Here is a 123,710-nt window from a genome sequence, read left to right as displayed (position 1 = left end):
AGGACCAGGGTGGAGTCAGTAATACTCCAGCGGGAGCAGGAAGGGGGCCACTCATACAGGAAGTGTCCAGCTGATAGAAGCCAGTTTGGCTCTCCAGAAATTAGCTGTTTTCTTGGTGAATTTGGAAGATTCTGTACTTCCCTTTCTATAACCTCAATACGGAGACTGACAGCAGGCGTTATCACAGTGCCGCCAAGCAGGTAACGTTGACTAGCAAAACACCCTGACGGCTTTCTTTTGTCATATGAGACAACCAATTGCACTCAGCTCTCTCCTAAGCATGTCACTTGGAGACTGACCAATGTTTCAGTGACAGGCCCAACCCCTGCAGTGAATGGCATGCGCGTCTCCCCATGAAGTGAAACATCACAGTTGTGGGACTGGTTTCCTAAAAGGACCAGACAGGGGGCTGGAGCGATAGTACAGTGGGTAGGGCTCTTATCTTGTACGTGGCCAACCTGGGTTCGAACTCCAGTACTCCTTATGGTCTCCTAAACTCACCAGAAATGATCCCTGAATGCAGAACCGGGAATAAGTCCTGAGTTCATCCAGGTGTGACTTCTACCACCACCCCCCACACAAAAAAAAATAAAGAAAAAAGACCAGACAGATTTTTCTCACCATGTCCAGAATAGGACTTTTCCACTGAGTGTTACTTTGGCGTGAGTCACTGGGGTTAGTGGAGGTCTGAGATATGGAGGGAGTCTATTACCATTATTTGAACGTAGGCTATTGTAAGGATAATGAAGCCCCACAAGACTGAGAAAAGCTTTTGTTCCTAACCAAATCTTATGACATAGAAGGATCTAGTTTGGGGGATGTTATCCATGTATAGATTTATGAGTGAACAGTCATTATTCTCCCAAGTCATTCCCTCTTTGTCATGTAAAGTCTCCTTTTTCTTTCCTTGATATCTCAGGGTATGTGTGTGTGTGTGTGTGTGCGCGCGCGCACACACACACACACACACACACACACACACTGTGCTAAGAGATTACTTCTGGCTCTGCTCAAGAACCACTTCTGGTAGGGCTGAGGGGACCATATGCAGTACCAGGTGGAATGCTGAATCCAAATCAGTCATGTGCAAGGCAAGCACCTTACTTATTGTACTATCTCTCCAGCCCTGTTTCAGCTTGCTTGCTTTTACTTTCTTTCTTCCTTTCTTCCTTTCTTCCTTCCTTTCTTTCTTTTTTCTTTCTTTCCTTTCTTTCTTTCTTTCTTTCATCCTTTCTTCCTTTTTTCCTTCTTTCTTCCTTTCTTCCTTTCTTTCTTTCTTTCTTTTTTTCTTTCTTTCTTCCTTTCTCTTCCTGATCTCTTTCTTTCTTCCTTTCTTTCTTTTGTCCTTTCTTTCTTTCTTTCTTTTGTTGCTTTGGGGCCACACTGGCAGTGCTCAGAACTTATTCCTGGCTCTGCCCTGAAGGATCATTCCTGGCAGGCTCAAGGGACCCTATGAGATGCCAGGGATCAAACCTGGCTGGGCCACATGCAAGGTAAGCACCTTACCCACTGTACTATCACTGTAGCCCCCATCCCAGATTTCTTAAACGAGATATAGCTCCATTCCTATTTCACATCATTTTACTTTAGAATTTACAGTCATGCCATGCCAAGGGCTCGACTCCACCACTTCATTAATATTCTCTGCAGCGTCACCAAGCTGCAAATAAATTCAGGTGCCCCAGTGCCCAGGCAGAGAATTCTGGTGTCTTCTTGAAATCGGAGTGCGCAGCCTCCCCATAACCCTCATACTTCCGGAATATAATGCTGCCAGTAGCCGCAGTCACAGACCACAGTCACCACCCTGTCCACTCACCCACTGGCCCTGCTCTACTGACTCACGACTAAATCTCCAAGAAGATGCAGCTAAAATTCATGGGCACGCCAGTCTCTGCAGCTGAAAACTCTGGGACATCCTCAGGAGGGAGGCAGGATGAGTACCCGCCCTGCCAAAACCCTGCACTGCAGCCACGCCAAGGGGTCGACTTCACAGCTTCCCTAGTGGCCCAGACGGTAGACCCTAAGGTCTCTCTCTCTGTATGCAGCCCTGCCACACCTCCTAACTCCTCAATACTGAGATTCAAGCAGGAGCACACCAAATTAGATGGGGAAGTAACACAGACGCCAGCTACACAAACAAAGACAGTAACACAGAAAGTTCAACTACCCACAAAGAGTTTAGTAAATTCTCAGAGAAGGACTTAACAATCCTGTGATGAGATAGAACAATGTTCACATAAAATTTTTTAGAGTTGGGGCTGGAGCGAGAGCACAGCCGGTAGGGCGTTTGCCTTGCACGCGGCTGAGCTGGGTTCAATTCCTAGCATCCCATATGGTCCCCTGAGCACCGCCAGGAGTAACTCCTGAGTGCAGAGCCAGGAGTGACCCCTGTGCATTGCCAGGTGTGACCCAAAAAGAAAAAAATTTTTTCAGACTTATTGATTTTAATATGGGAGCTTTTTTCTTTTAATGTAGAAGTACTGTTATTTATTCAGCCACCGATTAAGCCGACTGAAGCAGACATGAACTCCACGGAGTTTTGTTTTCTAATCAATTTCAACTCTGGAGTTGTATCAACAGTGGTGGCTTTTGTCTACATTAAAATTTCTTTTCAATAAAAATAATTTACAGCCATGGTGCCTGGAACAGGGCTCAAAAGGCTCCCTCTGAATTCAGGAGACCTGACTTATTCCCAGAACCTCATAGTTTCCTGAGCACCACCGGGTGTGGCTCCAAAACAGAAATCAAAACAAAATTCAATTTACAGCCATATAAATTATCCATATGTATTTTTAAATTTAATTTTATTTTTATAAATAAAATTTATAGCACAGCAGGTAGGGCATTTGTCTTGCAAACAGCCGACCCAGGTTCGATTCCTCCATCCCTCTCAGAGAGCCCAGCAAGCTACTGAGAATCCCACCCGCACGGCAGAGCCTGGCAAGCTACCATGGCGTATTCGATATGCCAAAAACAGTAACAAGTCTTACAATGGAGATGTTACTGGTGCCCGCTCAAGCAAATCGATGAACAATGAGACAATAGTGCTACAGTGCAGTGCTTTATAAAGTTGTTCACAATAATTGATTACATTTAATATTCAAACACCAATCCCACCACCATTACACCTTCCCACCACCATATTTCAAATGTTTTCATCCCAAACCCCAAACCCTGCCTCCAAAGCAGAACCAAAGTAATTTATTTTGTATTGCTTGTTATGAATAATCCACTAAAAATTATGCCAAAAAGGAGCTGGAGCAATAGCACAGTGGGTAGGGCATTTGCCTTACAAGTGGCCGACCCAGGTTCGAATCCCAGCATCCCATATGGTTCCCTGAACACCGCCAGGGGTAATTCCTGAGTGCATGAGCCAGGAGTAACCCCTGTGCCTCGCCAGATGTGACCCAAAAATAAATAAATAAATAAATAAAAATTATCCCATATATAAATAAATAAAAATTATTAAAGTGTGTGAAGATTGTTGTATTTCACCTGGGAGCCAGTAAGCCATCTATAAGAGATTACTAACATGTTGTTAAAGGTTGAGCCTTGTGTGCTTATATATACAGATATACACATACATACATATATATGTGTGTATGTATATATTCCCCCTAAGATTGGTTGCCTTCTACTATAAACCCCATCAAATGTGGTGTGCTACTCTTGGTATATCAGTGGTATAAAGTGTGGCTACATGCTCCAGGAATGCTAAGATTTAAAATATGGTTATACAGCAGATTCACTCATGGATGAGGGACCTCCAAGCCTGTGGAGAGTGGTCGTGAGCATGATAGGGTTCTGGAGGTTTTCGGCTCGTGGGGCTTTCTTGGGGCAGGGAGGGGAATTTGCCCATCCCCGTCCTGGTTGCCTGGGTTAGAGAGACTGGTGCAGGATCTGGAGGCATCTTTTTTTTCTGGTTTTTGTTTGTTTGTTTGTTTTTTGGGTCATACCCGGCAATGCTCAGGGCTGACTCCTGGCTCTGCACTCAGGAATCACTCCTGACGATGCTCAAGGGACCATATGGGATGCTGGGAATCGAACCTGGGTCGGCCTCGTGCAAGACAAACGCCCTCCCCACTGTACTATCGCTCTAGCCCCTGTTCAATTATTTAATAATTGATTTAACCTTCGTCTTTGGGAGGTCATACCCCAGTCCCAGTGTACTTCATATGCTAGCAACCTCTAAGAGTATAGACGAAAGTTTATGCTCAATTTACATTGACATTGGTCTTTTGAAATAAGTCAACACACTTCAAACTAAACAGAGGAGAAAGGGCCGTGAATTCTGTCTAGGCCTTGTTGACCAGGCGTCCTGAGGCATTGGCCAATATACCTTCACGTCTTCTCCAAATCCGAAAAGCAGAATCTGACTTCAAACGCCTTCATGGGTCCTGAAATCCCCGCACTGCAATTTTTGGTAGCCCCAGCAGAGAGCATCCTTTCCGCATTTATGCTCTGCTCTCGACACACGGGTCCTTCCGAGTTTGAGTAGAGCCAGCCCCTGAAGATTCCATAAATTCCCCACACTCGACAAAAGTCACTTCATTTTAGGCTTGGGGAGCGAGCACATATGCCTTCCACGCGGAAGAGACACAGGCTTACTCCCTGGCCCTACATGGTCCCCAGAGCACCACCAGGAGTGACCCGTGCAACACAGTGCCAGGAGTAACCCGTTAGCACTGCTAGATGTGGCCCAAGGACAACAATAAACAAACAAAAGTTACCCCTTTTGAAGCCCTGAAATCCAAGGAGCTGAGTGAGTCACTTCAGAAAGACCTGTGATCTGTGTTGAAGGGCTATCTCGCGCTCTAGCAATAAACCTGATACCAGGGACACTGGGACCAGCCTTCCCGCCTCCCCACCCCACTGCACAGTTCTGGGTCCAAAGATCTTAGAGGTCAGGTCCTGGGAAGAGAGCTTTCACTGGCTGAAGAAACTGCAGAAAGTGAACTGCAGATCAGTGACCCAGCCTTATCCTCCTTACGAGTCCTCTAGCAAGGAAGTTCAAGAACAGGACCGGGTTCAGAAAGGAAGGCTGGAATTCCCCCACTGTTCCTCCAAGTTCAGTCCAACCTTGGTATCAGTGAGCTGGGCGAGCTGACGTATCTGATTAAAAGACGCCCTTCCTGTAAGTGCCATCTTGATAACAGGCACTTCTTCCAGCACTACAGGGATTGGGAAGAATTGCATTACAGAAGCATCTGAAATAAACGATTTTCTTTTATAATAACTAAGACGGCAGTTAACACTAACGTACCCACTCCCTTCTTTCTCAGTGATGGCAGGAAGTTAGACCGTCCACACCCACACCTACTAGAATCAAGTACCATCTACAAACGGTAGACGTATGTAGACTTGTCAGACTGTATGCTCAGACGTAGGTCACTGGGACCTATCAGAGGTCTGATGCTTGGGGGCTGGAGTGATAGCACAACGGGTAGGGCATTTGCCTTGCATGCGGCTGACCCGGGTTCAATTCCCAGCATCCCATATGGGCAAATTCCTGAGTGCAGAGCCAGGAGTGATCCCTGTGCATTGCCTGGTGTGACCCAAAAAGAAAAAAAAAAAAAGAGGTCTGATGCTTGACATTTGGGCACCGGAAATGGGTGCTGTGCTATAAGTGGATGCTTATCTGAGCCTGGAATTTTGCAGAACCTTAATGCCCACTTCCCTTCGCAAAGTCAACTTAAAGTCAGATCTAACTATCTCTTTCCTGGGTCCACCCTAGAAGTTATTCATAACACATTTTCCTTTATTTAGAGTTAGTCTGTGAAAGTCTCTAACTGCTAGAAGCCATTTCTTGAATTCTTTTTATATATTTTCACCTATACCCAGTAGTCCTCAAGGCCTACTACTGGCTCGATTCTTGGGAACTTCTGCTTAGCTTAGGGGGACCATGAGTGCTGGAGATCAAACCCCAGTCTTCCCTCTTGTAAAGTATGCACCAGGTCTATTGAGCTCTCTCTGCTACCCCATTTATTTGTTCTTAATCACTAAAAAAAATTCCTGATGCTAATTTAAAGAAGCACTTTGCTTACTAATTTCCTGATACTAAATTTAAAAAGCACCTTGATGCTAAGTTAAAAGAAGCACTATTATTAAGGAAAGTCATTTTGTACACAAAGATATGTCCATTGACATGCAGTGTATATATCATATATGTTTGCACGTATATATGTATAAGTAGTTGTCAAGGGGAAAAAAATCCAGTGCTAGAAAAGAAAATTCACTTCTTTGGGTCACATACAGAAATTCTTTATTGTTGACTGAAGAGAGACCTCAACTTTTCATATAGAATATGACAGAAACTCCATGAGAATCTTTGGCCGCCTGAACTTGGAGGTGCTCACTATTCAGTGTCTGCATCAAAGTGGGGTAGAGGGTGAGGAAGCAGTCGAAGCACACAGTGTTCCAGTAGGATGGGAAGAAAGGAAAAGAAGGGTCCATGCAGTTGGGGGCTGGAATAGGGCAGCAGGGGTCTTCACGAGGCAGCCCAGGTATCCAGAGCGGGGTGCTGAGGAGCAAAATGACAAAATCACATCTCTGTAAGACACCCACTGTCCACCCACTGGGGAAGCAGGGACATCTCAAAGGGAGGAGAGAGAACAAAAGTCTGAGTCCTGAGCTTCCCAACATCTTGGCATACTCCCAACATACTCACTCCCAGACCCACAACCCACATCTTGGTTGTGGATTTGGGGGTATGCTCAAGAACTACTCCCCAGGGGCTGGAGCAATAGCACAGTGGGGAGGGTGCTTGCCTTGCACGCAGCCGACCCAGGTTCGATTCCCAGCATCCCATAGAGTCCCCTGAGCACCGCCAGGAATAATTTCCAAGTGCAAAGCCCGGAGTAACTCCTGAGCATTGCCAGATGTGACCCAAAAAGCAAAAAAATAAATATAAATAAATAAATAAATAAATAAATAAATAAATAAATAAATAACTACTCCCAGCTCAGTGCCCCGAGGTCACTCCTGGCCATGTTTGGGGAACCATTCAGTGCGGGGAATCAAACGCAGGCCACCAAAGCCTGCTGTCGTGAGTCATCTCCCCAGCCCGCTTCCCGACACCAGGCCCTCTCCTGGTAGCAGGCGCGCCTCCCTGCACATGAGCATGCAGTTCATGCTCCCAATAAACTCCCATGTGCATGGTGTGTAGAGGCCAGCAGAAAAAATGCAGTGACCAACCTTGTATTACCCAGGCATGCCCCTACACCAGCACACACGCGACCCCATCCCTATGCCCAGGCACTCCCCGGCTCCTCAGAGCAGGACTGGCCCAGTTACACATGAATGAAATAAGATGGCACAACATCCGTGTGGCTCCATCTCACCTAATCACCTCTAAATGCCACCCCCGGGGGCCCTTCCGTCCTATCCTTCTCGGCTCCTCACAGATTGAGAGCGCTCCATCAGTGTTGGGATTTTGAGGCTGTCATTATGAGCCTGATCCCTCTGAAAGAGCCTGGATCCACTAGCAAACATTAAAAGTAGATTTCCACAATGCACTTGTTTCTGCCATTTGTATGAAATACTATGGCAAAATTGCACTGCAATTATCTTTATGGCCAACGCATAACGCCGGGGGAGAGTATGTCATCCAGATATAGCTGCCCGTATAATTATCTGGCGGTCGGCAGGACTGAAATAACCATCTAATGAGAGCAAAATGATATGGTAAGTACCATGTAATCAGCGAGTTACGGTTATTACAGCTCTTTGTACCCTCTCACCCAACACTCATCTCTGGGCCTGGGGAGTCAGGCACAGGCCGCTTTGTCAAGAGTCTCTGTCTGCCCTGCTGTGGCGTCCACTGAGCTCACAACGTAGGTGACAGGGACTCCAGAGGAAGGGCAGGAGTCTGCGATAACTGAGTCTTCCCCCGCTGTCCTTGCCTGCCCGCACCGTCTTCCTTGGGAAGCCATCGGTGAGCTGCTATTACTGCGTGGGAAAATAGTGTGAAGGAGGAAGTTTCTGTGTTTTGACTAGACACTTCCAGGGGGGACATTAATGCTTTCGAGATCTCCAGACAGCGCAAGGCCGGCAGACCAAAGCTCACCAGAGGATGCACTAGAATATTCCCCAAACCTTCCAGACAGCAATAAGCATAATGCTGTGTACTGGGGACTGTTCCAAATACTTTGTCTCTACTAAATCCTCAACACTGTGGCCCCGGGAGATAACATTATCACCCCCACTCTTCGGATGAGGAAACTAAGACCCAGAAAAGTTATAGAACTTGGCCAAGGGGATTCACTTAGTGAGTCACAGATCCAGGATTCAAAGTCAAGCCAGTATTTATCCATTCCAGTGGATAGAGGGCCAAGAAAGACTTTTGGTATCATTCCACGGCTGTTCCCCCTTTAAGATGTGAACTCCTTACCTTTCTTCATAAATCACCCTTTCATAGAACTAAACATTGGGCCCAATAACACAAGATTCCAAATAATTTGAACAGGTGAGCCTGCCCTAGAGGTGAATAATTGTGCAGGTATCAGGATGGAGTCAAGCAACTCCAGGGAAAACCACTGGTACAAGGGAATGTGATGAAGAAGAGGTGTGTGTGTGTGTGTGTGTGTGTGTGTGTGTGTGTGTGTGCGCGCGCGCGCACGCGCGCACGCACGCGGACACATGTGCCCATGTGCATGCACAAACAAACCCACACCCACAAGCCTGTGTGCTCCTTTCAGTGTTAGTGCTGGGTGCTGGCAATGTATTTTGAGGACAAACTGGGGAACATGAGGGCCTTGAAAAGCAGAAGAAGCTTTTCCTGCAAGCATACACACACACACACAACACACACACACACACACAAGCACACACTCCTCCCTCCTCTCTGGAGCTAACAATCCTTACCTTATTCCACATCGGGGGGATACTTGATGGTACCAAAATTGGGGGCTTCCTCTTGGTTCCCATCCACGGGGGTGGCTGGGATAAAGCAGAGAGCAGCTTCAGGGTCGCCCTCACCCAGCCCACGAAGGGCGGCCATGCAGGGCAGCTCGGTGAGACAAGCTGCTGGGTCTAGGCGGTGAAGGGCAGGGGCTGGGCCTGCTGACACCGCTCAGAGCAGCAGGACCGTCCTACGGGCCATCTTCTCTGCTCTCAGCAGGTCAGAGTGAGCCAGAGCACCAAGCTGCTTGGGTACTGGGGGCTAAGGAACCCACCCACTGCACCTCGATCCCGTTTTTCCCTCTGAAGACCAAGAGGCGTACCCTGGCGTCCACCCTCTTCACCGTGCCCAAACCTCCCCGAGGCAGCCCCCAAGACTTACCTGCCTGGGTGTTCCTCTTGCCCATGAGTCCCACAAAGAAATCATGCATGTCACCTGCAGAGAAAGGACCCACACTGGTGCCAGTCATGAGGGGGCTTGATACATTTCACCAGAGACGCGTGCAATGCCAGAGCCTGGCTTTCTGGTCTGCTTCTTTTCTTTTCTTTTTCTTTTGGGTGGGGTCACACCCGGCAATGCACAGGGGTCACTCCTGGCTCATGCACTCAGGAATTTTCCCTGGCGGTGCTCAGGGGACCATATGGGATGCTGGGATTCGATCCCGGGTCGGCTGCATGCAAGTCACGCCCTCCTCACTGTGCTATCGCTCCAGCCCCTGGTCTGTTTCTTTTCTTTTCGTTCTTTATTATTATTTTCTTTTGGCTCTTTGCATCACATCTGGTGATGCTCAAGGGTTACCTTAGGGGTTACTCCTGGCTCTGCACGCAGGAGTTACTCCTGGTGGTTCCAGGGGATCATATGGGATGCCGGGACCGAATTTGTGTTGGCCACGTGCAAGGCGAATGCCCTACCCTCCGTGCTATCACTCCGCCCCACCACCCCACCCCCGGTCTGTTTAAATCACCACAACTTGACTCCCTTCAGCTAGTAGGCTAGTCCCTAACTCACTCTCTCTTCTCATGTCTCCCTCCCCCACATTTCGGGAATTCTTTGCCTGAGCAGGTGTCTGGCTTAGACTCTTCCCAGCCACCGAGAGATTCTGCTGGTTCCCCCCCACCCCGGCACTCTCATCGCCACCAGCTTCCCCCGGTGCTCACTGCCCTCTCCCTTTCAGGAAAAGTTGGTGAGCAGTGGCCAGTGGCACCTCTTCGCACCCGCTGAGATGCAACCCAACCATCCAAAGGACTTGGGGTGGGCAGGAGGTGGTGCCCAAAGAGCACTGGGCAAGGGAGTGGTCCCCAGAGACGGAGGCAGAGGAAGGTACTCACGTTTCTGAGCCAGTGAAGATGCCTTAGGGCCTATGAAGAAAAGAACGAGCGAGGTCACGGGGTGGAGAGTAGAAAGTTTCCCCATCACAAATCTCGAGCAGATGGGGGTCTCCCATCTCCCTCCCCCCAGGGGCCTCCCAGCCCGGTTCATCTTCAGATCCCGGCACATCCCTCTCCTGGGGCTGTCACCTACCCACACTCGCCCTGCTCAGCACTCGGAGCAGCCCTTCCAGGGAGACGGAGCTGTCGTAGAGTCTCCGGAGCAGTGACGGGGGCAGCTGGTAGGAATCCGTGTCCTTCAGGGAGGAAACAAGAGGCTGAGGCCGGAGATGCAAAACCAACCTGCTTCTCTTTCCACTAGAAATAGCCTTTCTCTTTTTTTCTCTTTTTTACATTTCCGGTAAACATCAACAATTTTATTTTTATATAATCAATCACTCATGATTATAGCATTATAAATTAGTGAATTACTGCAAGGCAGTAAAGTTTTTTTATTTACTTACTTGTTTGTTTTTGCTTTTTGGGTCACACCTGGTGATGCACAGGGCTTACCCCTGGCTCTGCACTCAAGAATTACTCCTGGCGGTGCTCGGGGGACCATATGGGATGCTGGGAATCGAACCTGGGTCGGCCGAGTGCAAGGCAAATGCCCTACCCGCTGTGCTATCGCTCCAGCCCCCAAGGCAGTTAAGTTTTTAAGGAATTTTTGATGACAGTCTTTTTAAATGAGAATGGGATTTCTTTCTCTCCTCTTCCTCCATCCACTCTTTTTCCTTCTTGTGTGTGTGTTTTTTTTTTTTTTTTTTTTTTTAGAAATAGCGTTTTAGGGAGGGAGCGGTAGCACAGCAGGTAAGGCATTTGCCTTGCACGAGGCCGACCCGGGTTTGATTCCCAGCATCCCATATGGTCCCCCAAGCCCGCCAGGAGTAATTCCTGAGTGCAGAGCCAGAAATAAAACCTCTGCATCGCCGGGTGTTACCCAAAAAAAAAGTTAATAGAAATAGCCTTTTATTTATTTATTTATTTATGTATGTATTTTAATTGAATCACCATGAGAAAAGTTATAAAGCTTTCAGGTTTAAATATCAGTCATACAATGCTCAAACACCCATCCCTTCATCAGTGCACATGTTCCACCACCCAGTAAACCCCAGTAAACCCCAGTAAACCTCCCCTCCCACCCCACCCCCAGCCTGTGTGGGAAATAGCCTTTCGCCTTTCTCTTGTGTGCTTGTGTGTGTGTGTGTGTGTGTGTGTGAGTGTGTGTGTGTGTATGTGTGTATTTCTATCTTTGGGCCACACGCAATGATGCTCATGACTTACTCCTTTTTTTTTTTTTTGCTTTTGCTTTTTGGGTCATACCCGGCGATGCACAGGGGTTCCTCCTGGCTCATGCACTCAGGAATCACCCCTGGCGGTGCTCAGGGGACCCTATGGGATGCTGGGAATCAAACCCGGGTTGGCCGCGTGCAAGGCAAACGCCCTCCCCACTGTGCTATCGCTCCAGCCCCCCAAGGACTGTTGTTTCTTTTCTCACTGGCTCATGAGGAGCCTCAGTGCAAGGGTGGGGCTGCCCTGTGCTGAATGAGCGTGATGCCTTCTCCCAAGAAAAGCCCATCAGACAAAGCAAATGTCCCAGGGCCTGTGTTCCGGGAGGTGGCCCCACTGGGGCTGACTCCTGCCCCTGAAGCTGACCCTCAATGCCACGTCCACGAAAGCGTCTCTTCCTGTGCACCCTGCTGCCTCTCACCCCATGAGTTCTGCTCTCCCTTTTCTCTCCCTTTTCCCTGTCCCCGCCAGCTGCAGAACAGAGAAGGCAGCAGGCATAGAACAACACCTCTTCTTCCTGCCCTTCACTTGCCCCAGCTGAACCCCCAGGCTCTGGATGTGCACCCACACAAGTGCTCTCAATTATCTCAGATTTCTTCTCCAGCCACCTGGACACAGTCACAGTTGGTTAGACAGCGCCCACCCCACCCCCCACCCCAGGGCGCTGCAGCTGCAGACATTCATACAGAGGCTCACCCCAAATCTCAGGGAGGGCTTTCTCCAGAGCCTGGAGGTCTGGGCTCGCTACACAGGGTGGTCCCCTGACAGCTCAGTAGGTTACCCAGCACCCCTGCTATGCCCTCTTCCCAGTCCAATTCCTCATCTTCTCACGCCTGGGGCAGGGAAACAGGAACACTGAGTCTTCTTTTTCATTGACTAAAAGGGTCAAGCAGGCCTGGAGCAATAGCACAGCAGGTAGGGCGTTTGCCTTGCACGCAGCCGACCCGGGTTCGATTCCCAGCATCCCATAGGGTCCCCTGAGCACTGCCAGGAGTCATTCCTGAGTGCAGAGCCAGGAGTAACCCCTGTGCATCGCCAGGTGTGACCCAAAAAGCAAAAAACAAAAAGGGTCAAGCTCTCCAAGGGAGTTGGTCCCAGCAGAATCTACCCAGGTATTCTCAGGTATTCTCGAGCTGGACATGGGGGCATGGGCAGTGCCCAGCCCACCTCTCCACTCCCTGTGTGTTTGCTGAATTGCTGCCGATATCTTCACTACAGCTTGCAAGGCTGCCCGCCTGTTGTGCCCAGAGAAAGCTCACCCACTGGGTGAAGAAGACCGTCTCTCTCTGACAGCACAGAAATTCCCAGGCAGCCACTTTCCCTGAATTGTTCGAATATTCTGCCCACCTCCTGCAATGAGATGCTAAACAGATTTGAGCTGGAGAGGCACACACTGAATTTGTAAAAAGTTCCTCCTATAATCATCTTAAAAGCATCTGTCCTAAGGTAATTGCTATCATTCCATAGCCTAGGAAAGACGGTCCCCCACTGCAGTCCCAGAACCCCTGCTCTGACAATGCCGTTTGCTTGCTTTTTTTTTAAGGAACTTTTGTTTACTCTTTATTTTTTCTTCCTTTCCTTCCTTCCTTCCTTCCTTCCTTCCTTCCTTCCTTCCTTCCTTCCTTCCTTCCTTCCTTCCTTCCTTCCTTCTTTCTCTCCTTCTCTTTCTTTCTTTCCTTCCTTTCTTTCTCTCTCTCTTTCTTTCTTTCTTTCTTTCTCTCTTTCTTTCTTTCTTTCTTTCTCTCTCTCTCTTTCTCTCTTTCTTTCTTTCTTTCTTTCTTTCTTTCTTTCTTTCTTTCTTTCTTTCTTTCTTTCTTTCTTTCTTTCTCTCTTTCTTTCTTCCTCCCAATCCATTCTGGCTAAACAGAAGCCAGAAGAGAGCCAGGGAGAAGGGGCTGGGATCTGAGGAGAAACCATAATGACTCAGGGTAGAAGGGCAGAGAAAAAGAAAAATGACCTGAATTTTGAAAATAAAATCACATGTCCAAGCGATAGGTCAGAGAGCATGCAAATGACCACTTGGAAAAGAAATACTGAGTGTGTTTCCTATAGCACAGGAAGTTGGGGGGGATCGACACCATGCGCCCCCCTCTACCCCCACCCTAAGGGGAAAGAATCTGAGCAGATACAGAGAGAAGCTTCCAGCCCACTCTGGCCTGACATCCAGGCACCAAAGCTCTGGATGACCAGCCCACGGAACACCGTGCAGAGGGACGGACGACAGAGATACACCCAGAGGCTGGGAGAACGAGAGGCACCAGGATAAGAACTCCAGACCCCTGATGGGGTCTCAGGTACCTCCCACCACCCCCAGCGCCCCCTTGAGCTGAGGACAGGCAGACAGATCTCTGGCTGCCGGGACGCTGCCGACAGGGCCAGCCCCAAGACAGGACCGAGCTTACCTTGCCGTGGGCCCGGCTGGGCACCGCCTGCTCCCGTGGCCCCTCACACACCGCCCCGAGGCTGCCGGGCACAGGGCTGAGGGCCAGGAGTGCTGCGAGCAGCAGGGCTCTCCTCATGATGCCTGGGGGGGCAGAGAGACACGACCAGGGCAGGGGGAGGGCACAGCCAGGACCACCCGGGAGACGTTTACCACCAGCACCAGGCCAGACCCTGCGTCCCCAGCCCCCCAGGCCCTCACCCAAGCCCCGCCGTGAGGAGAGAGCTGCAGGGGCTTCCCTGGGCTCAGAGCAGCATCTGCCCCTTCAGACCTCTCCAGGATGCGCCATCAGGCTGCAAGGCAGCGGCTCGGGCTCCGCAGGAAGAAGAAGACACAGGACGCGCACGGGTCTGTCCTTAGCCGCCTTGAGGGGGGTTCCTGGGTGCTAGAGCCCAGCACTGGGCACCCCAAGACTTATGCAAAAAAAACTTTCTCCAACCAAAGATTGGAAGACTTAGCACCACGGGCTGCAAGCATGCCCGGCTCTCTGCTTCCCTCCCCAACACCCTGCTCCCTGTCCCAGCCTGTTGCCTTCTCCGTCCCCGCCGGGTCTGGGATGCCAGCTGCCACCCATCCACCCTTCTCCTGCTCTGCCTACCTGTAGAGCAGGTTCGTGCCCAGGGCTGGACAGTCCAGCAGGATCCGGGAGCTGCCGGGACACTGCCTGCTCCCCACCGTCGCAGTGCTGAGACACACGTGAAGGGTTTCTGGGGATGTGGCAAGAACGAGGGCCCAGCTCTGATAAAGACTCCGGGAGGGTCTGGGGGAGCTGAGGGGAGGGGCTGAGAGTCACCAATCCCAGTGTGGCAGGAGGGGAGGGGGAGGCTGATGGGGGGAGGAGAATATAAGCAACAGACACACACACACACACACAGGTAATCACACACTCATTCACATACACACTGTCATTCTCTCACATGCACACACACTCGCACACATACACACACTCACACACATACACAAACTCACACACAGTGACACTCTCACATGCACTCACCTCTCTCACACAATCCTATCACACAGGCACACATACTTTCACACACACACAGTCATATTTTCTCACACATACATACACTATCTCACAGTCACACTCACACATGCATTCACAATCTCACAGTCACACATAAAACAGTCACATTCTCCCAAGCACTGGCACACTATATTACAGACACTCTCACATAGTCACTCAAATCCACAGCCACACATTCTCATGCAAGTTACACACTCTGTGTGTGTCTTTCTCTCTCTCTCCCTCCCTTCCTCCCTCCCTCCCTCTCTCTCTCTCTCTCTCTCTCTCTCTCTCTCTCTCTCTCTCTCTCTCTCTCTCTCTCTCTCTCTCTCTCACACACACACACACACACACACACACAAACCCTTCACAAGTACCCAGCAGTACGTTGGAATTATCTTTCTCTAGTCAGGCATGTTAACAAAATGTTGTCTGATTCCTCACAAAATTTCCCAGTGACTCTAGCTAAAGAAATGCCTGGCCTCTTTTTTCCTTGCCACCCCCAGCTCCAGGTCCTTTTAGACCTTGACTGCCAGAATGAGAATAATTCCCAGCGGGAGCTTCTGTTGCTCTTCCTCCACTGAGACGCCAGACCCGGGCCCCTAAGGTGAGCTTGGCACCCCTTGCAGACCCCTTGCACCCTCCTCCCAGCTAGAGCTGACCCATCACAGGGGCCTGAGGGGACTTTCCCCTCACCTGAATCCCTGACCACTGGAAGCAGAAAGCCTCTGCCTCCTCCCTCCCCGTAGGCACTAAGCTTCTGCCCGTCCATTCTCCCCATTCTGCCACGGGATCAGCCTGACTTAGCGCACCTTTGACTTCTCACTGCTAGAATCAGGGAAAGGAGGGAAGAATACATCAGCTGAGCGCTCCCTGCCCTCACCCCGCCCTGGTATTGATCTCTTAATTGCTTCTATTTTCCCTCTTCTTGCTCCCCTCCGTCTGTTCTCCTTGCTGCATTGGCACCCCCTCCCTCGGTTTTCTGCACTTCCTATCCACATCCCACACGGCTGACCGGCTGACGTGGTTTGTTCTCCTCACTTCACACGCAGGGGAGAGAGCTCCCAGGGGCACTGGGATCACGGTACAAAGGGGAGCAAAGGCACAGTCGTGGAGTCTCCCGGCATTTCCATGGAGTGCTGGCCTCAGCGCTGGCCAGGAACTTCGCCTTGGGCAATCTACCTGATTTTCAGCACCACTGAAGTGAGGAGAAAATATTCCTTTTTTTTTTTTTTTTTTCAGTAAAGCAGCTGAGGCTACAAAAATTCAATCACAAGCGCAGGAAAAAAGAGCAGAGAACAGCCTCCAACTCAGATTCTTCTCCATCCAAATCTCCGTTGTTTCATTTTTCCCGTTTGTTTGTTTCTGAGCCACACCTGGCCGTGTTGAGGGTTTACTTCTAGTTCTTCCTCAAAGAGCTCTCTCTCCTGTCAGGACTCAAGACACCATATGTGCTGGGGCTGGAGCAATAGCACAGCGGGTAGGGCGTTTGCCTTGCACGTGGCCAACCCGGGTTCGATTCCCAGCATCCCATAGGGTCCCCTGAGCACCGCCAGGAGTGATTCCTGAGTGCAGAGCCATGAGTAACCCCTGTGCATCACCAGGTGTGACCCAAAAAGCAAAGCAAAAAAAAAAAAAAAAAAAGACACCATATGTGCTAAGGATGGAACCTGGGTTAGACACTTGCAAGACAAGCCATTTCTTGGGCCTTTCCTCTCCCTTTGACTGCAGTGTGTGAATTTTTCTCAGGAACAGAATGGTTACTTTTCCATGGGTAGAAGTGGCCTCCTCTCTGAAACTGGGGGTCTGGAACCTTGGGCATCTCCATGCCAAGATGATAGGAGAACTGGACTCTGTTGTATATTTAGCGCAAAGACTCCCCCTCACCCACCACCTTGCCCCATCACCTTGTGACTGAAAGTACTGCCACTCCAAGCCTAGGTGTTTCCTTTCACCTTTCATGTATGTATTACAAGCAGCATGTTAAGCATTTTACATGTACTCTACCTAACACTCACCACTGGAGTAGAACATGTTAAGGGCAAGGACTCGAGCACAAAGCCAGGAATAAGCCCCGAGCACCACCAGGTGTGGCCTCAAAAAGCAAAAGCAAAACAAAACAAAACCCAGGGGCTGGAGTGATAGCACAGCAGGTAGGGCGTTTGCCTTGCACACGGCCGACCCGGGTTCAAATCCCAGCATCCCATATGGTCCCCAAAGCACCGCCAGGGGTGATTCCTGAGTGCATGAGCCAGGAGTGATCCCTGTGCATTGCTAGGTGTGACCCAAAAAGCAAAAAAAAAAAAAAAAAAACCAGAGAGGTAGTGCAGGCAGTAAGGTACTAGCCTTACACACGCCGGGGGTAGCCATGACCTGCCTCAAATCCCCCACTTATGGGGTTGGCTGAGCACTGTGAGATGGCATTTCTGAGCTTGGAATAGCCAGGAATAGCCCCCGGCCAGGCAGGGCCCCCAAACCAACAAAAATAAAATAAGATCAAACTTATCTACAGCACCAAAAATGGAAGCTGGGGACTGGAGCGATAGCACAGCGGGGAGGGCGTTTGCCTTGCACACAGCCAACCCAGATTCGATTCCCAGCATCCCATATGGTCCCCTGAGCACCGCCAGGAGTAATTCCTGAGTGCAGAGCCAGAAGTAACCCCTGTGCATAGCTGGGTGTGACCCAAAAAGCCAAAAAACAAATGGAAGCTGATGGGACAGAGAGATATAGTACAGGAGTTAAGGTGCCAGATATGGGCGACCACTCCCCCCAAAAAGAAAACCTGAGGGGCTGGAGCGATAGTATAGTGGGTAGGGCATTTGCTTTGCACGTGGCCTACCCGGTTCAATTCCCAGCAATCCCCCAAGGGGGGATATGGTCCCCCAAGCACCGCCAGGTGTGACCCAAAAAGCAAAGAAAAAAGAAAAAGAAAACCTGAGTCCAATTTCTTGTATGTCACCCCACCCACTTAGAGCCTCACAGACCCTCCCAAGTACAGCTTGGGGTCCTGACATTCTGCTTCCAGCTGGCTCCCTGTGTCCCCACAAGTCACCCGTCTGTGCAGGCCCCCTCTCACCGCCCTAGTGCCCCAGTGAGGGCAGCATCCAAGCCCCGGTAGTACATGAAGCCCTTTATTATGTGTGAGGCTTCATGAAAAAAATTCCCATTACCCAGCTAGTTGCCCTGATATTAGGGCGGTGTGGGCTTTGCAGGGGGCAGGCTCCAAGTTTAGGGAGCTCTGGGAGGGAGAAGGGGAGGACCTGGGAGGCTGGTCACTTATCCATGGCGTGGGTGCTTCATCCCAGCTCAGTTTCTCACTGACCAGCCATCTCTGCCTGCCCTTCCTCCCCATCCCGGCCAGGGGGGCCCCCCGGGAGGAATCCAGGAGCCGGAGCCATGCTGGACTGAATGCTGAGGACAGACGCCCCCTGGATCACTCTCTTTCTCAGCTCCCACCCCCAGCCCCAGGCCTCCCTGCCCCCCAGCCCTGGCCTCAGGCTGCAAAGCTTCAGCAAAGGTCCCCCATAAATAATGTCCTTTGATGATGCAAAGCATCTCACTGAGCTGGGTCGGAGCTGAGACTGGGGGGGGTGGGGGGGACTGGTCACCCCTTGATCTCTGGGAAGAGCAGACTTGAAAGAGCTGATGTGAAGCTCGAGATGATGAAAGAGGGAGGCGGTAGTGGGTAGAAGAGGTGGGTTTCGAGACAAAGCCTCCGAGGTGGAGGACTGAGTCTCCAGCAGAGGCTGCCTCTGCAGCGACCCCTCACTGTTGGTGGGGAGCGTTGGGGGATGAGGATAAAGGTGCACAGAGCTGACCTGCATCCGAGTTGCGCAACAAGTGGACATTCTCACGTTCTGGGCTGAAGGGAAAGGGGCTGTGTGCTGGGGAGGGAGGGAAAGGAAAAGAAAGGGAGGGTCACACGGGACAGTGGGTGGAGAAAGGAAGGTTACATGGCTGAAATGAGCTCTTGAGATGCTGCCAAGGCTCCATCGGGGTCCCTGTCATTCTGGAAGACTACTCCCCTGAGGCTGACACCACCTAGGCTTAGAGTATGTTGGGTTGGGGGTGGGGGTACCGTGACAGAAGTCAGGGAGCATAACTCCAGCTTTTGCACCGTCATGAAGCTCATTCAAGTCTTATCACACAGGTGAGGAAACCAAGGCTCCTGTAGGCGTTAGCGGATGAGAACATACACTCGGACACTCGGGATTTGGAGCATAAGGGCAATGCCCTAGAGCACACGTTTGGTTTTGTTTGTTGGTTGGTAGGTTTTTGCGTTTCAGGCCACACGCAGAGATGCTCAGGGCTTACTCCTGGCTCTGTCCCCAGGGAATCACGTCTGACCATGGCCAAGGAGCTATAATGGGATGCTAAAGAGCAACTCGGCATTATCCCACCTGACCCCAGGAGCACATGCTTTGTTGGGTTTAATCCCCAAAGGCTTTGGGGCGAGCATCAAACAGAGCGCCACTGGTGTGCCCACTCCAAAAGAAATAGGCACTGTCATCCCGTTGTTCATCGATTTGCACCAGTAACGTTTCCACTGTGAGACTTATTGTTACTGTTTTGTTCTTTTTTTTTTTTTTTTTTGCTTTTTGGGTCACACCTGGCGATGCACAGGGGTTTACTCCTGGCGGTGCTCAGGGGACCATATGTGATGCTGGGATTTGAACCCGGGTCGGCCGCGTGCAAGACAAACGCCCTACCCGCTGTGCTATCGCTCCAGCCCCTGTTACTGTTTCTTGACATATCGAATATGCCATGGGTAGCTTGCCAGGCTCTGCCCTGCAGGCTGGATACTCTCAGTAACTTGCCGGGCTCTCCGAGAGAAACGGAGGAACCGAACCCAGGTCAGCCGCATGAAAGGCAAATGCCCTACCCTCCGTGCTATCATCACTCCAGTCCCTCCAAAAGAAAGGAAAAAACAAACAAACATGCACTGGGGGCTTGGACGATGGAGGAAGGGACTGGAGGCGAGAAGGCCTCCCCTTCCCCAACAAGCATCCATCGCACAGCTGAGGGCTGCGGGAAGACAGGAGCGACGCCAGAGACCCCGGCGGAGACAGTGCCTTGGGCCCTGGGAAAGAAAGAGCAGGGCCGGGAGCAGCAGCTGCATAGTTTTCTGAAATTGCTTTGGAAAATGACTAGGCACTTCCCGGGGAAAGTGCCGGCAATTTGGGCCCCGGGAGCAGGATGAGGCCCGGGGGCGGCCAGGCTGGGGTCAGCATCCCCAGCCGCCAGCCTGGCTCCCCTGCGCTGACTCACGGATTCATCGTGGGGGGAAGGTTGGCCAGAGCTCGAGCCAACACCCGCCTCCAAGTCCAGCTCCGGCCCCTCACCCTCCTGGGGGCCGCCTCCCGGTCCGAGCTCGGTGCTCAACCCCAAGCCCAGCCCGTGCACCGGAAGCCGGGGCCCGAGCGGAAAAAGCAAGATTAATCTGCGTGCAAGAAGACGAGTTCATTTGGTCCCCTGGGTGTGTGATTGCTTGGAGCTTTGAGCTGCCGGCCCAGGAGGTGCAGGGGGACCCCAGACTCACGGCGCTCGCTCACAGAGAGGGGGAAGGGGCATGCCCGGGCAGACAAAGATCAGAGCTCCTGAGAGCCAGGAAGGCAAAGCCAGACGCAGAAACAAAGGCGGCCTTTGTGAGCGCCGGTGAGGCACCACGCTAAAGCCGGCTGCAAATAAAGAGCCCCTCGCTCCCTAAAGGTAGAGACTGAGTCTCCGAGGAAGGAGGTCACGGAGTGGTGCAAGGAAAGAAAGCACTATCCAGAACACTGCTTATCGGGGCTGGAGCGACAGCACAGCGGGGAGGGCGTTTGCCTTGCACGCTGCAGACCCGGGGTCGATTCCCAGCATCCCATACGGTCCCCGAGCACTGCCAGGAGGAAATCCTGAATACATGAGCCAGGAGTAACCCCTGTGCATCGGCCGGGTGTGGCCCAAAAACAAAAACAAACAAACAAGCAAAAAAAAAAAAAAACAAAACCCTGCTCTGTATCAATTTTAAGCATGCTCCACAGAAGCCGGGAAAACTGCTTGATGTGAGACTGTGGGAAACGGAACAAATATTTAAAATGACAATGACGCGGAGGAAAAAAAAAATTAAAGAAAAAGTGGTCAGCCAGAGCAGGGGTCCCTGCAAGTGCCACCAGCTGCAGGCCCCAGCTGTGGGGCAGTGATTGGCTCAATAACAGTTGGCCGCAGCCTTGGCCTACCCCTGTGGCATATGGAACTGGCGGTGCCCGGATGTGATAAAGCGCCCAAGTGACTCCCTGCCCCCAAAGCCCCAGGCACAGGGAAATTTCATTTTTCCGGCTTACTTCAGGGCCTCTATGGAGACCAGAGTCTCCAGAGGCTCCCAGTTTCCATGAAGACCCGGATCCCGACTTCTCGGTCAGGGACACATTTAATGAATCAGCCCATTGGCCACCTGAGACCGGAGCCCCAACCCCGACTGCCCAGTCCCCCCCTGGGCCCGGCCCGGCCCGGCCCCTCCCCGGCCGACCAGAGCGCAGATGGTCAAGGAGGCTGGAGACAATTTCCCTTCCCTTATTATCCGCCTCCTCCGGCTCCAGAAGGGGTGGGGGTGGGGGAGGAACTGCACGCGGGGCCGCTTCGAGCAGTTCATTTTCGGAAGTCACTTGGTTTATTGAAGGTCAGAGAGGTGTGTGGGTGGCGGGGTGGGGGGGGGAGGGGGAGGGCGGGGAGGGTGAAAGGCAAACTAGCGCGGCGGAGGGGGCTGGCCAGCCCGGGCAGGAAGGGGCCTCTTCAGGGGTTCGTGCTGGTCCGCGGGGAGGAAGAAGGCCCTCATGAGACGGTCACTTCCAGACACTGGCTCCCCTTCTTCTTGCAACTGAGCTTGCCGGTTCCGCCCCCGGAAGGGCCCTGGATGACCTTGACAGTCACGCGGCCCTCCTTGAACCGCACTGTGAAACTGGAGTGGGGGCAAGGCACAGAAGAAACACAGTTAATGTCTCCCCCCAGCCCCCGACTTTCTTTTTTTTTTTTTTTTTTTTTTGCTTTTTGGGTCACACCCGGCAATGCACAGGGGTCATTCCTGGCTCTGCACTCAGGAATTACTCCTGGTGGTGCTCAGGGGACCATGTGGGATGCTGGGATTCGAACCCGGGTCGGCCTCGTGCAAGGCAAACGCCCTACCTGCAGTGCTATCACTCCAGCGCCCCCCTGAGTTTCTTAGGGGTGGTCCATCCACCTGCGCCCCACCACCACCCTCAAGGAGAAGGCCTGAGACCCCAGACAACTTGAGCAGGGGAGGACTCGACACGTCCCCCATCCCTGCTCAGACTCTGAATTCCCCTGATCGCAGTGACCAACAGATTGGGCATCGGCGCCCCATAGTCCCCCTCAGCGGGCGGCCTTACTTCTCAGTCACTGTGATCAGCAACTGCTTCTTCGTAGCCTCCAGCACAGCCCGAGACATCCTGGTCAGCAGCTCCACCACGTGCTCACTGACCAGCAGGAAGTCGCCCTTGGACCCCACTGACGAGATCTGAGGGAAAGAGGGAGAAGGGGCTCATTCACCCCTCAGGAGAAGCACGAGCGGCCTCACGGTGCTGTGGCAGGCCAGCCCTGCCCCTCGGTGCTGCCCGCCCCCGATCCCCGTCTGAGGCCCCCACCTCACTCAGATGCAAGCTGAAAAGCCCGTCCTTCAAGCTGGTCACTGACACCCCTGCCAAAGTGTCCAGTCCAATGACAGTTTTGGTCTGAGATTTCTTGGGGTCTGCGAGAATCAGGTGTCCCTTGGTGAGGAGGAGAACTCGGGAGGAAGTCTGGGGAAAGAAGACAGAGAGAGGTCCGGGGGCTGGAGCGATAGCACAGCGGGGAGGGCGTTTGCCTTGCACGCGGCTGACCCGGGTTCGATTCCCAGCATCCCATAGGGTCCCCCAAGCACCGCCAGGAGTAATTCCTGAGTGCATGAGCCAGGAGGAAGCCCTGTGCATCACTGGGTGTGACCAAAAAGCAAAAAAAAAAAAAAAAAGAGAGAGAGAGAGAGAGAGAGAGAGAGGTAAGGGAAGGAGGGGATTACCCCCACGCCCCCAGGCTATGCCCCAGCCGAGGGGCTCCCCTGCAGGCTTGTACCTTGCCGTTGCCACGATTGATCTTGCTCACAGTCTCTGCCATCAGCACGGGTCCTTCCTCCCCACCTTTCAGCTTCTGCAGCTTGGGGTTCCTCTGCAGCCCAATGTAGTCCCCGCGGAATGGGAGGGGGACGCTGAGGACACACAGGCGATGTCCTCACCACTGACCCTCACGGCCACACGCCCTCCCCCTGCAGGGCCTGTCACTGGCATCCCACAGCCCAGCACCTGTTCCCCTCTCAGAGCTCAGCCCGAGACCCCCCCCGCCCCCACCAGGGGAGCCTTTAGAAAAGCAAACGCTTCCACGGCTCCTGGACCCCAGAAACTCAGAGCTGCGGAAGCTGCCCCAGGGTTCGTGGCTCTCATGCCCCACACAGTGTCCTTCAGGGCATCTTCCCTTCGCCCCTGCTGGCACCCTGCCTGTCAGGAAGCGCTCACCTCGCGGGATACGACGCCTTCTTGTCCTTGAACAGCTCGCTAGCGCAGACCTTCTCCCTCAGGCTCTCCACCTGCTTTGGGGACAGTCGGTCCCGGTATTTCTTGCACTGTAAGGGCGAGGGGTGGGCGTTATGATCATGAGGAGGAGGGAGGTCTGAGGAGAGAGAGGGGGAGAAGGCTGAGAGGCAGAAGGAGGAGGGGGAGGAACTGGAGGAACAGGAAGGAGGGGATGGAATTGGGGGTGCCAGGAAGGGTCTGGAGACGGTCAGACAGCTGTCCCAAACAGCACACAGGGCTGGCCCAAACAGGCACCCGGGAGGTACTTCCCGCTGGCTTCACTCCGTGAGGGGCCTAGAATAGTTGAGTTCAATGGAAAGAAAGTTCCCAGTGCAGCTGGGAGAGCAGAGACTGGGGAGTCGCTGCTGAACTGGTCAGAGTTTCCGTTTGGGATGACGGGAGAGTCTGACACAGGACGCCGTGTTGGCTGCATGGCCACGGGAATATCCTTACTGATGCTGCATAAACTTTAATTAATTCTTTTCTTTTTTTTTTGCTTTTTTTTTTTTTTTGCTTTTTGGGTCACACCCGGCGATGCACAGGGGTTCCTCCTGGCTCTGCACTCAGGAATTACCCCTGGCGGTGCTCAGGGGACCATATGGGATGCTGGGAATCGACCTGGGTTGGCCGCAGGCAAGGCAAACCCCCTCCCCGCTGTGCTATCACTCCAGCCCCCTTAAACTTTAATCTTTTAAGAAAAACAGGGTTGGGGCTGGAGCGATAGCACAGCGAGTAGGAGTAATCCCTGAGTGCAGAGCCAGGGAAAAACCCTGTGCATCACCAGATGTGTCCCCCAAAACCAAAACCAAATAAATACGCTTGGGCCTTGCCTGCTGACCAGCCGAGTTTGATTGTCAGCACACCAGAGGGTCCCCTGAGCCGGCCAGGACTGATTCCTGAGTGTCCCATCCCGCAGGACTAGTCAACGTGGGTAACCGGGAGAGGGTGCGCGAGTGATGGAAAGAAGAACGGGAGCAAGACAAGGCTTTGCTCAAGCAAGCAAGCAAAAGCAAAAGCTCTCTTTTTCTCTCAAGTTAGTTTTTTATAATTGATTACAAGAGGAAGTAGGCAAAATGGGGAAGTAACAATACATGCACATTTTCAGTGACACAGGGCGCAAGCCCTCACGGCGGGCGCATGACAGTGATCTCGGGCGTTGCTCAGAAACTTCAATTTGTTCTAACACTTTCCTGAGAAGAGGTTGAATTATTTTATTTATTTATTTATTTATTTTTGCTTCTTAGGGCACACCTGACTCTGCACAGGGGTTACTCCTGGCTCTGCACTCAGGAATCACCCCTGGTAGTACTCAGGGGACCCTATGGGATGCTGGGAATCGAACCCGGGTTGGCCTTGTGCGTGCAAGGCAAACGCCCCACCCGCTATGCTATTGCTCCAGCCCCAAGAGGTTAATTTCTTAATGTAAGGACATTTGTCCAAAATAGGGTTGGGTCCTTAATCGCAGGTCAGGCTATACTGACATTTTGGCTCCCGGCACCTGAGCACAGAGCCAGGAGCAACCTCTGAGCACTTGAGGGCATTCCCCCAAAAAACAAACAAACCCACAAATTAATATTGTGGATTTTGTTCTGCATGTTCTACCACAATAAAAGAAATGGAAGAAAGAAAAAAAAGAGAGAGCGAGAGAGAGAGAGAGAGAGAGAAACAATACAGGAAGAATTGAGACAGACAGCTCAATGGGCTAAGCGCATGTTTTGTTTGCAGGAGGCCCAGGTTTAATGCCCAGGACTGCACGGTCCCCAAAGCACTGCCAGGAACTAACTAGCTCCCACTCTCTACACCCAACTCAGAAGTAGCCCCTGAGCACCACTGGGTCACTGTCATTGTCACCCCGTTGCTCATCGATTTACTCGAGCGGGCACCAGTCACGTCTCCATGGTGAGACTTGTTGTTACTGGTTTTGGCATATTGAATACGCCACAGGGAGCTTGCCAGGCTCTGCCGTGCGGGCGGGATACTCTCGGTAGCTTGCCGGGCTCTCCGAGAGGGGCAGAGGAGTCGAACCTGGGTCAGCGGCGTGCAAGGCAAACGCCCTACCCGCTGTGCTATCACTCCAGCCCATTTATTTTACTGGGTGTGAAATAAAAAAGATAAGAGGGAGGCCCTGAGGAAAACCAGAGGGGTTGGGAAAAGGGCAAGGAGAAGGGAGAAGAGAGGGAAGGCAGGAGACTCGGTGCCACTCACCTTCCATTGGTGGTGAAGACGCTGCAGCTCCTGATTCACCACCCGGAAGCACTTGTACGGGGCAGCCGGCCACGTTTTGTCCAAGACATCCGGGGGTGGCAAACTATTCTTCAGCCCCAGTAAGAATTTCTGTGCCTGAGACGGGAGCAGGAGAAAGTGGGGAGAAGTGGACTGATGAGAAGGAACTTGTGTCCATATCCTGCCACCTGGGAGGAGGCAGCATCCCGGCCCCCCGCCCCACACCCAGGTGAGAAACAAGGTCAGCTGAGACTTGGAAGTGTCAATCTCTGTCAGTGATTGATTAACATCTCTCTCCCTCCCTCCCTCCCTCCCTCCCTCTCTCTCTCTCTCTCTCTCTCTCTCTCTCTCTCTCTCTCTCTCTCTCTCTCTCCCTCCCTCCCTCTCTCTCTCACATGCCACATAGAAACAGACATATATAAACATATACATAAATGCACACAAGTATATAAGATCTTTGTTACTATGTTCTCCTAAAGTGTGTTACAGAAATTATGACATTTCCCCCTAAAACCAAAGCCTGCATCTCCAAAAAATTGGGTCCACCACATGTAAGAAAATAAACATTTGGGACTGGAACAATAGTACAGCGGGTAGGGCATTTGCCTTGCATGCAGCCGACCCGGGTTCGATTCCCAGCATCCCATTTGGTCCCCCAAGCACCACAAGGAGTAATTCCTGAGTGCAAAGCCAGGAGTAACCCCCGTGCATCGCCGGGTATGACCCAGAAAGCAAAAAGCAAAAAAAAAGTTAATTTCAATAAACTCTTCCAACAGCAATGCAAATTCAAATTTCCTCACATGACCCTTAAACTTTTACCAACTCTTTCTTAACTTTGTTTTTATTTTTCCTGTTCCAGGATCCAATCAAGTTTCACCAGGGCATCTGACAGCTTAATCTCCCCCAAACTAAAACCAGTTCTCTTAAATTTTTACAGCCAAGTGAACACCTTGAACCCTGCTTGTTTATGGAATTGAATTAAAGAAGCTCTAGAAAATGACTTGATCTTCAGCACTTATATATATGTGTGTGTGTGTGTGTGTGTGTGTGTGTGTGTGTGTGTGTGTGTGTGGTTTTGGGGCCACAACCAGAAGTATTCAGGGGTTTCTCCTTACTCTGTACTCAGGAATTACTCCTGGAGGTATCTGGGGCACCATTTGGGATGCTAAAGATCAAATCCAAATTGGCCACATGAAGACAAACACCCTCCCCACTTACTATCACTCTGGCCCCAAATTTTTGGAATTATTATTTTAAATTTTCTATTAGGATGCTAAGGTTTGGGGTGTTTTGGAGGGGGTGAGGGAAGGTGGGTCTCTGCTTAGGGGACACTCTGGTGGTACTCAGGTGCAGGGATTGAACCAGGGTCAGCCACATGCAAGGCAAGCGCCTTACACTTGAACTATCTCTCAGGCCCTTAAGATGTGAAATTTCCAAAAATAAGGGGGAGTACATTCATTCTGGGTTGCCCACATCATAACTTGGGGTGCACTGTCCTTTCTTTTATAGAGTTCTCTCTTCTCTCTCTCTCCTTCCATGTTAATTTTTATGTTTTGTGTTGTTTGGGGTGCTCCGGGCTTACTCCTGGCTCTGCACTCAAGGATCACTCCGGGCGGGCTGGAGGTGGTGGGGGGACCATATGGGATGCCAGGGATTGAACCCAAGTCAGTTGCATGCAAGACAAACACCCTACCTGCTGTACCATCTCTCTTGCCCCTCCATGTTTCTTAAATAAAAATATAATTACTAAATAAAATTAATTAAAATGAAAAATAAAAGGGGCTGGGGGGTGGCTTGGTGGTAGGGCACATGCCTCGCATATACAAGGCTCACATGTAGCTGTCCAGTTTTGCCGGCACAATTTGTTAAAGAGGCTTTCCTTGCTCCACTTCACACTTCTTGCTCCCTTATCAAAGATTAGAGAATATTCAACCCTGTTCCACTGGTCGGCAGCTCTGCCTTTGTTCCAGTACCATGCTGTTTTGATTATTACCATTTTGTAGTAGAGTTTGAAGTTGGGGAGGTTGATTCCTCCCATTTTCTTTTCCCCAAGAATTGCTTTAGCTATTCGTGGGGGCTTATTGTTCCATATGAATTTCAGGAGTGTTTGCTCCATTTCTTTGAAGAATATCATGGGTATCCTTATAGGGATCGCATTGAATTTGTACAATGCTTTGGGCAGTATTGCCATTTTGACAATGTTAATTCTTCCAATCCATGAGCAGGGGATATCTTTCCATTTCCTCGTGTCCTCTTTTATTTCCTGAAGTAGTGTTTTGTAGTTTTCTTCGTATAAGTCCTTTACCTCCTTAGTTAAGCTGATTCCGAGGTACTTGATTTTTTAAAAAATTTATTTATTTTTAATTAGTGAATCACTGTGAGGGTACAGTTACAGATTTATACACTTCTGTGCTCATGTTTCCCTCATACAAAGTTCAAGAGCCCATCCCTTCACCAGTGCCCATTCTCCACCACCAGTAAACCCAGCATCCCTCCCACCCTCCCCAATCCCATCTCCCCCCACCCCACCCTGCCACTGTGGCAGGGCATCCCCTTCTGTTCTCTATCTCTAATTAGCTGTTGTGGTTTGCAATAAAGGTGTTGAGTGGCCATTGTGTTCAGTCTCTAGCCCACATTCAGCCCGCAACACCCTTCCCCCGCATGGCCTCTATCAAGGTACTTGATTTTTTTGAGGCACGATTGTGAACGGGATTGCTTTTTTCATGTCACTTTCTTCTCTCATTATTTGCATATAGGAAAGCCATGGACTTTTGGGTATTGATTTTATAGCCTGCAACTTTACTATACAAGTCTATTGTTTCTAGGAGTTGAGGCTCTAGGTTTGATCCCTGGCACCAGTTGCTGGTTTTTTTTTTTTCAAACAACAACAAAACACCAGGAAAGTCCACGTTCAGAGACCCCTGTTACACGATCCTGCCAGGCATGTGACTGACTGCAATAGCTGGCTTGAACTAACAGCTCCTGACTTGACATTCAACAGATGCCTGACAACATACAGGTGGCCCCAAAGGTGAAGACAGAGCTGGTCAAGAGGCAGAGCAAAATCAGATCGCATGTCTAAGGCATGCAGCAAGAGAGCACGTACTCCAGGAAGACAGATAGCCTGGGGAGCAGAGAGCAGGGAAAGAAGGGTCCTGGGTGTGTTCCATGCTCTGTGGTGTGAGATTGCACTCATCTGTGGAATATAAAATAACAGAGCAGGAGACTAATACCCAAGAATAGTAGTATAAAAAAAACACCAGGAGGTTGGTTCCATAGCTTGGAGGCTGGCCTCACACGCTGGGGGAAAGTCATCCCAGATAGAGAAGGGAACACCAAGTAAAACGTGATTGGAGATCCCGCGTGGGGAGGGAAATGCGTGCTGAAAGTAGACTAGAGACTGAACATGATGGCCACTCCATACCCCTACTGCAAACCACAACACTCAAAAGGAGAGAGAGAGAGAACAAATTGGAATGCCCTGCCTTAGAGGTGGGGTGGGGTAGGGGGGATGGGATTGGGGGGTGGGAGGGATACTGGGTTCATTGTGTGGTGGAGAATGGACACTGGTGGAGGGATGGGCTCTCGAACATTGCATGAGGGAAAAACAAGCACGAAAATGTGTGAATCTGTAACTGTACCCTCACTGTGACTCACTAATTAAAAAATAAATAAATTTTAAAATAAATAAATAAATAAAATGTTAAAAAAAAATGAAGGGTCCTGGGGATCTGGACACCCCCTGTGGAAGGCAAGGAAGAGGTCCCAAGGGAGGCTCAGGAAGCCAATGGAAAGACCTGGAGATAGGAATGACACGGCACTGAGCCCCCATCCCTTATCCTGGGGCGGGGAGCGGAGGGGGGATGTCGCCTTTTCCATGACAAAAAGGAGCTGCCAGTGTATGTGAACCCTGTCTGAATGAGCACAGTTAACAAGAGTCCTTATACGTAATTTCCAAAACCTGAATCAGCACAGGTCAATTCTGAACAAGCCAGCCTCTGTCCGAGACCACCCACTTCACTCTCCTCTTGAGACCCTCCAGGCAACGCTGCTCCTTCCGGGTCAGTCTCCTCCCCCCGACACCCTCCACACACACAGATATCAGAGATGGGTGCCTCTGGAAATCACCCTTCTCTGGCCCTCTTTTCCTCTTTGCCCATCACTTGCCCACCCAGCTCTGGTGATGGCTCCTTGCTGCCTCCTCTCTCCCCTGTCCTCAGAACTAAGGTAGAGAGGCTCGAAGGCCCAAAGGGCCGAGTGCTTGCTCTGCACGAGGGTGATCTCCGCTGAATCCCCGGCAGCACAGAGCCAGGAACAGCCCCCGAGCATCACTGTGTGGGCCAACACCGGGAAACAAAATATATATAATAATAATTCTTTGAAAAAAGAAGCCCTTCCTGAGATTTCACTTCTACTTCTCCTGATAGACGTGCAGAGAAAACAGTGGGAAAGATAATTTCACTTTCACCCAGCCATAAAGTGGGCCTGAGACGGCTGGTTTAGCTGCTCCAGTGTTACCCAGCCAGGCCCCTCTCCTCTCAGTCCTACTCACTGTATCACTGTATCACTGTCATCCCATTGTTCGTTCATTTACTCGGGCAGGCACCAGTAACATCTCTATTACATTCAGCCCTGAGATTTTAGCAGCCTCTCCTTTCTCGTCTTTCCCAATGATTGGAGGCTCTTTCAGGGTCAGGGAAATGAGACCTATTGTTACTATTTTTGGAATACGCCACGGGTAGCTTGCCAGGCTCTGCCGTGTGGGCAGAATACTCTCGGTAGCTTGCTGGGCTCTCCAGGAGGTATGTATACATCTGTTACTGTATTTTGGATATTAATACGCCATGGGGAGCTTGCCAGGCTCTCCCAAGTGGGAAATAGACTCTCGGTAGCTTGTCAGGTTCTCCAAGAGGGAGAACTAGGCTATTAGATGCTTCCAGGAGCTTGGTTTTATAGTCTCTGGATGTTGGCCATTGATGGGATTATACAGCGGGCGGGCCGGGGCAGTCTCTGGGTGTGACTGCCTAGCTACTGGAAAATGGGGGATCTGGGTGGAAGAGGCCCAGTCTCGATCTGAGCAGTCTTGGAGATCTCGGCCGTGAGCCCCACACACCTGGGTTCCTCCGCCGGCTCCCCTGTGCATGAGGCTCAGTCCTACTCAGCATGGACTAATTGTTGGGTGTGTTGGGGTCCCCCTGCTGCCATGACATTGCTGGTAGTATCCACTCAAGCCAAAATGTTCCCCTGTTCTGTCCCTGGGCTCTGCCACCCCCTCTTCCGCAGTCACATGAAGTACACACAGAGAGAGAAAGCACTTGTCAAACCCCACATCTCCCTCTTCCGACAAGTCCCTCCCTCCGCCACCTCCTCACTTCCCCCCTCCACACACACACATGCACTTACCAAGCTCCTGTAGACGAAGTTTGACAAGGTGAGGGCAGCCCCTGACCGGAAGTATTTTCGATAATTCTTGCGAGCCTTGGCAGGAAAATAAAAAGGAGTCAAAGATAGACAGTGAGGGCTGGAGCAATAGCACAGCGGGTAGGGCGTTTGCCTTGCACGCGGCCAACCCAGGTTCAATTCCCAGCATCCCAGATAGTCCCCTGAGCACTGCCAGGAGTAATTCCTGAGTGCATGAGCCAGAAGTGATCCCTGTGCACTGCCGGGTATGACCCCCCAAAAAAAATTTTTAAAAAAAGATAGTGAGACCTAGAAGACTAGAAGACAGAGAGGTGCTACTACTTTCAACCTCAGGAAGAAGAGAGGGAGAGGTCGAGTTAAGGCCCTCGTGGAGGGAGGAAGAAACAGCAGATAAGATGCTCAAAGCAGGGGGCTGGAGTGATAGCACAGCGGGTAGGGCGTTTGCCTTGCACGCGGCCCAGCATCCCATATGGTCCCCTGAGCACCACCAGGGGTGATCCCTGATACAGAGCCAGGAGTAACCCCTGAGCATCGCCAGGTGTGACCCAAAAAGCAAAAAAAAAAAAAAAAAAAAAAAGATGCTCAAAGCAGAAGGCAGCGTGGGCTTTGCCTTCCAGTGAGCCCCCAAAGCCCCCCACGTGTGAAGGATCTCCCCTTGCAGCCTTGCTTCAGACACACACGAACCCTCACACGGAGGTCTGGCTTAGATCAGAGCCAGACCTGCTCCCGGCCATTCTTCCCCGCCCCACCCCCCAAAAACTAGCACAGCCTGGGACGGGGCTGGGGAGAGGAAGGACCACCCCAGCCGAGAAGCCCCCTCCCCCTCCCCCATTACCTTCCACCCCCTCACGAAGGCCTGGATCAACAGTGCCGATGCCCTCATCTTCCCATAGCGCTTCTTTTGCTGTGGAAACCAGGAGCCAGTGAGGAAAGCCCTTCTCCTCCTGAATCCCCTCTCCTCCGCCCCCCCCCCCGCACCCCGCCCCTCCCCCACCGGTCCACCCTGTCAGGCCGAGGGGACGGGGAGTCTCTGGAGGGGTCTGGTACCATGTTGCCGCGAAACCAGGAGGAAATGAGGATCTGGCTCTTGCGCATCTGCCGGTAGTGGGTGCGGCAGCGCCAGCCTCGGTAGGTCTTCTGGATGAGCGTGGCCAGCTGCTGCAGCCTCAGGCGCCTCTTCTCCTCCAGGTAGAAGAGCTACGCCGAGGCGGGAGAAGGGGGCAGGTGGGTGGCCGGGGATGGCATTGGGCACACAGTGCTCTCTCCAGGATGTTGCTCATCCCTCTGCCCAATCCTCAGTGCATTCGGCTTATTTCCTCCCCGGACAGCTCCAGGCAGCTGCCGCCAGCCCCGTGAGAGCCCTCAGGACCCCAGCAAGGGCACCTCAGCCCTCCCTTCCACCCCCCTCAGGGCGGGGTGCTGCACCCCGAGATCCTAAGGCTCAAAGGCATGTGGTCCCCGAGAACTCGGCCGCCAGAGATAAAATCCCTGCAGACGGACGTCCTCATCGGCCACCCATCCCGGGCGACCCCTGCTCCGATCCCCTCCAGCGCCCCCAACCCGAGCAAGGACACCCTCCCACTCACAGTTTTGGGGCTTCTAATGAAGATCTTTGTGTTCCCAAAGGCCCTGTCGTCCGAGGCGATGCTCAGCTCCTCCAGGATCTTCTCAACTCCCTCCCTGTGGGAGCAGAAGGACGCTGCCTGTGGGTGGCCACCCCGCGGGAGGGGACCCCTCGGCCTCCCCCCAATCCTGTCCCCCACCACCAACACACTACAGAGCCTCTGGGGGTTTTTGGTTTTTTTGGTTTTGGCTTTGCTGTTAGTTGTTGCTGTTGTTTTGGGTTTGGGGCTGTGCTTTGGCTGTGCTCAGGGCTGACTCCCGGCTCGGCTCTCAGGGATCCCTTCTGGGCTAGGATCAAACCGGGCCGGCCACACACCAGGCAAGCCCCCTGCCCGCTGTGCTCTGGCCCCAGAGCCTCTGTAGCACTGTAGCACTGTCATCCCATTGTTCCTCGATTTGCTCGAGCGGGCACCAGTAACGTCTCCCTGGTGAGACTGGTTGTTACTGTTTTTGGCATATCGAATACACCACGGGGAGCTTGCCAGGCTCTGCCGTGCGGGCGGGATACTCTAGGTAGCTTGCTGGGCTTTCCGAGAGGGGCGGAGGAATCGAACCCGGGTCCACCGTGTGCAAGGCAAACGCCCTACCCGCTGTGCTATTGCTCCAGCCCCCAGAACCTCTAAACAGGGACGATGCGAGCCTGGCCCCCAAGTGCGCATGCACCGAGGGGCGTGGTACTCCCCCCCTCCCCTGACACTCGTCACCACCTTGCCCTGCTCCCCAGCCCCCCCACCCCCAGCCTCACCGCTCTCCTCCATTCCAGTGGGGCCACGTGCTCCTGCCCAGCAGGCGATACCGCTCCAGGAAGGGCCCGTAGGCCTGGCGGAAGGCGTAGCCGGCCCGCCGCACCCGCACGTTCTCCAGCAGCCCCAGGTAGCGCGCCTGCACGGCCACCAGCTCCGAAGAGAACAGGCGGTGCTGCTGCTGCTCATTGGGCTTGAGGCATCTGGCAGGAAGACAGACCGGCGTGGAGGAGGTGAGGGGCCTACCCCCTGCAGCGTGCCCGCCCGGCCCGCTGCACCTGGTCCTGACGCATCCCCCGTACTGAGGGGTCTGCAAAGAAGGAGACTCAGTCCCCTCTACCGCAGCCAACGCCTGCATGCCCTCCCTGGGGAAAGACCTAACATGTTCCCAGGGGGTGCTGCTACCCAGAATCCCGCCCCCACGCCCCATCACTCAGACCCTCTTCCCGAGTCACTGTCCCCGCATGGACCTGTCCTATGGCGCCTGGACACTGGCCCAGCTACCAGCTGGGGGGCCCTTCCCCGTGTGATATCAGCATATCACCTGATGTAGTTGGGGTTCTTGGAGTACAGGTTCTTCATGAGAATGGCCACGGAATTCTTGAACTGGGTCCCCGCCGTGAGAGGGCGTTTGAGGGATGCCTGCTTGGGGTCGCCCTCAGGGAACAGGGACCGAAGGAGGGGGTGTTGGGCCTTCCACATGGCCTGGGACAGGTCCCGGAAGAGCAAGTCGTTGTTTTTGTCAATGAAGCCGCTCACATCGTATGTCACCTGTGGAGGAGCAGGTGTTGGTTTTGGGCACCCAGACCCCTGGCCTGCCCTTGACCTCTGTCTCCTTGGGAAGTATTCCTGCCTCTCATCTGTCACCCCCCCCCCCCGCCGCCGCCGCCCCCAGTTCTGACTCCAAAACGTCAGCTGGCTCCCAGACCCTACCTAGTCTTCCCCTGAGCACCCACCCACCCAGGTGCTCACCTTGCCTGCATAGTGGCTGATGCGGAAGGAGCTGAGGCCCATGGAGTGGTCATACACGCGCTTCTCATTCTGCGTGACTTTGCTCTCATAGTGACTGTGCTTGGCGAAGAGCTGGTTCAGCTTGGCCAGGAAGGTGGAGTCGCTGACCACGCCGGGCCGCAGGCACTCCTCGTCCAGCATGGCCAGGATGCCTCGCTGGTGCTGGCCGGGGAGGAAAGAAGCGGCTCAACCCAGCCCTGTGCTCCCAGATGGGCTGCCCCACCCCTGCTCCTTGGCCTTCTTCACTCTCCCAAGGGTTTGGGTTCGGATTAGCAGGGGGAGAGGGGGAAGAGAAGGGAGCGGAGGGCACTTGGCTCTGTGCACCTGAAGGATGTGAAAGGGAAGGCCCAGGACTAGGAGAAGGAAACTCACATGTTCAATGAGATTACAGATAATGCCGTTATCAAAGTAGTCCACCTTGGTCCACGGTATGCCCTGGCAAGGAGAGACGGGACAAATTATAAGAGAGCAGGTCGAAGTCAAGTTTCCAAAGATGTCCCCAGATCAGAGTCCTTTCTTATTCACCCCAGAAAGGCCCGTCAGAAATTCCTGCACTCGGGGCTGGAGCAATAGCACAGTGGGTAGGGCATTTGCCTTGCACGCGGCCGACCCGGGTTCGATTCCCAGCATCCCATATGTCCCCTGAGCACCGCCAGGGGTAATTCCTGAGTGCAGAGCCAGGAGTAACCCCTGTGCATCGCCAGGTGTGACCCAAAAAGCAAAAAAAAAAAAGAAAAGAAAAGAAATTCCTGCACTCAGGGGAGCCAGCGATAGCATAGCCAGTAGGGTGTTTGCCTTGCACACGGTCCACCTGGTTCAACCCCCGGCATCCCAGACCGTCCTCAAGCCCTGCCAGGAGTGATTCCTGAGTGTAGAGCCAGGAGCAACCCCTGAGCATCACATCATGGGTGTGGTTCAGAAGTAAAAACAAAAAAGGAAAAAATAATCCCTGCACTCAGAGAGTGCTGGGTGTGCTTTTAGCTTCTGTTTCCATCCCCCTACCCAAGCGTTGTGGAGAATTTGGGAGGTGGCAAGACAGACATCTGGGAGGCCTCAGAGCCCAGAGGTTGCTGAAGGAGGGAGGGGGGAGGGGACCGGATTGGGGAGTGATTGGCAGAGGGACAACCCCATCAGGGGAGCGGGAGTATGAGAAGAGAGGGGTGATACGTGGTGACACGGTGCTGGCTGCGAAGAAAAGAGTCAGCACAAGGGTGAGGCGGCCACCGAACAACGAAGCTAATGTGATAAGCCTTCAAGGAGAGATGCCGGTGACTTTCGGGCCTGACGGTGGCCTCAGGGCCTGGAGGACTGGTTCTGACAGATTGCAGACTGCGGGTCTCAGTGCCAGAGTTTCTGAGTAGGGCCTGGCACAGGGCCTGGTAATTTGCCTTTCTGAATGATCCCAGGGGATGCTGCTATACAGGACCCTCCCCTTTCAGAACCAGTGGTTTATGTAAAACTTTGAGGCGATACATTTTTAATTCTTTTTTTCGGGGTGGGGGCAAGGCAAAGCTTTCTCTACACACTTTTCTAGAACACTGACACCTAGAAATGTATGGTCTGTTAATTAATTTTTTATCATTTTTATTTATTTTTTATTTATTTTTATTTTTTTGCTTTTGGGGTCACACCCGGCGATGCTCAGGGGTTACTCCTGGCTCTGCACTCAGGAATTACCCCTGGTAGTGTTCAGGGAACCATATGGGATGCTGGGAATAAAAACCCCGGTCGGCCACACGCCCTACCCACTATGCTATTGCTCCAGCCCCTGTTAGTTATTTTTTTTAACAAAATCATGCAGAACAACTTTAATTTAAAAAAAAACCTTTTCTTCACACTGTGTCCCAATAGCCTGAGGTGCTGCCACAACTAATTCTCGAGAGCTCACAGGAAGCTTTCATGCCTGGGAAAGTGTCCGTGAGTGAGATGCCCCCAGTCAGACTTCTGGGTGGCGCGGCCCCGTCACTGAGCTTCCCTAACGGTCAGCCACAGACTGAGGAAGAAGTGTGGAAATGTTGAGCCAAAGGGCACTTCTGGAGAGAAGGTCTGTGGGCGCTCAGGATGGGGCGTGAGATCGGGGCCCGGGAGATGCAAAGAGCTCTGAGGCACGAGCAGACGGCAGAGAGAGGGATGTGGTCAGGTGCCAAGCCCAGGAGAAATGTCCCTTCTAAATTTGGCCCACAGTCTGCCATAGGCCAAACACAGTTGTCACTTCACCCTCGTCAAGATCCTCCCCCGCACGCACCCCCTCCCATCAACCTGTCTCCTTCTCTGCCTGATCTGCAGTGGGTGGATGAAGAGCGAAGAGATGGAGACAGGGGGGAAACGAGGGCTTCTTGCTAATGCGGGGACATCCACCTGTGCTAGGCAAACGTTTTTTATTTTTGGGTCACACCCAGCGATGCTCAGGGGTTACTCCTGGCTCTGCACTCAGGAATTACTCCTGGCGGTGTTCGGAGGAATCATATGGGATGTCGGGGATTGAACCTGGGTCGGCCGCATGCAAGGCAAACGCCCTCCCCACTGTGCTACCGCTCCAGCCCCAAGTGCTAGGCAAACTTTTGTCCTTTGTGTTCCCATCTGGGGGCTACTGGGAGGAAACTGTGACCCAGGAGGAAGAAGCATCTGGCAGGTGGCTAGAACCCGTTCAAGCAGGGGTGAAGGGCGAGGGCTTGCCTTACCTCTCTCTTATACTCCTCCTGCTCCTCTTTCAGGGTCATCTCTATGAACACCTGCTGGAGCTTCTCGTTGCAATAGTTGATCACAAATTGCTCGAAGCTGTTATTCTGAGGGAGGGTTCACAGATCGGAGAGATAAATCATTCGCCCCAAGGCCCCTCCTCCCCCTCATCCCTATCTCCCCCTCTCTCGGACCCCCATTTGACTCACTTCCCCCTTCACCCTAGGGAAGCAAGAGCCTGAGGTTGGGGAAAACTCTCACCTCCAAGATTTCAAAGCCGTAGATATCCAGGACCCCCATGACTTTCTTCTTCTCCTCGGTCTTCACCTAAAGAGAAGGAATCGATGGATCCCGTGCAGGGCTGCCCTGCACACTGGCTCAGGCCCTTCTGGGAAAGCTATGGCACGAGCAGGGGACAAAGAGTACTAGGGTGAACTTGACCAGGCTGGAAAGGAACTAACTGTGATTTTTGTGCTCCTTCCTTATGCCGGAGAACAAGCAAGAGAGGAGGAAGCGGGTAGGGAGAAAGAGAAATCAATTCTCGGATTCCGGTGAGCCTGTGCTATGAGGAAGAGACATGAAAAGCCTCTCAGCAAATAACCATCCTTCTATTAGTAGAGCAATTTATATAAAATGTTATGTCCTTATTTCATTAATTCTTACTCTAATCCTAAAAGGTGTGATTATTTCCATTTTCAGATTTTAGAAAAATCAAATTTTCTAAGGGCTAAGCATTTACCCACCCCTAGATTCAAATCCAATTTCACCCTGCTGCTTCCAGTGAAATGGCTTCCAAATTGGTGGCATTTTCATGTACGTGATTTCAGAATGATAGCTCTATCTTGATCTAATTCACAGGCCATAAAATACTCTCTTTAAAGGTGTTCAGTGGTTCTTTTAGTATATCCAAAAGGTGTACAACCATCACGGGGACCTAATGCCAAAACATTTTTATCATTCCAAAAAGAAGCCAGTTCCTGCACCCGTCTTTATTAGATTTTCTTTTCCCATGGAGTCATTCGATTTGTGATTAATATTCCTTCAATATCTGGCTTCTTTTACTCAATATTTTCAAGGTTCATCTATGTTGAGTCTGTATTGAGACTCCATTTCTCTCTTTTTTTGAGTCTCCATTTCTCTTTCTTTCTTTCTTTTTCTTTCTTTCTTTCTTTATTGGGTCATACCCGGGCTGGAGAGATAGCACAGCAGGTAGGGCATTTGCCTTGCATGCGGTCGACCCAAGTTTGATTCTTCCACCCCTCTTGGAGATCCCAGCAAGCTACTGAGAGTATCTCGCCTGCACAGCAGAGCCTGGCAAGCTCCCTGTGGCATATTTGATATGCCAAAAACAATAACAAGTCTCACAATGGAGATGTTACTGGTGCCTGCTCGAGCAAATCTATGAGCAACGGGATGACAGTGATACAGTGATTGGGTCATACCCAGCGATGTTTAGGGGTTACTCCTGGCTCTGGACTCAGGAATTACTCATGGCAGTGCTTGGGGAACCATATGGGACGCTGGGGATTGAACCCAGGCCAGCCGTGTGCAAGGCAAATGCCCTACCTGCTGGACTATGGCTCTGTCCCTTCATTTCTCTTTATGGCCAAATAATAACCTATTGTATTCTGTTTACACATTTGTGAGTGATGGACATTCAGATTGCCTCCACCTTGGGGCATCATGAGTAATAGCAGCCTCTTTAAACATTCATGGTTCCAGCCGGCCTCCCATGCTGGGGGAAAAGGCAGCTCAGATAGAGAAGGGAACACCAAGTAAAATGTGGTGGGAGGACCCGCTCGGGAGGGGAGAGACATGCTCAAAGCAGAGTATAGACCGAACACAATGGCCACCCAGTAACTCCATTGCTTACCACAACACCCAAAAGGAGAGAGAGAACAGGGGGGAATGTCCTGCCACAGAGGCGGGGGTGGGGGATAGGATAGGATAGGGGGTGGGAGGGATGATGGTGTCATCAGTGGAGAACGGACACTGGTGGAGGGATGGGTACTCAAGCTGTGTATGACTGAAACAGAAGCACAAGAATATGTAAATCTGTATCTGTACCCTCACGGTGATTCATTCATAAAAAATAAATAAATAAAACCACATTCATGGTTCATTGGGTTTTTCTTGTTGTTGTTGTTGTTGTTGTTGTTGTTGTTGTTGTTGTTGTTGTTGTTGTGTGCCATCCCAGGTGATGCTCAGGGGTTTCTCCTGACTTTACAGTCAGGAATCACTCCTATCAGTGCTCAGGGGACCATGTGGGGTGCCAGAGATCAAACCCAGATCAGCCACGTGCAAGGCAAATGTCCTATCGCTCCAGCCCCACATTTTTGGGCCTTCCAAGCAGTACTCGGGGAGTGCAGGTCCCTCCTGGCCCAGCTGGTGGCTCAGGGCTTGGCCTGAGGAGGTGGTGCTACAGTGCGCAGGGCCACTGGTGTTAGACTCCTCGGGAGGCCCCGTGCAGTCTCGAATCTAGGTTGTGTACCTTGCCTGGCGGCAATGATCTCCCAGCCCCCTTGCATTGGTTTTGATATTCTGGATATATACCTAAGAGTGGAATTCTTCAGTTACATGGCAACCGTGCACTTAATTTTATCTGAGCATTACTAAACTCTGTGAATGAGGGAGGATTAATGTTCCAATTTCTAAGTGGGAATCTGAGACTCTGATCTCTTTTTTTTTAATTTTTAAAAAATTTTTGGGTCACACCCAGCGATGCTCAGGGGTTACTCCTGGCTCATGGACTCAGGAATCACTCCTCGTGGTGCTCGGGGGACCATATGGGATGCAGGGAATCGAACCCGGGTTGGCCGTGTGCAAGGCAAACGCCCTACCTGCTGTGCTATTGCTCCAGCCCCGACTCTGATCTCTTTTTAAGTGGGACCCAGGGACACGCTTCAGTGGGAGAGCCCCTCTGCCTTGCAGGTGTGATGCCACGGGTTCAATTCTCTGAGTTGGCCCAAGTCCCCAAGTGTGATTCCACAGCACTGTTCTGGTCATGTCCAGGCCCAGTGTCCCATCTCTGGCACAACACAATCAAGTGGGCAACCCTCCGGTACCTCAGCAGCAGTGAAAAAAAATAACTAAAGTATATGAGATCCGGAGCAGCCGTGCATGACATGGCCCCTCTGCTCCTTAAAGACTATGATCCGGGAGGTCTACTAACCCATTTTGGCACCCCGCGGCTCCGTATAGAAATGCATCTAGACTGTGAACTAAGCTAAAATAACAGAAATCCCAAAGCTCATATAATCTTCATTCTCAGCAATGGAAAACAAATTATCAAACGATGCCTTTTCAGCAGGTTTGATTGTTGGGGGGAAATTCCAAATAATAATAGTCAGTTCTCTGCTGAAATACTGAATGTATTCAAAATATAGAGAGAATAAAGTGAAGATCATTAGCCACTCAGGTGCGAGGGGGGGTAGTAGGGGGGTTTATTGGGGTTCTTGGTGGTGGAACATGTGCACTGGTGAAGGGATGGGGGTTTGATCATTATATGACTGAGACTTAAACCTGAAAGCTTTGTAACTTTTGTCACGGTGATTCAATAAAACAAAAATTTAAAAAATATATAAAAATATACTAAAGTGTGTGTATGTGTGTGTATATGTGCGTGTGTGTGTGTGTATGTGGTCCTGAGGGTTGAACCTAGGGTCTTTGTCATGCAAGGCAAGCATTCTACCACTGAGCTATATCACCAACCCAACTGCAACAACAATAAAAAGACGAAACAGGAGAAAAATAATGTTGTAAAGATTATTTGTTGAAGCTGGAGCAACAGTGCAGAAGGTAGAGTGCTTGCCTTGCATATGGCTGACCTGGGTTCATCCCATATGGTCCTCCAAGCACCCCCAGGAGGAATTCCTAAGTGCAGAGCCAGGAGTAACCCCAGAGCATCTCTGTGTGTGGTCCAAAAACATACAATTTGTGAAATTGAAAAACCACATAGTCCCTTTATTTGTATCCAAATAGTTGAATTCAAAAACAGTAATGTTTCCACCAAAACACATTTTTGGGGGCCAGAGAGATAGTTGGGTTAAGGTGCTTGCCTTGCAAACAGCCTGCTTGATTTTAATCCCTGTCACCCCCATATGGTCCCCTGAGCACCACCAGGAATTATCCCTGAGCACAGAAACAGGAGTAAGGCCTGAGCATAACCAGGTGTGGCCAGAAAAAAAGCAAGCCACGACAACAAACCCCACACTATTGCAAAGAACTCTACCTGATGCTTCAACCTCCAGAGCTTATCTCAGAACCCAAGGAATGGGTCCAGGGACCAGAACAGGAACGGTAAGGTGGGCCAGATGTCGTGGGCGGGAGAAGGCAGTTTCTCACCTTGATGCTGTCATTGATCCGATTCACTATCCAGTTGAAAAGGCGGCTGTAGATGTTCTTCGCCAGAGCGTCCCGAGCATACTGGGCCTGCGGGATCAGGCCCAGCGGTCAGTGCTGAGACCACCACACAGACGCCAGGTCAGCCCCCCTCCGAGGATCCCTTACCTGGATGACGTTCAGAGTAGAGACCACCTGCTCTTTAGCTGTTTTCATGGTCCTTGAGCACAGAGCTTTCTCAATCACATCTGAGCTCAGACCTACTAGCTCTCCGATCTCCCGGACACCTGGTGATACGGAAATACAACGTGACTTAATATCTCTCTCTCCTCTCTCTCTCCTCTCCTCTCACTCTCTCCTCTCTCTTCTCTCTCTCCTCTCTCTCCTCTCCTCTCTCCTCTCCCCTCTCCTCTCCTCTCTCACCCCTCTCTCTCCTTTCTCTCCCCTCCTCTATCTCTCCCCTCCTCTCTCTCCTCTCTCTCCCCTCTCTCCTCTCTCCTTTCTCTCCCCTCCTCTCTCTCCCCCTCTCTCCTCTCTCCCCTCTCTCTTCTCTCTCCTCTCTCTCTCTTCTCCCTTCTCTCTCCTCTCTCCCCTCTCTCTCCTCTCTCCCCTCTCTCTCCTTTCTTCTTCCTCTCTCCTCTCTCCTCTCTCTTCTCTCTCCTCTCTCCTCTCCTCTCTCCTTTCTCTCATCTCTCTCCCCTCTCTCCTCTCTCTCTTCTCCCTTCTCTCTCCTCTCTCCCCTCTCTCCTTTCTTCTTCCTCTCCTCTCTCTCCTCTCTTCTCTCTCCTCTCTCCTCTCCTCTCTCCTTTCTCTCATCTCTCTCCCCTCTCTCCTCTCTCTCTTCTCCCTTCTCTTCCTCTCTCTCCTCTCCTCTTCTCTCTCCTCTCTCCCCCCTTTCTCCTCTCTCCCCTCCTCTATCTCTCCTCTCCTCTCCTCTCCTCTCCTCTCCTCTCCTCTCCTCTCCTCTCCTCTCCTCTCCTCTCTCTCCTCTGCTCTTTCTCTCCTCTCTCCCCTCTCCCCTCTCTCCTCTCTCTCCTCTTCTCTCTCTCCTCTGTCTCCTCTCTCCCCTCTCCCCTCTCCTCTCCCCCTCCCCTCCCCCTCTCCTCTCTCTCTCCTCCTCCTCTCCCCTCTCCTCTCCTCTTTTCTCTCTCCTCTTATCTGTTCTCTTCTCTCTCCCCTCTCTCTTCTCTCTCCTCTCTTCTCTCTCTCTCCCCTCTCTCCTCTCCTCGCTCTACTCCCCTCGCTCTGCCCCTCCCCCCCAACCTCTCTCTCTCCCTTGCATCTCATCCTGGTCTTGGTTCTGGCCCTGATGGAAATTCTTCAGGGGAGAGAGAGAAAAGGGAGACCGGGGAATTTTAGATGCATGATCTACTTTACGGGAGAAGCTTAGGAAACAGGTGTGATTGTTTCATGTTATATGGCATTCACGGAGACGCCAAGAAGTTCCAGAATCTAGACCTCTCAAAATTTAAAGCTTCATTCCAAGACTGGGAATTCCCAGGGAACGTGTTTTAGGAACTCAAGAGCAAACAGATTCTGGAGAGGGTGGAAGACCAGAGGTTGCGGGAGGCTCCGGGTACCAGATTTGGGTGGGAGTGGGGTGGGGGGGCGTTCTTCAGGGTGATACAGACCTTTGCCATTAGAGATGCCACTCGCTGAGATCCCGTTGGCTTGGAACTCCCCGACCAGCTCCACATTGCCCAGTTTCAACACCACAGCCGTCACCTCCAGCACCCAGCGAACCTCCTCCTCTGTGAACCCAATCACGGCCATGGCATTCTTAGGAGAGAGCAGAAAGCAAACACTGACCTGCGGGGGCCAGAGCAACCCCTCTTTCCTCCAAGCCAGAACCTGTGCGGGGTGAGTGGCCTGAAGGCTCAAGCCCACGTGCCCGCTGGTGCCCACCTTCACAGCCTTAAAGTTGGAGGCATCGTCCATGCCGGCCACTTTGGACACTTCCTTGTTCAGATAGGTGTAGCCACTCACGTCCTGCTCCAGCTTCAGGGCCTCTGTGAGGGCCAGAGTGAGGGGAAGAGGGTGGAGATGTGAGTAACCCGGACCCGCAGCCTGAGCCCTCTAAGGCCTTGCCCTGGGTTGGTGCTTTTGCTTTCTCAAAGGAGTTTTTCGTTTGTTTTTTATTTTTTAAGTCTTTTGCTGCCTCTTTGGTTTTAGGACCCTTCATTCCTGTGAAAATAGACTGAAAAACCCTGGGTGGCAGGGGGGCACGCCCAGCAGTGCTCAGGGGTTATTCCCCACTCTGCACTTACTCCTGGAATTACTCCGGAATTACTCCTGGCGGTGCTAAGGGAACCAGATGGGATCACGATCACGATCACGATAATCACCAATTTCTCGGGCTCGGTAACATCTCATTTCGTCCTTTCCCTGAGATCTTAGAAGTCTATCTCAACTCGGCCCTCCCAACAATGTTGCACTGGGGGCTCTTCAGGGTCAGGGGAATGAGATCCAGCTTGTTACTGGATTTTGCATATGAATACACCATGGGAAGCTTGCAAGGCTGTCCCATGTGGGCAGGAAACCAGATGATATACTGGGGATCAAATCTGGGTTGGCTGCACAGAAGGCAAGTTCCCTACCTGCTGTACTATCTCTCCAGCCCCTAACAGAATAAAAATTTAAGTAGTATTTAGGGCCTATGTATTTACAATTTATTCACTGTATCACGTCATCCCATTGCTCATCGATTTGCTCGAGCCGGCACCAGTAACATCTCCATTGTGAGACTTGGTACTGTTTTTGGCATATCGAATACACCACAGGGAGCTTGCCAGGTTCTGCCATGTGGGCGAGATACTGTCAGTAGCTTGCACTGCGGGTAGGGCATCTGCCTTGCATGCAGCTGACCTGGGTTCAATTCCTCCATCCTTCTCGAAGAGCCCAGCAAGTTACAATTTATTATGAATGATAAATTGAAGGAAAAGCCTCCCTCTACTCTACTCTCCAACCTCAGGGTTCTGTTTAGAACAGACAAATGAACCTTTCATTTCACTCAGATTTCAGTGGCTCTGGGAGAATAAAGATGAAGAAAGAGAGGCTGAAGTGATAGCACAGCGGGGAGGGCGTTTGCCTTGCACACAGCCAACCCAGGTTCGATTCCCAGCATCCCATAGGGTTCCCTGAGCACCGCCAGGAGAAATTCCTGAGTGCAGAGCCAGGAGTAACCACTGTGCATCGCTGGGTGTAACCCAACAAGAAAAAAATAAGATGAAGAAAGAAAGGTGGGTACTCACCCAGCAGCCCTAACACCTAGCCCTTTGCTGGTTGACTGATCATAATTTGTTCAATGAGCACCAATAAAATGGTAGGTACTTCCTGGTTCTGCCTTTGTTCTCCTGGAAGGTTTTCTCTGACCTGAATTGAACCAAATGGTTCTCCTGTCTTCACCCACAGTGAATCTCACTCCCAGCCCTAATCACATGGACAGGTTTATCAGTCTCTGTCTCCCACACAGATGAATAAGCAGTGTTGGGGGCTGACCTTTTTCAGGGTGTGACCACATCTAGCAGTGCTCAGGGGACCCTATAGTGCCAGGAATCAAACTTGGGGCTCTTGCATTCAGGACTATTTGTTTTGTGTTGGAGCCACACCCAGCAATGTTCAAAGCTTACTTCTGGATCGATACTCAGGAATTACTCCTGGCAGTGCTTGAGCGACCATGTGAGGTGCTGGGGATCAAACCTGGGTCAGCCATATGCAAGATAAGCATCCTCCATGCAGTACTATTGCTCTGGCCCAGAAACAATTATTTATTGTTGTATTTTTTATTTGGGTCACTCCTGGAGATGCACAGGGATTACTCTTGCCTCTGCACTCAGGAATTACTGCTGGCAATGCTCAGGGAACTATGGGATGCCGGGGATCAAACCTGGGTCGGCCACATGCAAGGCAAACGCCCTACCCACTACACTATGACCCCAGCCCCTACGCACAATTTTTTAAGACACAATACTTTTATTTAGAAACAATGTAGGGGAGAAATTGTGTAGCTTCTCTCTTGAACCCCATAAAGCAAAATAAGTTACACACCCCAAGTTGGGATGTGGGTAATCTCTGAAATGGAATGCACAGTAAGAAAAAAGGGGAAGAAGTCTCGGGTCCAGAATCAAGGGGCACAGGCAACACCCAGGATGGTTCGAGCCTGGGGATAGTTTTTTATCTTTATATTCTGTGTGCCTGGCTAGCCTAAAGAACATGTTTTGTTTTTTCGCTTTTGGGGGTCACACCCGGCATTGCACAGGGGTTACTCCTGGCATTGCACAGGGGTTACTCCTGGCTCATGCACTCAGGAATTACTGCTGGCGGTGCTTGGAAGACCATATGGGATGCTGGGAATTGAACCCAGGTTGGCCACGTGCAAAGCAAACACCCTTCCTGCTGTGCTAGTGCTCCAGCCCCAAGAACGTGTTTTTAAGTAAAAGTATCAAGTAAATGATCAAAGCTTTTCCCCTGAACTAGAAGGGCATGAGTTAATCATGGAGTTTGAGGGAGATCCACGAGCTGTTATTCAAAGCACCCGGGAACCAGGAAGTGCCCCCCACTCCAGAGTTTAATGGCAGCTTCCCCTGAGACACGAATTTTGAAGCCGCATGAAAGAGATCTGTCTGGACTGAGAATGAGTCAGAAAGGAGTTGGGATGATGACACCACTGACGCCCTAGCTGATCACAGCCTACACCAGTGGATGACAGAACCAGCCACAGGCAGTAGAGCCTGTGATTCAGACAAATTGGAAACTGCCAAGACTATTAAGCCAGGAGGGAACACAGAACCTCTTGAGCCACAGTTTCCTGGAAGGGGGAAAGAGAAAAGCACAGCCCCCGTATCAAGTAACCGGAAGCCAAGGGACAGGTCCTTGCGGGGCAGACCCACAGCGTCCACAGCGAGAGTAGGGAGCTGAGAGGTCAACTCTGGCAGGACCGGAAGTCCTGCAAGTCCCTGCAATGCTACCAGAGCTCCCATGGGCCAGTCCAGCATTTCATGGGACTATTCCTGGTATGAGCCCGTGAGCTACACACCTCTATCCTCACAGTCACCAACACAGGTTTGTTGTTGTTGTGTTTTTTCCTTTTTCTTCTGGTCCTCAGGATTCAAACCAGGGCCTCTCACATGCAAGGCAAATGCTCTACCTCTGAGCCACATGCTGCCCTTCACAGAGCAGTTGGCACTCATACTGCTATTATTGTCAGGTATTTATTCACACATCTGCCATCCCAGGAATCCTAGAAGGCTAAGTTCTTTGAGGGCAAGACTGTCTTTATCATTGTTGTACCCCTAAGGGTAACATGTGCCAAGTGATAGTAGGCATTCAACCTACGAATGGAGCCTCCGTTAAACTACATAAGAAGAGGGTCTTAGAGATGGTACAGAAGTTAAGGTACATGCCTTCAATGTGGAAAACCCCATTTTTATCCCTGGCACTGCACTGTCCCCCAAACATCACCAGGTACATTTCTGGGGGCTCCTGAGCATCTCTGGGGTGGCCAGGTGACCCCTCACACCACAGGGCTTGAACATCACTGCATCCTCAAGTCCTCACATCAGAAAGCTGCCTCAGTTGGCCAAGAATCACTGGGAGAGGCCCCAAAGCCTCCTGAGCACTGGAGGAAAGGGGTTAAAAAAAAATGGGAAAAAAACTGGGGCTGGAGTCATAGCACAGCAAGTAGGGCGTTTGCCTTGCACGTGGCCAACCTGGGTTCAATCCCCGGCATCCCATATGGTCCCCCAAGCACCGCCAGGAGTAATTCCTGAGTGCAAAGCCAGGAGTAACCCCTGAGCAATGCTGGGTGTGACCCCAAAATTTTTTTTAAAAAGCACTAAAGAAGGGAAAACTATGAAGAATATTGAAGTTGAGGCAAATGCAGACCCAGGGAAATTTCAAGTAGAGCTCTGAAAGTTCTCAAACACTTGTAACTTTCTACCTAATCTGCTGAGCTATTGATAGTTTCTTCAATTGAAGATCAGGCAGTAGATGGAAATCAGGTTTCCATTTCTAAGGCAGCTTGCAAAAAAGAGGAGCACAGGCGGGGCGGAACATGACAGCAATGAAGGGGAAAACGAAATTTAATTTGGGCAAAGAGAAACTCGGGAAACTAGGGTGTGAGGGATTGAGGTTCTACCGTGTGTCTTGACGGGCACGTACTTAGCAGTTGTGCGTCAGCTCCCGCCAGTATCTGGTAGAAGATGTGGAAGTTCCTTTCTCCTTTGAGCTGCTTCACCACGCGGGATTTCTCAAGCAGATCTAGCAGAGTAAAAAAATTACATCCCAGGGGCTGGAGTGATAGCACAGCGGGTAGGGCGTTTGCCTTGCACGCGGCCGACCCGGGTTCGAATCCCAGCATCCCATATGGTCCCCTGAGCACCGCCAGGGTGATTCCTGAGTGCATGAGCCAGGAGTGACCCCTGTGCATCGCCGGGTGTGACCCAAAAAGCAAAAAAAAAAAAAAAAAATTACATCCCAGGGGCTGGAGCGATAGCACAGCAGGGAGGGCGTTTGCCTTGCACGCGGCCAACCCGGGTTTGATTCCCAGCATCCCATAGGGTCCCCTGAGCACCGCCAGGGGTAATTCCTAAGTGCAGAGCCAGGAGGAACCCCTGTGCATTGCTGGGTGTGACCCAAAAAAAAAATTACATCCCAACAGGGCTAGAAACGAACCTGAGTGTCAGAGAGCTTGTGTTGCATGTATGAGGCCTGGGGTTTAATCTCCCAGGAACTCCATCCCCCCGAAAAAAAATGAAAAAAAGAATATCTGGAGGACTTGAGGGATATTTCCACGTCCCTCTAAGCCCCTTCCTCCCAGGTATCCCTCAAGGCGGGGGGTGGTGGGGGAGTCTGGAAACAAATATTCCTTCTTCCCTCAAGAGCAGATTGGCACCAAGGGACAGAGCGTGGGGCGGGTAGAGAAGAGGGGTGGCACGCAGAACGGGGAGACACGTACAGTTTGTGATGACACCACCAAGCGGGGATCCCTTGAAGTCAAACTCGACATCCATATACTTTCCCTACAGAGACCAGAGAGAGACACTTTTCTTCCTCCTCTTCTCAGGAATCGGGGTGGGGGGGGGATATGGGGGGTGCCCTCAAGGCCCCACACCGGCTCCTCCCAGGCTGGGGAGAGGTTTACTCACAAATCGAGAGGAATTGTTGTTGCGGATGGTCTTGGCATTACCAAAAGCTGCAGAAGTGGGGGGTGGGGGGTGAAGCAGTGAGAAAAGAGGGAGTCCAGGGGCTGGAGCAATAGCACAGTGGGTAGGGCGTTTGCCTTGCATGTAGCCGACCAGGGTTCGATTCCCAGCATCCCATATGGTCCCCCAAGCACTGCCAGGAGTAATTCCTGAGTGCATGAGCCAGGAGTGACCCCTGTGCATCGCCGGGTGTGACCCAAAAAGCAAAAAAAAAAAAAAAAAAGGGAGTCCAGAAACAGCGTGGGGGCGGGGAGGGTCTACAATCACTGTGCCCACCGCTGATTTCTCAGGGAAGAGGCGCAATGGGTGTTTGGAACCTGGGGAAGGGGTCAGGGCTGAGGGTCTGGGGTCAGCGGGTGCGGTCGGAGAGTGCAGAGACACCAGTCCTCACCCTCCAGCACGGGGTTTGACTGCAGCAGCTGCTCCTTCACAGAATTCACCTGCTCCCCTTTCTCACAGACGGCCGCCACGTAAGACATCACCAGCTTACTCGCCTCTGTGCAGAAGAAACCCTCCCATGAGAGCCCGGCACCTCGGGACCCCTTAGCCCAGTCAGGAGAGCTGGGAAGGAACTCCCGAGAGCAGGAGCAGCAGCGAGTTCCAGCAGCGGCCAGGCGCCTCACCTGTCTTCCCGGCTCCACTCTCGCCCGTGATGAGGATGCACTGGTCTCGGTCCCGGTCCCTCAGTGACTGATAGGCCATGTTTGCCAATGCGTAGCTGGTGGGGAGCAGTGAAGTGAAGAACCAAGCGGGGTCAATATTAGACACTTCGGGGCTGGAGCAATAGCACAGAGGGTGGGGCGTTTGCCTTGCATGCGGCCGACCCGGGTTCAATTCCCAGCATCCCATATAGTCCCCTGAGCACCGCCAGGAGTAATTCCTGAGTGCAGAGCCAGGAGTAACCCCTGTGCATTGCCAGGTGTGACCCAAAAAGAAAAATAATAAGAAAAATATATTAGACGCTTCATGTCACTCAAGGGCTGGAGTGATAGCACAGCGGTAGGGCCTTCGCCTTTCACCTGGCCGACCCGTGTTCAATTCCTCCACCCCTCTTGAAGAGCCCGGCAAGCTACCGAGAGTATCCCGCCTGCATGGCAGAGCCTGGCAAGCTACCCGTGGCGTATTGGATATGCCAAAAACAGTAACAATAAGTCTCTCAATGAGAGACATTACTGGTGCCCGCTCAAACAAATCGATGAGCAACAGGATGACAGTGACAGTGACAGTATCACTCAAGCCCCAGCCCCCCTCCCAAGAGAACAGACTTCAGTCGAGGCAGCCAGTGAGGGGTACAGGAGGAAGTAGGAGTGGAAGAAACTCCGTGCAAGGAAAGAAGAGAGGAAACAAGATGCCTCGGCATCCAAAGCTGGTCCTCACAGCCTCTCGGCATCCCTCTACTCACATATGGGGCTTTAGCTCATAGAAGGTACAATCCCGGTACTGGACAATGAACTCTGGGCCATAGATGGGCAGCTGCTGGTAGGGATTCACAGAGATGAGCACACTCCCGATGTAAGTCTGGAGGGAGGGAAGAAGGTGAGCGGAGCCTGAGCGGGGTGGGGGCTGGGGAGAGCAGGCGCACACTGACCCCCACTCCCACAGCCAGGGCCACCCCGGAGCACTCACGTAAATCTCCTTGTTCTCGTAGCGCAGCTTGAGGTTCTTGAGCAGAGACTCCTCGGCCAGGGGTTCCAGGAGGACAAGGTCCTCCATCCCCACAGAACGTTCCAGGAGGGTCATGTTCAGAGGCGCCCCGGAGGCTGAGAATAAAGGGCGAGGGGCGGTGCTGGTGTCTGTTCCACTGTAGGGGCCAGCCACTGCAGGGAGACGGACAGGAGGACCTTGACACCTTCCTGTCCTGGTCCAGGCCTCGAGAGCTGCCTTCTCCTGCTCAGGAGAAGCTGAGAACTAGCCCAGTTCGCGGGGGAGACGGGACACCCGGGAGGAGGCAGGGGACCCTCTGCTCCCGCGTTGTGGGGGTGGGATGGGGACAGGACCACTGCTTCTGAGCAGTGGTGGAAAAGGTGCCCAGGTGTCCTTGCAGGAGAGAGAGAGGAGCGGGTCAGCAATGTTCGCCCCCCCCCTTTTTCCTGTCCACTCCCACAGCCCGTCTCAGTGGCCGCCCACCCACAGCTAGAGCAAAAGCTAGGGAAGTTCCTCGTCCCCTCTCATCCATCAGTGGGGACTGGGTCGGGCGAGCTGAGACATAGACACTCCTCCACGAAAGAATGGGAACATCTCATAGAAAATGATGGCGGGAGCCAAAGCAATAGTAGAGCAGGTTGGGCATCTGGCTGACCTGGGTTCGATCCCCCGGTGTCCCACCTGGTCCCCTAAGCACCGCCAGGAATGATTCCTGAGTGCATGCAGAGCCAGGAGTAAACCCTGAGCACTGCTAGGTATGCCCTCCCTCCCCACAAAAGGAAAGAAAATTATAGCAAAGGAGAAATAGCACAGCGGGTAGGGCATTTGCCTTGCACGCGGCCGACCTGGGTTCGATTCCCAGCATCCCATAGGGTCCCCTGAGCACTGACAGGGAGTAATTCCTGAGTGCAGAGCCAGGAGTAACCCCTGTGCATCGCCGGGTGTGACCCAAAAAAAAGAAAAAAAAAAGAAAATTATAGCAAGTTTCCTTTCCCCAGAAAGCAAGTAGCAACCCAAACCTTTGGCTGGGCCTGCACATTTATTCCCATTTTTCTCTCTCATTTTTACACCCATTCCCATAAACTGACATGGACTCTGGCCCGGAGAGACACACCCAGATCTTTATTCCCTGGCGGGGGAGACAAGGAGAGGGGCAGGGACCATGGTAGGGCTGGGTCCCCACGCAGCCGACACATGGCAGGTGAGGCCGGGAGGAAGCCAGCCTTCCTCGGTCTCTCCTGGGGGACTGTGCAGGCGAGGTGGCCCCAACAGGACTGCTAGTACAATGGTCACAGCCCCGCCCTGCCAGGAACGAAAGAGCCAAAGAGCCCTTTCCTCCTCTCCTGCAAACAACCTGGGGTGTTAGGGGAGCGGGAGTGGAAGGCTGGCCAGGAAGGGGCTTCCTGATTGCCCCTTCGTTTGGCTTTCCCCAAATCCCAGGAAATGAGAGTCTTTGTCAGTTCCCAGAAGGCTCCATCTGAGAGAGCATTAGGAAGGATGATGACAGTGGTATCCAGCGGGCTCACCGCAACCTGCAGGGGTCTGAACACGTTGCATACAACTCACTCCCTGCAAATTCCAGGGGGTACAATCATTACCTCACACCTTCTGTGTTTCTTTTTTTCAAGTAACTTGACAGGGGAGGGTGAGACGCAGAAGCAAGGGGAGGAGAAGGCATCTTCTTTGGATTTGGATCGGAAAGAGTGGGAATGTGATTAGCAGCAATGTAGGGAGGAGGGGGAAGGATGTTGGCCCCAGGGAGAACACCCCAAAATGTGAAAAGAGCAACCGTAGTAGGTCAAGGTAGGACTTACCCAACACTGGAACTAGGGTCTGACTTCAGTGTCCCTTGCAGAGAGATGGATGAAATCTCAATTTGACCAGAAGGGGGGTACGGGGTCCCAGGCCCCAAGGGTGCCGAGTGCGGGAGTTAGGGGGAGCTGTCCATGGTGTTGGGAGCCAGCAAAGGGGCTGTCCTCCTCTTGCCAGTGTCCTCTCTTCTGACCCTTCTCTGAGCTGCTTTCTCCGGCGTGGGCTCCCTGTGTCAGTCAAGCCAGGAAAGGCCAGAGACAGCTGCTCAGCACAAAGTCCGAGGCTGTTTCTGCCGAGGGTGTGGCTCACTTAACCCTTCCTGGGCCAGCAGCTCCAGAGACAGACACTGTCCCATCACCAGGAGCCTCCTCTCAGTGGGAAAGGATCTGCTTGGTCTAAGGTGCCCGCTCGAGCAAATCGATGAGCCACGGGATGACAGTGATAGGGTGACACAGTGAAGCTGAGGGACTTACGTAGAGTTCCTGCTCCGTCCCCCTCCCCAAAAAAGAAGGTTGGACAGGACAACAGGAGTGGAGTTTACAGCCAAGTAAAAGCTAGAAATTTGCTCCAAGAGGAAAAGGGGCTGGGGTATCCTCCGAGCAAAGAAACGGACACTTCCCCCAACCCTCACTTAGTAGAAATCTGAAGCGATTCATGATTATTACTATGGAAATTAAGCAGGTCAAACTCCCAAAGTCCTCTCCACTTTCCTTTCCCATAAATCTGACCCTGATTGATCTTTGGTCTGTCTACTTGCAGCTAGTAATAGCATCTGGCATTTTTTTGGACCTCGGTTTCATTGACCTCCCACCCAATCCTCTCACTGAACCATACTGCCCTCAGAGGAGACAGCACATCGGCTCACTCCGCTAAAAAGCAACGCTAGGAGAAAGCTCAGATAAGGCTCTGAGGGCTTGCTAAAAGGGCCGAGTTCACACACAACCCATGGCAGAAGCGCGACTTCCTGATCCTCCATCACCCAAAGGGTCCAACCCAACTACCATTTAATCTTCGGCATGAGCAAGCTAAGAAAGCCCTGAGAAGGGGCTGGAGCAATAGCACAGCGGGGAGGGCGTTTGCCTTGCACTCGGCCGACCCGGGTTCGATTTCCAGCATCCCGTAGGGTCCCCTGAGCACCTCCAGGGGTGATTCCTGAGTGCAGAGCCAGGAGTAACCCCTGTGCATTGCCAGGTGTGACTCAAAAAGAAAAAAAAGAAAAGAAAAGAAAAGAAAAGCACCTGAGAAGAGAGAGATTGAAGGGGAATGCCCTGCCACAGAGGTGGGGGAGGGGGAGGGGGAACGGGGTGGGGATGGTGGGAGGGATGTTGGGACATCCCAAATGGGCACTGGTGGAGGGATGGATACTTGACCACTGTATGACTGAAATGTAAGCACGGAAGTTTGTAAGTCTGTAACTGTACCTCACGGGGATTCACTAATTTTAAAAATTTAAAAAAAAAAAAGCACCTGAGAGTCTTTCCTAGGCACTAGCCTTGCCTCCAATAGATAAACAGCTTAGAAAATCCTGTTTTCCAGGAAAATTCCTAAACAGAAGACTCCTTCTGCCCACCATCCCCTCTCCCAGGCATGTGCATACAGAGAATTAGGTAATCATAGCCACTTAGTTCACTTAGCTGAACATAATAGAGACTCAATTCTTCAACTCCCAGCATCGCTTGGTTCAAGGTCCAAACTCATTGCTCTCTGAGAAGCAGTCTGCATAAACCTATCCCATCAGCAATTCCATTATCAAGCTCTCCTTACATGATTTATTGATCTACTTTATATATATATATATATATATATATATATATATATATATACACATTTGAAGGGGGGGAAAGGCAAGGAAAAGAGAGAATGCTAAATGGATAGGACATCAGAACATAACCCTCCATGTAGGCATAGCAGTTCTCAGGGTCAGAGGCACAAATTATAGGGTTTTTTTTTTTTTCACGGTTAAGGAAATAGATCTAGAAAAACCACTTCCAGGATCTTACTGCAGCAATCCTAGCAGAGCTGGGATGGGAACTCAGGTCTGCTGTTCTCCAGGGGCAGGGGAATCTCCAACTGCCTACAACTTTGTGATTTATGTGTGTGCCTACTCAGTCTCTCAGCCAGTACCCACTACACTTCCTGTGAGAGATGCAACTCTAACTGAACACAGGCTTAGAAACAATGGCATGAATATGTTTAAACTGGGTCACCCAGTACCCTTGATTTGTCTGAGGCCCAGGGTGAGTCTCTGAACTTGAGAATGAGTGTTAAGACCAGGAATGAGTGGGCCAGCCTAAATCAAGAAGATATAATGGGGCCGGAGCAATAGCACAGTGGATAGGGCGTTTGCCTTGCACGCGGCTGAACTGGGTTCGATCCCCGGCATCCCATATGGTCCCCCAAGAACCGCCAGGAGTAATTCCTGAGTGCAGAGCCAGGAATAACTCCTGAGCATCGCTGGGTGTGACCCAAAAAGCAAAAAAAAAAAAAAAAAAGAAGATATAAAACACAGTTCCGAGTCAGCTGGGATTTCAAAACCTGTCAAAGCACCCCCCAAGGGAGGAAGAGGCATTATGGGGTGGGACTATGACCGCCTGCTACCCAGGAAAAACTGCAGCTGGACGGGTAGGGCATTTGCCGACCTGGGTTTGATTCCCAGCATCCCATATGGTCCCCTGAGCACCGCCAGAAGTAATTCCTGAGCACAGAGCCAGGAGTAACCCCTTTGCATCGCCAGGTGTGACCCAAAAAGCAAAAAAAAAAAAAAAAAATTGCAGCTGGAGTATCTTAACCTTCCTCCACCCTAATTTAAAAAAAAAAAAACACCTTTTCTCTAGTAAAATTTTTAGTCTGTGTAATGGATGTGGGGAACGTTTAGGGGTGGTGGAACACCTCTAAATTATGACTGTGGTGGTGACTGGTGGTACAACCATCCCCCATTTATCAGAAGTCAAAAAAAAAATTGGGAGCACACTCAGCAGTGCTTAATGCTTACTTCTGGGTCTGTGCTCAGATATCACTCGTGGCAGACTCAGGGAACTACATGGGATGCCAGGGATCAAACTTGGGTTGGTCACATGCAAGACAAGCGCCCTACTTGCTGTACTGTCTCTCTGGCGCCAAGTCAGCAATATTTAAAACTGGTGAATTTTATTGTATGTAAATTATACCCAATAAAACTGGAAGAAAAAAAAACGGACTAGTCCTTCAGTACCTACTCTGATAAAAGTTGAAAGGGCAACAGGCTGATAAAACCAGTTCACACTCATTAGTTCTCCCAGGAATAGTCACTTAATGTTTTCTGTGGTGTTGCTGTTGGGGCATCACACACACGAAGCAAGTACTCTACCACTGAGCCACACACCCAGTCCTTCTATGTTGGTGTTAGCTGTGGGGGCCACATTTGGTCGTGCTCAGGGGTCATGCAGTGCCAGGGATCGAACTCATGGCTTCTCACATGCAAAGCATGTGCTCTACCACTTCAGTCATATCCCTGACTCTCAATACTCACTTTTTGTTGTTGTTTTGGGGCCACACCCAGTGGTACTCAGGGCTTACTTCTGGTTCTGCACTAGTTTGCTCCTGGCAGTGCTCGGGGAATGTTTGTGGAATCAGGGATCAAACCCAGGTTGATCATGTGCAAAGCAAGCGCCCTACCCACTGTACTATCCCTGTCCCCAATACTCACTTTTTAATAGATGTTACTGAACATGAACACAGATGTTTTCAGATATGGCAGATTAGTGGGGAAGATAGTGGTAGAGTCTTTCTTTCCTCTTTTTGGTCACACATAGTGGTGCTCAGGAGCTACTCTCAGCAGCCCCCAGCAGACTAGGGGGACCATGAGGACTGAAGCAGCGCTCCCATATGCAAAGCATGTGCCCCTCTTTGAGTTATCTCCCCGGCCCCAGGGGGGCTCCCTGACTTCCACAAATCATATTGTATCATTAGAAACAACACAACACAGCTCTCAAGCATTTACTAGGATGTTCCAGGACACGAGCAAAGTGGTTTTCATTCTTCCTCGTCAAATTGAGATCCGCAAAGCAGCAGCATCTGAAACATCTGGAAACAATAGAAATGCAGAATCTTGGGCCCCAACCTAGACTTACTGAATCAAGTATGAATTTTCACAAATTCCCCTGATGAGAATTCTTCTGCGTGCTGAGGTTATATTTCTGATTAATACATTTTGTGTGTGTGTGGGTCATTCCCAGTGGTACTTAGCATTCCCAGAGCAGTGCTCAAGGGAATACATGATCCAGGGACTGAATCCACAGCTCCCAAGTGCAAAGAACATGCTCCCCAGTCCGCCCAGTAAGATCTGAGAACAGCTTAATACACTAATTCTTACTAAAGCCCTATGATGTAGCAAAACTTTTATTTGTATGGGGTATACTCAGCAGCACACAGGGCTTACTCCTGGTTCTGGCAGTGTTCGAGAGACCATACGTGATGCCAGGGATTGAAACAGGCTTCATCATGTGCAAGGAGGCAAGCACCTTAACCCCTGTATGACCGACCACCCAAGCCCCAAAAAACTCTTATGAGGTAGCACACCTAACTTTGTTAGGTGTTTTTAATGATTCAACCATTAGTATCTTAAGTTTTTATTAATCCAACCATTAATTATCACCTATATTTATTACCTAGTAACTTATAAAGGGAGATCAAAAGATTATATTAATACAATCTTTTCATTAATACACATTAATAAACATAAGTTTCATTATGCTTTTCATTAATATACATTAATAAACATAAATTTACTATGGTCCTTCCTTTTTAACTACCTTCAAAAACTGGACATGAAATTTCTTAGAATTTAAATAACTGAGTAGAGACAGGTACAGATTTAATGCAAATGCTACAATGATACCCAGAATAAAGAAAATAGTTAAAACAAAAAGTAGTCTCTACTGCATAAGCTACACACAACTTAAGTTTTTATTCCATGGTTCCTAATGCTCACCACAGCTCTGTTCCTCTGCCACCTGCACAAAGCTCTTGGCAGGCATCTCACTGCTGGATCCACAGGTCTTCTTATCCCAGTGGAAAAGCAAGAGAGCGAGGCCAGAGACAGTACAGGGGTGAAAACACTTGCCTTGCATGCTGCCGAACCCCTGGCACTTCATGGGCCCCCAGGAGACACTACCCATCCCAGCACAGGGCCAAGAAGTAACCTCCACACACTCCCGCCCCCACACAGACTGGGCCCAGGAGATAGAACAGGGCCCCAAACGCCATCAGATAGAGCCCTGGAGGTGTCTGGGCACTGCTAGGTGTATCCCTGGAGGCCCCCTGAGCACATCGTTGCCCGGAGAGGGCCCAGCACTACCTGGGCAACACCGCATCGTGGGGCCCTAGCACTGAACTGTCTGCCCAGATATCACTGGCAATAGCCCAGGCCACCTGATCACTGCTTGGGAGAAGCCCCGAAAGGAAAAGGGAAAAGAGTGGAGTTCCTGAACTAGGAACTAAACCTACGTATTCTTTTCTTGAGACAGTACATGGTATCACCTGCTATTCCCGAGATACCCCTTAGAGAGCTGGCATCCTGGAAAATCAGTCAGGCCAGAGAAGGATTTAGACCAAGACAGACCCGGGATGGAAGGCAGTGTTAAAGAAAAACAGGAAACTAGACAACACACAAAGCAGAATATTAGCGAATGAAAACTGAGGAGCTAATTGACGACCACCTACAAACGAGGGCTCCAAACAAGAAAAGCACATGTTCATTAAGAGAAACCACTGTAGAGTCTATAAAACTTTATTAAAATTGGGAATACTTACAAACTTGTACAATAAAAATGAAAAAATAGATAATAAGACATCGTTATTTTTTTCTTACAGAAAAGAGTGAAAATGAGACCCATGGCAAAGAGCCATCCCTGATTATTTTGTTCCTTTCAAACATTCATGAACATTTATTTTAAAGGACTTTAAAAATAATAACACTAAGGCATTACCCACAGGCTAAAATGATCTAATAATTCCTTACACCTGTTTCTTCACCAGTCCTAGACAACTGGGAAACTGCAGGCTTTAGTAATTCTAATGTTCACACTATCAGCTACTGATTAGGTTAACATGTTAACAATGTTGTCTGTGCGGCAGGGAAGCTCAGAGAAGGCTATTTCAACATTTTCAAGTTACTGTCAAGTGTGTGAAAAGAACAACAAACAGGAGTGAGGTGAGGGGAAAGAGCCCTAAGTCCAACATCTGGGGAGACTGCATGACTATTCCAATCCCGCTAAAGCACTAATTTTGCCATAAATCTGCTCTAATTCCCAGCAGACACAAGTTTTCATCAGATAAGGCACAAAAACACCCTTTCAAGGTTGTAACCCTCTAGACCCCAACTCAACAGCAACTGAATTCAAAATCTATCAAGAAACACCACGGAGTTACCACAACCACATAGGTTTCTGCAACAAGAATAATTTCTATTATGCCAAAACAGAAGCAATGGTTCATTTGCCTTGTAAAATGGCTCCTTTGCATTTATTATTTGATTTCATTGCCTATAAAACATAAAGACATAATAAATCTGTCAGGCTGTCTTCTCTTGGGTTCAGATAAAAACTCCTGACATTTCAATTTAAGGTATTATCTCATATGTCAGACCTGAGCCCAAAAGAATACAAAAGGACATTTCATTTCCTTTCCTCCTACTTCAACTTCCGCTACTCAAAGAAAAGTTTTATAAGTACACAGCCGGGAGCCATTGTTAATACAAATATTCATCTCAAATCATCTTTTTCTGGGACAACAAAAATACTCAGGGGGGCTAGGGATGTGGCTCAAGTGGTAGATACACATGCCTTGTATATGTGAGGCCCTGGGTCATATCCCCAAGATAGTACACCCCAACTAGCACCACGGGGTATGGCCCAGGTGGCCCCAGAACACTACCACGTCTGAGCTCTTCCAGAAGTGCCTGACCTGCAAACCCAGAAAAAAATTGAGGGCAACAGTGTAATTCATTTCCTAGTTTCTAGGAATATCAGAATCTAGAGTTTATCATCTGGCCACTCTGGATTCTTTCATTTATCATCTCTATCACATAGGTCACGTCTAACTAAGCTGGCAGGAACACAGTGAAAGAAAGGTAGGCCTCAGATATTTAATAGCACAAAATGGAACATTGGGACTCATAAAATGTCCTTGGTAACATACAAAAATCATCAAGTTGGGGAGGGAGAAATAAATTAATATTGAATAAAGTGGCTTACACAATTGTCTTTATTTTTAGTCACTGGGTCCACTGGTCTTATGAAAGCAATTTGAGTGGGGAAAGAGAAAGGAAAAAATCAGGCCAACTAAATTCTATTCCCATTAACGGGAACCATGTTCACATAACTTGGTCAGACATACAAGAGGCGATGGATTTCCGATGCTGATGAGACCCTGAGCCTTAGAGCCAATTTATAGCTTGATACTTGCCTAGCAAGATGCTGACATGGCAGCAGACATGGCTCCAATGTCCAGCCATTTCCACAGTTATCCCTTCAAGCCCTCCGGATGAGATCAGTCTGAGGGAAGAGACTATGCTGAAATTGCAAGAGCCGTAACTGCCAGAAAAAATTAAATGGAGGCTGAGTAGTGACCCAGGCAGCCAACTAAATAGTCAAAAGGGAAATGAGCAGCTTCTAAATGTTTACCGATAGAGCCGGGCAATCTCCAGGCACAGAGGAGCTGAGGCACCTGGGGCGGAGCCACGCAGGCAGGGCTGGGACACATGACACACCCAGGCGCGTCAGCTCTTTGAGAGAAGCGCTCATGCTACAGGACCCACTGCCACCGCCACTGCCCGTGGCCCAGTCCTGTAACCACCAGACAAGGAGTCAAAAATTGAGTTTGATTTCACTCACCCCAAATTCAAACACAGTGAAAAAAAAAAACCCACAAAACTGGTCTTGAGACAGAAACTACATTTCATTAGGAATTTACTTAAAGAGGAGAATTTCTCCCTCTTTACAATGCTTTCTCACTGAAATAAAGATATAATTCAGGAAAAGTAACCCACTGACAGAAAAATAGAGAACCTATGAAATAAAATTTAAGTTACTAACGAAGATCACTTCCCCTAACTCAGAGAATAATGTTATAAACCAAGAGGAAGAGAATATAAAGAAATGAAACAAATACTTCACCTGAACAGCCTTGAAAAGGCAAAAAGGACAAGAAGGAATGGGAAGAGTACAACTGTACTTTTAAAAGAAAACAAAGTTTAATTTAATAAAAAGTCCAAAAGCCCTACCCTACAGAAGAGTTTACAGGGATGTTCCAAAAAGCAAGTAGGGCTTCAAACGTAACAGATCTGAAAACCAATTAAAGCTCAACACAAGAGTTCCTAGGCTTTCATGAATAATCCATAGTAATATGTATATATGTATATATGTATGTGAGTGCACATATACATATATATGTGTATATATATATGGGCTATGGGGCATGTCTCTCTGGGGCACTTGCTGGTTCTAGATAGGAGTTTGTTACATTTAAAATACATACATATATTCATATAAAAAAAAAACCCAAGATGACAAAAATCCATTTCCCTTGTAAAACAGTTCAAGTACGAATTATTCAAAAATCACTGAAAATAAAACAGAAGTAAAAAAGAGGCTCAGATTTGCAGATTTCTTTCTGGAAGATGCTGCCTACAATCTAAGAACATTACTGTTACATGTAACACTTATTTCTGAGTTCTAGTAACAGAGGCAGAAATGTCAGGACCAAATCAAGTCTCAGAGAGGAGCCAGAGTGCCCTTCTTGCTGTAGCTTTAGCTGTGGCCATTCGGCTTCTTTAGAAACATGAAAGTAGTAGACAGCTTAACCAACGGGCAGCAATCAGGATATTCACTACTTTATCCTCTCTCCTTCCTCAGGCATCCCACTTCGATCAAGAACATTTCCAGAGGGAGGCCTACCCAGACCTCTAATTTTGGTAGGAAAATGTCTGCACAACCGTACCCGATTTAAGAGCTGAGAAATAATTGCACGAGATACGCAACCGGGACCTTGAGGTACCAAGCCAGTCCACATAAAAATTCTGACCACTACCTAGGTCAGGAAATGGTTTTGTGTGGTAGTGGGGGGCCAAAATTCAGAGTTCTCCTCCTCAGAAGAGGTTTCTTCATAGATATCCACCTGAGAGAGAATGCTCCCTAGTCCAAACTCCTGCTCATGGACAGAAACTTCATTTGGTGTGAGGTGGAAAGAGCCTTCCACAAAGTCGGCAAATCTGGAAAAGAGAGAAGGCAATACTCATTAGGACCTGCCCCTGTTCCTTCTGGGTATCTTTCAAAATGAAAGCAAATGAAAATCATTGGTATGCTCAGAGTCCAAATAATGTTGAATCTAGATTCAATAATGTTGACTAGATTCAACATTATTGAATCTAGTCAATCCTGATCCTGACAGGTGGAAAAGAGGAAAACTGGGATCATAGGCCAGCATACCCTGCTTAATAAGCACTAGCCTAGCACTTCAGCTATGAAGTGCTAAGGTTCCCTTAGTCATACAGAATTCTGATAAGAGAAGATTACAGAGCATTACATATTTATTCATGTTTATGGCCCTATAAGCTTTATATAATCAGTATTTCAAATTGGTACTTCACTTATTTATTGTACAACTGCTCCCAAACAAAGGAAGGGAAATAAAACAAAATTTTAAAATGTACAAATTAAAAACAATTTTTAAAAAATACACAGGATCAGAGAGATAGTACAGCAGGTTAGATGCTTAGCTTGCACATGGGGAGCCCAGATTTAATACCCAAAACCCCATATGGTTCCCTTAAGCTGCCAGGAATGATCCCTGAGTGCAGAGCCAGGAGAAAGCTCTAAGCACTATCAGGTATGGCCCCAAAACCAAAATAAATAAAAATAAAACAATTCCCCTTAAAATTGTCAGAGGGGAATTAATATGGTATAGGACCATCTCAATGTTACACTCAACGCTAAATAGATATAGGTCATTGAGGAAACAGTAAATAGGTTACTTTAAATAACATATGCATGTTTCCCTCAACTTCTCCGAAATAAATAGAAATCATGACTAAATAAATACCAAGTGGTTATCTAGAAGCATAATCTCAGTTAAAATTTTAGGTTAAGAGCCAGAGAGATAATACGGGGCTAAGGTGCTTGCCTTGCACACAGCCCACCCCAGTTCAACCCCTGTAGGGTCCACTGAGCACCAACAGAAGTGATCCCTGAGAGACCTTTGGGTAAGCCCTGAGTACCTTTGGGTATAACCCAAAAGCCCAAAAAATAAATAAAGCTAAGCTCAAAATTACTGAGAGATGTTTGGAATACCTGACCGAGAATTTACCTCTTTGGAGACTTAATCCGAGAAATAGTCTTCCAAGCAGAGCAGTCTGGGCTGTTACAATATTCTCGAAGATCTTCCAAAGCCTTTTTGGTCTCTCTCTCCCCCTGTATCCGATACTCTTCTTCTGTCAGGAGGCGAGGAGGGACAGTCTTTCCTGTGGCCTTACACACCTTTCTGTGCTCACCAAAATAACATCACGATCATTAATCAGTAATCTACAGTCAACCTTCCCTCTAGCTTCCTTCAGCGAGCCAAGCATACAAGTGAGAGCATGAACATTACAATGATGCTCTCACCTTCCCTTCCCAGGCATCGTTAGTTATAATGTGCCCAACAACTAAACTGTGAGCGACAAGTTAGAATAGTCGTATTATTCACTAATGTGAAAAAATGCACTTATTTCCCGATAAATTGTAAAATATTTATTTTCCAGTAGATGGAAAGACAACAGTAAAGTATTAAATCACAGTCCATTAATTTGGTCCCTAAATTGAAGCCATCACCTTCTATCTGTAACCTCAGAAATCTGTAACCTTCCATAGTCACAGTGTAAAGTGTGACTTAAATCATAACATGCTATGATTTACATTTTAAAAGTAGGCCTCCCCACAGCAATCTGAAAGCCAATGTTAATCTGAAACCAGGTGACCTGTGGTACGTGGTACAAAAGTGATAGACTTTGCACCACCTAGTGGCAACAGAACACATAACACTTTGCTGGATGCTTTTATTTTATATAAAATGACTAGAATAAAATTCTAAAAATGCCTATAGAAAAAAAATTTTTTTAAAGGAATCAAAGAATACTACAATAAATTTTCAATAGTACAGAGGCTTCCAGTTCAACATCTCTGTATCCTTTCGCTGCACTGCACACTTAAATACAGTTCCTTTGCCTTTCAGTCACCTGTAGGTAATGTACAGCCATTGAACAGGGTACTCCAGGTTCTTAGTACACAGTGCAATGATGATAATGGCAAGGGCAATATGTGGAATCTGGATGCCAGAATACATGAAACACAGGCCCATCAGCTGCAAGGTCCAGGTCAGCAAGTTGATACTTCGTTCATTTTCCAATGGTCCATACTTGTAGCAGATTGCAAAACTCATGAATCCAACTATGAAGATATAGCCTGGAAGGAGAATTATCAGAATCCACTATTTTTCATCTGTAATTGATAAAAGTATTTCATGGGAGCAGAGCAGGAGGAAACAGCTTTAAATTCAATATATTGCACCTACTAGGTCATTAAAACAGACTCAATTATTTATAGTTCCTTCATTTCTACAGTATATTTAGCTCCTTAAATTTCTGTCCTGTCAGTTGTCCCAGATTACTCAAATGGAGTATTTAAGGTACATGTTAAACAATTCTAGTCGTTTTTTTTTTAACATAAAAAAGTCCAAATTAATCACTTCTTAAAAGGTAGATTACAGGTTATTCTCAACCAAGACAAAATATTAGTTTTTTTATATATTACGCATCAATAGTCCTTAAGATCCCAAAGTGTCAACTTACAGTGTTTCAGAAAGATGTGTATTGTGTATAAATATAAATGCACTTACACTTATAAATATGTAAATATTTATAAGTGTAAGTGCACTTATAAATATCAACAAACCAATCCTTAGAAGCAACACAGTGAGAGAAAGTGACAATTCAGGGAATTAGACACAAATGAATAATCATTATTCTTTACAGTTAATAAAATGGTATGGAATGTTTAACTATTAGCAAGCAACATCATTTATAATCACATTAAGTACAACTGTTTTCAAACATATAAAAAGAAAAGCAAAACTAATCACACTTACTTAAAAGATACTGCCAGTAACACCTCCAGATCTCTTGTAAATTTTTAAAAACTAGTTGAATGAGGTACAAAGAAAAGGACCAGCCTCCCACCAGGATGACATAAATGGGACTTTTCTAAAACAGAAGAGAAGTGAAAACATAAAGTTACCACAAACATAAAAGCAGCAAAATGTAATTTTTTTAAGTCTACTAAAAATGCACAGGAAACACATTTTTGAAAAGATGTCCTTTACATTTTATATGGTAGAATCCGGAAAAAAAAAAAAAAGAGGGAAAATGAGATGCTAAATGACTTAAAGTCTGGCTATGTAATCAGCAAACAGGAAGGAGACCCTAATTTCCCACTGAGCACAGAATTTTAACTATAAAGGGAGAGTTTCCAAGTTTCAAAATGGAAAGTACCTTTCTGAATCAAGGAAAGAGTAGGATACTAATTTATCAGTCACCAGTGCAAACTTCAGCACTATAGGATTACTCAAAAGAACAGTCTTGGGGCTGGAGCAATAGCACAGTGGGTAGGACGTCTGCCTTGCACTCGACTTCCCAGCATCCCATATGGTTCCCTGAGCACCACCAGGTGTAATTCCTGAGTGCAGAGTCAGGAGTAACCCCTGTGCATCACCCGGTGTGACCCAAAAAGAAGAAAAATGAACAGTCTTGCAAACTATTCAAATTCATCTTAACCACAAGCAAGGGTTCTACTACATACCTTGGGCATGAATTTAGACAGTACGAAAATGACGATTAGTAGAGAAGCTACAATTCCCACACTCATCCCAGTGGAATAGTAGAAGATGTGGTTTCTGCAGAAAGAACATTTGTTTCATGACTATGAATGCATTCCTCAAATATGCCACTGCTCAAACTGAGACAATTATCCTAGTCAAGATAAGAAAAAGACCAGAGGCCAGAGAGCACAATGGGCTGGAGTGCATGCTTTGCATGTAAGAGGGTCTGGTTCAATCCCCTGAATACCACGTTGGGAGCAGGCCCTAAGAACCACCAACAGGAAAAAAAAAGAAAAAAAAAAAGGCTAAAGCAGTGAACTGCCCAAAAACTGAGTTCAGAAAACTAGACTGGGAGCTGGAAAAACAGTACGAAGTTTCGATTCCTGGCACTGTATATCGCTCCCCGAGGCCCACCAGGAGTAATCCCTGAACACAAGAGAAAGCCCTGAGCTAAGTCAGATGGGGTCCCCAAATAAAACAAAAGCCAAAAAAACTAGAGACTAATACAATGTGGTTGCGACCAGATTATGAAGATTAATATCAATTGGAGCCCTCAAATATATCCAAAAAGAGTAGTTTTACCTCCACCCTTTATCTTTCCATGGTTTCACTATCAATCTCAGTCTGAATGTATAATATCTTGAGAACCATATTCATATAACTTTTAGTAAAGCATACTGTTGTAATCATTCTATTCAGTCAAAATTTATTAATCTCTTACTAATTCATAAATTAAACTTTATCCAAGGTGTGTATGTATATGAAAAAATAAAATGCTTTGTATAGGTTTCAGGATTTCAGGACTTCACTGGGATTACTCGTGGAAACACAGTATAACTGTGATAAACCTCTGCTTAGTCTCCCATCATCTCTATCATCTCCCAACCCAACTTGGTTTTTGGGTTGTTTTTTGGTTTTTTGCAGGGAGTAAGGGAGCGAGGTTTGGACCACATCTGACAGGGTTCAGGTTCTACTCCCGGCTCTGTGCTCAGGATTCTCTCCCACTCCTGGAGTGCTGGGGTCCCTATGCAACACTGGCAATGGAACCAGAGTCAAGCAAGACACATAACAACCCCAATATTGTGTCCTTCTTCCCTTCCCTTTTTTTTTTTTTTTGATGGGAGGTGTATTTTGGGCCAGACTGGCAGACCTTCCTCCTGCTCTGTACTCAGGGATCAGTCCTGGTGAGTCTCAAAGGACCAGGACCATATGTGGTGCTGGGGAATGAACCCGTCAGACCTGTGCAAAGCAAGCACCCTACCCTAGCTGTACTATCGCTCCAGCCCCAACTTGCCATTTTTTTGTTGTTGTTGTTTTTTAAATATAGTCACCTCGGAACTTTTATTTTCCCTGGAGGGAACTCTGAACACACCCACCAGTGTTCTGGGGACCAAAGGTGGCAGTGGCAGTGGCGGGGAACAGTACTATGCTGCATGCAAAACAAGCACTTTAACCCCTGTACTCTCTCCCTCGGGCCTCAGAAGTGAGTTTCAGTTTTGGTTTTGCAGAGAGTGTGTTTGGGTCCCACCCAGCAGTGCTCAGAGTCTGTTCTTGGCTCTACACTTAGGAGAAATCCTAGTATGCTTGGAGAACCTTATGTGGTGCAGGGGATTCAAACCAGAGTCAGACAGATGACGGGCAAGTGCCTTATCCCTATTCAATCTCTCCGGTCTCCCTCTAAATCAATTTTGTTGCTGTTAGGTTTTGGGCCACATCCAGCAGTAGTCAGAGTTTACTCCTAGCTCTGCACTCAAGAATCACTTCTGGCGGGTTCATAGGACTATATGGGATGACACAGACCGAACCCAGCTTGGCTGTGTGCAAGGCAAGCGCCCTGACTGCCACACTATCTCCCCGGCTCCCCAAACCATTTTTTAAATAGAATCTTTCCTCTCAGGGCTGGAGTGACAGTACGGAGGACAGGATGTTTGCCTTGCAAGCAGCTGACCTATATGCATCTCATATGAACCGCCAGGAGTAATTTCTGAGTGAAGAACCAGGCATAACCCCTGAGCACCGTAGGGTATGGTCCAAAAAAGTGTGGGGGAAGGAGGGAGAAGAATCTTTCCCTCTGGGGCTGGGGACAGAGCTCGATGGGTTGGAGCACATACTTTGCAATGCTGAACCCAGTCCACAATTACAGCCCTGACACATGTTCACCAAGTGAGACTTAAAACCAAAACAGAATCTTTCTTCTGAGGGCCTATAGTTTTTCTGGGGAGAGAAGGGATAAAAATATTTCCCAAGTTTTGACTGGACACTGGAAGTGAACTGATTGCACAGATGCAAAAACCACACACTGGGCCTAGAGCAGAGCCCCTATTCCTATCCTAAGCTCTTTCCACCAGATAGTCATCTGTCCTGTTAGTGTTCCTTGAGATTCTAAAAATAGGAACAATTCCCACTAATCTTGCTCAAACTTCAAACTTAACTGTTAATCTTTCACTCAATAATCCACACAAAAAAAAATTTGTGTACCATGTACAAAATTAATGTTCATTCTACTTTTACTCAATATTTAATTATCTGTAATTTTATATTTTTACCTGTCAGTTTTACTATCTCAGTAAGTTCTTAAAAGGTAGACAGTGAATTAGTGATTGATACTTGTTTCATTAACATGGACTGGCATAAAACTCTAAACTCGGGGCTGGAGTGATAGCACAGCGGGTAGGGTGTTTGCCTTGCACTTGGCCGACCCGGGTTCGATTCCCAGCATCCCATATGGTCCCCCGAGCACCGCCAGGAGTAATTCCTGAGTGCAGAGCCAGGAGTAAGCCCTGTGCATAGCCGGGTGTGACCCAAAAGCCAAAATAAATAAATAAATAAAAAATAAAATTCTAAACTAACCATCTAAGATTGAGGGCTTTACTAATGGTGAAAAAAGTGGTGACGTATTGACTAAATCTCATCACATGATCAACTTAATGGGGTAATTGTATTATTGTCAATCTTTTTTTAAAAACAAAAAGATAAAATTCTGAGGCTGCAGACAGTACAGCAGTAAAGCACATGCAAGGCATGCAGTCAACCATAGTAAATTCCCCAGCACAGCTGATGGTCCCCTGGGCCTCAGGTGTGATCCCTGAGGACAGATGCAGTCTAACCCCTGAGCACAGCCAGGTGTGGCCCCAAAACCAAATAAATAAGTGAAATTATAACATAAATTAACCTGGTTTTGAAGTTTATACAAGCAGGGACCAGGAAAACAGCCCAACAACAGGCTAGAACACATGCTTAGCAGACCAGCGCCCAGGTTCAACCTCTGCCAGGAGAGGCCCTGAAGTACCAAGAGTTCCTCCCACCAAAATTAAATTATTCAAGAGCTACCAGTAAAGGCCCTTGAAAAGAGAATGGCAGCATTTAAAGTCCTTAGGAATACAGCCAAGCGGAATTGGGTCTGAACCTAGCCATTTACACCCTTGCCTTAGAACCTACCTGCTGAGCAAGTCTCCACAAAAAAATAGCATAAGTCCAAGGAGGAAAATGAGGAAGAGTTTGGAGTCAAATTCTGAAATAAATAAAGGCTTCTGTTTAATAAGAGAACCAGTTTAAAGCATTATAGATAAAAGGGCAATGTTGGCCAGCTATGGTAACTAAAATAAACCACCTAAACAGCACTGCAAATGCCACACAAAGCCTGGGCATTCTCCCAAAAAGAAAGTATAATTAGGTCTTTGACTAACCTGTATTTTCCTCAAGATTTTATTTTTATTTAAATAAGCTTTTTTGGAAGGCGCTCACGATTGCGCCGTCTGCACTTCACGCGATCACCCACCAGAGGTCTCTACCACTCTGGCTTCCAAGCCTTCAACTGCGAATGGGTTCAGGTTTGCCCAGCCCAGGGTCGGGCCCTTGGTTTTGGAACCGCCTACTTCTTCCCAGCACCACCACAGCACCCCTCCACTACAGCAGAGCTGCTGGAGAAGTCTCCACTCAAACACACCCCACATGCAAGCAAGGGGCCCCAACAGAAGCCCTTCACATGGCATACCACTTCCACCTTTGTGAGCAGTCTAAGGGGACCCACAAAGAGAATGAGTATAAGGGGTATAAAAGGGCACAAAAACTGGCCAATCCTCGTAGGGAGATAGACCAATGGGCTGGAGCACATGGCTGGCATGCAGAGGCCCCAAATTCAATCCCTAGCACCACAGGGTCCCCAGGGGTCCTGTGGCCCCTAACACTGCTAGGGCCAAGCAACTCTACTGGGAATATCGTGAGTAATGGCTCCTGGCCACCCCGAACACAACCTGGGAGATACTCCAATAAAGAAATAAAAAACCACAAAAATTCTATACAAAAAGCTCTACCTATTTCATAGTGAAAGCCAGGAATTTCAGTTAATACCATCCCAGGACCCTGGGCAATAACCAAAGAGAAAAATATTTTTAAGTCAGAGAAGGACCCACCAGGAGTAAACCCGGAACAAAGCAAAGAGGCAGAAGTAAGCCCAAGCACTGCTGAGTATGACATAAAAAAAAAAAAAATGCACCCCCCCCCCACACACAAAAAAAAAAAATCAGAGAATTCATCATGATATGGTCCTCCTCTAATACTTTCTGACACATTTAGAGAAAACTCCCAGTTTCACCAGTAAGTTTTATATTTATTTACAAATATATATTTATCTATTTACAAATACATATTTCCAAATATTTGTTTCTGAGGACTTTTGGGTTTTGAGCCACACCCAGTGGTGCTCAGGGACCCCCTTGGAGGGACTCAGGAGACCATCTGTGGTGCCAGGGAATTTGGCTGGCCTCATGCAAGGCACGTGCACTACCACCTGTACTATCACTCCAGCCCTCTACCAATACTCTTTTTACTTATAAAGGATTCATTTTCAGTTTCTAACCTTCAATTTTTATTTTTGTCTAATAGTCATATCTTCAAAAGTAGCTCTGTAACAAAACATCTGTCTTTGACTAGAAGTGCCCAAGGGACAGGAACACATCTGTCCTATAGACTGAAGAATAGCAAGCATCTCAGTTCAGGACCACTGGCAGTATGAGAAGTGCAGTCTTGACAGTTCTAAGTAAGGAGGCACTCAGAGTGACCAGAAGCCAAGCCTCAGTTCTAGGCCTGACAGATTTCGGGTGAGGTGGAATTTCCCTTGAACTGTCTGCAGCACTGGTATAGCCAAGTTATAATCAGCACTAAAATGGAGCTTTCCTGGGCTGCCATCATAGTCTCACTAATTATACCTCCAAAGTTCAGTCCCTCTCACTATAGACGCAATCAGAAAAATAGAGGTAAGACTTACTCCGGGTGACAGCAACACTGTACTTGGTGTTATTCTCCAAAATATTAACCTTGAGGCAGGTTTTTGTGCTGTATAGACCAACGTTAACATAAGTGTCATTTAATTTCTCTTTTAAAAAGGAAGAAACAAAATTCCAGATACTAAACTGCTCCAGCTCCTTCAGTTTATCTTCATTATCCACCTGGGTAACTTGTACCAGTTTGGAACTGTTGACTCGGATCTGTAACACAAGAAAAATCGGGATGACGAAAGAAGGAAGTAGAAATTTTAATTTTTCATAAATAGGTAAAAAAAAATAAGCTATGAAACCAGTGGCAACATCACATGGCTTATGAGAACTATAGAGAGGCAGTGGTATTAAAACCTAATTAAGTGGCCTGAGCAATAGCACAGCGGGTAGGGTGTTTTGCCTTGGCACGCGGCCAACCCAGGTACAATTCCCAGCATCCCATATGGTCCCCAAGCACCGCCAGGAGTAATTCCTGAGTGCATGAGCCAGGAGTAACCCCTATGTAACGCCGGGTGTGACCCAAAAAGCCAAAAAAAAAAGATCATAATTAAGAGGCCAGAGAAACAGTACAGCAAATAAGGTTGTTACCTTGCATGTGGCCAACTGGGGTCTGATATTCAGCACCCCATATGGTTCCCACCAAGAATGATTCCTGAGTGCAGAGCCAGGAGTAAGCCCTGAGCATTGCTGAGTGTGGCCCAAAAGCAAAAAAATTAAACATTAAAAAATAATCAAATAAAACATAATTGAACAGATCCTGTTCACACTACAGAAAGGCAGCTGTTTCAGTGGCATCAACAATTGTTGAAAACATGATCTGAATCTACAATCAGGCTAAGGGAAAAAAGACTTTCAAGCAGAAAGAGTTATCAATGCAACTATTTATGAAATATCATACAAAGCCATGCTCTAGAAAATTAAGAAAACTGTCACACATACACAGCCCTGAAAAAAAAAAACAACAGAAAATGACAGACTGAGAAGTTTAACCCTTTGTCACAAATCAGTGATTACTAGAAAATGTTGGTTATAATATGCTCTAGATAGAATATGATTTGTTTGGGGGGGCCACAACCAACTGTGCTCAGGGCTTACTCCTGGCTCTGTGCTCATGGATCACTCCTGGCAGGCTCAGGGGACCATATGAAGCTCCAGGAATCCATCCCGCGTCAGCTGCATGCAAGGCAAGTGCCTTGCCCACTGTACTTGTAATCTCGCCATCCCCAGAATATGACTTTTATATTAGAAACAAGTAACTTTTTAAAATTACGACAAGCCCACCCTTATGTTTCTGATGGGAATGATACATGTCCTCATCAGTAACTATGCTTAGAGGAGCAGCAGCATGTACAAAAGGATTCATTTGTTCAAGCAGTGTTACAAGCAGATACCCCTGCTAAAGAGTGTTTGCAGCAGCATGGCAGAAGAGTTTATATCCAGACAGGCTCGCAAGAGTTTCCTGCCCAAAGAAGGCATAGGACCTTTAAAAAGAATGAGGTGTGTGTCTGAGTGTAACAGGAGAGAAGGGAAGATGAGGAGGAAAGCTGTATCTTTGGGAAAGGGAGGACACTGACCTTAGTGCCAAATATTGTAAGCTAGTTAAAAAAGTAGGAGAGGGGCCGGAGCGATAGCACAGCGGGTAGGGCGTTTGCCTTGCACGTGGCCGACCCGGGTTCGATCCCCGGCATCCCATATGGTCCCCCAAGCACCGCCAGGAGTGATCCCTGAGTGTAAAGCCAGGAGTAACCCCTGAGCATCGCTGGGTTGTGACCCAAAAAGCAAAAAAAAAAAAAAAAAAAAGTAGGAGAAAAGAGAACATAAAGTAGACATAAATGAGTAATACTTTTGGAAAAATTCAGAGTATCTCAAGTCTAGTAAGCCTGCTAATAATGCATTTTGTGTGTGAGGAGAAAGTTGTTTGGGGGCAAAAAAGCATCAGAGTACTCACTAACCACATCAGTCACAGAAGCTGCCCGCGAGGAAGGCCTCCAATTACCTGTATCCGCGTCCATATATCATGCCACTTGGGGACAAACACGTTTTTGTAACAGAATTGTTGGTCGGTATTGCTATTATAAACTTGTGATTCCTGGAGCATGACCAGATTTACATCAATTCCAGCTTTTTGGAAAGAAAGGGAATAAGAAGTAAGTATAACAGAACAAGGTAAGAACTATAACTCATTTCATAAAATAAATTACACCGACAACTTTCTTAAACTTGCAGTTAAAATACTAGTTGACTGAAAAACAAGAAAGCTGAGGTAAGAAATAAAGCTGTCTAAGAAACTTCTAAGGAACTAGGGATGTAGCTCAGAGGTTAAATTTAAAAAAAAGCTTGTCTTACAGGTGTGAGGTGTTGGGTTCAATCCTTGTAACCACAAAAAACAAGTAAATATAAGAAAAATTAGTAAGACAGTCTCATTTGTTAAAAATATTAGAGTCATTTTGACGAGGGGCCAGAGTGATAGTTACAGCAGGTAGGGCATTTGCTTTGCACATGGCCTACCAGGGATGAAATCCAGGCCTCATGCATGCAAAGTATGTGCTTAAAATCTGGTGATCTTTCTTTCTAGCCCAGTCTAAAATAGTTTCGAGATTAAATGAAAACTAATTTTGAAGTTAAATTCTAAAATTCTAAATTCTCAAATCTAAGAATAAAATCCGAAATGCTTAGAATAAAACATAGGTGTGTAAAGCCTTGGAAACTTGAACTTCTCAATGGTTTGTAGATACTGTCACTAAAGCATAAGCAAAGAAAACAATAGATAATGTGTGTGTGTGTGTGTGTGTGTGTGTGTGTGTCCAGGTTTGAAACTGAGGTTTTCACCCATATAAGACATATAGCTCTACTCCTGAGCTACATCATAAGCCTACAGACTTAATAAACATTTACAATTCTAATTCTGGGGTGCTGGGAAGAGAGTACATCAGACAGGGTGCTTGTCTTGCTCACAAACAACCCTGTTCAATGCCTGATATCCTGTATAATCCCTGAGTCCTGCCAGGAGTGATCCCTGAGCACAAAGTCAGCACCATTTGTGGCCAAAAACACAAAAAGTTTTTAATTTAGAACTCTGGAAGGTGTTGAAGGGTAGAGCTCATGCTTACATGTTATGAGAACCTGCTTTTGATCCCTACGGAGAGAGAGAGAGACAGAGACAGAGACAGAGAGACAGAGAGAGACAGAGAGAGAACACATAATTAACTTTTATCAATAAACACTAGAAAAAAAACAAGCTAGGCAGGGAGATGGTTCAAAGGGGTGAAGTGCATGCACTAGACTCTGAGCTTGCTGCCTAGTAACTACATGGCCCTGCAAGTATCCCAAGGTGTAGCCCTGAGCCCCATCACTGCAAGGCTGGAGCAGCACCACATTGCTAAGTTTAAGCACCAAACTAATGGTCACCGAACAGGAGTGATCCCTAAGTGCAGAGGCAGGAGTGAGCCCAGAGTACAGGCAGGTATGGCTCTATAACCAATAAATAAATTTAAAAGCAATTCATAAAATGAGAGAAATATTTGCAAATATTTTTCAGAGAAGAGTCTAGTATCCAAAATATGTAAAAAACTATCACTCAGGGGCTGGAGCAATAGCACAGCGGGTAGGGCATTTGCCTTGCACTCGGCCGACCCGGGTTCGGTTCCCAGCATCCTATATGGTATCCTGAGCACTGTCAGGGGTAATTCCTGAGTGCAGAGCCAGGAGTGACCCCTGTGCATCGCCAGGTGTGACCCAAAAAGAAAAAAAAAAAACTATCACTCAACATTAAAAGAAAAATAACCCAGTCATTAAAATGGGCAAAGTCTTTAAACAGATAAGTCACCAGAAAAGGTATGCAAAGGGCCATATGAGCATATGAAAAAGAAGTTCAGGGCCGGAGTGATAGCACAGTGGGTAGAGTGTTTGCCTTGCGCGCAGCCGACCAGGGTTCGATCCCCGGCATCCCATATGGCACCCCAAGCACTACCAGGAGCAATTCCTGAGTACAAAGCCAGGAATAACCCCTGAGCATCGCCAGGTGTGACCCAAAAAAAGCAAAAAAAAAAAAAAAAAAGAGGGCCGGAGCGATAGCACAGCGGGTAGGACGTTTGCCTTACATGAGGCAGACCCGGGTTCAATCCCCGGCATCCCATATGGTCCCTCAAGCACCGCCAGGAGTAATTCCTGAGTGCAAAGCCAAGAGTAACCCCTGAGCATCGCTGGGTGTGACCCAAAAAGCAAAAAAAAAAAAAAAAAAAAAGAAGAAAAAGAAGTTCAACATCATTAGTCCTTATAAGAATGCATTTCAATACTCATTAGGATAGCAATAAAAGAAATGATAATACTACTGAAGAGGACATTGGTACCCTCACACAATGTTAGTGGGAATGTAAATGAAGTCTCTTTGGAAAACAGTTCCAACTCTTTGGGCAACTCCTCAGATATGGAACTGGAGAGAGTACTGGGGTAAGGGTAGGCAGCCTTGCATGCAGCCAACCTAGATTCAATCCCCAGATCACATAAGGTCCCCTAAGCACTGATCTCTGAGCACAGAGGCTAAAGAGTAAGCCCTGAGCATAGCTGGGTATCACCCAAATTACTCCTCCAACACAGCCCTGAGCCATATGAACATAGCTTTGACTTGACCCAGTAATTCCGCTCCCTATGACACACCCATGAGAATTTAAAATACAAAACACGTGTCCACACAAAAACTTGAATAGGAATATTCACAACCGCAATGTCCATAATAACCAAAAAGTAAAACCATGAACAGGCATTGATAGATGATGAACAAAATGTCATACAACCACAGAACAGAATGCTACCCAGCTACAAAAAAGTACTGACACACGGGGCCAGTGAGATTGTACACTATATTATTGTACAGATTGTAAGCGCTTGCCTTGCACACAGCTGACCTGAGTTTAATTCCCAGAACCCTCATATTGTGCCTCAAGCCCTAGCAGGAGTGATCACTGAGCAGAGTCAGGAATAAACCCTGCCTAAATACCACCATGTGTGCCTAATGGTGAAAAATTATAAAGTACGATACATATGACAACATGTATGAACCTTGAAAAACAAAATGCAAGAAAAAAGCTAGACAAAAATTAATATATACTTATTCCATTGACATGAAATGTCCAGAAAAGGAAAATCCACACAGAAAGTAGATCTGTGGCTATAGGGGGCTGAGAAAAGATGAGCTCGGGGGTGACTGTTAGGGGCTCATTTTGGAGTGATGAAATACTCTTAAGTTAGTGAGCGGTGGGGCTGGAGTGATAGCATAGCGAGTAGGGCGTTTGCCTTGCACTTGGCCAACCCGGGTTCAAATCCCAGCATCCCATAAGGTCCCGAGCACCGCCAGGAGTAATTCCTGAGTGCAGAGCCAGGAGTAACCCCTGTGCATCGCCAGGTGTGACCCAAAAACAAAACAAAACAAAAAAGTTAGTGAGCGGTGATGGCTGCACAAATTTGTGAATAAAGTAAAAAGTAGAGATAGTAAGTTTCATGGAATGGAGCAATAGCACAGAGTACCGCAGGGCGTTTGCGTTGCACGCCGTGGACCAGGGTTTGATTCCTCTGTCCCTCTCAGAGAGCCCGGCAAGCTACCCAGAGTATCCCACCCGCAAGGCAGAGCCTGGCAAGCTATCCATGGCATATTCGATATGTCAAAAACAGTAACAAGTCTCACAATGGAGAAATTACTGGTGTCCGTTCGAGCAAATCGATGAACAAGGGGATTACAGTGCTACAGTAAGTTTCATCGTATGAGAAATATATTTCAATTTTTTTTTCATTAGTTTTGAAAATGGAGAGGAGGAAAAAGTGTTCCTTGGCTCTCTTAGGTTTCTTTAGCTGGGTCTGCAAATTAAACTGTCAAGTAATTATTCATTTAGATTACTTTAGGTCATACCTGGTGGCACTGTAGCAAGAGCTTGGGAGAGGGAATACTACTGCCTCTGTTGCTCAGAGTCACCCTGTGGTGCTAGGGAACGAATTCCAGGCTGAGTTTGACAGACCTGGAGGAATATGATAGGCTGAGGAATACTGGAGTCAACTGGGAAAACCGGGCAAGACCTGTAGATTAGAGTTCCTTTTAATGTCTCTCTGTCCTCAGAGAAAAGATTCTCCTTTCCTCCAGGTTTAGCTAAGGAGGACACTGGCTCACCAGAGGATTTTATGGCCTATTTCAGGGCAGGAAATTAGAGTGACTTTCCTGCTTCTGCTATTTTCACATTCTCTCAGCCTAATCAGTGCTAACACACTTTGGGGATAACAAGATCTGGGTTCCACCTACAAATTTTTCACTAGGGTTTAATCCCATAGTAATTTGGGCTTCCTCCAAGTCTATCTTTCATAGAATGAAACCTTTAAAAGTTCTATTGACCTTTTTATCTCACTAGCAAGAACACAAACATATTAAAAAAAAATCTTATAAAGATAGGTCAAGAACTGGTTTTTAGATAGTACAGCAGGTAGGAGATTTGCCTTGCACCTGGTGAAGCCGGGTTCAATCACTGCCATCCTATATGGTCCTCGAAACACTGCCAGGAGCAACTCCTGCGTGCAGAACCAGTAGTAACCTCTGGGCATCTCTGGGTGTGGCCCCCCAAAAAATACCTTTTTATTCTTCTGGAAAACACAAAGAACTTTATGCTAGAGCCAGAGATTGTACAGAGGTAATGTGCTTGCCTTATTCAAGTGGTCGATCCTAATTCAATTCCTGGCACTACATATGATCCCCCTGAGCACAGGCAAGGATCACTCTTAAGCACAGAGCCAGGACTAGTTTCTGAGCACCTCTAAGTATGGCCACAAAACAAAACAAGTTTATCTGAAGCTTAAAATCTCTTTATTTATAAGGCCAGGGATAAAACTCAGCAGTAGAACTTGTGTTTCCCAAATATATTAGGCCAAGATCAATCCTTAAATAAATAAATAAATAAATACTGCTTTAGGGTCGAGCAACAGCATCAGGCAGGGCATTTGTCTTACACTTGACTGACCCAGATTGGATCCCACATATCCCATGAGTACTGAGTACCTCCAGGCGTAATTTCTGAGCATAAAGCCAGAAGTACGTGCTGAGCGCCACCATGTGTCACACAAAAACTTAAAAAAATAAAAATTTTAAAATCCCAAAATTGGGGATGGAGTGATAGCACAGCGAGTAGGGCGTTTACTGACCCAGGTTCAATTCCCAGCATCCCATATGGTTCCCTGAGCATGGCCAGGGGTAATTTCTGAGTGCAGAGTCAGGAGTGACCCCTGAGCATTGCTGGGTGTGACCCAAAAAGAAAAAAAAAATCCCAAAATAAAATAAAATAATTTTCAAATTCACAGAGGTCTACATATATAAATTCATTAAGAATGACATAAGGAAATGCTGCTGATACAAAATCAAATGAGATTACTTCTCCTAATGAGTGGTGAAGAGTACTGGACTCCTGAGAGGCAATGAGCATATTATATACATACATATGTATATTTTTTTTTAATTGGGGAAATCAGAAAGATAGTACAGTGGTAGGGCATTTGCTTTGGCCGACCCAGGTTTAATCCCTGAGTACTATCAGGAACAACCTGGGAACGTAAACCCAGAAGTAAGCCCTAAGCACCACCAGGAGTAGCCCCAAAACAAATAAAATTAAAGTATTGTGGGGCCTGAGAGTTCAGGTAGTTCAGCAGATGGTGTATTTGCTTTGCACACAGCAGCTGGGATTCAATCCCCAGATCCCACATAGTCCCGGGGCACCACTCAGACGTCATTCCTGAGTGCAGAGCCACGAGTAAGCCCTGAGCACCGCTGGGTATGGCCCTAAAACCAAAATATTAAAAAAAATGTTGAGGGATCAGAACCATACAACAGTAGGGCACTTGCTTTGTACCAGGCCAACTTTGGTTCAATCCCCTGCATCACTACGGCCTGCCAGGAGTGATCCCTGAGCACAGAGCAGGAGTAAACTGAGTACCGTGGGTTGTGACCTAAAAACAAAAAAAAATTTCAATTTATTAAATAAAGGGTTTTGTCTGTGACATGTATATGCCTTGCAGGGGTGAGATCCTGGGGTCAATTCCTAGTTCTAAAAGAATATCATTTTGGATTTGGGGTCGCACCCAGTGGTGCTCAGCTTTCAGTTTGGGGGAATCCTAGGGGGTGCCAGGGATTGAAGCTGGGTCAGACCAGTGCAAGGCAAGCATCCTACCCTCTGCACTATCTCTCCATCCCCCCCAAAACTAAACAGAAGTCTGCTAGAATCTTTTGCCTCTGAACGGAATAAACAGTAAGAGTTGGGTTTGTTATAATTCTTATTAATTGCACTTGCCAAAAAATCTAAAATAAACACATTATTTTCACAATCTAATTTTTTTTAATCTGCAGAAAAAAAAACATCCTATGTTTTAAAGTACACCATTTTTACATATCTCTTTTGAGTTTTGAATGTTATTCAACATTAAGTAACTATCACGTTCATTTTCGGTACTACCACCTACCAACATTATCAGGCTACAAAAACCAGTATCTTGGAATACCCTTCTCCAAGCCACGGAGACCCTACTACTCTCCATAAAGACGCCAACAGTTGCTCGAGCACCATGCAGAACCTCTTTCACTTTCACTTTCACGTGCACACTCTAAAACCCAGTGTTAGCGGTGAAGTGCATTCAAATAACAAGTACCCCTCCAGATGTTACTCAGGTTACTGACCCTGGAAAAAAATCTTACTGGAACTCTACTTCTCCAATCCCGGGTCCACAAAAAAAAAAAAAAAGAAGAAGAAGAAGAAGGGTTTTTCACCTCCGGGGTCCACCAGATAGTATAGCCAGTAAAGCCTTACACGGGGCAGACCAGGGTTTGAACCCCATCACCCCAGATGGCTCCCCAGCCCTACCAAGAATGATCCTTGAACACAGGACTAAGTCCTGGTATCATGGGTATAGCACCAAAAAATAAAATTTTTTAAAAATTACAATTCAGATTACATCTCTGGGTCCAGAGAGACAACCTTAAAGTTTAAAGTTACGGGCAGGGGGAGGGGGGAAGAGGAGGAAGAGGAGGAGGAGGAAGAGGAGAGGGAGAGAGGGAGAGAGAGGGGGAGAGAGAGAGAGAGAGAGAGAGAGAGAGAGAGAGAGAGAGAGAGAGAGAGAGAAAGAGAGAAAGTGTTGTAGCTAAAGATAACAACCCTAAATGCTAAATGACAGCAGGAGATAAGCAGCCCGCATCGAGAGGTGAGAGAGGAGGTGAGAGAGCACTTGTGTTCACAAGATACTTAGTTTCATAGTTTCATTCCACTCCCTCCAGTGGAAGTTAGGAAGACGAGCTTATTATTTTCTGTTGTGTGTTTAATGTGAATTTTAAGACAAGGAGGGTAGAAGTTGTTCTGCAAACACTGTCTAGGGCTTCTGGATCCGAGGAGACACATGAAAGTTCCATGCCAGCTTAAAGCCAATCCTCCTGCAATAGGCATTAAGTCATTTTGCTTGGGGGCGGAGTGACAGTACAGCAGATTGGTTAGAGCGCTTGCCGTGAACGCAGCCAAGCCAGGTTCGATTCCGCCAGCCCATGAGGTCCCCCCAAAACTACCAGGGCTGATCCCTTAGCGCAGAGCCAAGCATAAGGCCTGAGCCCCACTGGGTGTGGCCCCAAAACCAAAAATAAGTCAGCATAAATTAGCTTGAGGATGGGGCTGGAGTGATAGCACAGCGGGTAGGGCATTTGCCTTGCACGCGGCTGACCCCGGGTTGGATTCCCAGCATCCCACATGGTCCCTAGAGCACCGACAGGAGTTAAATTCCTGAATGCATAAGGCAGGAGTAACCCCTGTGCAATGCTGGGTGTGACCCAAAAAGCAAAATATATATATATATACATATACATATGTGTATATATATATATATATATATATATATATTCTAAGGATAGGTATCCTTAGGAACTTGATTCAAATTGCTTGAGGTTTGAATCAAGTTCCTAAGGATACCTATTTCCATGACAACGGGCATGTCTATCTTTCTGTTCGTTCGTTTTAGGAACCCGGAACATAACGGGTCGGCCCAGGGGGGCGAGTTGGGGGTGGGGGTGGGGTCAGAATCTTACAAGCACCGAAGCCGACAGAGATCACAGCGCTCCGGGGCGGGGAAGGGGGGGAGACTCTGTCCTGTGCAGCCCCCCGAGTCCCGGGAAGCGCGTCCCTCGGTAGGTGCTGTTGTTCAGGTGCCTAAGGAACGTGCGGGGCTCCCTCTCCACTGACAGCTCGGCCGCCCCGGAACCGTCCTGGGTGCCGGGAACCGGCCCCCCACGACACCGCCCCTCGCCCGGCGCCGGCCTCCCTCCCCGTGCCTGCCCGGGCGCCAGGCTCCTCCCCACTCGGGTCCACTCCCCCGGGGGCCACCCCACCCCCGCCCGGGGGCGCCCAAGCGCCCAGAGCCGGACCCCTCGGGCCAACAGCAAGACGTCGCCCACCACACGCCCGAGCCCCTCCGGCCAAATAACGGCCGCGCGCCTCCGGGCCAATCCTCACTTTTCTAAAAATAACCCCGCAGCACCCGCCCCCTCGACAGCTGCTGCCCGGGCGGTACCTGAGCCGCAGACCCAGCAACCGGAGAGAACCAGGAGCAGCCACACTGCCCTCCGGCCCCCGGCCCCCCAGCCCCAAGGCCCGGCACCAACTGACGGAGAGACCGCCACTTTCATTCCTCCCGCCATGGTCGCCTCACGCCGCCTCCTCCTCACGTGCCGCCCCTCGGCAACTGAGCCGAACGGGCAGGGCCAGCAGCCAATCCGCTGCGAGACCCGGCCCCGCCAACACGCGCGGTGGGCGGGGATTCGGGCGCTCAGTTCCTTACTGACCTTACAAGTCCCGCCCCTTAGCAACCGCCGGGAGGGGGCGGGAGCAGTTGCCACCCTATTCGAAAACGGGTTCCCACATTCGCCATGGAGACAGGAAGATCCCGCCTCTTAACCACACGCTTCCGTCTCCAGTTTATTTACAACGGGTGCGATTGACTGTAGCCCTGGCCAGTAGGAAATCAGCATGAGCGAGGCCTCCTTGACCGAACTTGATATTGCCACTGACACTGTCTCAAGTTCCTCTGTTTTCATCCTGTCCCCTCTGTTTTCGGTCCATCTTTTTTGTTATGGGAAATTTATAATTGAAACATATTTATGGGTTTAAATGTAAGTCCCCTGCATAATCCTGAAGAAAGCAAGTTTAAGACAATTGTGTCTTCCAAACTCAAAAATGACTAAACATGGGAGTCCAAAACATCGTGTGTGTCAGTGTTTTTTTTGTTTTGGGTTCTTTCTCGTTGCTGTTTTGTACTGAATCACCGTGAGGTACACATTTACAAAGTTATTCATGCTTGGGTTTCAGTCCTACAATATTCCAAAACTCATTCTTCCACCAGTGTACATTTCCCACCACCAATGTCCCCAGTTTCCCTCCCGCTACCCCATTCCACGGCATGCCTGTAGGGCAGACACACTTTTCATATCCAGGCATTAACATTTTTAAATAGAGTCATGGGGCGGGAGAGATAGTGCAACATGGAAGGTGATTGCCTTGCACGGTTCCAACCCAGAGCTCAAACCCTGACATGCCTAGAGTATAGCCAGGAGTGATCCCTTAGCACAGAACAGAATTTAGCCCTGAGTACCGCGAGTGTGGACTCTCCTCAAAAAAAATAAATACATTTCAAAATGTAGTCATAGAACCTGTGACTAAAAGGCTTGATTGCCGTGACCACATATGGTACTTGAGCAACAATAGGAAAGAGATCCCTATATACAAAGCCAGGTGTGGCTCCAAACCAAAAATGAATAAAAGGTATAAAAATTTGGAGGGAGGGTCTGAGAACAATAGCACAGCGGGGAGGGCGTTTGCCTTGCACATGGCTGACCCAGGTTCGATTCCCAGCATCCCATATGGTCCCCTGAGCACCGCCAGGGGTAATTCCTGAGTGCAGAGCCAGGAGTAACCCCTGTGCATCACCAGGTGTGACCCAAAAAGAAAAAAAAAATTTGGAGGGAGAAGCAAAATGAATATGAGAATTGAGATGGCTTCTTCTTTCATACATCTTATGAGACAAATATCTTCATACAAGAAGCCAAAACGAACTAGAAAGAGAGTGCTTTGCACGTGGGTAGCAGCAAGCAGCCCAGTGGCATCTCATGATCCCCTCAGCACCATGAGGTGTGACACAGGAGCTCAAAGGTCGAAAGGGAGTAAAACGTAGTCAAGGCTAAAATGACAATGAAACTTGCCCAAGATTGTATGATTACTTGGGCTACGCTGCCCTTCCAACCTAAGTCTTTGTTTGTTTAAGGGGACATACCTGGCGGTGCTCAGGACTTTACTCCTGGGCTCTGCATTAAGATATCACCCCTGGAGGGCTGGAGCAATAGCACAGTGGTTAGGGCATTTGCCTTGCATGTGGCCAACCCAGGTTCGATTCCCAGCATCCCATATGGTCCCCTGAGCACCGCCAGGAGTGATTCCTGAGTGCAGAGCCAGGAGTAACCCCTATGCATCGCCAGGTGTGACCCAAAAAAAGCAAAAAAAAAAAAAAGATATCACCCTTGGAGGGCTCAGGGGAACATATAGGATGCCAGTGCTAAATCTGGATCAGCCACATGAAAGGCAAATGCCTTACCCACTGTACTATCCAGCAGGCCCCCAACCTAAGTTTAACACCCTTGAAGCCTAAACTCTTTCTATGTAGCACACTGCTTCCCATTAAGTGGTGTAATACAATGAGGAACTAGCATGTAGCCAGTGTTCAATATATGTTAATAGGAATGGAAGCATATTTTCTTTTTTTAGGAGATCTGACGGTGGTGGGTAGGAATACGAGAGATAGAGCAGAGTGCCTAGAGGGGGAAATTCAAGAAAGGAGGTAGGGAAAATTTAGGCTTTCAAAAGATGTTATTATATATTTTATTATTTATTATTTATCATAGTTTAGGTAACATGGTAACAATAGTGTTAACTCTCTGGCCTTGTTGGGGGTTTCTTGTTTGTTTGGGGGACACACCTGACAGTGCTTAGGGGTTAGTCCTGGCTCTGTGCTCAGGAATTAGTCCTAGAGGTGCTCAGAATACTATATGGGATGCGCAATATGGAACCCGGGTGGGCCACGTGCAAGGCAAGCGCCCTACTTGCTGTATTATCACTCAGGCCCCAACTTCCTGGTTTTGATACACAGTTATCACACTTTCACCACCACCACCAAATCACCCAAGTCCCTCTCTACCTCTGTCTTCTGTCACTTTTAATCTGACTCTTCCTCCCCTCTCCCCACCTAGCCCCTCCCTCCAATGCTTCAAATCAAGGTTGTCTGTTGTTTGTTGTTGTTTTAAGTCAAAGAGGTACTGAGCTATTAACAAAAAATGAAATTTCATACTCTGAAATTAGATAGAAATTTGAGAAAGTTCAAGGGGCTAGGTGTATGCCTGGCATGCAAAGAGCCCTGCATGCTGTACCACATGGTCCCAGGAGAATTTCCCCAGCATCTTCAAGCCAGGAGTAGAGACAGACACATCCCTGCACCACTGAGTGTGGCCCAAAGAAACAAACAAGAAGTTTAAGTCCCCTGCATAATGGTCATCTTGGTTCTGTCTCTCACATGCCACCTTAAGCGTATTTATCATAAGCTTTCATTAATACCAACAGTAATAAATCTCAATGATAGTAGGAACCCTGACATCAAGTGATAAAACTTACATTTGATCTCTTCAGTTTTCTTCCCCTATCTAGAAAAATAATCTTTTTTATTTTCTTTTTTGGGTCACACCCGGCAATACACAGAGGTTACTCCTGGCTTATGCACTCAGGAATTACTCCTGGTGGTGTTTGGGGGACTATATGGGATGCTGGGAATCAAACCCGGGGCAGCTGTGTGCAAGGTAAATGCCCTGCTCACTGTGCAATTGCTCCAGGCCCTATAAAAATAATCTAATCATGAAAAAACTAAAACATTAGACAATTTGTAATCCTGCAAAATACGTAATCAGTATTTCTCAAAATGGTCCAGGTCAGACCAGAGAGAAACCAGCTGAAAGCGCTGAGCTCATGCTTGGCTGACAAGAGGCCCAGGCCCAGCCTCCAGCACTGCAGTCTCCCCCACCCCCCAGTACTCCTGGGGGAGATCCAGAAGCAAATAAAAGATAGCACTGTAGCACTGTTGTCCCGTTGTTCATCGATTAGTTCGAGCGGGCACCAGTAACATCTCCACTGTGAGACTTGTTACTGCTTTTGGCATAGCAAATACACTACGGGTAGCTGCCAGGCTCTGCCGTGCGGGCGGGATACTCTCGGTAGCTTGCCAGGCTCTCCAAGAGGGACAGAGGAATCGAACCCAGGCCAGCCACGTGCAAGGCAAACGCCCTACCCGCTGTGCTATCGATTCAGTCCTAAATAAAATATATGAAACAGAAATAAATTAGGTAAGAACTGAGAGAAATTGATAAACTCTAGACTAATTTTAGGGCTAGGAAGCAGGACTTATTGGGAGAAGCATGGTGGGACTCAGAGGGGCTGTGGGGGGGCAGCTCCAAGGCTCTCAACAGTGCAGAACTCTTCGAGGGTCCCGAGTTGTCCAGGGGCAACACTTTTTTTTTTTTAGGCTATACCAGGCGGTGTTCAGTGTTTACTCCTGGCTCTGCACTCAGAGATCACGCCTGGCGGGGCTCAGGGAACCATGTGGGATGCCAGGGATAGAACCCTAGTCTGCCACCTACAAAGCAAGTGCTGTTTCTCCAGCCCCCTGCACCCTCACCCTTCACTGAGTATGTATTTGATCCCACAGCCATCACGTAAGAGGTGCTTTTCAGCCACCATGTCTTCAAACATATCCTCATTAAACTTTTAAAGTCCCACTTCTCAGAAACATGACTCTTCTGGTTGCCAGGAAACTTGAACTTGGTCCTGTCAAGCGTCTCAGTCACTTGCTCCATGCTTTGCAGTTTGATGCAGATGAACATGTGGTGACTTAAGTCAGGGAGAACTCTGGCCACCATGCTATGAAGCTTTCCGGCGGCACTCAAATATCTGGAGCCTAAGACTAGGAAACGTCTAAAGTCCCAACCCCTCCGAGCCTTCCCCTACAAAAGGCCCTTCTCGAAGTCCCTTTGGGCAGCCTACACAAGCAACAGGCCGCAAACACTACCAGAGGGACTGTCATTTGCAGACACTGCACACTGCACATCAGGCCTCACAGGCAAGCAGCATGGTTTGCTTATACAGTTTTTCATTTTGTTTCATAAACCATAGACTTTTAGGAGAGAGATAGTACATGGGTTAAGGGACTTGCTTGGCACACAATCCTGATTCTATCCCCAGCACTGCCTGTGGGCCCTGAGCACATCCAGGGTGGGCCCTGAGCTCTGAGTCAGAAATGGCATCTGAGCACTTCTGGGTGTGGCCCCAAAACCACTATCCCAAATTTTTTGTTTGATTTTAGGTCATCTGGAGCTGTGTCCCAGGCTTACTCCTAGCTCTGCACTCAGGGATCACTCCTGGCAGGATCAGAGGACCAGACGGGATGCCTAGTATAGAACCTAGGTTGGCCACATGCTTCTTACCCACTATACTATCTCTCAGGCCCCACCAACTAGCTTTTAATAAAAGAAAATAAACATAATCCCCTAGCACTTCCTAAGGTCACGTGTAGACCCCAGAACATAGCCAGGAATAGCCCTAAGCACTGACAGGTGTGAACCAAAACCCTCCACCCCAATAAAATAACTTAAAAAATGTTTAAGTCAGAGGAAAAAAATAAATCCAGATTGGAGAACTAATTTTAGAAGATCACTGACCATTGACTGTTAATGTGTAAACAAGGAATCTGATAATGAGATTGGCTATTCAGGAACACATCATACCTTATCAGCGAAATTGGTCTTGCCACTTCAAGGTAGTCACTCAAGAAGCCTTAAACCTTGTTTTGATCACAAAGACATGGCTCAAAACACATCATCTTATGAATCTCTAGCACACACTGCAATGAATATTCATTATCTGCAGGTGGATCTGATTTATGCAAATAGCCAGAACTCAGGCCAAGACTGATGATTAAATGGTGTGGGAAATCTGGATAGTAAATGTGTTTCGGGATTGTTGTTTTTAATTTTAGAGTGGTAATATGGCATACATATAATATATAATCCCAAATGATTATGGAAAAGCAATTATATGTTTTTTTGGAAATTATATGGAAAAGCAATTACTATGTTTTCATTTTTTATTTAACTAAAGAACCATGATTTGCAAAGTTATTGATAGCTGAATTTTAGGCATACAACATTTCAACACCAATCCAACCACCATTGTCACTTCACTCCATCAGTATTCCCATACTGCAACCCACCTCTCCCCTACCACCCTTGACAGGCACATTATAAAGCTCCAGTAGTTTCAACTTAGAGTTCATGTTTTCAATGTGGTTGAGTCTATGCTTTGGATCTATAGCAATACCACTCTCCCATCAGTATAATCAAAGCCCCAACACCTGTCCCCATTACGTCCCTTTCCCTCTTCCTTCCCTCCTTGTTTCTTTCCTTCTCTGTCTTTACAAATTTATAACAAATTACCCAACAAATTACTATTTTTTACAATGTGATATATGAATATTAACACTAGAAACAGTAAAAGTGGAATAAATGAAAACCATAATCTCATGTAAATTTAGGAGGTCTACCACAAAATAAGCTCGTCAGATTAGTCTTTGTTGTCAAATGAGGTATGAAGAACTGAATTTTCATAATGCTTTTAGTTCAGGGAAAGGATTGCTGGGGTGTTTTTTCTTCTTTCCTTTCCTGTGTTGTTGCAATGACCAGAAGTTATACATACTTGGTAGTGCTCACATTACTGTGTATGTGTTGGGGGGGGGGGTTTACAAACTTGAACATACTTGCTGGGGGTGTGCACTCCAGGCTCTACACCAAAGATCACACACTCTTTATTTTTTTTATTATTATTGAATTACCATAATATACAGTTATAAAGTTTTCATGATTGAGTTTCAGTCATACAATGATTTAACACCCATCCCTCCACCAGTGCACATTTTTCACCACCAATATTCCCAGTATCCCTCCCAACACCCCCACTCCATCTCACCCCCTGCCTCTGTGGCAGGCATCTTCTTTCTTACTTTGTCTCTACTTTTGGGCATCATGGCTTGGAATATAGAAACTGAGAGGCCATTGTGTGTAGCCCTATCCCAAGCAAAGATCATACACTCTTGTGACACCAGGGGTCCCCAAACAGAACTCTGAGCATGCTTTTATAAGACAGCACCTTGAATCAAACTTGCTCCCATACACTTTGCAAGGCAGGTACTTTATAAATTTTAATTGATTGTAGTTTATAAGGGCGGGAGCGATAGCACAGCGGGTAGGGCATTTGCTTTGCATGCAGCTGACCCGGGTTTGATTCCTCCATCCCTCTCAGAGAGCCCGGCAAGCTACTGAGAGTATCCCGCCCGCACGGCAGAGCCTGGCAGGCTACCTGTGGCATATTCGATATGCCAAAAACAGTGACAAGTCTCACAACCGAGACGTCAGTGGTGCCCGCTTGAGCAAATCAATGAACAACAGGAGGACAGTGCTACAGTGCATAGTTTATAAAATTAGAATTTATAGTATTGATAGACAAACACCCACCACTATTGAAGTGCCCATGACCCTCCACCACCATCCTTACAACTCTTCTAGCCTGGACTTCTTACCCACTCCATCCTTCAAACCCCTCTCTTTGGTAACTAGCTTCGCATTCCAAAGTCAGGGTTTTTCATTGTTCAGTACTATTTCTTTTGGCTTTTCAACCATACCCAGCTATGCTCAAGGCTTACTCCTAGGTTGTGCTCAGAGATCACTCCTGGTGGTGCTCAGGAGACTCTATATTGTTGCTGGGATCAAACCCAGGTCGGCTGCGTGCAAAACAAGCACTGTCCTGTCTTTCTGGGCCAATTTCCTACTTTCCTTACTATCAATTTTCTATTTGAATCTTGATATTCCACAGATGAGTGAGATCATCCTGTATTTGTCCTTCTCCCCTGATTTATTTTGCTTAACATGATCCTCTCTATTTCAGCAAACTCAATGGTTTAATCTTTTCTTACAACTGCACAGTACTTCACTGTGTATTTTTTTTTCTTTTTGGATCACACCCAGCGATGCACAGGGGTTACACCTGAATCTGCACTCAGGAATTACTCCTGGCAATGCTCAGGGGACCATATGGGATGCTGGGAATCGAACCTGGGTTGGCCAAGTGCAAGGCAAATGCCCTACCCGCTGTGCTATTGCTCCAGCCCCTCATTGTGTATTTTTACCTTTTTTCTTTTTTTCATTTTTTTGCGGGAGGATTGGGTGAGGGGAGGTCATTGGACCACATCTGGTGGTGCTTAAGACCTATTCTTGACTCTGTGCTCAGGAGTCCAGCCTGATGGTGCTCAGCGGACCATATATGGTGCTGGGGATTCAGAGTTGCAGCACTGTAGCTACACTGAAGGCAAATGCTTTACTTCCTTGTACCCCAACATCCTGATTCATTCATTTATAGTTGGATATTTGGATTGTTTCCATATCCTGGATTTTGTACTGAGTGCAACAAACATGGGTATGCAAATATCCTTTTGAATTAGTGTTTGTGTCTTTGGGGAGTAGCTAAGGCAGGTGCTTTACCACAGGGGCATGCTTGGGCACCCAACAGTGACTAATTTAAATTTTATTTTTGTTTTTAGGGTCACATTTGGTGGTGTTCAGTGCTTACTTCTGACTCTGCGCTCAGGAATCCCCTCCTGGTTGAGCTTGGGGGACCATGTGTGGTGCCAGGGATTAACCTGGGCTGGCCGCATTGCAAGGTAAGAGCCCTGCCCACTGTCCTATCTCTCTGCCCCCACTGTAACTATTTTTTTTTTTGGTGTTTAGGTCACACCCGGCGATGCACAGGGGTTACTCCTGGCTCTGCACTCAGGAATTACTTCTGGCGGTGCTCGGGGGACCATATGGGATGCTGGGATTTGAACCCAGGTAGGCCGAGTGCAAGGCAAACGCCCTACCTGCTGTGCTATCACTCCAGCCCCGCCCCCTGTAACTATTTTTAATAAAGACAATGGCCTTCCTCTGTCTTCAACAAAATAACTTCCAAGGCTATTTTTAAAAAATATATCTGTATATATTTTGAAAATTTTAAAGGGGCTACAGAGAGAGTACAACAAGTAAATCACTTGCCTCGCCCACAGCTGATCCAAGTTCTATCCCAGGCATCACATATGATCCCCAAAGCCTGCCAGGAGTGATCCTTGAGTGCAGAGCTTAGGAGTAAGCCTTGAGCACAACCAGATGGCCCCCAAACAAAAACTTTCAAAGGATTTTCTTACTTATTACCATGGGGTGCCAGATCAGTGTTCAGGGCTACACCTAGGGTGCTTTGGAGGGTATGTGGTGTAAGGGATGGACCCAGTGCCTTGAATATACAAGGCATATGCTCTGTGGCTTGAGTCACATCCAAACCCAGTCCAAAGTTTTGAGAAGCACTTCATTCCAGCTATTCAGACACCCAATCTAGAAGCCCAAGAGGTTACCTAGGTGACCAAGAGTCACATTCAACTCTTAATTTCCTCAACCCTTTAGCCAAGCATCAAATCCTATTGATCACAGTTTTGGATTGTCTTTTGAAATGGTCCTCTCCTCTCCATCTCATGATGTGATCTAATCCCACTCCCTGTCATATACCTTTCCCCACACTCTGAAATTACTGGTGAAGTTTTGTGGTTTCACAGAGTCTTCTGTGATAAATCTAGACTCTACCATATGATACAAATCATAAAGGTAAAGAAGCAAATCGCAAAAGAACTAGTCAAAGTTTGTTACAAATCTGCATTGGGATGATTTCAGAAACTAAGTTTAAGCATTTCAAAACATTTAGGGCTGAAAAAATAAGACAGGGGTTAAGGTGCTTGCCTTGCATTCCACCAACTCTAGCTGAAATCTCTAACACTATAAAAGTTCCCCTGAGCACCACAATGGATTATTTCTGAGCACAGAGCCAGGAATGAAACCACTGGGCACTATCAAGTGTGGGCCCTACAGCCAAAAGATAGACCGTTCTTTAGAAATACTTAAAGCAATTCAAAATTGTTTTTGCTATTGAATCTTTTTTAAATGGAAGTTTTACTCCATGGTTCTAATAAATCACATTTAGTGAGTTGGAGAGATAGCTCAAAGGGCTGAGCATATGTTTTGAACATAGGAGGATGGGTCCAATCCCCAGCATCACCAGGAGCCACCCTGAGTAATGCCAGTAGCCCAAAAAGAAAAAAAAAAATCCCATGTGTGAGTCAGAGAGATACTTACCTTGCATGTGGCTGCAGTTGTAAAACTGGGTCATATCCCAGCACTACCAGCTGTGGTGCCTGAGCACCATGAGGTGTTGAGCCCCTGCCCCCATCCCTCGGCCACAGTACATTTTGTTCTTTTATGAAAGTAAAGAAAAATGGATTAAAAAAATAGAGAAAAAAAAAAGAAAAATGGATTGAGGATGGGGGCTATACTGGGGTTCTTGGTGGTGGAACATGTGCACTGGTGAAGGGATGGGTGTTTGATCATTGTATGACTGAAACTTAAACCTGAAAGCTTTATAACTGTTCTCACAGTGATTCAATTAAAAAAGAAATAAAAAAAAAGAAAAACAGATTAAAATTTTTTTTTCTTATTTTTTTTCGGTGAGGCTCAGGGAGCCATAGGTGATGTTAGGGACCCAGCTGTGGATGGTCGCATGTAAGGTAAACATCTCAAACCCTGTACTACCTCTCTGATCCCTAGAACTGCTTTATTTTGGTTTTGTTTTTTAACCGTTGCTTTGCTTAGTTTGAAAGCACTAATCTATAACAGTGGTAGATGGGGGAGGGGCACTGAGACCGGGCCATACCCCAACAACCCCAGTTCTGTGCTCGGGGAATCATGCATGTGAGGATAAACCCAGGTAGGCTGTGTGCAAGGCAAGCACCTGAACCCCAGTATTATCTGGCCCGTAACAGGGTTTAACTTCTTTCTGCTCACTACCCGTTTCCATCCATGAAATGCAACATGGACAAATGCTGTCAGGAAAACCTCGGACTCATAATTTTAAGTTAGTTTTTAGTCATTGTGAATTCATAAATCTTTTACTGTTGTCAATTTTTTTTCTGAATCCACATTCAGTTACAGGACCCCCTGGGGGTCATGGTCCACCATTTAAGAATCTTCCTTGTGAGGGGCTGGAGCGATAGCACAGCGGGTAAGGAATTTGCCTTAAACGCGGCCAGCCGGGGTTCGATTCCCAGCATCCCATATGGTCCCCTGAGCACCGCCAGGAGTGATTCCTGAGTGCAGAGCCAGGAGTAACCCCTGAGCATCGCCGGGTGTGACCCAAAAAGCAAAAAAAAAAAAAAAGAATCTTCCTTGTGAGACCATTGAGACAGTACAGGGTTAAGGTGCACACCTTCTAAGATCTGACCCAGGTTCAATCCTTGGCATCACCTCGGCTCCAGAGCACCACATATATGGCCCTGTCAGCACCACAGGACTGAGTATCCCCACACGGTCAGGCCCTAGAGTTGAACTGTAAGGGTCAACTGGCCAAGAATCACCAGGTGTGACCCCCCCCAGGCCCCCTGAGTTCTGTTTGAGAGGACTCTTCTCCCAAAATGAACTAGGATACATAATATCCTTAATGAAATACCCAGTACACCCATGTGGGCTCATATTTATATATTTCTTGGGGGGTCTCAGGGACACACTTAGTGGTGCTCAGGGTTTAACTCCTGGCTCTGTGCCCAGGGACCGCTCCTGGAAGACTCGAGGGAACATGTAAGGTACTGGGTCAGCTGTAGGTAAGGCAAGGCCCTACCTGCTGGGCTCATTTTTAACAACCTGTCTAAAAATAATATGTAATTTCTAGTCTATCAAGCTGCTTCTTCTATTTCATACATCCACGTAAGTTTATCTTCTGCTCTGTTTGGCTTGACTGTCTCTTCCTCCTGGAAACCTGGGAGAGGGGATTTTGGGGAGGCAGAGGGTCACACCAGGTAGTACTCAGGGCTTACTCCCAGTTCTATGCTCAGGAGTCACTCCTGGGAGGATCCAGAGACCATATGGGGTGCCAGGGATCAAAATTGGGTCAACCGCCTTTAAGGCAAGCGCCCTACCCACTTTTGGAAATCTCTGATGCAGTCTTCAAAATCTTCAATTGTATCACCATCTCGGCCTCTTTACACCAGTGACAGAAGAGAAAGTTCTGTACTTCTCTTAAGCTTTGTCTCTCTATATTGTGCTACTTTGTAACTATCCGTATTATCTGTCTACCCCACTACTCAATGAGTTTCTCAAAGGCAAGAGTGTACCAAAATCCGGGGCTGGAGCTATAGTACAGTGGGTAGGGCCTTTGCCTCACATGTGGCTGACGTGGGTTCCATTCCCAGCACCCCATATGGTCCCCTGAGCACCACCAGGAGTAATTCCTGAGTACAGAGCCAGGAGTGACCCCTGTGCATCGCCAGGTGTGACCCAAAAAGAAAAAAAAATAATAAAAATAAAATCCAGCATCTTTAAAAAAAAAAAAAGTGTACCAAGGGGCCGAAGCGATAGCACAGCGGGTAGGGCGTTTGCCTTGCACGCGGCCGACCCGGGTTCGATCCCCGGCATCCCATATGGTCCCCCAAAAAGCAAAAAAAAAAAAAAAAGTGTACCAAGATCCAATAACCATGACACGGGAGAAAAGAATCTTGCCTGGAGGAGACACAGAAAGAAAAGGGTCCAGGAAAGAGGTGACATCTGAACCACACCACGCCTGATGCTTTGGATTTGACCTGAAAAGCTCGGGAACTCAGAAATGGCAATCCTGGTTTCCAATTTCCCCCACTCGTCTTCCACCTACTTTCTCCACAATCTTTTTTCTTTTTCTTGGAAAATTAGGACTGAGGTTACTATTTCCCTTCCAGGAAGAAATCAGTGTAGACAATAAATTATTCCTTGATTAAACAAGATCTATTACTCTGCTCTGTGTGTCTCTGGGAAAACTGAGGAATTGGAGTGGGGGCGGGGCGGGGAGTTGCACAGGTGAGTCGGGTGGGGAAGGCTTCTGAGCCACACGGAGGAAAAGCAGGCCTGCAGAGAAGAAGAGAGGAACTGAAGCTTGGGGCCAAACTGAATTTGTCCCACTCTGTTTCTTCATCCTCTCCACACACCTGTCTCTTGATGTATTTCCATAGCTTCTCATCATCTGTTTGTCTGTCTCTTTGTCTCTTTATCTCTTTGTCTCCCCCCCTCCTCCCCTCCCTTCCCCCCCTTTGTTAAAGACTGGAAATTCCTTGTTCTCATGGAAGGGAGCAGGAGGGGAGTTGGGGGTGGCAGGAGTGGGCGGGAAGCAAAGAACAGACATCTCAGCAGCTCAGGCTGCGGAGGCGCTCCGGGCCTCTGGCGGGGCTTGACAAGTCAAAAGCCTCTTTAAATGTATGGATTTAAAAATCCATACATAGGGACTCACAGACAAACCTGGAGAGGGACAGACACCGGTGGATGCAAAGAAACATCAACCTCAGGGGGGTACCGAGTCTCACACTGGCAGTAAACAGCGTCTTAGATGTGCTTAGCGTTTTACCACTGACCGTTTTCAGAGACGTCCTCCCGTTTGAACCTCACAGCACCCTAAAAAAACAGAGGCGCGAACACGCAGGAGTTCGAGCACACACAAGTTCGCACCCTGCCGGCATCCTGCCAGGGAGTGGGGAGGCCCGAATCCCCGGGATGTTTCTCTCCCCTTCGTCTTCGGCCCGAGGACCCGTCCCAGAACCGAAGTGCCAAAGCCCAGGGTTCCTCCTTACGGAGCCCACGCCCAGACGCCCAGTGGGTCACCGCCACCTTTCATCACGCCCTTCTTCGCCCTCCTCCAGGCGGGGTCTGCAGCTCCCTCGCCACCCCGATCCCCAGGCTCCGAGCCGCCCCATGGGGGCCCTGGTGGGAGGGAGGGGGGCGCCTCGAGCAGAGGCTGCGTGGGCGGAGGATGTGCGTCACGGGGCGCGTGGGCCGGGAGAAGGAGGAGGCACGTGGAAACCCGGGGCCAGCGGCTGGCAGCCCAGGCTCCAAAATAACCAGAGGGGAGTGGGGGGCGGGGACGCCCACACACTGCTGATGGGGGTCGCGAGTGCCGGGGGAAGGAACTCGTGTACGCGCATGCTGGACCCGGGACGGGGCGTTGCGGGGGTGGCGCCCTGCTCTGATCGAGCACCACCCCCACCACCCCCAGTGGGGTTGATGGAATGGAGAAGAAAATCTTAGCTGGCGCGACCGCACCCCGCCCCTCAAAGCCCCCACCGGAATGTCGCACCAGCCGCCGCCCCCGCCGCCCCCGCCGCGCCGGCCGCGGGCCACTCAGAGGTGCGGGCCGGAGGGCGGGCCGGGGTTTCGGACGCCGGGAACCGCGCTCCGGGCAGTGCGCGCGCTTCCCTCCGCCCGCCCCCGCCCGCCTTCATTTCCTCTCGGCTCCGAGCCGCTGGGCCGGGCCCTTCGAGCCCCCGCCTGCCCTCCCCCCAGCCGTGGGCGGGAGTGTAATGGGAACCAGATGGGGCTAGGAGAAACAAGGCAGGGAGGAAGGTTGCGGAGGGGGGTGGGGGGCTAGCCTCCCCGAAGGAGCCCCTCCCTCCACATCCTCGGACGCCCCCCGCCTCGGGTCCAGCTTCCCCACCTGACTCCCGGGCGAAGTCCCCAGGAGTGTTACCTCCTTAGCCTACTTTCGCCACACAAAGTCCCCGGGAGCAGATGCTCCTCGTCCTCGGCACACTGGGTGTGGCGAATAGAGGAAGGTCCCTCTCCCCTCTGCCTGACCTGGGCGCAAAGAAAAGCAGCGCGTCCCAGTGCTCGCTTCCAGTGTAACCCGCCCATTTCTGTTCCCCAAAGTTCGGCGGGGACTGGGAGACAGGACTGCGGGAGACCTGGCTTTCGGAGAGCAGCCTCTCCCAAAGGCTCCTGGGTGGGTGGGTGAGCCGGACAGCTCAGCTAGACCTGCGGAACCCCCCTAAATGCACGCCCCGGGGCAGGCAGACGCAGGCGCCCGAGGAGCCGCGCGCCCCGAGTCGCCGCCAACTTTGCCCGGCGCCGGTGACATTCACACGCACAGCCGCGCCAGGCCCCGCCGCGCGGCTCCGGCGCGTGTGCACGTCGGTGCGCTTGGCGGTCTTTGTGTACCTGTGCGTGGTTGTGAAACTCCCGCGCGGAGGGGCTGGCGTGGCGGGGGGGCGGGGGCGGGGGGGAGCAGGAATGTCGCCGGCTGGGCGCTCACGTGGGTACGTGGGCGCGGAGAGGGCCGGCTGTGCATCCGGCGTGGGCGGCACCGAGCGACCTCGCCCCGCCCGCCGGGTCCCCGAGCCCGCCCTCCACCGCCCGGCCTCGGTCACCTCGGTCCCCAGCGCGGCAGCCCGGCGCCCGGGCGGCGAGTCCCCGCCCCCGCCTCCTGCTCCACACCCCCTCCCCCCCCACCACCCGGTCTCCGCCTCCCTCGGCGTCTCCGCCGCGGCGTCTCGGCGGCCGGTCCCGCCGCCCGGGCTCCCGCCCCCCGCCCCCGGCCCCCGCCCCCGGCGCTGCCCACGCCCTCCGCCCGCCCGGCAGCCAGCGCCGCGCCGGGCCTCGCTCCCCGTGCGTCCTGCGGGGGCGGAGGCGCGGAGAGGCGGCAAGCGCAACCGGGGAGGCAGGGGGGGGCAGAGGCGCAGACAGAGGCGCCGAGGCTCGCGGAGAGGAGACGCGGAGGGAGGGACGGAGCCCGGCCAGCGGCGGACACGGCCTCGCGCGCGGGCCAGGGCGCAGCGCGCAGCGGGCGCCGGGCGCTGAGCAGCGGGAGGGGCCGCCGCGGGGGTCTCCGGCCGTCCATGCACAGAGCGTCCTCCCCCCCTGCCGAGCAGCCGCCGGGCGGAGGTGACAGCGCCCGCCGGACCCCACATCCCAGAGCCAAGTTAGTGGGGAACCGGGAAGCGGCGGGGACTGGAGAGGGGTGGAGCTGGACTCAGGAAGGGGTCCGGAGGGCGGAGGTCGAGGAGAGGACGAGGGGGAGCGAGCGGAACGGGGGTGGGGGGTGGAGACTGATGGAAAAGGGGGTGCGTCTTCGAATTAGGGGGCCTTGGGAGCAGGCAGGGAGCTGATGGAGCTGACTGTGGAAGAATCGTACCTAGTTCTCCAGCCCCAGTGGCTCTGTGGGCATGACCTGGCATGTGAACCCTCCTGCAAAGAATGTGGGGGGGCCCCTAAGTGCCAGGGAAACCCTGGAGTTCTAGCTGGCAACAATGGAAGGCGGCGTGGGGGGGAGTAGTTGGCGTGGGGGGGGGAGGGCCGCTGAGCGGGCGCAGCTCGGCGCTGGCACCGGGCACGCATTGTGAGCCCAGCGAGCATCGTTGGACTGTGAAGCTGGACCTGGCCCGATGGCCCTTCGCGGTTCTGGACCCCTGCGCACAGTGGGGAGGGACTGCGTGCCGCCGCTCCCCCACCCCACCTGAGGCTGTGGGTGGAAAATGAGGGAAAGGCGGGTAGGCGGGAGCCCCCGGGCGCTTTTCGCCCACAGACTCTTCCACTGTGGGAGTCTGTGGGGGCGGAACAGGCCCCCGAGCAGAACAATTGAGGCACCCCGCCTCTTCGTGTCTGAGCTGGAGGGATGGGCCTACCTCCCTAGCAGGTGGGGGAAGTTTGCCCGTGGGGAGAGGGGCCCTGGGCAGTCTGGAAGAGAGGGGGGCATCGAGGGAGGGGGGCAGAGTGTGCAAAGACTGCCTAACAATGGGGAAACTCAGGGGAGAGGGCCAGGGGGGCTCCCCGCTGGCTCTCTGAGCGGGGGACCGGGCTGGGAAAGCGCCACACCCCTCCCTTAGCCACCTGGGCAGGATGCCAGCAGCAGGGAGTGAGGCTAGCCTGTCCACTGTGGGAGCCTGGGGCCCGAGAGCCAGCCTGGGTCCGGATGCCAGGGGGGCAGTGGGGGGTTTGGGTCTGTGCAGACCATACTCCGGAGCAGGGGCAGGACCTGTTCTCCCGGGGCTGTGCGGCCGGTCACAGCGCTCAATGTCCACTCGCCCCAAAGAGCTAACGGCAGTGACTGGCTGCCCCTGGGGCCAGTCAGGGGTGGCACTGCCAGGCCTGGGGCTGATACCCAGAGGCAGTGCTCAGCTCTGGGCAGGGGGCCTGGATGCTGGCAGGAACGAGAACTGCTGTGTGGGTTGGCACCCCGCAGGGGACTTGCGCTGATGTCCCCCCCCTCCCCTCTCCCCTGCGCCTCCTTTTCAGGCCCGGTGCCCGAGCCATGGCACTGCCTCGGACACTGGGGGAGCTGCAGCTGTACCGGGTCCTGCAGCGCGCCAACCTCCTCTCCTACTATGAGACCTTCATCCAGCAGGGTGGGGACGACGTGCAGCAGCTGTGCGAGGCGGGTGAGGAGGAGTTCCTGGAGATCATGGCCCTCGTGGGCATGGCCACCAAGCCGCTGCATGTGCGGCGCCTGCAGAAGGCCCTGAGAGAGTGGGCCACTAACCCGGGGCTCTTCAGCCAGCCAGTCCCCGCCGTGCCGGTCTCCAGCATCCCCCTCTTCAAGATCTCCGAGACTGCGGGCACCCGCAAGGGGAGCATGAGCAATGGGCACGGCAGCCCAGGGGAGAAGGCGGGCAGCGCCCGCAGTTTCAGTCCCAAGAGCCCCCTTGAACTTGGAGAGAAACTGTCACCGTTGCCCGGGGGACCTGGGGCAGGGGACCCTCGCATCTGGCCGGGCAGGAGCACGCCGGAGTCTGATGTTGGGGCGGGAGGAGAAGAGGAGGCCGGCTCACCCCCCTTCTCCCCACCGGCAGGGGGAGGAGTCCCCGAGGGCACGGGGGCAGGTGGGCTGGCCCCCGGTGGAGCTTCAGGGGGTCCCGACCGCCTGGAGCCTGACATGGTGCGCATGGTGGTGGAGAGCGTGGAGAGGATCTTCCGGAGCTTCCCGAGGGGGGATGCTGGGGAGGTGACGTCCCTGTTGAAACTGAACAAGAAGTTGGCGCGGAGCGTGGGGCACATCTTTGAGATGGACGATAATGACAGTCAGAAGGAGGAGGAGATCCGCAAGTACAGCATCATCTATGGCCGCTTCGACTCGAAACGGCGGGAGGGCAAGCAGCTGAGCCTGCATGAGGTGAGGGCCCCCCCAGGACCCCTGGCTCGGCCGTTGCAGCGTCCCCCTCTTCAACCAAGGGGCAAAGTAAAGATGCATGGGGAAGTCCCGGTGTCCCAGTATATGCCACTGGGGGCCCCAGAAGGAAGAGATAGCCTAGGCACTCCCAGGAAGAAGGGGTGCTGGTCTGTCTTCCCCCCTCAGAAGCCTCAGGGATGGCACAGTGGGTAGGGTGTTTGCCTTGCACACAACCTACCCAGGTTGGATCCTGGCCCCCCATAAGGTCCCCTGAGCCTGTCAGGAGTGATCCCTGCATGCAGAGCCAGGAATTAGCTCTGAGCACTGCCAGCTGGGACCCCAAAACAAAGGGGGGGACAAGAAAAAAAGCTCAGGTAGTGTCATCAGCCCAGTAAGCCTCTGGTGGCCGATCTCAGTGCAGGGTGGAAGGATGCGGGGTGGCCTGGGCACGGCAGCAGGGGCGGATGCTGATGCCCTGGGGCCCTTTCCCACAGCTGACCATCAACGAGGCCGCGGCCCAGTTCTGCATGAGGGACAACACGCTGTTACTGCGGAGAGTGGAGCTCTTCTCCCTGTCGCGCCAGGTGGCCCGAGAGAGCACCTACCTGTCATCCTTGAAGGGCTCCAGGTGAGACCGATGTCCCCAGCCCTTCCCTTCGTGCCCTGGCCCTGGCCTCCAGGACTCAGCGCTTTGGGGCTGCCTTCCTCCTAAGAACATAACCCCCCCCATTGGGCCAAGTCAACTTGTCTAAAGTTTGGCAACTCCTCCCACCCATCTCTGTCCCTCACCCCCACACACAGACACACTACAGGAATACACGTGTGAGGGACTGCATACACAGCACACGTGCCCCTCCCGAGGTCCTGTGCCCTCTTCCTGGCCTCGCCCTCCTTAGCCCGCTCCGTCTTTGCAGGCTCCACCCTGAAGAACTGGGAGGCCCTCCGCTGAAGAAGCTGAAACAGGAGGTAGGTGCTCCAGCTCTCTAGGGGGGCTGGGGGCAGCCTCCCCCCGCTGGGCCCTGGACAAGTCCTCATTTCCCCTCTGGGATATCCACAGGTGGGAGAACAGAGTCACTCGGAGATCCAGCCGCCTCCCACTGGCGCCGAGTCCTACGCACCCCCCTACCGCCCCAGCTTGGAGGAGGACAGTGCCAGCCTGTCCGGGGAGAGCCTGGACGGCCACTTGCAGGGTGAGTAGGGGTGGGCGGGCGCGGAGGGGGCGGAATAGCGTAGGAGGGAGGAGGGGCGTCTACCCAGAAGGGGGCTGGGGGGTCTTGGCTGGCAGGGGGCACAGGGTTTGGGCTGCTGGGTCAGGCTGTGCGGTTGAGGGGGGGTGGTTCCGGGGACTGGTCGCCCCTCACCTGACCCGTGCCCATGCCCACAGCTGTGGGGTCATGCCCAAGGCTGACGCCGCCCCCTGCTGACCTGCCGCTGGCATTGCCAGCCCATGGGCTGTGGAGCCGCCACATCCTGCAGCAGACACTGATGGACGAGGGGCTGCGGCTCGCCCGCCTCGTCTCCCACGACCGCGTGGGCCGCCTCAGCCCCTGTGTGCCTGCGAAGCCGCCTCTCGCAGGTGAGGCAGCCGGCAGCGCTGTCCCCAAGCAGCCCCGCCCCAAGGCCCCACGCGGACGTGGCAGCTCTGGTGTCCCGGGGCCAGGCGGGAGGGAGGAAGCGGGACGGGGCCAGCCAAGAGGGCAGGAGGCTGGGTGGGCTGAGGCCCCTCGACCGCCAAGAGGACCCCAGAGGGCAGCTCCCCCCACCCTGGAGAAGGGGTGTGACCCTTAAGGCCCCGGAATGGGGAGCAGGGGACCAGAGCACGTGAAGGGGCGACGGAGGGTCGGAGGGTCGCAGCTGTCGCCCCTTGGAGGCAGGAGGCGGCAGGAGGGTGGGGCAGGCTTGCAGTCGGGGTGGCCGGCTGGTGTTAGAAGCGGAGGAGCCCGAGGGGTGGGTGCTGGGGGGTGGGGGGCAAGGGTGGGGGGCAGGGAGCAGGCCAGTGGCGGGCCGGGCAGCGGCTGGGCTGAGAGTGACGCAGCAGACAAAGCCACCAACCCTGGCTTGGTATTTTTAAACCGTGTGTGGGTGGCGAGTGGGGGCGGGGACGAGAAGAGGGGCTCTTCTTGGGGGTGGAGCTGGGAGGCTGGCTTCCTGTGCTCCCCCTGATTTGGCTTCTAAGAAGTTGGTGGTGGTGGTGGGGGGGGAGGCGGCAAGGCAGGGTGGGCGGGGCCTGGGAGGGGGCCAGGGATGAGTGGGGGCGGCGGAGCCTGGCAAGGGGGGGGAGGGGGAGAGGTCAGAGCCAAGCCGCCCCCACAGCTCCTGACAGAACCAGAAATTCCAGCAGAGCGGAGGCGGGAGAGACAGAGAAAGAGAGAGACACAGAGACAGAGAGCTACACACAGCCAGAGAGGGGAGGGGGCGCCCGCACCGGGCCGGGGTAGGCACGCGATGGGTGGCAGGGGGGCGGAAACTCCGTGAGCTCCTCTCCACCGGTCTCTGGCTCCCCACCGCCGTCTCTGTCTCTGTCTCTCTCTCCAGCCCCCGCCCCGCGCCCCCACCCTCCTACGCACACGCCCCCCTGACTCGCCCTTCCCCTTCTCCCCGCAGAGTTCGAGGAGGGGCTGCTGGACCGGTGCCAGGCGCCCGCGCCCCTGCCCGCGCTGGTGGAAGGTCGGAGGAGCAGCGTGAAGGTGGAGGCGGAGGCCAGCCGGCAGTGAGGGGGGCGCTGGGGCCCCCACTCCTGGCTCCTTGGACTTGGGGCGCGCGCAGACCCGGCCCTCTGGGATCAGCCCGCCGCCCTGGACCCTCCCGCCGCCCTTCTCCTGCCTCCCCCCCAGCTCCATGGACACGGAACTGGGGGGCTTCAAGCAATAACCAGCGGGGGCCTGCAAGAGGACGCAAGGAGGGCGCGCGGTGCCCCTCCGCGGCGCCCAGAGCAAGGGGGCAAGGACCGCCGCCAGGGCATTCGGGGTCCCCCCCTCCCTTAACCGACACACTCCCCACTCTCTAGCTTGAACCAGTGGACTAGTTGGACGCAGTTGGACTTAGTTGGGACATGGGGGACAGGGGGGCTTCCCTGGGAGGGTCCAGCAGCTAAAAATGGAAACATTTTCCCCCAGGAACCGGGGGCCTAGGAACACTGGACCTGTACCTCCTCCCCTTTGCACCCCCATTTTTGTGCTTCTAGTTTGTCTCTTTAATTTAACAAGTGCTGCAGTCTGCCCACCCCCCCCCCTCTCCCGAGTCCTCAGCAGCTCTCTTCCTCCTGCCCTCTCCGGGGAGGGAGGAGGAACGGGGGTCCCCCTTCACCGGTCCCCTCTGGAGGCCTCGATTGGACTCAGGGTCTCCCTCAGCTGGGGTCTGGCCCCGCAGCCCCTCTCTGAGCAGTTAGAGCATCTTTCTTTTCAGATTGTGTACAGTAGATTATTTATTTTGTTATTTTGGAATAAAATTTATTTTATGGCTTAGGATTTATGACCCTCTCCCCACAAAAAGGAAGAAAGGGGGGCGCGGGATGGGGAGTGGGGGGCAGCTGGCAGTGAGTGGGCAAACAGAAGCAGCCGAAGGTAGGGTACACCCTAATACACCAAGAGGAGCACCAGACTGGGATCCCTCTTTGTAGATGTCGCAGCCGCTGTACAGGCCCGTGGGACAGTCGAAACTGAAGACCCCGAGGCTGACATCCATGCGTCAGTGAAGCCACCAGCAAACCCACCGGGCCCTTCGAAAGCTCCTGGACACTTTTTGCCATCCGGGCATCATGAGATCGGTGTTCTTGTGGCACACGAGACACGGTGTGACATCTTTCTGGCTACACACACACACACACACAGCCGAGTCTCTGCTCCCGCAGACTCATGCAGAACTGAATGCCTCCATCTGGTGGACAGGAGCTGGGGACTCTTTGGAATATGTTTTTAATCCGGGCAAAACCCGCATCAGGCTCCCTTGTCTCTCTGGGTGCCCGGAGTCTGTCTCGGCTGCTTCCCCAGCCCCCAGGACTAGGATCCACGCCCATGCACGCTGTCTGTCTCCAATCTCTCGGGCGACGTGTGCACGAGGCTGCAAGCGGCTGCCTGGCAGGGCTGGGCTTTGGGCAGTCCCAGGAGCCAGTCATGCCCTAGCCTGCGCCTCGGCACAGCCCTCTTCCTTTTCAGCCCCGTTCTTGCAGGGAGAGTTTGTGTCTCTGTGTGTGTGTGTGTGTGTGTGTGTGTGTGTGTGTGTGTGTGTAGTCACGTGCTTTCACACGTGTGTGTTTGTGTGTGCAGGCATGCTGGAACGTGTCTCACTTTCGGAGCCGGAATTCCTGTTCCAGGACTGAGGGTGGGAGGGCAGGGGTGTGCGGTAGGAGGGAAGGAGCGGTTAGGCTCCGCCCACTGCAAGCCTCCCGCCAATGGTCTTTCCTCTTGAACAGAGGAGTAGGTGGGGGTAGGACCACAGCCTCCGGGAAGGGGGCTTCGAGGCCAGAGTGGGGGGCCAGTGGTCCAGATCAGGTCCGTGGCGCGTGGGAGCTGTCTCGCTGGCTTCCCCCTCCAGTTCTGGTTCACCAACTAGGGTTGGTCCTTAGGTCCAGGTGCGGCATCGGGATCCCAGACTGCACATAGGAGGGGGCCTGCAGGACAGGGGGGGCTCCGGACTCTCCTTGCCCCTCCAATAGCTTGGTGAGGTCCTGATCCGTGGGCGGGAGCAAGGGCGGGAACATGTCTTCCCCGACCCTGCAAGGAAGGAGGGGAGAAGCACTGGGGGGTAGGCACAGCACCCATACGGCCAGCCGCTGCCCTGACGCCACCCCCCCAGGCTGCCACTCACCAGGTGCCATGAGGGAACCCTGTCACCGACTCAGGCAGGCAGCTCTCCTCTCCCATGGTCACATCCAGATGGTCAGCGCTGGGCACAGCATGCTCCTCAGTCTGGCAGGGCAGCAGACCCCTGCTGGACCAGAGAGAGAAGATGAGACACCGGTGGAGGTGAGTCATGAAAGAGAGGCGGGCGGGGGAGGGGGAGGGTCATCACTCACGGGGGCTCAAAAGTCATGATCTGGTGGTCCATGATGGAGGAGATATGCAGTTGACTGTCGAGACAGGACAGAGAGCACTGTTAAGGGAGGGGAAGGCTGAGCCTGCACACAGGGCTGCATTTAGGAACACTTGGGTGAGGAACAAGAATTTCAGGTTCCTTTCCCGGACTCGGCTGTCGGCAGAGGCCCAGGCAAGCCGTTTCTCTGCTCGGGGAGCTCAGGCTTCTCGCGTCAAACAGGTGTCAGGGACCTGAGAGTGCTCCGTGGGCAGAGGGCATGCGCTGGAGGCCAAAACAGCCCTGGGTTTGATTCCTGGCACCTCTTAGTCATACCGAGCGCTGCTAGAAGTGACTCCCAAGAACTTCCTGGGTGTAACCCCCAAACACTGTAGATGTCGCCCCCAAACAAAAATATCTTTGGGGGCCACCCCTGACCCTGCTCAGGGCTCACTCCTGGCTCTGTGCTCAGAGATCACCCCCAGCAGGCTTTGGGAACAATATGGGGTGCCCAGGATTGAACTCAGATGAGCTGTGTGCAAGGCTTTACCACTCTAGCAACACCCCAGCCCCGCCAAATATTTTTTTTTCTTGCTTTTTGGGTCACACCCGGCAATGCACAGGGGTTACTCCTGGTTCTACACTCAGGAATTACTCCTGGTGGTGCTCAGGGGACCATATGGGATGCTGGGACTCTAACCCGGGTCGGCCGCATGCAAGGCAAACGCCCTACCCGCTGTGCTATCGCTCCAGCCCCTCGCCAAATATTTTTAAACGCTAAAATAAAAATATGTTGAGAAAGTCAGATTAAGATAGTTCAAAGGACTGAGCACATGCTTCGCATTTGATCTGATTCCTGGCATCCCGTGGTCCTCTGGGCAACCCCCACCAAGAGTGGTCCAAAAATTCCCCAAAAGTGTTAGGGCCTAGAAAGTACTTGGGAGACGGGTAGAGATAAAGTAACTAATTTTGGGGGGTTGTTGTTTATTTTTATTTTGGCACCACACCCAGCGGTGCTCAGGGCTTACTTCTGGCTCAGGGCTTGTGGATCACTCACTCCTGCTGGCATCAGGAAACCAGATGTGATGCTGGGGATCAAACCCAGGTCAGCTGCATGCAAGGCAAGCTCCCTACCTATTATACCTTTGCTCTGACCCCAGATGAACTCTTTTTCTTTCTTGCTTTTTGGGTCATATCCAGCATTGCACAGGGGTCACTCCTGGCTCTGCACTCAGGAATTAGCCCTGGCGGTGCTCAGGGGACCATATGGGATGCTGGGAATCTAACCCGGGTCAGCCGCGTGCAAGGCAAACGCCTTACCCGCTATGCTATTGCTCCAGCCCCCACCCTGAACTTATTCTTAATGGGGTTTTTGGTTTGCTTGTTTGTTTTTACTCTGAACTTTGGTAGTTCCAAATCTGCCACTTCCTACCTCCACCTCAAGTCCTAGGAGAGAGAGGTGATGCGGTGTCTGTGGAAAAGTTCATAAGAATCTGAATGTTGCTTGGAGAACAAAAAATGTCTAGGCCACTTTAAGACCCAAACAGATGAGTAAGTAAAAATGAAGATGGTGTTTAAGTGACAGTGGACTCCAGGGGCAGAAGAAAGTATACTAATATAGACCTTTGTCCGTGAGCCCAGGTATGATGCTCACCTTGACACATTTTGTCAACTCATTTAACCATAATCATTCCATGAGGATGGTACTGTGTTTTTATTTTATTTTTTGGTTTTTGGACCACACCTGGTAGTGCTCAAGAGCTACTCCTGGTTTGATGCTTGGGGAACCATAAAAACATCAGGATTTGGGCTGGAGCGATAGCACAGCGGGTCGGGAGTTTGCCTTGCACGCGGCCGACCCGGGTTCAATTCCCAGCATCCCATATGGTCCCCTGAGCACCACCAGGAGTGACTCCTAAGTGCAGAGCCAGGAGTAACCCCTGAGCATCGCCAGGTGTGACCCAAAAAGCAAAAAAAAAAAAAAAAAAAAAAAAAAAAAACCATCAGGGGGGCTGGAGCGATAGCACAGCGGGTCGGGAGTTTGCCTTGCATGCGGCCGACCCGGGTTCGATTCCCAGCATCCCATATGGTCCCCTGAGTGCCGCCAGGGGTGATTCCTGAGTGCATGAGCCAGGAGTAACCCCTGTGCATCGCTGGGTGAGACCCAAAAAGGAAAAAAAAAAACCCATCAGGATTGGAACCTGGGTCTCCCACATACAAGGCAAGTCTTTACTGCTGAGCTACATCGTTGGCTAAGTAGTTTTATAATTATTCCCATTTTACAGATGAGTCGTAGAATTAAGTAGCTTGCCAAAGTCAATGTGTGAAAGAGCTGGAATTCAGGCCCAGGGAGCTTGGATTTTATTTTCTGGAAGAGGGGTGTTTTAGGACCACATCTGATGGTGCATGGTGCTCAGGGATTACTCTTTACTCTGTGCTCAGGAATCAGCCCTGGAGGGACTCGGGGGACCATATAGGTACTAGAATTGGAACTAGATTTGACGACATAAAAGGCAAGTGTCTTGGGGCTGGAGCAATAGCACAGCGGGGAGGGCCTTTGCCTTGCACGCGGCTGACCCAGGTTCAATTCCCAGCATCCCATATGGTCCCCTGAGCACCACCAGGAGTAATTCCTGAGTGCATGAACCAGGAGTAACCCCGGTGCATCACCGGGTGTGACCCAAAAAGCAATTAAAAAAAAAAGCAAGTGCCTTAATCCCTGGACTATCTCTCGGTGCCAAGGACGCCTGTATCTTCAGCACTGAAGTCTGAGTCGGGGAAAGAGGCGACAAGGAAAGGATGGAGCACACTGCCTGTCCCTCTCGCGGAAGAGTCTCCCACGCCTGTAAATCCCTATCACCCTTGCAGGTGGTCCCCCCTTGTCCCCCGGGTCCCTTCACTTACTTTGGGAATGGCAGCACAGGGACCGGCTCTGGATAGGAGGGGTGGGGGTGAGGGTGTGACGGGAACACCTCGGATCTGGGGAAAGAAAGCCGATCCCAGACAGCGCTCTTTTCCCTGGATGCCCTCGGGACGGGCAGGGGAGGGCAGCCCTTCCATGGGGAAATCCCCTGCTTCAACCCAGCTGCCCCTGGCGCCAGCCCGTCCTCGTCCCCCAAGCGCCTTACATGTCTGAGCGGATGCCCACGGAGGAGTTGGGGTTCATCCCATGACCATAAGAGGGTGCTCTGGGAGGTACTTGGGGCTCCGAGGTGGGGAGGGGCGGGTCCATGCTGCAGGAAGAAGGATCCTGTGACTGGCTGTGGGGACAGGCCGCCACCCCCTCCCTTCAGCTTGTCCCGTCCTCACCTTTCCACGGTCATCTTGATGGTGGCCGGGACATAGCCCCTGCCATCCTTCCCCGTCTGTTCAACTGTGGAAAGGAGAGGGGTGCTGGGTTCCGGGGCCAGGGAGGATGCCATGGGGACGGGTGGGCATGGCTGCTTAGAGACGGGACTCAGAAAACAAGGGGGTCAGAGGTGACCCTCGAGGGGCCAGGAGAGGGGCCGCTGGGAGCAGGAGAGCGGGCAGCAGGGAGTCAGGACCGCCAGCTTCAGCTCACGCTTGTAGTGGCTCCGGAACGCCTCATCCTTGGGTTTGTTGGGGTAGAGGTTTTTGAGCTGGGCAAGATCCCGAATCCGGTCCCCCAGGGAGCGAATGGACAGGTCTTTGGCCGAAAAAGGCTGAATGTTCTCGATCTGTGAGGAACCTGCGAGAGAAGTGGGGCCCTGAGCCACCTTGCCGGACTTGCTTCTCCCTCCCCACCCCCACCCCCAGGACTCATTCATGATCCACCAAGGGCTAAGGGGGGGATTCCAGGTCGGGGAGGGGGGTCTACTCTCACAGAGCTCTCCCATGAGAAGGATTCGGACACAGAGGGAAGACGTTGGACCCAAGAAAAAAACGTCCTGAAACTCGGGGTTGGCGTCAGGGACATTTCTTTCCCAGGAGCAACCCCAGAGGACAGAGGTGCAGACACAGAGTCTGGGCTGGGGTGGCCTCACCATCCTGACCCCGGATGACATGGGCAATGGTGATGCCACCGATCTCTGAGTCACTGAAGCGAAGGAGGAAGGTTCCATCGGGCTGGTTGAGAAGAAGGTTAGTGACGTACTGTTTGCTGATGAAGCCGATGATGAGCCTGGTGAGGAGGAAGGCGGGGTGGGGGTGAGGGGCTGAGTGTGGAAAGAGGGTTGGAGATGCAAGTACCCCGGTCTCCGGGTGCAGGAACTCACCGATCGGACCAGTAGCTCCGGAGACAGCGTTTGGTGAGGTCCAGCACACCATCGAACCACTGCCAAAAGGTGAAACCACGACCCAGCAGGATCTCCTGTGGGGAGGGAAAGAGGTGTGAGCACGGCAGGGTCGGGACTGGAGATGGGTAGGACTGGCTGTGAACGCCTGTGGCCAATCTGGACCTGAGACCTCATCACTGCCATTGGCCAATACTCACTCCACGAGCCAGGCCCTATTCAGAGCCCTTCCCTTTATTAGATATTATCCCTACAAGCTCAAGAAGGTAGGTCCTAAGGGCTGGAGCGATAACACAGCGGGTAGGGCGTTTGCCTTGCACACGGTCGACCCGGGTTCGATTCCCCGCATCCCATAGGGTCCCCCGAGCACCACCAGGAGTAATTCCTGAGTGCAGAGCCAGGAGTAACCCCTGTGCATCGCCAGGTGTGACCCAAAAAAGGAAAAAAAAAAAAGAAGATAGGTCCTAAGGGCTGGAGCGATAACACAGCGGGTAGGGCGTTTGCCTGGGTTCAATTCCCAGCATCCCATAGGGTCCTCCGAGCACCGCCAGGAGTGATCCTTGCATCGCCAGGTGTGACCCAAAAAGCAAAAAGAAAAAACAAAAAAGAAGGTAGGTCCTAGAACTCTCCTTCCTTAAAGAGGGGGGAACAGCAAAATCACATTAATTGCTCAGGCCTGAACCGGTGGGAATACTCATACCACTCTTCTCTACACAATCATAATGAGAACTGGAACTGTGGTACATACAGTGTATTCCATTACTAAAACATCTGCTGGAAATACAGGCTTTTCTTTCTTTGTTTTGGGGACACATCTCGCTGTGCTCAAGGGGTACTCCTGGCTCTGTGCTCAGGGATCACTCCGAGTGCTCAGGGGGATAATATGCGGTGCTAGGGATTGAACTGGAGTCATTGGCATGCAATGCAATGGCCTTACCCCTGGCACTATATCTTTGGCCCCTATTTTTTATTTCTTGTTTGTATTTCAAGGGGACTATTATTACACCCAGCAGTACTCAGGAGTTACTCGAGTTCAGGGTTCAGGCACTGCTCCTAGTGGTCCTGGGAGACCATGCTGTATCAGGGATCAAACCCAGGCCTACTGCACTCAAGCAAAACATGTTCTCAGTCCATTGCGCTACCTCTCTGGCCTGTCTTACCTCTAAAACAGCAGCACATGGCTGTGTTCACCCAACTGATCCGGTCTCAACCAAGGTCTTTTTTTCCCTTTCTCTCCACTCCTTTTTTTTTTGATAGGGAGAGACCTGGGGGACCCACAAGGTCTAGGGAAGCCACTAGGTCAAATGGGTCAGTACATGGGCCTGTGGATTCAATATCGCTCAGGTCTTGGGGTGCTGGGGATTTCCCAGACCACACTCAGCAGTGCTCAGGGAGGCTCTAGGATTGCACCCCACAATATTAGGAAGACCATGCAATGCTGAGGACTGAAGTAGGATCAATCACAATGCAAAGCAAACACCCCTGTACTATTTCTTTTTTTTGGGGGGGTCACACCTAGCATTGCTCAGGGGTTACTCCTGTCTCTGCACTCAGGAATTACCCCTGGCAGTGCTTGGGGGACCATATGGAATGCTGGGGATTGAACCCAGGTCAGCCACGTGCAAGGCAAACACCCTACCCACTGTGCTATCACTCTGTCCGTTCCCCAACGCCCCCCCCCCCAGTACTATTTCTCTGTCTTCTTTCCCCATTCTTGTAATAGACCAGTCCTGAGTCACCTTTCTTAGGAGGCAGTAAAATTTGGGTTGGCGGGCAGGGGCTGAAGGGGTCTTGGCTATCCCCACTGGTGCTCAGGAGCCACTCCTGGCTCTGTCTGGGGGGATTTCTCCCAGTGATTCTGGTTTGTTTTTTTTTTGGGGGGGTCACACCCGGCAATGCTCAGGGGTTACTCCTGGCTCATGCACTCAGGAATCACTCCTGGCGGTGCTCAGGGACCATATGGGATGCTGGGAATCGAACCCGGGTCAGCTGCATGCAAGACAAACACCCTACCCGCTGTGCTATGGCTCCAGCCCCTCTCCCAGTGATTCTGGAGTACCATGTGGTGCTGGGGACTGCACCAGGGCCTCCTGCATGCAAAGCCTGCAATCGGCCCATTGGCCCATCTCTCTGGCCCCAGAGGCAGTAAGCTAGAGTAGCTGGGAGCAAGGGTCAGAAACATAAGGGGCCATCCTAGCCATACCACTCACCTGCTGTGAGGCCTGGAACGAACTACTTAGCCCCTCTGAACATCGAGTTCCTGCTCTGTGAAACAGGGCTGACAGCAGTACCTACCTCACAGGAACATGGGGAGGGTTAATCAAGATGAGACACTTGCAGCCTGGGCAGAGTGCCTGACACCGAGTGAGCTGGTATTTGCTGCCCATGTCTCTGAGGTATTGCATGCCCATTGGTTGCAACAGGAACTTATTTTCCCAATGGGTCAAAGTCAGTTTGAATCCCAGTTGTGTTTACATCTAAATGAGTCATGCCACTGATTGGTCAGGAGGAGGGAGGGCCAGGGAGCACAGCTGGTGGGCTGGCCCCGGAGGGCCGAGGCCCCTTCCTGCCTGCACCGCTGACGGAGGTCTTCGTCATGAGGGGAAGTTGTGAACATCCAAGAGGCCACCCTTGGCCAAAAGGTGGGGCGTTCCCAAGTAACCTGGGGTCATGAAGAGCTTGGCCATGGCAGGCGGAAGGGGAGGGGAATGACCTTGTTGAACTGTGACCAGGACACAAAACGGTGCTGGAAGGCCTCTGTGCTGAGGCTGTTGTCATTGAAGATCTTCTGAGCCAGAAAGAGGAAGTGGTCTGGCAGCAGCCCCTGGCTGGTCCCCACCTCAGCCATGAACTTGAGGTTCAGAGTTTCACACATCTTCTCCCAGGGCACCCGCTCTGATACCACAAAGGGCACACGGTCCTGAGGGGGATGAGGAAAGGAGAAGAAACGGCCTCAGTCAGCACCCCCCCCTTTTTCCCTCAGGTGGGCCTCACGTGTGTACCTTCCCCTGTCCGCCTCCACAGCCTCAGCGGCCCCCCGAGCTGGCTCACAAGGCTGGTGCTTGGCCACGGTAATTTTGAGTGCTACCTCATCGGTCAGGCTGCTCTAAAGAGAGGTGAGAAGTCTACGGACAGGTTCTTAAGAAGGAATTCACATCACTCTCATTTGAGCTTGCCTGCCCGTCGCGGGCCCACACCCCTATGTTCAGGCTCAGGCTGTCCTTTCCCCTCCCCCACAGGCCAGATCTCTCCTCACCATCTCCGAGAAAGCATTGTCCCACAAGATGGTGGCTTTGGCATTGTTGTCTTGGTTGCCGTGGACGATGACGACCAGGGGCAGCGACAGGGCCTGCAGAGGGTAAGGGGCGTCTTTCTTACTAAACTGAGGGGGCTTGCCTCCTATGATGCAATGAAGTTATTGAACTCCCCCACCCCAGGATAGAGTTAAAAGTTCATCACATAGGGGGCGTGGAGTGAGGCTACGGCGGGTCGGGCGCTTGCCTTGCTTGTGGCAGACCCAGGTTTGGTCCCTGGCATGCCATATGGTCCCCCAGGAACCCTGCCAGGAGCAGCCTCTAAGCTCAGAGCCAGGAGTACACCCTGAGCACTGCTGGGCAAAGCCCTCACCAAGAAAAGTTCATGATATGCTATCAAATGCTTTCTTTTTTTCTTTTCTGGGTCACACCTGGCAATGTTCAAGAATTACTCCTGGCTCTGAGATGGTTCTGCAGCACATCTCCTGGTTTTACACTCAGAAATTACTCCTGGAGCTTCTCAGGGGACCACACGGGGTGTCAGGGATCGGACCTGGGTCAGCCACATGGAAGGCAAACGCCCTACCTGCTGTACTATGGCTCCGGCCTCTCAAACACTTTCTGAAGCCCGTTAGGACCTTACTGCGGATAAGTGGTCACTGATGCCACACATCCAAGTTTCAAATACCAGCTCCAATTCTTCAGCAGCTGTTAGACTCGGGCAAATTATTTAAGTTGTGTCGCCATGTTCTCATATGCAAAATGAGGCTGGCAGGACCGGAGACACAGTACAGGGGGAAAGGCACTTGCTCTCACATGACTGGCCCTGGTTTGGTTCCCCAAGTTTGAGCACTGCCAAGAGTGTCCCAAAATCTAAATTAAAAAATTAGTAATAGTATCTACAGCGGGTAGGGCGTTTGCCTTGCATGCAGCTGACCCAGGTTCAAGTCCTCTGTCTCTCTCGGAGAGCCCGGCAAGGTACCGAGAGTATCCCGCCCGCACCGCACGGCAGAGCCTGGAAAGTTCCCCGTGGCATATTGGATATGCCAAAACCAGTAACAACAAGTCTCACAATGGAGACGATACCGGTGCTCGCTCAAGCAAATCGATGAGCAACGGGATGACAGTGATCAGTGATATTGTTTGACTGGGGGCCACACCAGGAAGTAATAGCACTGTGCTAGGGGCTTGCTGCTGGCTCTATGCTGAGTTATCACTTCTAGTGGGGTGGGGGGACCATGTGCCCATTGGTGCCAGGGATCAAACCCAGGCCAGCAGCCTGAGAGACAAGCGCCCTACCCACTGCACTCTCGGGCCTCTGCCTCATAATGTTTTTGTGGTACTCTGATCTATATTAAAAAAAAAGGGGGGGAGAAGGAGGCTGGAGAGATAGCACAGCGGGTAGAGTGTTTGCCTTGCACGCGGCCAACCCAGGTTCGATTCCCAGCATCCCATAGGGTCCCCCAAGCACTGCCAGGAGTAATTCCTGAGTGCAGAGCCAGGAGTAACCCCTGAGCATCGCCGGGTGTGACCCAAAAAGCAAAAAAACAAAAAACAAAAACACAATGGGTGCTCATTCCTAGGTCCATCCCCAGTGCTTTGCTCCAGGGGTGCTTGTGAGGAGACCCCCCCCCCCCACGCCAGCTATGTATATGGGGCTGCACGGAGGAGTGAGGACGCCGGTGCCACGTATGGCACCGAGGGGGGCAGGGGACCCGGAGGGCGCAGGAAGCCCGTTCACCTGCAGCTGGATGGGGAGTTTGTTGGGGCCCAGCGTGAAGCTGGTGGAGAAGAGCACGGCACACTTCTCCTCCGTGACCGACTCCGTGCCCTTCCGCTCACACCGCTTGATCTTCTTCAGAAGCTGCAGGGGAAGGACAGGGAGAGCAGCGTGAGCACGGCCACGGCTTCTCCCGCGCCCCCAGCACCTCGCCAAGCCCGCGTGGTCTGGGGGCCGCTGCTCGCTGCTGGCTCAGGCCCCTCACCAGGTTCTTGAAGAGGGCGGAGCAGCAGCTCCCGGGAACACTGTTCTCCAGCGGCACCATGTTGTTGATGATCTCGCCTGTGCTTTCTCTGCCGGGCGAGGGAGAGCATGAACCAGCGCGTGCCAGGGCTGTCGGGTACGGGTGGGGGGGGCCGGGAGGGACTCTACAGGGGAGGAGGGCTGCTGGCCCTGAATCTACATCTCTGTTCAGTTCTTAGGAGAAAGGGACCAATCAGGACTCTTCCAGCCTAGGCCATTCTTTTTTTTTTTTCTTTTTGGGTCACACCCAGGGATACTCAGGGGTTCCTCCTGGCTCTGCACTCAGGAATTACTCCTGGCGGTGCTCAGGGGACCATATGGGATGCTGGGAATCGAACCCGGGTCGGCCGCATGCAAGGCAAACGCCCTCCCCGCTGTGCTATGGCGCCAGCAGCCCAGGCCCTTTTAGTGAGGCCCTCATCCCCCTCCCTCGAGGTCAAGGAGGGTCCCACAGCCTATGCCCTTCCCTCCCCGCTACCTCCTTTTGGTGGGTCTAGCCCTCCGTCCCCCCAGCAGGCCTCCTGCAGCCCCGGCTTACGCTCCAGTGCCCGAGCCCTGTGGCAGGCTGAGTTCCCGCGCCTGCTTCTCCGTCACCATGTCAGCTCTGACCAGCGGGAGCTTCGCCGAGGTCCCCAGGAACCGGAGGCCCAGCAGGAATCGAACCCCGGCCTGGAACTTGGTCTGAGTTTTCAGAACCTGGGGGGGCTGCTTCTCCACCAGGAAAGAACTGGGAGGGGTGGGGAAGAGACAAGAGAAACTGGTATCTGGGGGCCCTCCTGGGACCCTCTGCACCACAGTCAAGCACGTCCAGCTCGGCGTTCCCCACTCGCCGGCCGGGCCGGGGCCTCACCTGGTGACGAGTGTTTGCAGGACTTCGTCCAGCCGGCTCAGCATGGAGGCCCGGGTCGTAGGCTCAAGCTCCCCCCCGGCTGCCCCCAGCTCCTGCTGCAGCTGGGAATAAATGTCCACCAGGCTCTCACACCTGGGGCCAGGACCGTGGTCAGGGGGCACAGGATTTGGGCCGCCTGCACCCACCCCGGCCCCTTCCCCCTAAACCCAAGAAGGATCACGCGAGCAGGAATGGTGGAATGCAAGGCTCTGGGCCCGGGGCTTCCAGGACCCTGGCCTGGCTCTCGATGGGCGATTTCTTCTCAGTGCCTATCCCCCTCCCCGCACCCCTGTGGCAACCCAGCAGCTTCTTTTTCTTTTTTTTTTTTTTTGGTTTTGGGTCACACCCGCCCAGCGATGCACAGGGGTTACTCCTGGTTCTACACTCAGGAATTACCCCTGGCGGTGCTCAGAGGCCCATATGGGATGCTGGGATTCGAACCCGGGTTGGCCGCATGCAAGGCAAATGCCCTACCCGCTGTGCTATTGCTCCAGCCCCCAGCAGCTTCTTTGCCAGGACTCTGGTACCCAGGTCAGCTGCTCGCACATATGGTGCTTGGGCACAAACGGAGAGCACTCCCTCCTCCCACCCCCGCCAAACTGACCACATAGAAAAAGATTTCCGATTCCTCTGGGCACCAACGGCGAAGAGAAAACACGTGCCCCCTCAGCCAGGCCTGCTGGTGCCCGGCTCTGCGTCTGTCTACCCAGCCCACGGCCTCATGCCTGCTCCCCCACCCTCACACCTGTGCACCCCCAACCCCCCCCCCGCTAGGACCGCAGATGCCCAACCTCTCCTGGATCGGGCCCAGGCTCTCATCAAACGGTGCTCCATTCCCCGCCAGCTGCTGCTGTCGCTTCCAGATGTGCAGCCTCTTCAGCACCAGGGTCTGCGCGACCTCCAGTTCTTCAACCGTCTCCTGCAGCAAGGTGGCCAGCCTCTGCGGGCCAGGGGGTGGGGGGGTGTGAGCCAGGCCACACGGCCTGAGGGCGAGCCTCTATCCCACGGTGGCAAACCCGTTTCCCACGTCAGGGTACACACACACACATACACACACACACACACACACACACACACACACAGAGAGAGAACACACACACAGAGTTTTGAGGTCCAGGACTCACCTCACGCGGCCCAGTCCCGTTGGCGGATCTTTCTCTCAGCGGGGGCAGAGACACTGAAGGCGGGGACAGAAATCAGGGGTGCAGAGGGATTTGCGGTTGAGTCGAGGCTAACGCACAGGACCAACTCACCCCCTCTCACACACGCCCCAGAGTCCTCTCAGGGCCCTGGGCCGGCTCCCACCTGGGTCGCTCCGGGCCTCCTGCTGCAGGTTCTCTCGGAGAAGGCGGCATTCCCCCACTCGGTGCCGCAGACGCTGCAGCGCCGTGTTAAACTTCAGTTCCTCCTGCTTCCAGTGGTAAGACATCGGCAGGTGGCGGAACTGCAGAGGGGCATTGCAGCCAAGAAGTTAGACTCTTACTTCTCTCTCTCTGTCTCTCTCTCTGTCTCTCTGTCTCTCTGTCTCTCTGTCTCTGTCTGTCTGTCTGTCTGTCTCTCCGTCTCTCTCTCTCTCCCCCTCTCTCTCTCTCTCCCCCCTCTCTCTCTGTCTCTCTGTCTCTCTCTGTCTCTCTCTCTCTCCCTCTCTCTCGTCCTGTGGCTGTGAGGCTTCCTCTCTGAGCCCTGCCTCCCACCCTAAAGGGCGCCTCTCCCAGGCTCTGCGGATGAGAAGACAGACACTGCTCTCTCACCCTCCTCTCCCTCATAACATTTCTCCCAGAACATTTGGAATTGCTGGGAGCTAAGAGCTCTCGGCTGGCAAATCCTGGTCCCAATTCTTGGCTTTCTTTTCTCCCAGACCTATCCTTCCCTCCATCCCTCGATTGGCGCTTCCTGAACTTGGCGTGGGACCATGCTCTCAAGGCCCAGGAACCTTCCTTGGAACCTCCTCAGGCCCGGGACACTGTCCTTTTTCCTGAAGATCAAATTCCCTGTAACTTCTCCTGGCTCAAGCTAAGGTCACAGGGATAGGCGGTGGGCAGTCACGATACCTGTTCCATGACAGCTTTTTTCTCCCCTTGGAGTATTTGTTTGCAAGCGGCCACCAGCTTCAGGGGCTCCCTCTGATATATGCTCTAGAGACATAAAGGAGGTGGACAGTGTTAGCCTGGCTCTCACACCCCCACCCCTCCCCTGCCACACTCACACAAGCACTAAAAGGCAACTCCGCTGTAAGACTCCAGAAGTTTTCATGCGTTTGCATGTTTTAAAGCTCGAATTTGCATGCTACCTAACTGTAGGAACCGCTCACTAGAAGAAGAACACCAATTTTCTTCCAGCATCAGATGCTCGCAGCCCCTCGCGGCTGCCCTTCCGGGTCCCCACCACCTTCACTCCCCCCCTCCGTTCCCCAACCACCCACCTCCAGGGTGCTGATGTACTGCAAGAGGGCAGTGCCCTCCCCCTGCTCTCCGGCCGAAGTCTGAAGGTGCTGGACAGTGGCTGAAAGCAGAGCGCTGGCCATGTTGTAGCAGAAGCTGTCAGAGCCGACCAGGAACTCCCTGCAGGCAGATCAGGATGCAGCAGCCACTGCAGGCCAGGCCGAGCCACACCAGCTCCAAGACTCTGACCTCCAGCAGGCCCTTTGCAGCTCTCACGGAGTTCCTCTCATGCCACCCCCCTCGTTTCTCTCTGCTATGGGAAATGCCCTCGTCCCAGCCCCATGACCCTCCCCTTTGGCTTGGCCTCCTAAGGGAGTGAGGGATTCCATCTGCCAACATGCATGATCTGTGGCCCAGAGTCCCTCATGAATCAAGAACCTCCCCATCCTCGGAATAAATAGGTGCCAAGTCCCAAACGGGGGGGGGGGGTGTGGAGGAAATCTAATAAGAGGGAAGGGGGTGGGAAGGGGGTGAACGAGAAGCCAGGAGGGGGACTCACCAGGGCTGGTTCTCCAGCCAGTCACCCAGGAGATGTCGCATGTGCTGCGGAAAGTCGACATAGAGCCGCTGCAACTTTTCAGGGGGCACCTTGGACACCAGATCCCACAGAGACATGGCCTTGGAGGGTACCTGAAGCCAAGGAAACACACCGGCTGTGAGGGGCCTCCACAAGGCGAGCCAAGGCATGGCCCGGGGGCGGCCGAGACCGTGAGCACCCTCAGAGCCCGGCCTCCCCCAGCCTAAGACGTCCCGGTCAGAAAGCGACGTGGCAGGCTCTGACACAGGGGGCGCGGAACAGAGCTGCGCTGAGATGAGCAGGCTGGGGGCAGCAGTGGGCAGTGGGGAAAGACAGAAGGCAGAGGATGTGGTCACGGCTCAGGCCCTGGCTCGGGTTCTGCAGGCAAAGAAACTTCCTCTGCTGATCAGGATTTTCTCATCCATAAAACACATACCTCAGAGAAATGCAGAACTCTCCCAGATTTTAAAGTCACAAACAACTTTGAGTTGCTTGTAGAAGCCCCGTTATATTAAAGGTATATAACTAGGGCTTCTCTGTTTTTTGGGGTTTTTTTGCTTTTGGGGTCACACCAGGTGATGCACAGGGGTTACTCCTGGCTCTGCACTCAGGAATTACTCCTGGCAGGGGACCATATGGGATGCTGGGAATCGAACTTGGGTCAGCCGCGTGCAAGGCAAACGCCCTCCCCGCTGTGCTATCGCTCCAGCTCCTGCGGCTTCTCTGTTCAGAGCAAGTATGAGGGTGAAAGACCCAGGGCTACAGTGACAGGACAAAATAGGTAGGGTCCTTTCCTCGCATGCAGCCGACCCAGGTTCAGTCCCTGGCATCCCATCTTGTCCCCCAAGCCCACCAGAAGTGATCCCTTACCACAGAGCCAGAAGTCAGCCGTGAGCACTGCCGGGTGTGGCTGTCCCCCTCTCTCCCAAAAAAGGTGAAAAAGCCTAGAACTCTACTTGCTTCCATCTCCCCTTTCCCATCTTCTAACCCCAGAAATGTCCCTGGAGAAATCCCTCCAGATTCCAGGATTCCACAAATGGTTTAAAGACTAGATGATAAATGACTATCACTGGGGTCTGTGTGAACAGCGGGTAGGGCTCTTGCCTAACACGCAGCCAACCTGGGTTCAATCCCATGCATCCCATATGGTCTTTCAAGCCCTGCCAGGAGTGATCCCTGAGCATAGAGCCAGGATTAAACCCTGAGCACCATCAGGGGGTGGCCCGCCCCCTTAAAAAAAGAATGACTATTTGTTATTTAGTGCCTACCATGTATGAGGCATTACACCAAATTCATTGCTTCAGTAGTGCCTTGCAACACACACACACACACACACACACACACACACACACACACACACACACTCCTTTTCATCGATATAGGCACAAGCTCAGGGAGACTTTTTCACTTGCCAACACTACCCTGAAAACGAGTTCAGAAATAACAGGCAGAAATGTCCCTGGAGAAATAGCATGCAGTATCGACCCAGGTCCAAACCCTAGAACCACATAGAACTATTGAACTTGAGACCCACCGGGAGTGATCCCTGGGCACAGAGCCAGGAGTCAGCGCTGAGAACACCGCCGGGTGTGGCCCCAAAAACAAAACAAAACAAAAAAGAAAGTAAGAGGCTGTGGATCCAAGTGGGGATTAACCATCACACGGAACGGTTAGGATTCCTCCCAGATCCAAAATCCCAGCACCCCCAGAGGAGAAAAATGGGGAAGGACAACTGAAGAAGGGGAAATGGAGCAAAGAGGAAAAGTAGAGCGAGTTCAGGAAAGGGTGAGAGAGCGGAGGAAAAGTAAGGTTCAGGTGCCTGGAAGGAAGATCCTAAAAGAAGGAGACACAGCCCCAAGGGCTAGAAGGTGGAGGAAAATAAGTGTCCCTGGGTCAGCACCTCCTGCTCCTGTTTGGGTGCTTGCATCGCCCTTTCTGCACCCACCTACACGGGGTGGGGCCCCTTTTGTCTGTTTCAATTTCAGTAAGGACCCCATTGAGTCTCCTCTTACCTGTTCTTTTGGTGCTCGGACCATAGACCACCGCAGACTAAGGCCCTCGCTAGGGGCAGGGATGCTCCCGAAGCCAGAGGCACCGCCTCTTCCCTCTACATCCCCTGCCTCACTGCATTCCCAGGCAGCTAGAAGCCGCACTGCCCCTCCAGGCTCCCCCAATAGATGGCTCGGGCCCCCCCAAGGGCGGGAACCTTCCTCCCTAGCACCCCCAGAACAGGGGCGGGGGGGGGAGGGGGAGGATCACCGGCGAGGGGGCGGGGCCAGTTCCTCCCCCACCGGGAAGGGACCGCCTGATGTCCAGGAACCTCCTGGACCCGCTCGGCTGCGTGGCCTCGAGCTCGGAGTCCCCAGTCCTGCCTCTGACCGTGAGAGCACAGGATCAAAAGTCAAAAAGAGCCTCTTCTCGGGTTGCCCAACGCGCGCGCGGGTGAGCGCGGGGCCCCGGGGTAGGGCGGCCAGGGGTGCGGGGGGCGGAGCCAGCTCAGCACGAGGAGGGTTAACCCCGCGTCCGGGAAATCTCGGCGTCTGCAAGCGTGGGGCAGTTTTGAGGGGGAAATCCCCCCTCGTCTGGGGCACCATGAGGTCTGCATCTGGGGCTCGCTCGCCCCGGCCGCACCCCTGAACGGGGACCTTCCTGGGGGTGGGGTGGGGGGCGTATGGGGGCTCCCGAAGGACTCACTGCTCTCAGGCACCAACTTTCCAGGGAGGCGCCAGTGCTCCCCCCAGCATCCCCCCTCCCTCCACCAGCGCCACCGGAGAGGGCAGGGGCCTTGCCCTCCTGGCCTCGCCTGGGCTGGTTCCTTAAAGGGCAAGGGCGGGGGCGGGGGTGTGGAAAAAGTGACCCACGGTGGGGGTGGGGGCGGGGTGCAAGTGTCTGTACCCACCCCGATATTGGAAACTGCCACCAGCGACCAAGCCCGGCTGAATCCCGTCCTGGGGACCAGCCACCCCTCCAAGGGAAGGTTCCCGAGACACCCGCCCCCCTCCTCCTCCCCCTCCCCACCGTCCAGCCGAGCCCCCCTCCTGCCTCCGCGGCATCCCCTCACCTGGCAACCCGGTAGCGTCTTCTCGCTCTCAGCAGCGGGCACTGCCCGGCCCCATGGGGCTGCTGCTCCGTCCGGCGGGTTCAGGGCGGGCCTGCTCGCGACCCTCCGGGCCGCCGCCACCGAACACGACGTAGGCGCAGGACAGACGGACAGACGGGGACACACACACACACACACACACACCCAGCGTCCCCTCCCGTCCTCCCTCCAGGAGCCCGCAGTGGCTGCCCCAGCCCGCTGTTTCCGGCTTCTCCGTCGACCCAGGTCCCTCCCTGGAGCTCTGACGACACAGAGAAGAGAAAGTGGGCTGGAGGAGGAAGAGGAAGAAAGTGGGGCGAGCTGCGTGTGCCTCTTGCCTGGGGGGGAGGGAGGCGGGGGTGAGAAGCCCAGCTTGGGCCTGGCGGGGTGGGGTCCCTGCGGGCCGGGCTGGAGGGGAGGTCGAGGCTCGCTTCTGTCTCCTGCTCGGCGAGCAACCGACGACTTTTCTGCGCGAAGTCACCTAGCATCCGAGCAGACACATGTCGCCCCAAACTGCGTCTCTCGTAGTCAAACTTTCAGCGGGGCCCGGGGTCTGGGCGCTGGAAGGGCGCCCCGGGGCCCCTGGAAAAGCGACTCCCCCCGTGGGTGCTGCACTCCCCCCAGCGGAGCCCTGGGAAGCGGCGGGGCCGCTGGAGGACGCCCAGGCTCCCCCCCCTCCGCGCCGGGGAACGCCTTAGAGGTCGCGTGACCGCCGTCCCGAGGGGGGTGGGGGAGGGGGCCCCTGAAGCTGCGAGTTCTGGAAGGCTCCAGAAAGTCCCGAGGACCCAAGCCCTCCCCGCCCCTGCGCACCGCGGCCGACGCGGGTGCGAGGCGGGACGGGCCCGCGCGGCTGCTGCCCGCCAGCTCGCCGGGGGTGGGTGGGTGGGTGGGGTGGGGGGGACAAGTCCCACGCAGTCGGCGTTGCTGCCGCGCTGCCTTGGCAGAGTTCCTATCAGTTTCCGGGGCCAACGCGGAGACACACCCAGAAATAAACACAGCAGCACGACTTCTCCCCGGCCCCCCGCACGCGCGCGCGCGCGGCCACCCGGGCGTGCGTGCAGACTCGCGCGCCGACGTGCCAGCGCTCAGCCGCGGACCCACGGCGCGCCCGGGTTGAGTCACCCTCGCGTGGATGAACTGCTGGGGCAGGCGCTGGGCGGGGGCGTGGGGGGACAAGGGACCCCGACGGGCCTTCACTTCCCAGGCCCGAGTTGAGAGGCCCGGTGTGTGCAGTGCTGGGGTGGGGAAGGTTTCTGTTCCCCATCTCTCTCCCCCCCGGACTGGGCAGGGCTGAGGGGGCCTCTGCTGGGCCTCTGCTGCCCCCTGGTGTCCGAGCTGATCGCCCGAATGCGACTTCTCCCCGCCCATTGCTTCTTAGGTGGCCGGCTGTGTGTGCAAGCAGTACCCCCGGGGTGGGCGCGTGTGCTTGGGCGCGCGTGTGCGCGTGCATTCGTGCGTGCATGCGTAGGGCGCATGTGCATGTGTGCATGTCTGCGTGCGCGCGTGTGGGAGGGTGTGCATGCGTGTGCGCATATGTGTGCGTGAGTGCGTGTGCATGTGGGTATGCGTGCGTGCGTGCGTGCGTGCGTGTGTGTGTGTGTGTGTATGTGTGTGTGTGTTTGTATATCCCACCCAGCAGCAGAAGGTAGCAGTTAAGAACTTGTCCCCCTTGGGGACAAGTCCTGCTCACTGTCCCAATTCTGGGCCGTGGAATCTCCGTGCTTTGGGTTTGTTATTTGAAAACTAGACTCTTAAGAGGACAACGTGAAAGTGAAGTGGAATCATCCACGCAAAGATTTAGAACAATACCTGGCACAACAAAAGTTAGGTACCACTTTTTAGCAGTGCTCAGGGGACATACCCAGCAGTGCTCAGGGGCTACTCCCAGCTCTTGTACCATATTGTGCCAAAGATCAAAGCTCAGCCCCCCACCCCCCACACACACAAAGCACATGCAGCCCTTTGCGCTACCCCTCTGGCCTGCTCACGAGGGTCTCTGCTGCTGACCGCCAAGGACAGGCTATCCGGATCTCTGCCTTTTGGCAAGAGGAAGGGTAGAATGAACATAGGCTCTAACTTTGGCTCCAGGTGGGTGGGGATGAAGGTGAGGAACCAGTGCTGATCAATAAGAAATAAATAAATAAGTAAATAAATAAATAAATATGGTAATAAATAAATCATATTTATTGTCAGCCTCTCTGATTGTGCTAACGGGAGTACTGCGATATGATGGAAAGAACCCAGAATATAGTTAGTTTTTATTTCTAATTTTTTTTTCAATTTTAGGGCTCTCTCCTGGTGGGCTCAGGGGATGACATAGGGTGCCAGGGATCAGCCAGGTGCAAGGCAAGCGCCTTACCCACTATATGAGCTCTTCAGCCCCAATTTTATTTTTAATTTTTAATTTTATTTATTTATCTATTTATCTATCTATTTATTTATTTATTGCTTTTTGGGTCATACTCTGTGATGCACAGGGGTTACTCTTGGCTTGGCACTCAGGAATTACCCCTGGCGGAACTTAGGGGACCCTATGGAATGCTGGGAATCAAACCTGGGTCTGCCGCAAACGCCCTACCCACTGTGCTCTTGCTCCAGACCCTAAATTTATTTTGATTTGATGACCACACCTAACAGTACTCAACAGCTACTCCCAGATTCGTGCTCAGGAAGCAGGTAGGGCCACAGATCAAACTCTGGCCTCCTCTATGCACTCTAGCCCTTTGAACTATGTCTATAGTTTAGAGATCCCAGAACCCAAAGCTTAGAGGCACATCTAGCTTCATCCATTTAGAGCCCCTGGGTGAAGCCTCAGACGGAGACAGTGGACAGACCTTCCTGCCAAGGCCAACATATCTGGGTACATGATTTAAAGAAGAGCTTATCTTCAGTTGTGCTAATTCAGCCCGGGTTAGACATTCAGTACTGACAATGCCACTTGCAAAACCCTGGGAGTTCCTTGCTAGCCTCACCCTATGCTTGGCTCTGTCGGGTTTAGAACAAAGTCGAATATCAAGAAGATAGCTGGACTGACTAGAAGAGGAGACCCAGAGTTTGATCACCAGCACTGCCTAAACCTCCCCTTCACCCTGGTTGTCCCCAACATCTTTGGGCCAAATTGTCAGATTTGCTCTTCAAACTTGTGTTCTCTCCTTTTTTTGGGGGGGTGGTGGTTTAGGGGTTACTCCTGGCTGTGCACTCAGGAATTACTCCTGGAGGTGCCTGGTGGACTATATGAGGTGCCGAGGATCGAACCTGGGTCGGCCACGTGCAAGGCAAACACCCTACCTGCTGTGCTATCGCTCCGGCCCCAAATAAGTAAATAAATAAATAAAATACATTTGCTGGGTGTCTTTTCAGGCTCTTCCAGCTGAGAGGGGGTAGTCAGATGGGTCAATAAGCAATATGACAGGACAATCAGGGCCGTGGTTCCAGCGAATCATAGGGTATCATGGGAAAACATAGGGTCTGGCAGGAGGTACAAAGAGCTGGAATACACGCTTCGCAAACTAGACTAGATAGGAAAGAGGGGAGATGGGGCTTCCTGGAGGAGGTGATACCTGAACTGAATTCTGAACCCTGAAGTTATTCACGGGATCAGTCAGTCAGGCCAAGAGCA

General features: G+C 51.2%; 5 protein-coding genes and 1 non-coding gene across 11 annotated transcripts; 1 reads left to right on the top strand and 5 right to left on the bottom strand.

Moving 5' to 3' along the window:
• Window positions 1–6,260: 6,260 nt before the first annotated feature.
• Window positions 6,261–16,126, bottom strand: TAC3 (tachykinin precursor 3). 3 transcript variants are annotated; one of them, XM_055128642.1, is made up of 8 exons: window positions 16,021–16,126; window positions 14,595–14,765; window positions 13,959–14,080; window positions 10,421–10,523; window positions 10,228–10,257; window positions 9,281–9,334; window positions 8,863–8,937; window positions 6,261–6,520 (listed from the first exon to the last, which is right to left on the bottom strand). In XM_055128642.1, the coding sequence occupies exons 3-7, from the start codon at window positions 14,073–14,075 to the stop codon at window positions 8,864–8,866; spliced, it is 378 nt and encodes a 125-aa protein (XP_054984617.1). In that variant the 5' UTR covers window positions 14,076–14,080; window positions 14,595–14,765; window positions 16,021–16,126; the 3' UTR covers window positions 6,261–6,520; window position 8,863. The 3 variants fall into 3 exon arrangements, with proteins under 3 accessions (XP_054984617.1, XP_054984618.1, XP_012790649.1); XM_055128643.1 differs by lacking the exon at window positions 16,021–16,126 and adding an exon at window positions 15,818–15,921 and having other exon boundaries at window positions 14,595–14,703; XM_012935195.2 differs by lacking the exons at window positions 14,595–14,765; window positions 16,021–16,126 and adding an exon at window positions 14,268–14,418.
• A 5,606-nt stretch (window positions 16,127–21,732) lies between these two features.
• MYO1A (myosin IA) lies at window positions 21,733–50,605 on the bottom strand. Its single transcript, XM_004601942.2, has 27 exons — window positions 50,475–50,605; window positions 50,251–50,366; window positions 49,472–49,566; window positions 49,240–49,344; window positions 48,792–48,838; window positions 48,602–48,665; window positions 47,806–47,904; window positions 43,552–43,655; window positions 43,278–43,425; window positions 41,815–41,933; window positions 41,650–41,736; window positions 37,567–37,632; window positions 37,308–37,412; window positions 34,999–35,061; window positions 34,588–34,788; window positions 34,160–34,386; window positions 33,618–33,818; window positions 32,836–32,929; window positions 32,297–32,446; window positions 32,085–32,153; window positions 31,232–31,306; window positions 25,811–25,945; window positions 23,549–23,655; window positions 23,112–23,244; window positions 22,649–22,801; window positions 22,394–22,521; window positions 21,733–21,945 (listed from the first exon to the last, which is right to left on the bottom strand). Exons 1-27 carry the CDS (start codon window positions 50,586–50,588, stop codon window positions 21,819–21,821), a joined length of 3,132 nt encoding a protein of 1,043 aa, XP_004601999.2. The 5' UTR covers window positions 50,589–50,605; the 3' UTR covers window positions 21,733–21,818.
• A 7,450-nt stretch (window positions 50,606–58,055) lies between these two features.
• On the bottom strand, window positions 58,056–81,167 carry NEMP1 (nuclear envelope integral membrane protein 1). Its single transcript, XM_004601629.2, has 9 exons — window positions 81,035–81,167; window positions 72,462–72,586; window positions 70,456–70,675; window positions 68,628–68,700; window positions 65,171–65,264; window positions 64,461–64,575; window positions 63,553–63,778; window positions 62,646–62,819; window positions 58,056–61,551 (listed from the first exon to the last, which is right to left on the bottom strand). Exons 1-9 carry the CDS (start codon window positions 81,159–81,161, stop codon window positions 61,371–61,373), a joined length of 1,335 nt encoding a protein of 444 aa, XP_004601686.1. The 5' UTR covers window positions 81,162–81,167; the 3' UTR covers window positions 58,056–61,370.
• A 4,398-nt stretch (window positions 81,168–85,565) lies between these two features.
• LOC129402976 (small nucleolar RNA SNORA70) lies at window positions 85,566–85,698 on the bottom strand. Its single transcript, XR_008628982.1, has one exon. It is a non-coding gene; the product is annotated as a small nucleolar RNA SNORA70 (small nucleolar RNA).
• Window positions 85,699–96,059: 10,361 nt separating this feature from the next.
• NAB2 (NGFI-A binding protein 2) lies at window positions 96,060–102,092 on the top strand. 2 transcript variants are annotated; one of them, XM_004601630.2, is made up of 7 exons: window positions 96,063–96,441; window positions 97,755–98,628; window positions 99,120–99,253; window positions 99,540–99,591; window positions 99,683–99,815; window positions 100,010–100,201; window positions 101,230–102,092. In XM_004601630.2, the coding sequence occupies exons 1-7, from the start codon at window positions 96,359–96,361 to the stop codon at window positions 101,337–101,339; spliced, it is 1,578 nt and encodes a 525-aa protein (XP_004601687.1). In that variant the 5' UTR covers window positions 96,063–96,358; the 3' UTR covers window positions 101,340–102,092. The 2 variants fall into 2 exon arrangements, with proteins under 2 accessions (XP_054982296.1, XP_004601687.1); XM_055126321.1 differs by lacking the exon at window positions 100,010–100,201 and having other exon boundaries at window positions 96,060–96,441.
• A 146-nt stretch (window positions 102,093–102,238) lies between these two features.
• On the bottom strand, window positions 102,239–121,520 carry STAT6 (signal transducer and activator of transcription 6). Of its 3 annotated transcripts, XM_055126319.1 has the most exons (23): window positions 120,074–121,499; window positions 118,547–118,583; window positions 116,995–117,125; window positions 116,477–116,615; window positions 116,106–116,189; window positions 115,360–115,498; window positions 115,179–115,231; window positions 114,846–114,994; window positions 114,016–114,147; window positions 113,704–113,892; window positions 113,128–113,215; window positions 112,884–113,006; window positions 111,145–111,237; window positions 110,602–110,808; window positions 107,871–107,965; window positions 107,640–107,776; window positions 107,198–107,344; window positions 106,945–107,008; window positions 106,764–106,868; window positions 106,540–106,614; window positions 103,640–103,693; window positions 103,432–103,551; window positions 102,239–103,337 (listed from the first exon to the last, which is right to left on the bottom strand). In XM_055126319.1, exons 3-23 carry the CDS (start codon window positions 117,108–117,110, stop codon window positions 103,166–103,168), a joined length of 2,481 nt encoding a protein of 826 aa, XP_054982294.1. In that variant the 5' UTR covers window positions 117,111–117,125; window positions 118,547–118,583; window positions 120,074–121,499; the 3' UTR covers window positions 102,239–103,165. The 3 variants fall into 3 exon arrangements, with proteins under 3 accessions (XP_054982294.1, XP_054982293.1, XP_054982295.1); XM_055126318.1 differs by lacking the exon at window positions 118,547–118,583 and having other exon boundaries at window positions 120,074–121,496; XM_055126320.1 differs by lacking the exons at window positions 103,640–103,693; window positions 118,547–118,583 and having other exon boundaries at window positions 120,074–121,520.
• Between the last annotated feature and the right edge of the window lie 2,190 nt (window positions 121,521–123,710).

Source organism: Sorex araneus, chromosome 2 (assembly GCF_027595985.1).
Source record: "Sorex araneus isolate mSorAra2 chromosome 2, mSorAra2.pri, whole genome shotgun sequence".
NCBI classification, from domain to species: domain Eukaryota; kingdom Metazoa; phylum Chordata; class Mammalia; order Eulipotyphla; family Soricidae; genus Sorex; species Sorex araneus.
Note: the sequence above shows the minus strand (reverse complement) of the source record. Positions and strands in the feature narration are given on the sequence as shown.

Excerpts from the sequence above, each read along its gene's own strand:
- NAB2 (XM_004601630.2), top strand. The coding sequence starts at position 96,359 with ATGCACAGAGCGTCCTCCCCCCCTGCCGAGCAGCCGCCGGGCGGAGGT. Across the intron at positions 99,254-99,539 it reads TCATCCTTGAAGGGCTCCAG|GCTCCACCCTGAAGAACTGG; the intron begins GTGAGACCGATG and ends CCGTCTTTGCAG. Across the intron at positions 99,592-99,682 it reads TGAAGAAGCTGAAACAGGAG|GTGGGAGAACAGAGTCACTC; the intron begins GTAGGTGCTCCA and ends GGATATCCACAG.
- MYO1A (XM_004601942.2), bottom strand. The coding sequence starts at position 50,588 with ATGACCCTCCTGGAACGTTCTGTGGGGATGGAGGACCTTGTCCTCCTG. Across the intron at positions 49,345-49,471 it reads GAGTGGAGCCGGGAAGACAG|AGGCGAGTAAGCTGGTGATG; the intron begins GTGAGGCGCCTG and ends TCTTCTGCACAG. Across the intron at positions 48,839-49,239 it reads GTCAAACCCCGTGCTGGAGG|CTTTTGGTAATGCCAAGACC; the intron begins GTGAGGACTGGT and ends CCACTTCTGCAG.
- TAC3 (XM_055128642.1), bottom strand. The coding sequence starts at position 14,075 with ATGAGGAGAGCCCTGCTGCTCGCAGCACTCCTGGCCCTCAGCCCTGTG. Across the intron at positions 9,335-10,227 it reads ATCTTCACTGGCTCAGAAAC|GTGACATGCATGATTTCTTT; the intron begins GTGAGTACCTTC and ends CTTTCTCTGCAG. Across the intron at positions 8,938-9,280 it reads CAAGAGGAACACCCAGGCAG|CCACCCCCGTGGATGGGAAC; the intron begins GTAAGTCTTGGG and ends GCTTTATCCCAG.
- STAT6 (XM_055126319.1), bottom strand. The coding sequence starts at position 117,110 with ATGTCTCTGTGGGATCTGGTGTCCAAGGTGCCCCCTGAAAAGTTGCAG. Across the intron at positions 115,499-116,105 it reads AAAAAGCTGTCATGGAACAG|TTCCGCCACCTGCCGATGTC; the intron begins GTATCGTGACTG and ends GCCCCTCTGCAG. Across the intron at positions 110,809-111,144 it reads ACAATGCTTTCTCGGAGATG|GACCGTGTGCCCTTTGTGGT; the intron begins GTGAGGAGAGAT and ends CATCCCCCTCAG.
- NEMP1 (XM_004601629.2), bottom strand. The coding sequence starts at position 81,161 with ATGGCGGGAGGAATGAAAGTGGCGGTCTCTCCGTCAGTTGGTGCCGGG. Across the intron at positions 63,779-64,460 it reads TTACTGGCAGTATCTTTTAA|GCTATATCTTCATAGTTGGA; the intron begins GTAAGTGTGATT and ends TTCTCCTTCCAG. Across the intron at positions 61,552-62,645 it reads CGGATTAAGTCTCCAAAGAG|ATTTGCCGACTTTGTGGAAG; the intron begins GTAAATTCTCGG and ends TCTCTTTTCCAG.